Here is a 111,039-nt window from a genome sequence, read left to right on the forward strand (position 1 = left end):
AATTTGCAAACAGTTGCTCTAAGGGGTTGTTAGGAGTTTGGTATTTCCCTAGTACCTAAAAGATGACATATTGAACTAAAACTATACTGAGAAAGGAAGAAGAAATGTTTCTGCTTCAAAGGCCTGACAAAAGTTTCTGAAATGTGATGCAGGCCAACATTATCCTACTGGAATGTAAAGGTTCCTTCACGTATGTTGCCTAGACACTCCCGTACCACAGGAATGTGCCTGTTAGCCCCTGGGTAGCTTATTTAATTACAGATTTATAAGACAATGTATAGTTTACTTGAAGAAATGGCTAATACGACTTTGACCTCTTTCTTTTATTAGCATATTTTATGTTCATATTTTACAATATAATAAGTTATATATACAGCATTAAACAAAATTATTAGAAAGTAAGCCTTTGGCAAGGTCTACAGAAATTTTTTTTCATTCCTGCACATCTTTTGTAGAACAATAAAAATACTGTATGCTAAATAAAATAATGTTAAATAGTCTGTGTTCACAGTGGCACCATTGATTTCAAGACCCTAACTTTTCAAGGCCCAATAAACATAAAAAAAGAGGATTCCTGTGTCATCTTTTAAAGAAATAAATGGTATGTTCTATTAAACGAAAGATGAAATATAGGAGTAACACTGTAGTTACACACTAACGAATGGAGAATGGAATCATCCCCTTGTCTTTCCCCATCTTTTTTGTATTTTCTTAGCAATGGACTAAAACTGCTGATTTAGGGTCTTGGAAATCTTGTTGAAGATTGCTGAATCGTCAGCAAATCTAGAAATCTTACTGAAGCCTGCTGAAGTCCATATGATTTTGTCATTGACTTCAAGATGCAGAGAATTTCATTCCTATTTTAAACATCAATTAGCTACTTAAGTCTTCAAATAAATGCAACCTTCTGCTTCCTTTAAAGAAAAGGCAAACTTATAATCAAATTTGGCACATGCACATGGATGAAGAACGTGTTATAATACTGAAGAAATGATGGAAAAAGAAAAATGAGGAGGATAAGTTTATGATGCAGTACGTCCTTCCTCTGCTATGCAAAACAAGTGCTGGAAAGATTAGTAAATATAGGCATTAAATGGTGATACTAAATGTTCAGAACGTAATTATGACACTATCATAGGTAAGGTCTAGTTACTAAATAATGGAATACTAGTTGTTAACTTCAGGGTTAGAACTGATATTTTTATAACATTTTGTTCAGTCATGAAAGTACTGCTTTGTGAGTGACATTTAATTTAGTGGTTGCTGAAATGCACTTGTTGAAATCTGTCGTTGCTCATTTTAGCTATAAATTAAGTGAATAGGTTTGGTAACAGCTACTGGCTTGTGGTCTGTACAATTTTTCAAGAACTTTTAACCTAGATATTTAGAGATGAGTTAATAGGAAAAGATAAGGTATATTTTTGTCATGCACAAACTCACAATAAGGCTTTCGCTTCTAGAGGAATTGTTTTTCACCTAACTGTGCAGTCTATGCTCATGTTCTACCTTTACAAGAGTAGAGGATTTCAGAAACCGTTTTTCCTGTGTATTTCAGGTGTCTCTAAAGAAACTTGCTTTTTTTTGTTGTCAGTGTAGAATGCACACCACTGTTGTCTGGAGTTCCTCTGTGAAAAATAATTTGGTATATGGATGTTGCTGCTGGAAAATATGTTTTTCACTGTGGTGGGCAAGTTCTTTTTGATGTCTCTTTTTTGTAACGGCAAAGAAGAGAAAAATTATGTTGCTCTCAACTTACAAGTAGTCACTGTCAACTTTCACTGCCCCCTTCCTAACCAGCATGTCCTCCGTAAGTTAGCAGTTTGAATTTATAACTTCTGAAATGTCTATATGGACCAAGAGTGCATGTACATGCATCATATACAGTGATTTGAAGCACTTCAATCTGTAAATTATGTTGAAGCTTTTTTCATATATTATCATGAGTTAATCTGAGGACTGTGTATATATACCTATGCACATACTTCTAGATTCAACAAATCCATAGTAAATACAGACAATTAAACTGGTTACAGACTAAGGGTGTTAGAGCTGATATAATGTGTATTAAATGGGACTGTAGCTATAGTACTGTTTTCAACTGTAACTATTATACTATTGAGCAAACTTTCTTGAAAGCCAGGCAGGAAGGATATCAGCAGGGTTAGCTGCACGTGTACTCATACAGAGAATGGATGTTTGTGTCCACTTATTATCAGTAACTGTTTTAACAAAACCATTTCGTTTAATTATATGTTCGTACCAAGCTTCACGGGAGATTTCTGCTCTCATTTTGGTATAGGTGTAACTTCACTTTTGTAGAAATAAAAGGGAATAACCTTCTGCTGGTCAGGGGGAATGGCTACATAGAAGAAACATCAATGGTCTTTGTCCAAAGTCTTTGACATGGTGCTTTTTGGAATCACTGTTCTTGCCGATGGGGCAGCAATGAAGATCCCAGACAGGTATGTCAGGATGTCGCTGCTGGTTCAGGAGCAGGCATCGCTTGTGCCCACTCCAGAATATCTGCACACAAAGATTCGACGGCGTCCAACCGCTCGATTTGCACGAGTTTGGTTAGCAGTTCCGGGATGCTGTAGCCTGCTGTGCTGATGCGATCAAAGAGCTGCATGCCGTCCGTCATACCGCCAATTTCATCTCGCTTCAGTCCAAAGCTCTCGGCGAGGTGGCGCCACGTTTTCACGATGGCTTTTTCTGTGTTGTATGTCGAGCTGAGCATTCGGCTGGTCTTCTCCAGGCAATCGAATGGCAGCTCCGTGGGGCTCAGACCTGCAAAGTGAGGGGTATGTTGTTAGATGGCTCCATACATACGTCTTGGCTATTTGTGACATTTTTTGTATTAAAATACTCCAGTATACACTATTCACTACAAGTACAGCCAAAATCTTTAAGTGAAAGTCTGTGATAGATATGTCTAGCTCCAAAGACATTACGTTACCAAAATTAACTCTTCTTGTGACAGCAGGGGGCAGTATTAGTGGAATAATTAGGGTATAAAGTTGGCAGAGAAAGAAGAATTGCATGGGTAGTATATATTCCTGTGACACTGTCCCTTCGTTCAGCAGCTCACCAGCTGTCGAAAGGAGTCTATTGCAGACGTATACCCAGTGAGCAGCTCCATTAATACACCTCTGCACCTCTCGTGCAGCGTTTGAGCTGGAGCGACTGCTCTGACCCTTCCCAGAGTCTGTCACCAGCAGCTGCGGTAACAGCTCCGTAATTGAAAGCTGCCCTTGCACGAGTGTGAGGAGTGAGGTGAAGCAATGATGCTGGCCGCTTCCAAGCATAAAAGTCCCTGCAAGTGCTTGTCATTGCTATCACTGAATAGCTAGAGAGGACTGAATGCTCATCTTGTTGGGGGGAAACACTGTGTTTTCCTGGACATTTTTCTGTGCAGTCACAGAACAGAGGAGAGAACCAGCAACAGCATCTTTTCAAAAACAGTCTTTTGGCTTCTGTAGTTTTCCTGCTTCATACCCACCAGCGGGAGTTTGGCAGGACATAGACCTCCCTGAACCACAGAAAACTCATATACACACACATACACACGCGTGCACATGCACACGCAAAGTATGTGGGGGGGGGGGGGAGAAGTAAATGTGGTCATTATCTTCTATTCTGTAGGAAAATGAATTCCTATCCCTTCTGCCGAAACAACCCAGCCAGTCAAGTGCTAAACAGGGTTAATCCTTACACTGCAGGCTTACTTGGAAACTAAGCTTTTGGTCATGCGAAGTGGGACAGCATTTAGAGTAGCTGACAAGGTCAAGATATGTGTCTGAAATACAATTTTTACCCTTTCCAAATCACACTTTCATGTTTGGAAGAAATTTATATCTGTTATCGAAGTAACTCTAAATACACAAATGAGACAGGTTTCTGCTAGACGAGCAATGTAAGAGGTTTTCTCTACCACTTGGTCTGTGTGCTTGCCCAAACACAGCCCAGCGCTGCCGTTCCTGCTTTCCATGGGAAGGAAACCCGTGCATCCAGCTGGAGAAGAGCTGTGGTGTGCTCCAGCACAAATCCAGTCTGGATAGTTCTGGCATCAGGGCCCCATGATGCTTCCTAAGGGCAGGTGAGACTTACAGAGTATCTTCTTCCAGATTTGGACTTCCTGTCTTTATAACTCACTTCTCCATAGGCAGACAGAGGGCTTTCTACTCTATTATAAACAACTGTGATCTAATTTTGTGCTGTTAGCATAGTCACAAGTTTTACACACTCACCTTCTGCAACGTCGCATACATTAGCATACACATCAAGTATCTTTTTCCTTCGACTTTGAATCTGAATGAGAAGAGTTTTATTTCATTATTTTTTTCAGTCATGTGAGTAAATAATCATCAGTCATCAGTACAAAACCTCTGGGAGATCTTCATTTCAAGGCTCTGAATACAAGGATTTATCATACAAAGTCCTCAAGGGCCCCCTTTTGAGGATTCTTAGAGGAGCATGCAGAAATTCAGTCAAGAGTAAACATTTTTCTGCTTTCTCTTTCCACTGTTAGAGATCTTTCTTTCCACTTTATAATCCTCTTTTACATCAATGACTTCTCTGCTTTAAGTGTTTTCGTACTCGATTTCTCTTTCAGACTGAAGCAGACTGCTGGCAAGGAGGATAAACGCAATACCACGCATGTAGGCACATGCACGGATACCCAGGTAAACTAGGATAGGACTAGCCACAAGGGCTTAAATTCAGATTGGAATTGCCTTCTTCCAGTAATGGAAAAGGACTGTAGAGGAGAGGATCCTGCTTTCTGCCATTTGACATAGAACTGCTTAGGGCATCACTAATTTTAGATGGATGGATGGATGGATGGATAGATAGGTAGACAGATTTTTTTTCCCCATGATATACTGCCTGGTTGAATATGAAACACTTTACAGATAGATAGATAAAAAAACAGTTATGTTTTAGAGAGGAAAAATCTGAGGGCCAGGGTGCTCCAGTCATTTTTGACAAGGAAGAGACGCAGACTGAACACCTGACATTTTCCAGGCTGAAAATGGACATTTTGATGTAATTTCATTTAGCAAAAATGTTCTCGAGGTTTGGCCTTGGATTCAATGTGGAGTGAAAACAAACGTCAAAATGTCAGGTGTTCTCAGGGACTGGAACTGTCATCGCTCTGCCAGCTCTCATTAGGACTGAGCTATTTGAAAAGCTGCCTCCTTGATGGGACTCTAGCATTATCTTCACAAATTCACCACTCTTCACTGAAAACCAGGCTGGAAAAAACTCTATTTGGACTGTTCTGTTCTGCGGAAAGATTCTCCTTGTTTTCTATGGGCTCTAAGGGCCAAGGCACATCAATTACTTGGACTACTAGACATGCAGCTGGAGCCCATGGACTGGCTGCCCTACCGAAAGGTGTGGAAGCTGTGCAAGTATATTGTATCTCAGGGAACGGTGATGCAGGTATTAGTTGTTGTTTACATATTCTTGGTAAAATTTACATGTGTTTGATCATTTGGGTAGCTATTGCACTTGCTGTTTCAGAACCCTGCAAGCATAAAATTTTATTTTAATGGGATTTATTAAAATTTCTCTTAAGCAAACTGTAAGATGCCCATTTTCATTGTACCCTCACTTTTAGGACAGGGAAGGAAGCTAAATAATTCCAAGTTCATGAAGAATTATGCAAGATGCTCTTTTTATCAGTGCCTGAAGATAAATTCCAGTGCCTGGAATTTGTGAAGCTTATGCTGGAAGCAAACAGGTAAATTTGAGTCTGATTTGAGATGCTCTGTGTGGTAGCTCATTGCATAATGGTTTTTGTTTTAATTAGGAAGGAGCAGCCTTGGATAAGAGTAGGCCTTTAACTTTCTTTTACCTTGCCCAACAGCTACTTAATACTCTTCCCTATACTAGGAACAATAGTTCATCCCTCGCCTCAGATTGCTGCTTTTCTAACTTCTGGCAATATGCTTAATTGTGAAATCTCAGGTATCTAGCAGAGCATCTCGATGCACTCTGCACTTTTATTGAAAAAGGTTGTCTTTAACCCCATCAGTGGGCTTCAGGCCATTAGGAGTATATTACAACAGGTCTGGAAAAAATAATTCATGCTTCAGATGAGCTTATGTAAATGACTCAAGAGAAAGTATCTATCATATATGGTCTTTGGAAGCCACTTCCTATGAAATGTTCCAATTTTCTGCATATTCAACTTGTGTTATGCAATTTCAAGCAAGTGCATAGAAAAGTATGATTAAAAATAGAGCTGTTAGAGAGACCTCAGAAGACTGAATTTTAAAATGTGAACACTAGAGAGTGGTAAGTTCTTTTCAGATAGTTGAAACCTTTCTCTTGCATTTGAAACTTTCATGTCTGGTCTCAGCTGAGAAATGAGCTGTTTTATAAAGCTTGAGCTAAACCATCTCAACAATTTAAAACGTGCAAACATGAAAAGATGTATTTTCAAACCTTTTTATTTTTTAGAAAAACAAAATGGTTGATATTAAGTGATTTTAAGCGATATTGTGTGATTTTTGTCCTAGCTATTGCTGCTTTTTTTTAACTACCGAAGTTCTAAAAGCTTAAAAAACATCTGAGCCAATGCTTGCTTTTTAAGGATGGTTTCATGTTAGTATAAACTAAAAAGCTGACGGTGAGGGCGTGCCCTAGATATGCCTTGAAATATCCTTAGTGTGATAAAATGCCCTGGGCAGTGCACAGTTAGCAGGAAGGAATGAAGGCCTTCCACAGCAAAACAAACAGCGGATTGACGTTATCCTCTGAAACACAGGAGTGGCCTTCAAAATCTGTGTTTTTGAAAATTATTCACAAAAACTAAGTACAAAACCAGATATTACTGAAAATTATATGGCATAGAAACACTAGCACCACACTTCGGAACATTAGATGCTCTTAAGCACCTGAGAAACTCAGATGCTACACCATGATATGGATCCAGCCATGTTGTTACATTATTTTTCTATCTCTGATTTTCCTTGGTAAGTGTAAGCATTGCTATACTGAGTTTTGACTGTTCCTTTTTTCTTTATTTAAACTATAAAATATAATATTCAAAGAGCAAAGTTATTGCTCTTGTAGGAAATTTACTTTTCAACTCTGAACAGTATATATATACCCACAGACCACCTCTGAAATTCTGGAGGAATACTGTATGCCACTATGCAAGTGAGATTCTCCAATAAATATGTGTCTGGACAAATTCTCTTGTAAATTAGTTCAATCTGCTTATAATGCATTTTGAGGTGATGGTTTGTGTCTATTAAAAAAAAATACCCTCCATTTTTAGATCTCAGAATAGCCTTACCCCAGTTGCTTTGTTGTTTGTAGAAGATTTATCTCTGGCCAAATGCACTAAAGATAATAAGCATCTCTCTGGAGTCCCTTGCTTGTCAACTGCAGCTTCTTCATCACTGTCCATGCTACGACTTAAAAGTCGTTCATTCTCAGAAGATGCATCATTTTCACTGTAAAATGAAGGATAAGGTTATCTTAATGAAGCCTCTCTTAGTGTAACTCCAATGATCTCCTTTTTGCTATCCTAGAGGAATGGAATAAAAAAAGGTTTTCATTTGTTTTAAATGTGCCCAGGTGGGGCTACGAACAAGGAGTTTCCTTAAGGCCTGGAGCAGAAGGTGTGTTTGCTCCTCCCAGCTAATAGTGAGGAGGGGGAACCTTACGTACCTTACCAAAGGCGTGTACGCGAGAGCTATTCTCCAGGCCCTAAAATGGACCTTTCTAACGAGGAGACAGAGTCCTAAGGGCTGATGATTGTGGAGGGAGAGGGCCTCTCCTTAGGAACCTCTGTCTCCTGCTCTTAGGAACCAGAGGAGGAAAACATGCCTAGGTCATCTAGTCTTTTCCCTGCTGAAGCAAAACTACCAGCATATTCACGTAATTCCCTGTTCTAGCTGTACAAGGTTGGACGCAGGAGGCTCCCCGGTCTGTGGAGGTCCAGGGGCCTGCCTGGGCTGGGACCTGGGGCACGGGGTGCTCCAGGCAAGGCTGTCATGTAAAGGTGGCAATGGTCAGTTCACCTTGTCCAGAAAATCCAACTCCTATGACTCTCCTACTGACAGGCTGTATCCTGGTCTACCAGAATGTACAGCATTGAAAATGTTGGGGCTAATTAACTCCGTTTTGCTCTTCGTGTATTCCTTCACACCAGGCTTAAAAAAAAATATCTGCAGTGAATGTTTGGAAATGGTGACCACGTTCCTTTCCTGCTTCAGTCAAACTAGAAGTAAGTTTATTTTTTTACATACCTTTTAGTAGTTTTAGCTGGAGTTGCTGTAAGCTTTTCAAACTCTTCTTTCTCAGAGAATATCACAACATTATCTGCAGATCAAGAATTAGAGAAGTTTAAACTGGCAGTGAATTTCCAAATGAGTGTTTTGTCTTAGGAGCAGCTTCAGTTGGCAATCTTACTGTAAGAATAAATCTCTCTGCTCCCTTTTTAATTGCTATCAGAGGATTAAATGACATCCTGGGAGTGCAAAAACTATTATGCACCATTCCTTAGTAAACTGGCACAGATTTTATACAATTAAAAGGATTAATGATGGATTAAGAATATCTAAGTCCAATGTAATCTTGGATAGAAAAAGCAAAATCCAAACCAATTTATACCTTGCACTTCTTTCTTCTCTTCTTGTGTGTTGGCCTGAGCTTCAACATTTTTTACAGAGTGGCTCTTGCAACAGGCTAGGATATAAAAAGTATCACTTAATAATTATTCTCAGAAACTACCTAAAAATAGCGTTTGCAGCTAAAATTTCATATACTGAACAATTACCTTGAGCAGAAGGTTTTGTTTTCACAATGTAAAACATGATGATGAGGACAATAGCAATAGCCATTATGAATATGGTAGACATTGCAATTATAAGAGCTGTAGCCAGATGTCCTTGACCTGAAAGATCTGCTAGAAACACAAAGAAGTATTTTGTAAACTCTTAAAATCAGAGAATAGTTAGCAGTCTGCAGCCTACTTTAAACTTACCATTTGCATATTCATTTACTTGATCTGAGTCTTGCCTGACTTGTTAAGCACTGAAAAACTTAGTACTATATCTGAAGGCAAACTAACTGATAGGATTTTACAAAATTATGACATTTATGCTGCAATAACTAGTTGACAGTAGTCATAAGAAATACTCCATCACATATTCCATTAGATTTGAAGAGGAAGGAATTTATATTATCTGCTAATAATATAGGAAACTATATATGAGCAGGAGGAGCAGTGTTCCTAACACTGAATTCTGGGAAACAGAATTAAAAAGAAAAAAACAAACAGGTTGAGAGCTAAAATGACTGTTGGTTACTATGGCTGCCTCAAAAGCTTTGTAGAGAGCAGAATACAATGCACATGTGAAAAACTGATGCTATTCTAACAGATGCTTAAAACACAGCATGGCTGGGAGGTGAATTTAACGTAAGAGATGTAAGAAGAACTTAAAGTACAATCCAAAAGCCACAGAAGAATACAGAAAATGACAAATATGCTAAAAAGCATGAAAACTTGAATTTTTCTGAAAACATGATCCTCAAGATCACGCTTACAGACAAAACCAGGAAGATCAGCAGTGTCAGTCCCTCATTAGTGGCATCTTTCCTACTGTGTCTTCTCATTATTCACATATTTTGAACAATGAATAACCATAACGGAGAACTGTTTATATTAACTCAACAAGACACTGGCTATACTAGTGCATTAAATTATTTTCACTGGTCTAAGCTAGGCTTTGCTGAGCACAATGCCGTCTCTCTATTGACACAAATAACGAGCTAAATTCATTGCTGGCATTACTGAGTACAGTCAAAGTCCATTTTAAGTCCATCTTACTAACTCAGCAGTGTTGATTAACCAAGAAATAAAAATTCATTCTGAATTATTTTTAATAACAGTTTCAGAGATCTGGAAGTAGTGGCAATGAATCACACAATCGTAATAGTGAATTATACAGTAGTAATAACAATAGTTATTTTCAGTTCAGTTGTGCTGTGTTGGTGTAGTCTCAAAAGCAACAGCTGCTAAATTAAATCTGTAAATGTATTCCTACCTTTGTGAGCGTGCTGGTAAGGTGAGAAAGTACTTGTGCCAGAGGTACTTGGGAAAACGGCTGAAATGCCAGAGGTAGCCCCCGCACCTGCAATATTAATGGGAACGCCATAAGCTTCCATGGTTTCTTTGCCCAGTCAAAACAATATCTTGGCAATATCAAGCAAACAGCCTTTCCTTAGTTTGCTTGTGTTTCCTGTTCAGTAGTGAAGAATCCATGATTTCACTATGGCTTTTGAAATGTCACGAATCCCAGTATGCATCTCTGGCATTTTGAAAATTGTCTTTAGCATACATTTTTGCATAGCATTATTGGGGAGGGTGAGAACTCAAAGTTCATGAGTGGTTATTAATTTATAAGGAACCCAAGCACCTTCAGACCCATGCAGGACCAGCTGCTTCATATGGATTCCCATGTTACGAATCTATCCTGGGCAGCAGAAGGTTTTCCAGAATCTGGTTGATAATATATTTACAATCCTGCTCTATTTGCAACTACAGACTTCAAGTCGCAGCTCATAGACTTGTTACATCAGTGTTTCTCACAGGTATCCTTCCCTAGCAGCATCTCGGTGAAACTCTGATGGTTTGCAAGCCCTCATGACCCCACAGGAAAACCAAGGAAAAGTGGCAAATAGTCCTGTTGAATGCCCTTCGGTTCCACAGAGCTGTACTATGATGAAAGGAAATATTAGAATTTCCCGCAATCTAGCCGGATAATATGTTTGTTATGATTCCCCCTGTCAGGCCAAATCTATGTTCTGTGGAAAAAAAAAAAATCCACAAAAATCCAGAAATGAAGAACTTAAAAGGAACACTCCACAGAAGCAGAGGATTAAGTGAGATTGTCCAGTGGGTCTTCTCCATTTCTAAATTGTACAGTTAATTAAAAAAGTTAGTAGTTTTATTAATCTTTCAGATGATGTCATACACCAAGTTTTCAAAGCAGTAAACCAAGTCGCAAATTAACGTCTTTTGACAATACTAGACAATACTGAAAATTACTGGCAATTAGGCTGTTGATAGAGTATGCTGTTGGAATAGAATTCCAAAAAAGGAATGAAAATACTAGGGCTGGAAGAAAACATTTTCTTGGTACCTCAAACAACCTTTAACATAATTGATAAACAGGTTATGCAAACAGAAACTATCAACAGATATTGAAAAACATCTCCTAGCAGCAGGGGTAAGGAATCCCTGCTGCTTTATATTATCTGTATATTGAAGCAGTCTAGTGATAACTGAATTCAGCAGTCCTAAAGCTAAAATGCTGTCCCAGCCATCTGGTAAGGTGCGTACAGCACGTGGCTCAAAAACCTAGTTTGGCAACTAGAGTATCTGAGAACTAACCATGCCATGCTTTTGGCCTAGTAAATGTTACAAGAAATTAAACCCACCAGGTAAACAGGAAATTAAGTGGTCTGGAATGATCTGAGAAATGTTCCATGGTTAAGAACAAAGAAACAGACATGCTCTTCAAATTAAGATAAATGTTTTATAAAAAGGAAAAAGTATTACCTAATATAAAATGTGGCTGTGTGTACTGAATGAGACATGTACACTCTTAAAGCAGCCACAAAGTATGAGTTGCAGATGGCTTCAAAAGAAATTTGCTTTAACAGAGGTAAAACTCCTTTCAAACCTCATTTGTCGGAAGGAAATGTATTCAGTTATTATAATTGCTTTCTTCAAACTGAAGAAGTGTTTTCATAAAGTTTTAAATATACTAATTTATTAACTCAGATGCTTTTAGTATTATGCAAATGACACATTAATCTTGCCTCTGGTCCCTTCTCTGTAACAGGCTCAGTTCTAAGAATTAGTTATAAGCTCCAGAAACTACAGTGTGACGGTAGAGCATCTAAACAGCACTAAATGAAGATGTCATCTGCATGGAATGGAGAATAAAGATGGGTAGTTTATCAAATTTTCAGCAGTTCTTCACAAAACTGAAATGAATCACCCTTGGTCTTGACCTGTGAATTTCTCATCACAGCTGGACAATGGAGGAAATTTAGTAACTAGCCAGTGCTGTAGGCCAGTACTTCCTTTCATGTCCACAACTCCCAGTCTTCTGCCTGTTCTTGCTGTCCCCTCGGCAAATCCAGTTACAGACAGTTGCGATTCTCTGCAGTTCTTGCAAGCTGCAACAAGTCAACAATAGCTATTCTTACACTGCTTTTCAGTTAACACACGCAAACTCTTCTGCTTTGTCTGCCAACAGGCTCGAGCTTGTTTCCTTCATAAGCAACTTTTATCACACTTGCTTCTTTCCCTCATTCGAAATGAGTAGTAACTGAGATATCTCTGCCTTGCTTAATCAATCTTTCACTCATTGTGTATGATTAACATAACGTTTTTCACTTGGCAGTGAAAGGAAGAACAGTCAAGGTGGGAAGTCAAGCAGCAAGCATGTAATACAGGAATGGGGGCAGGGAAGGTCGTCCCCGCTTCTTTCAGGATTGCTGCCTTATCACCGACGCTGGAATTACATGCTGCTTTATGGTACACTCATAATGGATACTGCGTTACCCAGCTTTACCTCACATGAGGATATGGTGCATCGCCCACACCACAGGCACACGCACACACTAGATCCTCTCCAATGCACCTTTAGCATCAGCGCCTACGTGCAGATTTTTCTTTCAGTTACATGGGAATGGGACTACTTGGTTTGCTCAGGAGTGTTAAGCAAAATCTAGGCTGATGCTAGAACATGACGGCCTTTTGTGCCCATGTGGGAGTTAGTCATTATGCATATTTTAAGCCTATTATCAAATTTAATAATTTGGCATATGCATTATGAGCCAAGATTTTTCTTTAGATGTGGCTTAGAAGAAAGTGCCAATTCCAGCACCTGCATTAAAAGGGGAACGAAAAATGCCAGCTTCTGCAGAATTTCTGTTCATGCCATTTTTGCAAGAGCGAAAAGAAGCAAAACTCATAGCTATTGCTTTTTCCCAGTCCAGCAATATGCCATAACGACAAGGTCAGTCATTCCTGTGCAAATCCAGTTTGCATCCAGATCACATTATTAATTCTGGTTCCAAGACAGATGACACTTACATAAAAAAAGAAAGACTTACTTAGATTTAGCTCAGGCAGAGTCATGCTAAGGTGCCGCAGCACAACATATGGAAATAACTGTATTTTAGGCACAAAAAAGACTAATGGCTATAATAGAGTTGTGCAAAAGAGTGGTTTATGTTCCTAGACACCTGTAAGTAATGTTGTAGGAACGAGATAAAGACATTCAGAAAGAAGGTTATCACTGAAGGTATGTCAGCTTTTACATTATGAATGCTTTTATTCAAAAAATTTGTAATTTAGTCATAGCTTTCTCAAAGTCTAAAGAGTTTCGTTAAAAAATGCTTATTTTATTGTTTAAAAGAAAAATTGAACTTATATTCACACTTGAGGGTTTGTTTGTTTTTTTTAAACAACTCAAAAGATAACTTTAACTTAAGTTACCATGCAGCTAGCCTTTTGTCCCTATAGTGAACAAATGCAAGACAAATTGTTGTTTCAAAGAGCTTTACTGCTGTATGTAACAGGGCTATTACAGTTGTTTGTGTGTTGCAGGACATATTTACATTACGAAGCGATGAACAAAACTACCAGATTTGTGAGAGGAGGAGGGTGCAGGAAAGGGAGGTTTTACCAGCATGCTCTCTTGCAAGTGTTTGTGTGACTGAATAAAATCTGGTGCAGTAAGAGACCATATGTGTTTCTGACACAGATTGCTGTAGGTGTCAGCTTATTGATCCACACACAGGACTGCTGCTCATAGCTAGCAACAGCTTTTTTTTTTTCTTTGAGGTTTATTTAATAATGACCTATTATAAAAATACACAAAATGTGTATACAACAGACTATCAGAGTGATCCCGCAAACAAGAAGCATTTAAAAAATGTCTCTGGGCATACATGTATCTATGTCTTGCTATTGAGCGTAACTTGCTTTGTCCTAATGCATCCCCCTTCTCACAGCCAGGGTCCATTTATGAACGGCAATCCATACTCATTCCTGCCAGCTGAGCTGTGAGCGCAGCCACTGTGACTGCTTTAAGGCAGCGAAGTAAGATAAAGCACACACACACAAATAAATTATCTAGCAGCCTGAAATCTGAGGTGAAAAATAAATTATATTGAGTTGAAATTCAATAAAGGTAGAAAGTTTATGGCTGACAAAGTAATCGAAAACTAGATTGTAACTAAATCTAATCCTAAATGAAGACCTAGATGCTTAGAAAACATAGGCCAGAAGTCTCAGATTAATGTAAATCTGTATTCAGTTTCCGCAATGTAAATCTGTATTCAATCTGTATTCACTTACATAAAGGGTTCAGTTTCAAACTTAAGGAAACAGCACTTCACATGGAAACACTACACACTTGGAAAGTAATGAAAGCTGAAGCAGTTGTCAAAATCAAGCCAGTTTCTAAGGTGCCTACGTGTGAATTTAGCAATTAAACATTAACCGAGTCTGAAAGTAGGGTAAAGCCCTAAGTAACAAGAGAACATCCCAGACAATGGAGAATTGTTTTTTGGTTTACTGTCTTTTACTTTCAAGGAAGATGACACAGAATGCTAAAAGGCAGGTCACTCCAGTGTTTACTGCAGCCCTGCTAGGTACTTCAGCTAGTCTAAGCACTTATTAATCAGGAAAAGCATGAAGTGTTTGATTCCTGAGTCTGAACCCTCTAAAAACCGTGACAGCAAAGTTTCTCCAGACTTTTACTTTAGATCTGGTCATACTCACTGCAAGTAACCACCAACCACAGCACTGTTCAGACACATAAAAGGAAATATTTTCTACTGTTGTGCGCTTGCTAACGGCTTCGATTGTTTTATTTCTCCCACCTGCTCTTTTATTAGACAGTTTGCTGAGGCAGGGGAAGCGCTGACTGCGACCAGCTCTGCGGCCTCAGCTTGGCAATTTCTTTGCATCTGTTGCAGTCTGGCCTCGGATTCCCTAGGAGTCGTAATTACTGTACAATATTGGACTTGCCTAGGCACGCGTGTCACGAGTTAGCCCTAGCTCCAAGAACTGAGCATTACCATCGTTTTCCCCATGCAATGAGCTGGGGGGAACAGCAGTTTAGCAGAAGCATCAGAGGGATGAGAAGGGGTGTGATGGGTCCCCCCCTGCTCCTTTCTTGCTGCAGCCCGGGTCCAGCCGCCCTTCTCAAGGATGCCCTGAGCCCAGCCTGTCCCGGGAATCCCGGGAGCTCAAGGGAGCAAGCCCCATCCCCGCTCCTTGGCTCCCTCCCCTTGAAAAGGTTTCCTGCTGAGGCTTCATCCTAATATTAGGTTCCTTTCCTAATATAGACAAACTCTAAGGGAATGAGAATTAGACCACACCACCAGTCAACAATAAAGCACTGCCTTCAACATTTCTCCCATTCCACATGTGAAGAGGAATGGGGTGTTCGGCGATCAAACAACTCAAAAAAAAAAAAAAAGTGTTAGCTCCAGCTAACAAGCCTATTCATTTGTAAGCATAATTTGAAACAGAAGGGGGGAAAAAAAAGATCTTGATGTTGATCATATTACAAAAGGACAAAATTGGCAAGGAAAGAAAATTAGTGATATTATAAAGAATGGAGATTTAAAAATAAAAAAACTCTGAAAGAATTATTTTCCACTAATTTACGAGGTTTTTCAGTGCTAGGCTTGTTTGTGCTAAACATTTCACTCAAGGAGCCTGAGTTCTGAGTCTTTAGTACGGGGATATAGAAGTGCCCGCCCCAATTGGTACTTGTCACACAAAGCCTTCAGCCCATTAGTAAATGGTTCTGTCTCATCTGTTTAGTTGCTTTTGAAGTTCTAACGATACAACAATAAAAATGATCTTTTATGTTTCCAGATGCTAATCGCTGTCCGGTAATTCAAAAATAACTTGACTGAGTTTATTTTTCTTTTTTTTCTCTTAATTTTTAGTTTTGCTAAGCCAACACCCTATGTTTTAGGCTTAAAAACCTACACAGGCTGATTATTGCGACTATTTTCATGCATATGACTAGGAAAAAAGATGAGAGGAAATAATAACATTTTGGGCCCATGCACACCTATGAGGGTTGAAAAGAAAACCCTCAATCCATTGCTAAAGTCCTCTAGATCAATTTGAATGGAAAAGGATTGGCATATTAGATGTAATCATGTAAATATAACCTCTAAGTATGAAGCTCTTCAAGTTCTTGTAGCAGGGTTTGATTTTGTTTTTCATCTTCATTTTTGAGTTGGAATGGCAAATATCCAAGTTTGAACAGAAGAGCAGAGTGTATGTATATTTACTAATAGAGCACTGCAGCTGCTAAAAGATAAAATCACTTCCAGCAGTAGCTGTTCCTCTCTGCTAGAGAAACTCCATGTAGGTTAAAATCGTCTGTCTTTTGCACATACTTTTATACTGGGTAAAAGAAAAAAAAAACAAAATACATTTTCAGGGGCCTCAAGTGACTCTGATTCCAGCACTGTCGACAGAAAATCCAGCACTATTAACTGAGGTAAGCCACATCTTAAAAGTGGTTTGATGCTCACTACCTGCAACATATTATCCTCCAATTTGCATAGGAAATCTGTATCCAGTGTCTGCCTCACTCGCTGCAAATGCTGCTATTTCTCACAGAGGTATCATATCCCAGTTTAGGGTCTGCAAGGTTTACTGCTGTCTCCTGATTTGCTGCATGTGCAGCTGAAGGTCACGCATCTTTGATGTTTTGGCCTCACGCTCCCCTGTGCTTAGCAGCGCAGTCCTGGGAGACACAGGAGAACGGCGTGCTGAGAGCTCACAAGTCTAATGTAGACATGTCACAGTGCACAAAACCCATGAAAAATTGCAATCTGTATGATGATGCTGACTGCTTTCAGGAGCAAACTCTCGTCCAAGCGAGAATAAGCTTTCCTTCTGCACAGTGCACATCCTTATGCTCAAACACGTACAGCCCCTTTGCCCCGTCATGTACATTTCCTACCAGCTACCACTGAATCCTAGTTTCCATCTCAGTCTGCAGGTCATTATTGCTTTTATCCTTTCGTCCAGAGAGAGGTTTTCAACACTGTCACCTGGTGATACGTTCAACTCAATTACATGTCTGACTCCTATGAAAAGTGTCCTTCTCCTCTCCCTTTTTTCCGTGTTACTTGTGCTACTTGTGTCTCAAGTTCCTTGATAGGAAAAAAAAAAAAAAAAAAAAGGTGACACAGGCTCATCAGGAAATTCCTTTCTTTCTTCCCATACTCTTTACACTAATATTTCCAGCTGCTGGGTGTTCATCTTGTTTCCTTAGCCATTTCAAGGTTTATTGACTGTGTAGGAGATGAAAGTTGCACAGCAGGCTCTTGGACTTGAAAGCTATTTGTTTAGCCTTTGATCAAAACTAAATACTTTTCTGCCAGATAAAATGTATGGTCAGGAATTCTTTGAGCAGGTTTCCACGCAGCAGCACATGCATCCTGCTTAGCTCTCGTTGTGGTGTTCTGTATCATTGGGACCAGACAGCTCCCCAGGTAGATATTTCTCCTGCTAAGGGGAATGCTGTGCTCCAGTCCTGTCTCAGGCCTAACAAAGGCCTAAAATGGGATTTATCTGCCCTTATTTTGGTATCTAAAACTAAAGCATTTAAGCCAAACCTTGTCACTCTGAACTGCCTATTTTGGAGTAATTTGCCGTCCTTGTTTCCCTGTAGCCCGTTGGGTCACCCGTTTCCAGTGCTACACCCTCACAAAATTACCACGAAAGGGAATATGCAGGAACATTAGATGAAAAGGCAATTCTAGGGGAGTGTCACCTTGGCAAATCTTAAGTTCCTGAACTCTGTTCAATGCTATTTCAAAGTCTCAAAAAAGGAGGTGAAGAAGGCTGGGACCATTTGGAGTTTTCTAATGCCCTCTGGACCTTCCATCATGACAGCTGGAAGGATGAATAAGAAGCTCCAATAAACAGAATTTGTTCTGAGTACAGGAATCATTTATAGCAAAGAGCTTCTATGATCCTTCATATGACAGAGACCGCATGCTCACATTAACATTATATGTTCAGAGTGCAGCAGTTAGTTTAGGCATTTGCAGACCTCAAAAAAGTATGCAATTGTGTTTCATTGACATGACATTCCTTTGCTCTGACTGGTATAATTTGATGTTAGTGAAATCTGAGATGAAGAGGTTTTATTTTTGGCCATTTGATAATATCAGACTTTATGCTGCTTGCCACAAGGACAGTGAGCCTTTCAGAGATTCCTGTTGCAAGGCTGTTTTTCCATTTGGAATCCAAATTATTATTTATGAGCTTAGAAAACACCATTCTAAACAGTATCAAGAGTTTTAGCTATAATAAATCAAACTGAGCGCAGTGATTTGAGGGACCACCACAAAGTGCTTGAACATTTGTAGCTGAACGATTGGTTTCACGGACTTGACTAATATGGTAATATTTACTCTTGCTAGGACTCGTGTTCTCTCCAGCATGAGTACTCCACTGCTTCATAGGTTTATACACTTGCCTAAACTCCTCCCAAAGATAATATATATTTCACATATTTATTCTTGTGTTTTTCAAGTTAAAAATATATGTGGTTGGTCAGTTGCACAATTCATACTTTCCTCACAGTAGTAAGCACGTTTATATTGTATCTGCCAATTATACTGCAAAGGTTTGTTTTTTGAATTGAGCAATAGCTACAAGAGCTTTTGGTACTTCCTTGTCTGATCAGTAAGCTATAATATGTCTGGTGTTACTAAAAACCCAGCTCCGCATGTATCCGAGACCATCAGGGCTGAGGAAGCAATTCATTGCAGATGCTATTTTTCATTTTGGAAGTGAGGCTTACTTGTGGGCAGAAAGTATGAGTGTGGCTATACTGGCTAGTGGCATCTAGAGGAACTGGTGAGATAAATACCCCATGCCTTGAACCAAGGATCTCAAGGCGTGTTGAAAGGGTAATTTGTTTGTTTGCTAGGTATCACCAATAAGCTGTTAACAAAGTCAGGTTCCAAAACCCAACAGGCTTCATCAGAGGTCCTGCCGTTTTGGCTACTGTGTTGGCATCAGGAGTGGTTGTGCCACCTTCACAGGGCAGCCAGGCCGCACGCACATGCAGGAGAAGGTGTGTTTTCCTCCTCTCCTCTTCCCACACACCCTCATCTCCTACCTAGACTCCTAACCTTCTGTTTTGCTCATCTCCCCACATCTCAGACTGGGGAGACTCCCTAGCACCGTGGCCTCACCTCCAAACACATACCATATCCACCAAAATTACGTTCACCCAGCCTTCACACCCCTCCTGTTTTCTGGCTGGGAGGTTTACAACTTATCAGCTACTTCCCAGGCACACGGTTCAGGGAAATGCCTCCATGGGGCTGCCACTGCTCATTGGGAGATCTGTGCTGTGGTATTTATCCCCTGGCTCATCTGAGCTTTTGCAGTTTAGGAAAGGTGGGAGCTGTCAGTGACCTATCCTCCTTTGAAGTGGGTTGCAGAGCACCACAGTTCGGCAGCATCTCAACTAGGTAATTACTGTTTGTGTGCATAAGAAAATGTTCGGGGAGGTTTGTGTCAACCACTGCTTTAAAATCAAGCAGGCAAAACATTGCAATTATTTTATATGGTAAGGACTTTTAAAAGAACAGGGAGTGTGGCGAGGATTTTGCTTGTACTTGCATCAGATTTCTCTAGCTGGGGTGCTGCCCACTTTTGTCTATTTTCTTAGCTTTTTCTCTTGATCTGCTCTGGATTCTGAGGGAGTGTCCAAACCAAGCCATTTATTCATTAGAAGGGAACTTCCTTTCTTCCTAAAGAAGAACTCATTCTTCTAGGGGTTACCTCCGCATTAGAGTGCTCCTAGGAGGCTATTCTCCCTATCCATGGCATGAAGATGAGTCAGCCTTTGCGCTCAAGCAGCACGCAAATGAACAAGTAGTGCTAAAGTGTCTCACGCACATACCTTTTTTGTTTCAGTTAGCAAACTACAGCTTCTTTTGTAACTGAAGTCTGCAGAATTAGCTCTACTATCAATGCTGGCTATCACACTCCACTGCCAACCCTTGTATCACTTTGAAACCAAAGGATATAAAAAAGTGAGATACACTTTTACTAAAGTCTAGAAAATTTCCAGAAAGTGTTTTCTTCATAGCTGAACCAAAACTGAATTAAAAAAATATGCAGGTTTGTGACTTCCCATACCTATTTGGTTAAAAAGCCATAATAAGTTCTGTCTGAGATGCTTTAACAGATGAAAACCACAACATAACTGAGCAACAGCAGGTCCTAAAATCAAAGGTTCTGATCTCCCCCCACATGTTCAGTATTTGCTTCCTCTGTTGGCAAGTCTAGCTGGACGCAGAAATTGCTTCAGTGGAGACTTAGTGTTTGAACATAATAATCATCGCTGAAAGACTTCATATTGAGCTTCCAGATGATTCCAAGTCAAAACCAGATGAAATGCACAGAAACCACAGAACACTTACATTCCTTGGTGTTAGGAGGCGCCAACAAGCACGAGTAGCAAACCATGCCGTAGATGTTTCGAGGTCTGTTTTCCAGCATGTAGTACCTAAATGAAGGGCAAGATGAGGCAAAACAGTGTAAATTAATATGTTAGAACTGAGCATGGTTCAGCAGCAACTAATTATACTGAGATAAAATCACTTTTAAAACACTTCTATAAGCAATTTAATGCAATGATTATTCTTTTTTTTTTAACTGCTTGAATAGAGACAGTGTTTTTCTTCTTCCTTTCCCCCTAAAAGGCAATTAATCAACTATCAAGCCTACATGACGAGACGTAGTATCATTGCCTAAAACAACATTGTTCTCCTTGCTGAGTTCAAGCTACAGTTTACAGCATGTCCTGAAAAAAGACTTTTCAAATAAGGAGAGCATTATTTTTTAAAGCAATAATCATCCAGGCAAGACCACCAGTTGGATATCACTGGCTAATTTTCTTCACAAGCACCGTAATCTCCTTAATGAAGGAGAGAAAAAGCCAAATCTGAGCCAATTTTGGCTATCAAATAGAGGAAAACACCATCCTTACAGGGAAAGCTAGATTATGCTTTACAATTCGGTAAAGTTCCTTGTTGTGTACTTTATAAGTTAGCCTTTGACATTGGACTTCCAGCACAAAGACAAGTTTTTCATGTTTCAAACTTTTAATAAAGCTAGCACTGGAATAAGGTAATTGGGTGTGCAAGAATCTGATTCAAAGGCAATCTATTCAAAATTGTAGACAGCTGATGTTACATATATGCCTTTACAAATCACATGTTAAATTTTAATGAAAAAAAAATTGTAATCCAGTAGAGCAGGCACTCATTTTATGCAGCTGAGTACCCAACATGATAAACACTTGATGCCGTGATAAATCTGTTTTCTGCTCTTACCTATCTATCTATGTGCGTGCAACACTTTTTTTTTTGTTTTGAAAATGTACATATTAGGAACTTACTGTTGAAACTGTCTGTCAAAATCAGTTCCCATTCATTACCCAGTCTACAAACAAGGGATACAGGTACAGGAAACAGGGTACTCTGAGATGCAGAGAGGGCCTGAGAAGGTGCACAGACTAAATGTGGTTCCTCTTTTTTTCCTACTAGTTTTAAAATATTCACCCTCAGTCTTCTCTGTGAACGGTTCCTGTGCCCCATGTGCTGCTCTGCCTATCTTTCAATAGCAAAACCTAATTTTTTCTTTCTTACGGGGCCTGTATAATGTTAGATTGTCGAGCAGTTAGTTAATAAATAAGCAGGAAATGACTGTCAAACCACAAAAAAGAGTGGCGGGCCAAAGATACATATTGCTCTATACAGAAAAGTACAGGACAGTTAAGATCCACAGTCTAATAGCCACAGTGGCTTAAAGAAGATGAACAGCCTTTCCGACAGTTAATAACATCAAGCTGGTGGAATATTTTTTGGTTTTCACAACGATGCAGAATGGTGGAGGACGGGCAGAGAAAACTGAAGAGGATGCTCATGGGCAAGCAACTCTTCACCTATGTATGTAGGAAATTCTGCAATTGCAAACATTAAAGATTCACCTCTGTGAAATACTAGTAACAGATTTATGTTGCTGGCTACTTTGCAATGCACCGAATATTAAATGCAGTGTTGGAAATAACTTCTCACATTATATCACTAACTGTGGAGAAGAAGTAGACCAAGAATGAAAGAAAGAATGATAATCAATTTTCATGGTGTTTCTCTTCCACTGTGAGACTCATTATTCATCTTTCCTGAGCACCCACTGGTCTCAGATTTTGAAGTGTTAGAGAAAAAATCCTGGAGTAAATGCTAGACTGAAAAATGGGCTGGAGTGTTTTCATGCTAACACCATGGTGCTTTATCTTGGACTTATCTTGGTGGTGTCAAGTCACAGTCAGGAACTTGCTGGTCCCAGAAGCAGAATCTGGAGCCCCAGGTTCAGGTCTGCTCCCCTGCAGGGACAAGGGCACCTCAGAGTTGGAGCACAGCTCTCAGCAGGGAACAGTGCATCAACAGAGGGAGAGGGAAGTGCTGAGTTCATGGGTGGAGGCATCTGCTGCTGTATTTAGAACTGCCAGGAGGGAATGTATTTCACTTCAAACTCACTTACTAAACCTTTTAATTCAAAAACGGAGCAAAGCTCTCCCTCTTGCTTTTAAAACACCTCAGAGAAAAGAAATGAAACGGGATTTGCTGTAACCATTGGCAAACACATAAGAAGGGAAAGCATCAGTAGCCGAGGCATCTCTGCCTCCATTTTAAAAGCAAGCAGCTTTGTATTCCCTCTTGTGAGGAGACCAGTGAGTTGCTCTGGGCTGAAAACAGTAAGACGCTGGGGTAGTTTTCTGCAGATGTGTCATCTTCTCATGGGTGCCCACTTACGGCCACTGCTGAGGACACGTGTCTGGGCTAGAAGGACCCTTGCTCTGAACAGCTGTGGCCATTCTTAGTTGGTTATGATCTTAAGCACACTCTGATTAGGTAATCCTAATGGATGAACCCATTGAGGGGAAAAGCCTGAGTTTCACCCAATTCCTGCATTCTTGACTATCTTATTTAGCACGACTAAAGAGCTTCTGGGCAGGAGCAGAACTTTAAGAGGGGCACTAGGATAAACCCTGCCATGTCCCAAGAGGGTAGATGCCTCCAGAGTTCACTGGCAGCTGTACTTTGGTTTCGAGAATCACAGTTTGGAGCTAAGCCTTTGAATTCTGCCCTCGTCTCAGTCTGGCAACATTATTGTGAGCCTGACAAATAGTGTTATCCCTATTTCATATGGAAGGGAATCTGGGCATAGAGAAGTAATGGAAGACCCATGCTCTCATGCCAGAGGTATCTTTCTTCCCTAAGACTGGTCATCAGTAACACTGTAAAAATAGAAGAAAAATTATGTAATTATCCAGTGTCTTTTTTAAGGCAAATGACAGAAAAAGATACCCACACCATTTGGGAAAGGGCTGGTAAATTGGTGGTGTTTTGTCTAAATACTTTTGATGATAACGTGCCAACTGCTCAACTTTTCTAAGGATGCTTTACTAAACTGGTGAGTCTATAGAAATAGTAAAGGGAGGAGATGCTCCTCAGTACGGATTGTAGCGTCTGGGATGTTACTTTGGAAACGCCTCCAGTGTGTTACTGACGCACAGTCCTCTGAAAATGGAGAACCTGATTTTTCTGTCACATTAGCTCAAATGTTCTTTGAGGGTTGCTGCCTCTGCAAGGGAGCGCTCTGTCAGCTGCCACTTGTCCCGGCACCTGGCTGTCCCTCTGCAGAAGGTGGCAATGAGAAAGGGTGGCTGGTCGGCACTGCCCTTCAGCTCGCAGGGGCTTAGAGTTTTCCCACTGTCACACAGGAACAACCCCCGAGCTTCTCTATGCTGCTGAAGGAGTTAAGAAGGGTTCAGAGTGTGCTTTACCCCATATTTAATTTACCTTGAGAATTTCATCTCTTCGAGTTCAGAGTGAGAGGGTTTTTCACCTTAATTGCTGGCCTTGACAAATTAACCCAAGACCTGAGAGCCCCACCCAGCAGCCCAGGGCCAGACTCAGGCAGGCCAATTTCTGCTACAGGTTACACCTGTGCAAATGTGGTGTTTTCAATTACTCCCTAAGTACCAGCTGTGCAATCTGACTGTTTTCAGGTGGGACCCCACTCCCTCCAGGGTGACTTCATTAGTCCTGAGGAAATTGCAAAACGGCAACTGTGGCCACTATTTCACCTTCTTGCTCCTAGTGATGTATGAGGGGCAGTCAAGAGGCAGTTCTTTTTAAATCACACTGTTGATTTGCTTGGTTGGCGGCTAGACAAGTCCTTCTTTTTATTTGTAAGCTGCGAAAATTTCTCATGGACTCGTTGATATAATAAACTTGGAATCTTGCAGAGCCTCTTTAACAGAGTTTCCTGCGCTATAAGTAGCGTGGGTTCTATTGTGTCCGCAAACTCTGCACAAAAGCGAGATGTCAGGAGTTACACGTTTAAGCCAAAGAGGTACGCATACAGAAATTAAAAAGGTAAATAAAGTGAGGTTTTTGTTTTAAAGTATTTGCTTACCCAACAGAATGTTGAGAAAGCAAATGCCTGTTTGCGTTTGCAGACATTAGAAGGTAATATAGTCAAGAATATGCTGCTAATATAGTCAACGTGTCAATTGCTTTCTCACCATTACCATCAGAATTATACAGAGCATAACACATAACTAAAAAGTTAGACTTAATAAACAGCATCTATTATAGCCCCTTCAACCAGCCACAGAACTTATTTTTATTCTGAATACCAGCACAGATCACGTTAGCAGCTACTTAGACCCCTCTTTCTCTGTTGCCTAAAAAGGACCTTGAGAGACTAAGGTTGCCTTGGTGAATCTCCCCAGACTGCTATGTTAGCTAATGCTGTCAACTGTTGACAAATTTGCCAGCTGGTCACATTTGGAGAAGACATGTGTTACGTTCCTAAAAATGAACATCTAGTGCCAGCGTAGATACTGTAGGACATCCAAGACGTCTTCACGAAGTTGTTTTACACAATACAGGACTTACGAAGTGCCCTTCTGAAGAGGCAACTGGAGGCCAAGCTGGATTCCTTACAGCATCTAAAATAGCACTGGACACCTATGCTTAGGTACATGAATTGTTCCCTTTCTGTTTCTGTTCACAGAATAAGTTTTGGTTTTTTGCAGTTTGTTCTCAACACGTGTTTCTTCAGTCAGTGAGATTTCAGTAAGATTAATGGCATGTTCTGATTTACTAAACTCACCAACACTTTTCAAACACTGGAAGTTATTGTTTTAGGAGAAATTGAAAAGCATAATTCACCAATACTGTACTGATAATCAGCTAGGACATGAAGAGAGGGTTTCAGAGATTTTAGATTTTAAAAAGTACTTGCAGCACCACGAGGAGCAGATCTGTAGAACAGAGGTCCACGGTTAAATCCTTACCCAGGGAGACAAGGCCCACACTCTGCATCATTCTCCTGATCGCCAGGCGTCATGACGGTGGCTCGAAAAAATCCCTCGCAGTCTTTGTGACGTCTGCATATCTGGTAACCCCCTTTGGAAAACTTTTCAGAAGGGCAAGGAATGCAGCCATAGTCCTCATCTTTGGTGCCGTATCCACATGTCTACAACAACACAAAGTCATTGAAAAATAGGCTTGCATTGTACATAATCTAGGAAAAGAGAGTATGTGTAGTCTGGCCTGATGGCTTTGTGGCGCTATGTAATACCAAGAGAGCAAAGTTCATTTTTTGGTCCCTTGGTGTCTATAATAAAAAGGCTGTGGATTCACAAGGACACAGCATGCCGTGTCCTAGAGAGGCAACAGGGGACCTGGAGCATTATACTCTTTGAAAGTGACCCCCATGACTGTTTAAATCATGTTGCAGCAAATCTTGGAGATGAGTTTCAGCTACTGCACTGACAAAAAATAGACTGAAAATCAGAGGAGTGAAAAATTATGGGGGAAACACGGTTCCAGCAGGGATATCTGTGATCTTGTTTTGATGATAGAAGAGGCCATAAGGAACATCACAAAAGGCAATGTTTGCGTGAGATTTGGTAGCCCCTGAACTCACATTTCCCAGATGAACATTACATTTAGATTAAATAAAACTAATACCGATTGGTTATTATTCAAATATACTTGTTCAGGACTACCAACTGTGTGAAATTCTTGCAATAGGATATTTATCCCATTAAAATGAAATAGGATTTCAGGAATTTATTTTTTAACATGCAACAATTATCTACTGTAAATCAAATGGTTACTTAGAAACCATAATTTAAAATGTTGCAGAAGTTTCCAAGTTTCTCTAGTGCCAAAATATCTTAGCGGGAGAGTAAAATTAAATTCTCTGTGCGGGGGGCCAGTGAGCATGCCAAACTAACCTATTTATCACACAATGCTGGAATGGCAGTGTCAGATTTTAAATAACTTTTGAGAGGAGAACGCATTGGCAGAGATTGTGTGTGAGACTTTTACATTAGAACCTTCAAAATGCTACTTTTAATAGACTACTTCTGGGCTGTGGTTTACAGATGCCTAAGTGCGTGATGGCTTGCTCTTGCAACATACTTAGACATGTGAGCATTGCCGGGTGGGTGAAATCATGCGTGGCCTCAATAGCATTGAATAAGCATTGGTTTCTTTCCCCATTCTCTCTCCTATTAGTGTATCAGCACCATATAAGAAAGCACTTTTTTTTGAAAAAAGGGCTAATTGCATTTTTTGGTCCTAAAATTGCTCATCAGTTAGCTGAGCTATGGAGTTGTTTCGGGCGACAGATTGAGCTCTGTAACTGCTGTGTTTGGTGGTGCCCCAAGCCACCAAGCTGCACTGGCTAGCCAGCCTGAGCAATACGCTTTGCTTCCGCGAGCCGTCTCCTGCATCTCATCGTTGATGTTCAACATTTGTCCTACTCTGAGAAGAGGAATCTGAAATTACCATGTAAGGCTCCTCGCCCGGCTCACACTTGGGACAGTTGTGGCACATGCCGGTGGTCTGGTTGTAGTATTCGTTCTCACCACAGTTGGAGTATTCAGCGCTCGCCGAGTACACCAGGGAAACCTGTCACCAGAGAGCATTGCAAAGCCCTGTTACTTTCGTCACCTCCATTGTCTGTGCCCAGCCTCTTCCCCTTGCCAGCCAGCTATAACTCAGAAGATATGGGGCAGACACAGCAGCACAAAGCATCCCTAAAGCTGCTGCTCATAGAGGCAAAAAGAGTGAGCGGCAGGTCCTTCAGCATGGGCGTTTCAAGGCGCTGGGGGCTGTCCTGAAGGGCCGTGCAGTGCTCGGTCTACTAGCATGGGAGCCTAGCAAATGTTGCACGTTATGCTGCCAAATTCTTTGTGGATTTACCACCTACTGGGATCCGCAGCCCTAAATTAGTCATCTGGGCTTCCTTCCCAGCATATGGGTGGTTCAGGTGCCTAGCGACAGGAGCCACGAAAGCTGTAGGATCCAGGAAAGCCCTCTCCAGGCTGCCCCAGGCAGGTGTGGGCCTAAGACACCTCTGGCAGAAGATAAAGCATCTTCCCATCTCCCAGACAAGTGGTTTCCCCCTACAGGGAGGACGAGCATTGACACCTTTCCTTTGCAGTGGCCGTGATCAAGGCGCACCATGGCCCGCAGGAGGCTGGTGTGATGCTAGGTAGGACATGAGCCCCAGTGGCAGGACCACCAGTGAGTGGCTCCTCACCACGTGCCCAGGGTGCCGCGACAGGGCAGAGAGGCCATTAAGATTTCTGGCAATCTGGTTGTGCTGTGAGAGCTTTTCAGAGCTGGCCGGAGCAGAGGTCTCTCCCGTTTTCAATCCTTTTCCTTTCCTCCCCTCCTCCCTAACAGCCGCTCCCACAATTTTGGAAATGCTGATTTAGACAAATGCTCTAGTCTAAGCAGCGCTGCAGTGCATATTTGAGTGTCTTATTGAGCGGACACTGATCACTGCATTGCTTTTCAGGTTTGAATTGTCTGTAGATGTGCTATGACAATTCACAAATGTCTGCAAAGACCAAAACAGAAGCCGGCTATCTTTGCATGCTGGATGTATCTACATACATAAATACCTACCACCAGAAAAGGGAACATGTGAGCCCATTTACGTTCACCCAGGTGAGCCATATTCTCTTGATATTTTACCTGAAAAGACAGAATGGGTGATTGTTTATGAACATTAGTAAATATTTGCATGTGTTGCCAAAAGAAGAACAGAAGGGCCCACAATGAGAACAAAAGTTACATGGGAGCGACGCCTGCAGCTATATAAAGGGCCAAACAAAGCAGGGAGGAGATGTGCACGTGCACACACATGCGCACACGCATGCACGCAAACAGGCTACGCACCCTTGCTACAAATCTCTTTCCTCTCTTTGGGAGAAACAAGTGGCACCGGAGAGCCTGATCTTGCAACCTTTATAAAACTAAGTTGAAGATAAGGAAGGAGATCTGAATGCTGGCAGTTCTTCAGGTTGGCCTGCTGAGGAATCCTCCTGCGGAGCAACCAAGAGCTGTGTCTCGACTGCTAAATACAAGAGGATCAGTAGCACAAACTGGCTTGCGTCCATAGTGCTCGACCTCTCTACATCAGATTTATCTAGGAAAAATCTAGTTGGAGCAGCCAAAACCAGAGCCAGGGAGCAAACTGACAACCGGACAGTGTGGCCAGTCGGCGCTCTAAGGCTACAGCTTTCTCTCCGGCTTTCACATATCCAGTTAGAAAGCCCAGAGCTGCCTTCAGCAGGAGGAAGTGTTGGCTCCTGTTCATTTTTGATAAGCAAACTGTACTTTGAAGAGGTTAAACCAAAGTTAGAAGCCAAACTATTTTTTAAGTGCTGTTACAATGACTGGGGAAAATAAAGGGTGTGATCTCTATGTTATAAACATAACTGCTAATTTATTTCATTTCTTTAAGTTCAGTTCCACGAATAATTTTGAATAAGAGCTAATGTTACATATTCATGTGCTGAATTTCTTTCTAAGGGGAAAAAAAACGACAGGAAAAGGAGGCACAAATTGCTTCTCTAGCATGATACAACATATTTAATGGTATTGTTACAGCACATAACATGCCCCAGGGATCTTACAACTTCAAAACTCAAATGTTTGAGATACAATTACAAGACTTTGGTCCTACCAAATGTAAACTACCTTTTAAAGTTTGCAAGTCTCAAACACTGCAAGGTTTTCAGTCTCCCAGCAGGGTACAATTACTGCTCTTTATGACATTCAAGCATAGAGGCTACGTTAGAGCAGGGCTCTAGTGTCTGAGATAAGTAGTCACTAACATTTACATTTTTAAACGCTAAATAGATTAAGCAAAGATTGTATCACTCCAGCATCAAGCTATGAACTTGCTTTATACGTTCCTTCTAGCAATTGGGCTAGCTGAGACAGGCAACTGGGTGGGTGGGTGGGTAGACAAACTGAATTATGAGCATATTCATTTCTTTAGAAAATTGCACTTTGAAAGCTAGGAACAAAAGCAAAACAGAGATAAACTGTCCTAAACCTGGAGGTGAGAGATGGAAAATTGTCCTGCCATTTTATAAACTGTCAAACATTTAAGTTGGACAAAGGCTCTAGCTGCTACGGTGTAGTTACTTGGAAAAGTTCCAAGGATAAAATCTTAACACATAGATCTGTTAAACTGAATCCTAATTATAAAAGAGCTTGTTAGAGTTTAATTATGAAAATTTTTAAGGCTTTGCCCATGCTGATATTGCAAAATCGTCATTTTTATTATAAGTTGTCTCTGAGGTTGTTCAGGGCCAAAAATGTCACCGATAAAGTTTACATCTGTAAATCTACAGTAAAAACATGTCTTATAATAAAAACATGCTTCACTTGCTTTCAAGCCATCCAGATGTTTACTGTTTGAGGTACTTACATGCAATCATAGCCAGATTTGAAAAATGGAAATGAAGCAATGTAGCCTATTAATGTATAATACAATCTTCTCCATCCATTTGGTATTTATTTACATAAAATGTTGAAAGTGTCAAGTTATATATACATACATAATATATTTTTTCTCTCTCTCAGTATAAATATACATGTGGGGGTATGATTTGTATGTAAACATACATTTTCTCCCTGTGTTCCATCATCATGCATAGCAATATGTCAAGCATATGGGAAATATTTTTAAGTGCAAGAAGGCAGTTCAAAGTGCTGAATATGGCCAGATTAAAATAGACTCAAGTACACTGGCATAAACTGTTTTTCTTTTCTAATTTATTCTTCATTTGAAGTTAACAAACAAAATGTTTACTTTATTTTTATAATGTAGGAGCGGTGAATGGAAGGTGGGGGAGGTTTCTGGCAGTAGGGGTGTAGGTAGCTCCTCAACTGGGATGTTATCTGACTGTGTACACAAAGACCGCTCTTGGGCTTGCTGTCAATTTTCAAGCCTGTTAATTTACACCTACGTGATATTATCACACTATCACATGGTAACCCCATCCACACAATAAAGGATTTTCCAGGCGCTAAAATGATTTTTGTCTCTGGCCAATATATGTAGGGATATGCAAAAGCTGGACAATCAGCTTGTGTCTGCCAAGAAACAGGAAAAAAGTTGCTAGTTATTGTGGTCTGTGAGCCCTCCTAATCACCCAGCACAATTAGTTCTGAGCAATACTTGACTGAATTTACATAAGATGCACCTTTCCTTTGTATTCCCAGTTACATATATTAATCTGTATGTCACTGGTGGATTCCCAGAGGGTATCTTGGTTGGGACCCAGACATCAGAGAGGCTGCTCTCCACCAGCAGGCATGCCAAGAAGCTTTTGACAGTGTCAAACTGGTAGTTGTTCCAGTTGTCACTCGTAGTGACAGCCACTCGGGAGGATTTACGTCATGCAAACAAATGAAAAGCTGCCTTTTGACGTCAGAGAACTTCTGGGTCCAAACACAGAGAGAAATTCTGAAAGTAGGTGACGTTTGCCTTTGGATACCCTTGTGAACAGGGAGGTGAGGAAAACAGGAGACACAAATCCAGAAAGAGACAGATAGAGCTGTGTTGTTCCGAGAAGCCTCTGGGAGCAAAGAGGGGAATTTGGGACCTCCGCAGAGTCAGATGCAGTGAATTGAAAGAAGGACAGAAAGCAAAATTTGTTTACACAAATTTGGCTTCCTTGACTGGTTTTCAAATGAACACAGCAGACTTAAGAGACATTCCTGTTTGGGATATGTCTGCTATATCACACGGGTTGCCATGATGCTGGCCTTGAATGATATCCATAGGGCCTGAAATCAAGTTCCAGATTTTAAGCAAACTGGAGGCTGTTACATGTGAGCCTCTAGGCATGCTAAGGCCTTTCCTAGTTCAGGGGCTGAGGAGCAGGTTAAGCTGTCTGTGTATAGCTTTACTGTTCCAGGAAACCCCTTAATCTGTGAGTATTTGGCAGCCAAAGTCAGTCTCGGTCTACTGCTGTTCTTTTTGACTACTGCTACTAAAATGTGTGTAGGAAGTCAAGATTAAAAAGTATACTGATGCACAGAAACAATTTTGCAATTCCTTCCTGCCCCTCCAACCTGTACCTGAGATTTTGGGAAAGAATACCTTGATTTTTACTGGTTTTCTCCTACAAGTTCAATCCTTTATTATTTGCATGTAAATATTAGCTGTAGCAAAGTATCAGCTGATGAGCACTGATCTATGGGAACTGAAAAATTAATCAATGCAAAGCGTTGCCAGTCTAGTGTGTTTTGACTAAAACAAACGGCTCTGTCCTGCGGGATGGCCAGCACCCGTGAGAGGGAAGGAGCTGGAAGGGCTTTCTCGCTGGGAGCGTTTGACAGCTCCAACAGCAGTAAGCTCCATTCATTTGCTGAGCCCACCACAGGTCGTGACTCATGTTTTTGCTTAGGACATGTGGGTGTCTCTGGGAGAGGAGGTGTAAAATACAGACTTGTTTCTTTATGGATCAGGCACGTAACACACAGCAAGTCTAGTCATGACTATAGGGGGTTGCTAATTATTTGCCTTTCGGGGCATATTTGTTAAGAATATGCACATAAACTGACAGGAGAAGGAAGACTGTTTTCCCAGTGGCAACCACAGCAAAAAATGCTAGAGACTCATTGTCTCAGCTTCTCTCCAGTAAGGCAAGGCACAAATTTGGCCTGGGGGAATAAGAAAAGAGACGCCTGGGACGCTATTACTCATATATTTCTCTTCCTAGGGGAAAGGCCCTTCTTTATACTCTTTGTGGCACCTTACCAGGAATTGGAAGCATCTTACCAAGAACTAGCAGAAATAATTAAATAAATCAAGAGGCAACGGGCACAAACTGGAACATAGGCCGTTCCGTCTGAACATGAGGAAAAACTTATTTCCTGTGGGGGTGACAGAGCACTGGCACAGGTTGCCCAGAGAGGTTGTGGAGTCTCCTTCGCTGGAGATATTCAAAACCCGTGTGGATGTGATCCTGGGCAATGTGCTCTAGGTGACCCTGCTTGAGCAGGGAGGTTGGACTAGATGATCTCCAGAGGTCCCTTCCAACCTCAACTGTTCTGTGATTCTGTGAAATACCACCCCCTCCAGCAGAAAATGCTTAGTTCGTAAAGTCTGATGGAAAAGAAAGTGGAATCCGCTGGAGTCAGCCTTTGTATTTGTTAATTTAGTTAGCCGATTAGGTAGCATTGCCACTATATTTACAGTATGCACTAGTTAACAGCGTAAATATTGGGAATATGCAAACGAGGTTACCATTGCTAGGGGTCTAGGCTAAAACTGGCTACTTTCAATAGATGGCCTTAACTGTTATTTTAATTCTGTGACTTCAGTATTAATATAGTGCAGAAGCTAATTTCCCATCCAAATATTCGTATTTAAAAAAAGGTTGAGAAAAGGAAAAAAAAAGAGAAACTTGGATTGAATTACTGAAATGTGTTTCCTAGTGCTGTAGAGAGGCTTGATTTGGTGCCTCTGTTCATTTATTTAATTTCATCACTGATGTACACATATTTAAAGGACAGAAAGCTTGTCTTCAAGAGAGGGAAAAGCAAAACAGCTGTCTCAGGAAACTTCACCATTTTGATACTTCTTTGTGCATTTCTCTTTTCAAATTTTATAAGGAGAAAATTGGTTATCAGGTCTGTGGTTATGAACTGAACTCCTGAAAAGCTGGCAAACTGATACTGATGATGAATCCACATTGAAAATCTCAGCAGCTAAGAACAATAATAGAGATGGATACCAGCATGGGAGAGAAAAAGTTTCACATAAATAAATATAGGTTGGTCATAGGCACTTCCCCAGTACCACCAGCAAATGCAGTGCTTGCCCTGAGTTCCTGAGGCTTATGAGAGGAACCCTGTGAACTGCCTCTTCCAGGGATTATCACAGTTTTTTTTGCATTCACTCAGGAGATATTCTTTATATGTTCCCGATATTGCTAAATCCTCCTTAACTGAGATAAGCATATAATCTTCACAGCAGAGCCTCACAAGTTTCAGAGTTCAGCTACAGATTTTGGTTAGGCTCCAGCCTTCTTAAAAAAGATGAGTTTTGAATTTTTTCTTTCAGGAGGAAAGAGGACTCTCCCAGCCCATCACTGAATGACAATGATGGCAGCACAGTCTTGGAGAGAGAATAAACTTAGCAAACTAAAAGTAAATAAAAATATAGCGATTATGATGAAAACTATTTTGTAGCCTTAGTTACAGTGTGCATTGTTCCGAGCACTAGAAAAAAAATTGCACAGAACAATATTACGTTTGCAGGATGAGCCAGTTTCCCGTATCTATTTTTTATAAACTTAAACTTGCAAATAGGCCTTAGGAATTACCTCAGAAAGAGATGTAAAAGGCGTTAAAATGATGCAACTCCGTTCTTTCTTTTACCTGAAACATCAAAAGAAAGCTAGAACAGCTCGAACTTCACATAAAATTAAACTCCCCCTGTGACCCGGGAACGCCATCAGAAAAGTAATTCATTGCTGGGGCAAAGCAGTAAATTTTTTTTTCCAGTGGGAGTTGTGTTGACTAGAGGGGATATTGAAGATTCATTAATTTGTTAATGGGGGCACTGCATGCTGAAGACATGGGGGTAATAAAGCTCTCCTGCCTCTTCACAGACGTGCTTATCTGGAAACTACATCTGGAAGTCGGTACTCAAACCTGTTTTCTCATCTTACATAAAGACACATCTTGGTTCTAGTGTAGACAGGTCATCAGCTTTCTGAAAATATTTTCGGGGGGGAAAAAAAGGATAGGATGGAGGAAAAAAGCAAAAGAAAGAAAGGGGAAAAAAAAAAGATTCTTTCAACATACTTTGTGCAGCTGGCATGAGTTCCTAGGAAACGGGAGCATTAATGAGGCACTGTTTAAGGCTGGGATCCCACAGCTGTGTGTGCCCATACACCTCCTGTTGGCTTGACATGTCTGTGTTCCTTCATGGCATCACCCACAGGCAAAGGAGCACAGGCTTGGGCCCCAGTGCAGAAGCGGGGCCGGCCGCTGCCGTCTTCCCACCACCGGCCCTGGCAGTGGCCATCGGTTTCAGTGACATTCCCTGTAGTAGGGCCGATATTTTATTGGGAAGTAGCACTACAGGCAGAAAAAGCACTTGCAAGCTCCTGCCATGGAGTCTGCTCTTGTAGCTCCCCTGTTGGTGATACCTAATTTATACGAGTAAGAAAATACTAATTAGGGCAAAAATGTAAGCAGGGACTTGTACCTTCCCCAGTCAAAAGAGTGCCCTGACCCTTAGGCTAAGACACAGGCTCTCTTTTGTTTTCTATAATTAAAAAAAAAAAAAAAGTTTTGGGTTTTGTTCTGACACACAATTAAAAAATTCAGAAGCCTCCTATTTGTGATGGGGAAAAAAAGTCTTGACTTTTTTGGCCATGAGGAGGATTTTCCTCAGTGAGAGATGCTTTAAAATTTGTTGAAAATAAACATATTTGAAGGTGATTTACATGAAGCCTTCTTTTTTTATTTTCACCCCCTCCTTATGTCTGTTGGGAAGTGTCAGAGCTGACATTGCTTCTTGCTTGCTTGTTTGTCTGGTTTAGAAGGGCTAGGGCTTGTCTTTGAAGGAATTTTGGCCCTGGTGATGGTGGAAGAAGCTCGCTGGAAACCCGTCATGGCTCCATTGCCCAGGCGAGCTCTCACAGGTTCCACCTTACATCCCCAAGAAAAATTTTGAAGGAATATGATTTAAAAAAAAACCTGTCCTGATTCCCTAATCTAATAATTCTAATGGAAGAGTTAAGGAGCTGTTAATGAACGAGTGCAGCTATACAATGTGTACCAGATCATGCCAGTGCTCCTTTTTTGTGGCCACTATGCTTTCTAGGTGACAAATGACATAGTGAGAAGAACAGTCTGAGTCTTGGCTTGTGTTACAGAATCACAGAATCACAGAATCGTTTAGGTTGGAAGGGCCCTTTGGAGATCATCTAGTCCAACCTCCCTGCTCAAGCAGGGTCACCTAGAGCATATTGCCCAGGATCACATCCAGACGGGTTTTGAATATCTCCAGGGAAGAAGACTCCACAACCTCTCTGGGCAACCTGTGCCAGTGCTCTGTCACCCTCACAGGAAAGAAGTTCTTCCTCATGTTCAGATGGAACTTCCCATGTTTCAGTTCGTACCCGTTGCCTCTTGTCCTGTCACTGGGCACCACGGAGAAGAGTCTGGCCCCATCCTCTTGAAACCCTCCCTTCAGATACTTGTAGACATTGATGAGATCCCTGCTCAGTCTTCTCTTCTCCAGACTGAACAGGCCCACTCCCTCAGCCTTTCTTCAGAGGAGAGAGGCTCCAGTCCCCTCATCATCTTCGTAGCCCTCCACTGGACTCTCTCCAGGAGTGCCCTGTCCCTCTTGTACTGGGGAGCCCAGAACTGGACACAGCACTCCAGGTGAGGCCTCACCTGGGGCTGAGGAGAGGGGCAGGATCACCTCCTTCCACCTGCTGGCAACACTCTGCCTCATGCAACCCAGGATCCCATTGGCCTCCTTGGCCACAGGGGCACATTGCTGCCTCATGCTTAATTTGTTGTCCACCAGCACTCCCAGGTCCTTCTCGGCAGAGCTGCTTGCCAGCAGGTCAGCCCCCAGCCTGTGCATGGGTGCATGGGATTATTTCTCCCTAGGTGCAGGACCTTGCACTTGGCCTTTGTTGAACTTCAGGAGGTTCCTCTCCGCCCAGCTCTCCAGCCTGTCCAGGTCCCTCTGAAGGGCAGCACAGTCTTCTGGTGTGTTGGCCACTCCCCCCAGTTTAGTATCATCAGCAAACTTGCTGAGGAGAGTGCACTCTGTCCCTTCCTCCAGGTCATTGATGAATATATTGAACAAGACTGGACCCAGGACTGACCCCTGGGGGACACCACTAGCTACAGGCCTCCAACTTGACTCTGCGCCACTCACCACAACCCTCTGAGCTCGGCCATCCAGCCAGTTCTCAATCCACCTCACCGTCCACTCATCCAACCCACACTTCTTGCGTTTACCTAGGAGGATGTGATGGGAGACAGTGTCCAAAGCCTTGCTGAAGTCCAGCGAGACAACATCCACTGCTCTCCCCTCATCTACCCAGCCAGTCATTCTGTCATAGAAGGCTATCAGATTGGTCAAGCATGATTTCCCTTTGGTGAATCCATGCTGCCTACTCCTGATCACCTTCTTGTCCTCCACATGCTTAGTGAGGACCTCCAGGATGAGCTGTTCCATCAGCTTTCCAGGGATGGAGGTGAGGCTGACAGGCCTGTAGTTCCCTGGGTCCTCTCCTTCTTGCCCTTTTTGAAGACTGGGGTGACATTGGCTTTCTTCCAGTCCTCAGGCACCTCTCCTGATCTCCAGGACCTTTCAAAGAGGATGGAGAGTGGCCTAGGGATAACATCCGCCAGCTCCCTCAGCACTCGTGGGTGCATCCCTTCAGGGCCCATGGATTTATGGATGTCAAGTTTGGACAAAAGATCTAACCTGATCCTCCTCCACCAAGGGAGAGTCTTCCTTTCTCCAGACTTCCTCTCTTGTCTCCAAGGTCTGGAATTCCTGAGGACTGGCCCTAGCAGTGAAGACGGAAGCAAAGGCAGCATTCAATAACTCTGCCTTCTCTATATCCTTCGTTCCCAGGGCACCTGCCCCATCCAGCAGCGGACCCACGTTTTCCCTAGTCTTCCTTTTTAGTGTTATTAAGATCGATAGTGTTATTAAGATCGATAAGGATTTGAGCTCACACTTTGCTTCCTATTTTCAGGGTCCAATTCCATAAGCTGTCGAGCATCTTCAAAATGCACAGAATTTAGGAAGCAGAGGATTTTTAGCACTCTGCAAAGACTGACATCTTTTTTATAAAATAAAAGTTGATGGACGCAATGGAGTTGGAGGAATTTAGAAATACTTTACAGGAAGATATTCAGGTGAAAACCTACATCAACAGAACTTATAGAAATAGAAAACAGAATAGGAATGTTACAGTGACCATCGATACATATGTCTGTACTTAGCTCTGCAGCACGTTTGCATTTCTTAGCTAAAAGTCAGAAGGTTTGTTGGAGAGGTCAAAACACCATGCTGGTTGCCTATAACTGCAAATTATTTCAAGGTTGTAGATGTTTTCGGAATACATTTTGTTAGTTCCATAATGAGCTTTCAGTTCTGTTGTGCGCATGGTTTTCGTAAAAAACATCTGAACTACTACATCTTATGTTGACACTGCGATAGTAGACTCTGTGGTGTTGTTGCTGGCCGCAGCAGAGCATGGTGGTACCTTTCAGGGGTGAACGTCCCATGAACGGGTCGGTATCTGAAGAAGGATGTTATTGGGACAGCCCCACCCATGCACTTTCTTTCCTGGTACAAATGCATTCAGCAACAATGAAGCCTTTTCACTGTACTTAGCAAATGTAACGAACGCGGTATGAGCTGGTGGCCATTTATACTTTAGTACTTGATTTCTGAGTCACAGAAAAGCCTCTTGTTTGTCAACAGGCCTCTGTCTTGCAGACAAAGGCATACGTACGCTGCCCATAAACATTATTTTTGTGTTATTCTACTTTTTACGGAACTTTTTTTGAAGGGGATTGATTATTTTTATAAACTGAAGGTCGGCTGCATTTAAATTCAGAGCTATATCCCAAGCTGCATGGGCCATCCTTGTTGGGGATACCCAAAAGAGAGCCTGAAGGTGCTGTCATGCCAATGACCCTGCGCAGGCTCGAGAAGGAGCAACCACCTCTTTGTTTAATAGCAGCTGAAGCCGCATTATACATGCAGGTCTATATAAATTGTGTGCTTATAGGTATGCGTGTGTACAAGCACATCTATTTATACCCACATGCCCCTAAAGATGCTGGCTTTCCCTCAGATCAAATCGGGCCTTTCAAAGCTCAGATAACGTCCTGCTGCAAGGAAATCTCCCTGTTTAATGTGCACAGGCTTACAACGAGAAACTAGGTTGCCCCTGGTCCTAGGGAAGGATGAAGAAATGGCTTTCTCTGTTGGAATACTTTCTCTTTTGAGAGTATGCATGTGAAATCTCTTCATAGTTTCTCTGAGGCCCTCCTTTTTTCTAATGAAGGTGTTTACATTCCTAATTAAGAAGCGCATTAAGCCTAGTGGTACCTTATCTGATAAACCTGTTACTAGGCCATGTCAAGCCGAGTCCTTCAAGGGAGCAAGCTAGTTTTAAAAACTGGTTATCCTCTGGGCTGGAAATGTGCAAGCCAAGAGATTGCAATTAACTTGGGTTAATTACAAAATAACAGAAATATAATAATGTATTTAAAATCTAACACAGGTGCTAATGACCTTTTTTTTTCTTCCCCCTCCCTTTTTTCCCTGCCAGAGCTAACGGCCTGTCACTTCACTCTTAGTTAACACCCCCCTCCACAAGTGTTAACCACCTTTTTCTCTCATGTGGTGGAATTGATTAACATAATAAGATTGATCTAAGAGCAATCATTTCTAACTTGTATTTAGCATGCATTGTGCTGGTGCTTTTTGGATCTGCTGAAGGAACCGGGCTTGAGAGCTGTTGGCTTTTTCTAGGTGTATCAGCTGGGCTAATAAAAGATATTCACTTCTGTCTATGTGCTTCTTTTCCTCCGTCACATCCTGAGAACTTTGTGGCAGCAACACCAGCAGTACTACACAAAATATAAGGTTGTGTGAGTAAAGACTCAACTTCTTTCTCATAAAGTAGCAAACTTGCAACCATACCCTTGCTGTTTCAGCAGCCATATCACCTTCCAGCTTGGCATGCTCGGCAAATTTTGTTTGCAGCTTGCAACTTTTTATAACCAGGACCCTCAAGAACATTAAATAAGACTAGTCTTCAGAGAGTAGGCAGGAGCCTTCAGTTCAGTAATTCTTCCAGCACAACCCATCCATAGCTCCCTGCTTGCTCATTTTTTATCTGTTGAACCTGTCCCATTTTCTTACATTCAAAGAATAGTTCCTCATGTGTAACTGTGTCAAGTGCTTTATTGAAGGCCAGATAGTCCATGGTACCTGCCTCCATTTAGAAAATAAAGCATCCCATCAAGGAAAACTTAGGAGTCTGGTGTTACCTACTGAAGTCACATTTTATGGCATATGAAGAAAGTTTTTATTTCTTTTATGATCTTAGAGAAGACATAGCTGCATTTCTTGTGCCAAAGCTACTAACAAAATAGCTGCAGCTATTGACCCCAAACATAGATGGAGGAGGGGGATATCTTCAGAATCACCAGCCAAAACTTTTACAAAAAGAAATTCCCCTGCAGGGCGTAGGGTTGCTAGCAACTTCCTATTTGGGTACTTCTAAGCCTAGCTTACATATTGTATTCAAATATAGTGTATTTCATGTTGGTTTTATATTTCTTCTTTTCTCCCTCTCCTAATAACTGGTCATTTTGCTGTACACAGGTGCCTTTTAGGGTGGTACAATGTGACTATGTTGTGAGCAGAAAATGAGATTTTTACCATATGCACTTTCATTTCTTTAACCTGTGCCTATGACACAAACATAAGAAAATGCTTATGGAAAGGTGATGTGAACAGATAACAGCATTACTTTGTACTGAAGCAGAGGTTAGGTAATATAAACACGGGAAAAACGAAGAGGATAACACCTGAGGAGAATTGAAGGAATGGTGAAGATTATGGCGTTAATGGTTTTACTTTCTGCAAGCTAGACCTTTAGCTGCATACGTTTTTTAAATTTATATTCATGTAAAGCTGCTGTTCGATAAAAAGGTCTTTGGACATGCTAAGAGTGTGATTGCAGCTGTGAACCGAACTGCAGTTTTTACAACGTTTTCTATGTATGTTGCTATAGGCCAAATGAAACAAGAGGGTAGGAAAGGACCTAGTAGTGGAAAGTAGTGGCAGTACAATGATGTCTGGAGAAAAAGTAGACAGTGAGAGAGGGAAATGCGGAAGTAAAAAGAAAAAAAAGTGCTTAAAAGTTATTTCTAAAATATTTAATATGGTCAAATAAACATTTTTTTCTTCTAGTACAAACTAGAAGGTGAGGGGTTTTCTTACTGGGTGGGGAGGAATGTTATAGTGACTAAATCCAATTCTTTTCAGCTGCTTTAGTACTTATTTGTAACATCTGGTGAGTCTTGAAATATTTTGAATTTGACCATTTTTTAAAAATGAGAACTTCCTATAATTTTCCTTTGAACATGATCCTCTGAAATGTTAAGTGTCACCCCCGAGCAGCTGAAGACTTTCTGCTCCCTTTGACTTTAGTACTTGTTGAGAAAGGAGGTATTCTGGGACAGCAGTATTTTGTACTGCTAAATTAAAATCAGGTATCAGTCATCATCTATATAAACCATATTTTAATAGATTTAACACTGTCCTAACAATTAATAATCTAATGTTTTAATTTCATATTTGTCACATGAGTATATTTCCTCTTATGCATGCTATAAGCGAAGATCTTCAGAGCTGTATCTCTTCAACCAGATCGTGATTCCACTGGGGGGCAGTACATTAGCACATATATTAATAATGTGGTCGTTATTTGCTTCTCAGATAGATAGGTTTTTTTCCTAGAGAAATATTTAGTTATCATGTGAGATCTGCTTAATGTAACAAATATGCACAGGCAGATATGTATAGTGAACAGCTCTCCTCTGTGCACTGCTAGATTACTGAATTGTTAGCTAAACAACCAGCATTAACCAGCCAATGAAACTGAGTCTGTAAGTATAGAGGTAGTTTAAAGATAGATACACTATTTATTGGCACCAGGATCAACAGAGTCTAAATTAGCTACAAAGCTGTAGGGAATAATGACACACAAAGTTAGGGGTTTTTTTGTTTTGTTTTGTTTTGTTTTTTATGCTTAGCCCCTCAGGACATCTGGGATAGTTTGATGTTCATCTGGAGACTTGTCAAAATTCTATAGAAACTTAATAGCCTGCCAACATGGGTGGCTGCTGCTTGGAGGCATTTCTACATGGCAAAGGTCCTGCGTGCACACAGCAGACCTCTGTCAGTCAAACGCTGCTTGGAATGACATGAAAAAAGGCACGGTGCAGTGTGAGGACACCATACGCTGGGTTTGAGGGATAATGTATGCATATCAAGGCTCTCCCCATGGCAGCCAACCTGTGGGAGGAATCCATTTGGCTCCTAATTATTTTGAGCACTGCCTAAGCATTAAACCCCCCACGCTGCTGCCACGCCTGTGTACCAGGGTTTGGGTGGGACAGCACTCCTACCTCCTGGTTAGAGCAGAAATGAAGACCGGAGGGCAGCCTGCGCGGCACGAAGAAACCGGGTGGAAGGAGGAAGCAGAAAAAAAGTCTGGGCATTAAGGCAGGGGAGGATCTGAGGGCAGAAGACTTAGGCCAGAGCAAGGGCTGGAACGGGGCACGGAGGCTGAGGACCAGAGTGGGGGAATTTGGAGTAACTGGGGGGGCACCAGAGCAGAGCACAGGCTGTGGCAGCAAAGGCCTCCTAGCTGTTTGGTGGGGTCCTGCCTGCTGGTAGCCCTCCACTGGCTGCAGCAGTGGATGTAGGTATCTCCTGGTGGGGCACGTATGACATGACTCCAGCAAATGGCACAGCAGGCTAAGGCAATTGCCCTGGTGCTGGCATGACAGTCTTCAAGGAGACTGAGAAGCCATGCTTTATGCAATATACAGATGACTTCCCCTCAGTCACACAACCCCCTCAGGAGGTGCGGTCCCTCCAGGGTTGGAAGCAATCACCACAAGAGGAATTCATGGAAACTGTGCAGGCCACCAAAGCTTTGGGAAGCAGAAGTGGAGCGATTCTGTGCAGAGCAGAGTGGTGGGGAAGAGGATGGGTGTTAAACTATCCTTCTGATGGTGTTCAAGTTCTTACTTGAACACGCGGGAGAAGATTGCTCCATAGAGAACGGTAATGGCTGCCCTGTGGCAGCACAGGGAGAGCTCCTCACACGTCTCCTGGCAAACCTCTCTAGCACCAAGTCAAACTCCTTGGAATGGTGACAAGAACTAAGGTGAAGAATTAGTTGGTAGGACAAGACTTTGGCTGCACACCCTCCTGAAGGGAGGAATATAGATACTTTGGCCTGAACCTAGAAGCTGGATAGCTGAGGGATATGTATACACAGTGCAGGTACTGTAGTTGAAAGACAAGAAATTGCACCACGGTAGAGGAGGGAGTCAGGCAGGTTTTACGCCGATGTTGTGCCTTTCTGAGCAAAGCCCTCACCCTAAGCTTTACATGCAGAGGAACTGCTTTGTTTAGACGAGCCCTTCTCTGGTTACTTGTTCTGGCAGAAAGACTTGGACTCCCCATGATGTGAACTGCAGGGAAAGCACTGTCTGCAATGTATTTCCCATACGAGAACAAATCTCTTATTGAGGTCTTAATTATCTCTAACTATGGCCTTCATAGTGTTTTCGCAGTGCAACAGCTATACTATTTGAGAGAAGATAGGTGCTTCCGTGTTTCTTATTTCGGGATATAGAAAAATGTAAGGTACATACTGGATATCTGTACCAGAACTGCACTTACGTCCAATGACTCTGGAGATAGTCCCGGTGACTGTTCTGTCCCTGTTTGGGTATATTTAAATGGGTTTTGGAGAAGCACTGAGCAAAAATGTTACGGCTGTTTAGGATCCCTGTAGGCTAGGAAGAGGCAGAACTTGCTGGAAGTTCATATTGACTCATCAGTCAATATGGATTTTGGAGCTTGTGGATGAAAAGGTTCTCACTGGTCTTTCTGGGTTTTTGTTTTGTTTTTTCAGGGCTGAACATGTAATGGATGGATTTCTATGAGAGAGCCTTGCAGCCAAGAATGCAGATGTTATTCTAGTAAGATTTAAAGGAATTTCTGGTAATTAATGGATATTTAATGTTTATCAGGATTAAATGAAAGAGGAAGAGTAGTTTACAGCTGTAGGTTCGAGCATTTTTTTTTTACTTTTTTAGTATTTAAGAACTTACAGTAGTGCAAGAGTGAAAGGTTGAATGCTTTCCTTGGATTAAGGTTGCCTAGAGTTCAGATGATACTGCAAACACTTCTTCAGCTCACATAGTCCGTACCTTTACTGGAAAATTTGGACCATAGATGCTTACTGTCCTTGGATGTTGCACCTCCATCTTAGAGCCTTCATGCAGTTTACTTCTGAACATGGAAAAAACTTACTTCACCCCACATTTCATTTTTATCATATCTGACAGCTTTCTAGATTGTGCGTGTGTGTGATATCTGTGGCCAAGTATTTTAACGTAAAAATTCCTTTTTGCAGGGCCAGGATTCATGCCCCTTTTTTTGAAGGAATAATTTTAATAATGAGGTAAAATTAATATAATGAAGCCAATACTGAAATGAATCTCCGAGCTACATAGAATTAGCATAATTACAACAAGGCTCTTGCATTTTCTCAACTGTAATTTCTTTAAAAGTCTATGTACCTCTAACACACACCTAGTATCAAAAGCACCACACTATAAAGTCACTAGATTTTAAAAAGAATTATACAGAACTCTTCCAATTCAATCTATCAGCACAGTAAAATATATTCTGTCAGAAAAAATAGCAGTCCTGAAGTCTGTGCTTATTATTTGCTTCTCAGTTATCAAATAATTCAATCATCAAAAAGACTACTGGATGGGACCTCAAGAAGTTGTCTAATCTATCCTTCTGTTTCACCTTAAGACAAAGTCATTCTCTGTCACACCTGACAAACGTTTATCTAACTGATTCTTAGAAACCTCCAATGACAGAGATTCCACCTTTTTCCCTCAGCAATCTATTCCAGTGCTTTGCCATTCTTAGTACTAAAAAGCTTCTCTTAATGTCTAATCTACATCTCTCTTCGTTCACTTGAAGCTGTTGCAATTTGTCTTATCCACCATGGATGCGAAGAAGAGATTATCTCCTTCAGCTCTGCAGTAGTCTCTTAGGTAATTGAAGTCTGATTTCAGCTTGGTCATGCTGTCTTTATGCAAAACAGTCCAAATTCTTCCCATCTTGCATCGCAAGCCAAGCTTTCTAGAGCACTGGCCATTGTTGTCCCCATCTTTCTGAAGTCGATGTCTAAAACTGAACATGGTATTCTCATGAAGGCCTTCTCTATCCTGGATAGAGCATGTCACTGGAGGGCTTATGAGCTCTTTTTGACACATCCCAGAATGAGGTTGTGAAGTGAATAAATAGCCTATGACTGAGTTGCAGTCAGCTAGGGATCTACTAGAAACTGTAAATCCTCATCTGTTAAACTATTACCTATTTGAAGCTGGTGTTTTTTTGATTTGCTTTTCTCTCTCCTTCCCTGAAATCTATGTTGGCATTCTACCAAGATATGAAAAAATATCTTGCATTTGTAAGACATATCAATTTTGCAGCATTGCTATCTATGCACCAGCACATACATTCATTTTGTGCCTAACAACTGCTCTGGGTTTTTCGTTCTGCTGAAGTAAACTCTACCAAATTTGTTGTTTTGTCAGTGATGCCATAGCAACACATACCCATTCCCTGGGCTCCTTCCTTGGCCGAGCTGGTGGAGGGGATGTTGGGACTATCATGGTAAGAGTGTTTTCATCTGGAGAACAAAAGCAATCTGCACCCTCAGAAAGCTGTCATCATATCTCCTGCAGACTGCTAAGCCATGCCAGCTCAGAGTTCTTCAGTGTGATGCTGGATGAAAGTAACAACTGCAGCACCACGATCTGCTATTTTGAGTTGCACGCTAAAGTTGCTAAAAAGAATTTTTCTGGCAGAACATCTTTGCAATATTTCCACTACAAAAATCGGCTTTCATCTTCAAACTCTAATGTCTCATTTTGAGGACTGAATGTTTTATGGGCAGATACACTTGCATGGTCAGGAGAGAATCCAGTTCTGAGGGTTGACAAGAAGTCTTGCTTTAAACAAAGAAAGGAAATTGCTTCCCTTTATCCATTGACCTCTCTAAGCATCTTGCGTGTCACCTGATGGCCCACCTTGTTTTCAGCTACTGGAGAATGTCTTAATTGATAACCTCTATTTTAATAAAATAACACTAAATTATCTACCTCAGCAAGTATGCGTTGCAGATATTCAGTTGTCCTTTGACCAAACATAGCAGAATTAGGTTAACTCCTTAAGTGGTCTGTGTCTGTAGAAAGATGGGAGCAATGGGAGTCACTGCTTGTATATTTAACTGTCATCCTGAGGCAGAAAAGCAAAACAGAGTAATATAGGGTGTGTAAGCCTAAGAGATGCTACAGTGAACTTGCACCTTCTCTCTTTGGAATACAGCTGCAATGACTTAGTGTCATTTGTGCTTTTCTCCTACACAGAAGACTGAAGGATGGCCTATGCGTGGAGAAAGTGAACTTTCTGAAAAGCTTCATGTTTTATAAAGCAGTGACTGTTGCTGCAGATACTGCTCATCTGTCCTTTGAAGACCAACAATTTAGAAGAAATGTGGGAAGCTTTAATATGACACAAGCCCTAAAATATTCCTATTGTCAACACTGTGTGAGCCTAACGACATGGAAAGGTAGCACGTTTAGAAAATGAAATTTCAGGGTTGCTGCAGGTGGTGAGGTTTTAAAGGACCCCATTTTACAGTGCCAGGGATACCGAGCCCTGAGGAGAAAAGAGACTATGGTGATGAAAATATTCCTCTGTTTTTAACTTTTCTTTTTTTTAAATCTCCTCAGAAGACAGTGCATTAAAAATGAATTGGAGTGCCTTTCAGGTGTATTATTGCTTGCTTACTTGAGTTTGCTTCCAGAGAAAGCATTTGTTGGAGCCAAGTATTTGCTTTGAAAGGAGTCTAACAAACAGGTCAAAGCTCTACCTACAGTGTCACATGAGCAAGCTAGTGTTAAGTGAATGAAATCAGAGAAATATAAGGAAAAAAAAAGGCTGTGTGCCTGTTCTGTAAGGTATTTGCAGTCCTAGTTGTTGGGCTGGGACCATAGTGTTTTCAGTTCCTGCCAAATAGAAAGCTGCTATGTGTAGTAAAGCCAGCTCTGGAGCGCTGGATTCAGCAGTAATGGAAAGCCTGCACTTCAGCTGGATCAGCTCATGCAGAAGTAGCTTATACTAGTAACACCTCCTTCAACACTTTCTGGGGGACCTTGAGGCACTGCTTACAGACAGTTAATGGGTCAGAGTCAGTTAACTCCTGAACAAGACAGGCTGTGAGGCCTAGCTCCTAAATCGATTTGATTTTACTTAGTTAAATTTCATTTTAAAAACATACGTGTGCAGCATTGCAGTGCAAATTAAAACAAACAGACAAACTTCTATCCAGCAAAACAATGCCTCCACGTCTTGTGTCTGATCGATGAAGGGGCAAATGATTATCCAAGAGGTGAGGAGACTGTGAGGATGGGAGAAGGAGGGCAGGGATAGAGTACGTCTGGCTTAGCAAGATAACAGCCCAGATAAGACACGACACTAATGCAGCTCCCCTGCGCCCATCACTGTGCTGGCTCGGGAGGAGCTGGCGCTGCTGCCTGTGCATCCGGGCACATCGGGAGGGAGGCAGGAGGCAAGACAGTAGGAACTGCAGTAAGCCCACAGCCTTAGAGATGGGAAAGGTAAAGGGAACAGCTGTTCACAGAGCCAGGGAGGGGAAAAAAGCATTGCTTACTCCTTGAAACCTAAAATATCCTACCAATTGAAGACAGAGCAGAGAAGAGTTAGTAAAATGACAAACTTTTTGCTTCTTTTTTTTTTTTTTTAAACAGCCTTGGCAGGACAGCCAGTCACTGACCCTCTCTAGCCATTTCTTTTTCTTGCTGTAGAGCTGGCCGGGGTGTTAGTGGTGATCTCACCTTGAGCTCTTCTGAACCTGAACCAATATACCTGTAGGGTGCAGGACTCAGCTCCTGTTTTGTGAAGCGGTCTTTTGACCACTCTGAAATCACTGCTGCTGCTGCTGGATTATCATGTCTTCTCACTTTCTTCTGCTTTAACTACACTGCAGATTGCAAATCACAGCTATTTCTACCAATTGCCTGTACCTGGAAGTGTGTTTTACAGCACTATAGATGCCTAACAGTGAGGGTCTACATAGACCTTGCAAACCAGTGCATGTTTATCCAGAGGCCAAAGACATGTATCATGAAATATTCTATGGTGATAGTGAATCTACCTAGCCAAAATTTGTGTGAGGCACTAGATTTTAACTAAAAACTTCAGGGGTTTGGGTAGTCTTTGTTGGTCATAAATAAAATTTAAATTAGTCTATCCATCCTCTGGATTAAAATGTTGGTTGGTATTGGTATATCGATAAGGAAATAACCCAAACACGGATGGTATTGGATCACACAGATGACTGCAGTGTTTAGTGGAAATAAATAACAAGGGACTATCCCCTCTTGGAAAAGCTGTTTTGGTAAATTCAAGTCTAAGCATGAAGCAAGAAAAACATAAATTTTAGGTCTTTCCTGTCAAACATGATGTCTCGTTCCACTGGTTTGGAAAAGATCTTAGCTCTTGTTTTTCTTAGAACAATATGAAAGCCTTGGGGAAAATTAAATTGGGGAAAGATTTAGTATGTAAAACATACAGCCCAGATTATTGGAGAAATCTCAGTTTGGGCTTAAAGAATAATTGTGGTCCCGTGCTGGCAGAATTCTGATCACCCATTTACACAAAACTGAATTTTGGGAATTGATCAGCGTGCATGCAGTTCTGAGCTGAGCCTTCTACTAGCTGCTTGATTCTCTGGAGAACAGCAGATACTCAAACTCCAGGTGTGAATGTGTCGAGAAAATCTAACGCAGAAGGATATGCGGCTCTGTGCAGGAAGATGTTGTCAGTTAGTTAGAGGGTTTCTGGAGAATACCATTCTAAGAATTTTTGGGAGAAGAAACGCCAAGTTTCTAGTTAAACTTGTTGAGTATCTCTGGCAAATTTGAATGAGAAACTTTCTCTATAGAGACTATAAAAATAACTGTTTGAGCCAAGTAAACAATGTATTGAATATGACAACTTTGTCACCATGTCAACTCCGATTTTCACAGATTATGATGAATACAAGAGTGAGAAGCTAAAATAACACTGAAGGCTTGTAAACATAGGGGTAATCTGGGTGAGGATTTGGAGTGGGGGGATGAGCTAAAACTGCGAAGGTAAAGCACATTAAACCTCTAAGGCTTCTTCTGAACTTGTCTGTTAGAGCGTTGTGAGTTTGCTAACTTAACTTAATATCCAATGTAAAACCTCCCTGAAATGGCCTAAGAGTTACATCACTGTAAAGTTAAGAAAGCACTCAAAAGGGAGAAAATATAATTTGCTCTCTCATGCTTTCCATATTTGCTGCTGACATCCTGTGCTCAAATCTTGTGTATCATCAGCAGTGCTTATATATCTGTAACAGCATCTTAGATGTGTGAATATGTAATTCTGACTCTGTTTGCTAGGTCTGCAAAATAGGAGTCTCCTCACATTGGGAAGGACACAGGTGTATTAGATATCGCTTTACAGTGTCAGAACAAACTAATGCTACTTTTCTAAGCTACATATGGCATAGGCAGACATCAGATACTGCTCTCACATAGCTCAAACGCAGCATGCCAACCTCACGGCACAGCACGGTTTCTGGTCCTGTTCTCAGCTTCACTTTACTGAAGGTTATCCATTAAACCATCTTGCACAGAAGGGAGGTGATTCGGAAATCACAGTGCAGGAATTGAGCCTAGAGTTTGGCCTGAACAGATAAGTATTCTGTCAGAATTTGTTTGTCGTGTTGTGTAGGAGAAGAACGCTTTAAGTGAGGGGCTGACAAGTGTAAGAATTGTTCCCATGCTAGACTGATGGCTGTAGAGTGGCTTAGAAGTAGCAAATATGCTCTCTTATGTAAACACACTTATTTTTGTAAAGCCTTGGACCTGTCTCAGAAGGGTGAGCTCGTGAGCAGCTGAGTAGACTTTAGTTATCTTGCTATGGATCAGTCTGACAAGTTGCTGTAGATGTTTCAAGTAACTTAGAAAACCTGTAACCGTTCCTACACCCTGCCTGTGCACCTCAGCAGTCCACTGGAGCCCTCACAGTTGGAAACAAGTTAAAGCAGCGCTCAGGCTACTTTAATATATGCGGGGGCTAAGCCAGGACAGGCAAAGCACAAGGCATACTTTAGACTCTGTGCAGAGGCCAACATTGCCACACGAATACATTTCTGCAGCAGTGCTTACTCCACAGGGTCTATGTGGTAGGTTTTAGTTACACCTTGCATGGTATTTGCCTATGCTAAATGCAACAGTCTCTCTGTCAGCTCAGTCTTGTTTGCTGTGTAGACGTTTTTCCCTATCCTTTAGAGATTTTCTGATGCATTAGAGTTCTGAAACCACTGCGTTGCCGCCGAGTGTTTGCCCAGCGACGTTAAGTTGCATGGCCGTGTCCGTGTCTCTGCATATCACCCCACGCTGCCTGTGTGACAGCATCCCTCTTTTGACCGGGGTGGATGAGGGTCACCTAAGGTCCCTGGGTCTGGACTGCAGCAATGTTTCCCTTAATGACTTGGACAATGGGGTCCAGACCTCTGTCCCTAAAAGAGGAGGTGTCAGATGTGGGGGCTGAAATGCTCAGGAGGACACTGTTCGTCTGAACAGCCCTGGTTCAAAGGAAGAGCAGGCGACTCGGCGAGGAGCATGCTCCCTCCCTGAGGTGGGAAATCAGGAACAGCTGCACAGGTGAAATCCCGCAGGAGTCAGTGCTGACTTTCTCAGGGATCCTGATGGGATCTGGATTTGAGCCATGATACACAAAGAGCACACTCAATATGCTAGTTGACAGAGTTAATGAAAGAGGATCATGTAGCTAAAAATGGTGTGTGTTCACTGTGCTCAAAGAAAGTAATTTAATTTACCTATCAAAACAATACCACTGTAAGCTCCGCAGGCCTACCCTAACACAAACCCATACTTAGCAGGCTGATCGGAAGCCTTAAAAAACTCTTGCAAATAGCTGGGTCCTAGCTCAGAGCCTGAAATGCAACGCTCCAATGCAATTACTCCAAGCAATGGCATAGTCACTAGCACATTACCAATTAAATAATGGTTCACAATTAGTGAAAAGATGAAAACAAGCTGTAGCAAGCCTTGCTGTACCAAAGGGCTTATTTGTAGTCTGCTACTTGCATCAAAATGACAGTTAAAAAAGATGAAGGGAACCTGTCACAGTCCATTTAAAAAGTCACTTCTAGACAAGGCTGTCTGCTTTTATCCCTCTTTGCATTATCAGCTGAACTGCTGGCACCAGGTATTCAAGGAATTTCAGTGGGAAGGAGGGGAACACAATATTTCCTTGTCACCGTGATAGATTTGACAGACCATTTGGGCATTACATCTAGAATTCTGTCACACAAACTGAAATCTTTAGAAAGCCAACAGGCTTTAAGAACAAGACTCAGCTACTCTAGGCCTGGGGTATTAGGTTATGACTAGAGCCCTCTTTTGCTCGTAAATCATTTGCTTTCATCTTTTAAACATATTTAGAGAACTGGGGGTTAGGATAGTTCTGCAACAGTCTACCTGACCTGGTACTTAAAGTGCCCACATTCCTGCTTATTTTTCCCACGTGCATCTCAGGGAACAGGTTTTCTCTGCTAAAGATGGAGTTATTCCCCAAGCTGCTGAATATCTTAGAGACAATTAATTTCATTTGTAAAGGCAACTGTATGCGTGGCATGTGGTCCACACGCACGGTGTTAGAGAGATCCTGAGCTCAGCAACGGTGGCAGGCTTGGCCCTGCTGTCTCAACGCGAGACACTGAGAAAACCCAGCTGCTGTGCCAAGTGGTGCAGACACCTTCCCTTTAGGGTGCTGGCACCCAACCAGCCGCTTAGCAAGACCTTTGAAGTATCAAGCTGCTGATGGTGCTATTTAAGATGTCTAAGCAGGCATCCTGTTAAACTGGGGTTGTGGAAGGATCCTTGGTGCTTGGGAAAGGGGATGTCATCAAACAAGCATTTGGGGGAGCACAGGACTGTGAAGGAATGCCTCAGGCACTGCAATGTGACCACTCAGTCAAAGTCCCACTGATCTTTCTGGATTAAATACCTGAACCTTTGTGTTTCATGAGAAAAGACCGTTTTTGTAACTACATGTTACCAATTGATACTTTCCCATAACTTCTAAAACATTACTCAGTTCACGTGTTCCAAGCTGCCAGAAAGTATTGCTGAGCGTATTGCTGTATTTTCTACCCTATATCACAAAGTCAGTGGCATCCTGGTACGAGCAAACCTATTCTTATGTTTAGTTGATATATCCTTTTGTAAAAATATGTTTTGATATGTCCTCGTTTACTATACGAACAAGACTGAAAATACAACCCAATCAATTACCTTCCATCGTTTTCAATGGTCTCTCACTATCTGATTGCGTACTGTTTTTCGATAGTACTGCATGGTATGCCAGACATGTACAACTTTTGGCTTTCTGCACTTGAATGACATCCTGAATAAACTCAAAGGACCTTCTAACCAGTATCTTGGCTTTGTAAATATCCCAGACAGATGCTTCAGTAAACAAGTAAAAGCATGGACCTCAGTTCTGATGGGGTAATTCTTCATCTCTCCCACTCTGCATTCCCAAGACACAGCTTGCAAATGCTCCTAACCTTATTTATTCCATTTTTATTTTCAAGTCAAAAAAGTGGGCACTTCCCAGTGAGGACTCTTTCCATTCCAACTCTAACCTTTCAAATTTCATCGAGCTTTCTTTGCTTTGCTCAAGTAAGCCATACTTTAGAGAGGGCAAAATGGCTTCTCAATTACTTGAAAATCTGAGAACTGATTTTTCCCAATCTTTTTTCTCCGACAGTTTACCTTTTGGGGACAGATCAATTACATCAATTATGGAAAACCATAGAAAACTTTTCCTTGGCCATTATTAAGACTAGAGGATACAAAGAGCTATATTGCAGTACCTTAACTTAGGGTGGCTAGATGTAGCTAACTTTGTATTTCTGGGCTCTACTGAGTAACAAAGGAGACCTGTGAATCACGTCAAAACCTTCTTCTCCTATATACAGAGGGAACGGCACTATTTTCCCTCAGCTGTTTTGAAGCGGAGGAACGCTGGCCAGCACAGGGCTTGTTTGCCTGTTTGTTTGGTATACAGGATCAGATTTCAAAGCAGCTGCCTAAGCTCACGCCGTGAAGCCTGTCAGGCTGTGCTACCTCCTGGTCCGGCACCTTTACCCTGTGCCGTGCAAAGGTGCAAAGTTTCAAACCTGAGACTCTCCCAGATATCAACAGCTTTGTAAGGAGGAAACAGAAGATTAAGCATGGTGTCTAAGTGAGTTCTTGATAAATAGATTAATTTAAAACAGAACGCTTTGCTCATTTAACTTTTTGTGAGCAAACATAAAACACCACTGTAATTGTGCTTTGGACTGTGGGAATAATATCCCAGAAATAACACGTCTGCTTAAATTCTAGTAGCTTAAGATCTCTGTAGGGCTGCTTCCTTCACTACAAGACCTATAATTAGCCAACCATTATAGCATCGAGCAATAATCTTGAGGAACCCCCTGTTATCCCTGGAGCACAGTGTCCCAAAAGTGGCAGCGAGCACGTAAAGCGTATTTGTAGGTTCTCCCCCCTCCTGCTAGAGCCAAACAGCATAGGAGGTCTAAAATCCTCTCTGTGATATCGGAGAGCTCTTTTACAGTGATACCCACTGTAACATCTTGCCTCAGATACAGATATACTTCAACTTCTCTTTCACACGTGCTTTTTAATGAGGAAATGGCTACAGAAAGAAGCAAGTACTGACTGATGGAAGAAGCCAAGTTCTAAATTCCCAGTGATCTTCCTCTCCCTGGTCAGACTGAATTGTAAGTTTGGACAAAGTTTTAGATTAAACTTCTAATCACTACAATAAGTCAGGCCTGAAAGCATATTTTACATTACCGGTTAGGTGTAATTCCTTTATCTAGTAGTAGCAGTACATGTCAAAGTAAATCTCATATTACTTGTTCAGTAATGTTACAGGCCTGATCTTGTTCCAGACTTCTTTGGAAAGGTGAGGGTAAGCTGCACAAGGCATAGGAAATGTATATGAATAATTAGAAAATTAAAAGTGGAGTGAGTTCAGTGTTTGGGTGTTTAATGTCTTTGGAGCTAGAACTCAAAAAAATCTGCCTTGATCTTGTCTCTTGGTAGTTTCTTGAGGTTCTCACCATGATTTTCTTAAGAGTTTCTTGAGTGTTAAAAATCCGTTTGTATTGGAGGCATTATAGTATCCGCATAAATCTGAAATACTACTCAGATCCTGTAAAGAGCTTATATTTACATTCCAGTTAAGAATCCACTATATTGAGTAGCAGCATAAAAGTTGAGGTGACTTGGAGAGCTGGGAACCATCACAGGAAGCAAGAAGAAAGACAGTCAGAAATGTGTGATATCTTAGGAGAAAAATAAGCCATCTGCTGGCCTGGGACACTGATCAGGAGCTTTCTGGAGCTGTTAGCTCACAGCTCAGCAATTCCTATCATTGCTGGACTTTGAGGGCTCAATGCAGCTGCCCACACGCAGGTGCCCAGGGCCATCTGAGATGCCTGTCTGACCTCAGAGTGCCGCTCTGAAAGACTGCAGATCCCCTAGGGGCCCTGTGTCAGACCTGCTGGCCCCACGTGGACATCTTTCTTAGCCCAACTCAAATGGCACTAACCACATGTTTGTGGGCAAATTAATGTAGCTCTTCAAATGGGTCTTTTGCTTATGCAAAATCATGGGCAAAAGGGAGGCTTGCATATCGACTGAAAAAAGCAACAGTGAAAGATCTCATCCTTAAGATCATGTAGAGGCATGATCAGATCTGATTTGAAGTTATGATGGATATCAGTGAAAGAAAGCCTTCCAGTGGCTTGTGCCCCTGTAAATATTTATTCATATGGGAACTGAGGGCAAAAATACTACTTTTCTGACTTATCCACTTTATACTCTTACAGGGCACAAGGGAAAATAATAAAGTGGTACAGAGTCAAACTAGCCATGTATAAACTGAACACACGTAGGGATTATATGGTATAACAAATAAAATTCCTTGAAGGTGGATCCCTGCCACTTTCAAGCAGGCTTGCATTTTAAGAGCAGGGTAAAAAATCTAGGTCCTCAGACAGTAGTTCTGTAGGGTAAAGGGGGACAGGCTGTAGGTGAAAAGGGAAACATGAAAAAGCCTTGCTCTTAGAACAGCCTTGACTCCTTGGACAAACTGAGTCTGTTAAATGAGAGCATGGTGACCGTGGCTTCTCATACCTCTTCAGTCTTTCTTAAAACTTCCCTGTCAAAACTTTTCTGTGAAAATGACTGCAATTAACATGTAAGTTGCATAGGGCAGAAAGGTGGCTAAGAGCAAAACCAAAATCACACGGGCAACTTAAACTATGCACTGAGTAATGCTATACTTGGAGATCCTCAATTGAAATCTCAGATTGTTACATTTTTATCATTGATTTTGAAGTAAAACTACTGTATGTCCATACATTTTCCCCCTCCTTCCATAACAGTTAGAAATCAACACTTTTTACACTATCTTAAATCACGCTGGCAACTATTTACAGTGTAGGCAATCATTTCAGCTTAGCGTTAGTTGTGCAGTACACAAATAGAGACCGTCTCTTCCTCAAAGATCTTACAGTCTGAAAGATAAGAACATGAAAGAGTGTTTGGGAAGATTACTAACTTGGGGGACTGCGGGAGGGGTTTGCCAAAGTTAAAAACACAAAAACAGTTCTTATAACCTCTCATCTCCTGGAAGTCACTTAAAGAACATATAGGTCTTATTGCTGAAAGGGCATATTCTTTGCATAGAACAGTCTTGCAATTAAGAAGACATGGGAAAGCTGTTGATATTTGTTTGTGCCTGTTTTTATTATGACTTAGATGATGTGTTGCTATTAATTCCTCCCAAACCCCCAAGTTGTCTGTTGATGTTATCCTCTTACAGCCTCTCTCCGCACAAAACAAAATGCTCTTGCTCAAACTGCTGGTCCTAGTCTGAGGGAAACATTCACTTATTAGGATTCTAAAATCCTATTTCTTTCCATAATGACCAAACAACTTACTGGGTTTTGACCTTGAGAAGGATTAGAGGGGAGCTTTAGAGACCAGATGTCTCTTGTGTATGACAGAAGACATTACTTTAAATACACTAAATTGTTGGGGGGGGGGTTTCAGATACTTAGGAAAGTTATGAGTCATGAAGTAAACAGAAATAAATGCGATGCAATCAGCATGTGAAGATTTCCATGACTCAATTTTGCAAACATTTCTCCAAACCCAGTGTATCTGTCTTCAGACATTAAGCACAGGTTAACTGCAGGAAACCCAAGCTACGAAGGCACCAGACCACTCTGTCCCCTGGAAGGAAGGGAGCAGGCTGCTGGGGGGCGGCAGCAGGTGCCTAATGAGGAACCATACTACCCTGCTGCCCTTGTTCACTTTTGCCTCCAAGTTTTTAGAAGCGGAGCTTATCACTACCAGAGACAGAGCGACTCTGCATCAGGTAGCACAGACTTTTCTAGGGGCTCTCTGTGGATGCATATATGGTGCGGTGGATGGCCCCAGCCTGTAATTTCTTCTTTATACATCACCTCCCAGGTGATAATTTGGATCTCATAAAAAAAAGAAGGGTGCCAGAAGATTAATTTCTCTTTCATTCTTAACGCGGACAAATACGTATCAGATGGTGTCTCCGTTGTTTTTCTGGATCATAGCAGGACAGTTTGTTCCTCAGACAAAGACTGAGATCAGATTTACCCTAAATCATGAAGATCACAAAGCTGATTTTGCCTTAGCAATGCCAGAACAGTTCTGATACTAACAGGAATGCTATAGAGGCAGCGTCCCGTTGTAAAGCACTGTCAAAATAAAACATGTACATGAAATGAGTGATCCCCAGCACAATGAAGTAGTGCTCCCATTGTTTGTGTGCAAGTGCAAAGTGTGGAGGTTTTTTTTTTTGTGAATTTGAGTGACACACTTGGAGCCAGCTGTGTTTTGATTTCAAGCCAGTGAAATCCAAATTTTTCTTTTGCTGGAGTAACTGAAAAGGTGGTGGAGTAGGAGGCAGCTAATGCCAAGGCAAAACTATGCACCTTTTTTGTCTTCAAGTGATACATTCCAGGGTTGCTCTTTATTCAATCATGTAGAGATAAATAAGTTATTAGTAATTCCAACCTAATTATTTTATTAGGCAGCACAGTTAAAAGATAACCTATGCTACAGAATTCCCAATGGCAAAGACATACAGGATTTTTTACATGTAAAATCATGAAATTGCTGTAATGCTTTTGAAGTTTCATTATACTCATACAGTTGCCTGAAAACTTCTCTGCAAGACTAAACCCTCTTGTTTGGGTTCAGTCCTTTAAGGTGCAATATAGGCAGTCTGCAGTTAAGTTCATGGGCTCGGTCCTCCACAAAGGACACGTTACTCTCTCCACCAAAAATTATTTTCACAAGCTAGAGTGTAGCTAGAGCACTACAGAGTGCTGTGCAGGAAAGAGGCTTAAAAAGACACTTCGAAGGGGGAAGAAAAAAACAATGCCTTTTTCTCTTACTTCTCCAATTGCTGCAGATGCTGTGTAGCAGCACCTATGAAAAGTTAATATTACGTTTTTGTAACATTTTTGATCTTCATTAATTATAGCTCAGCAAAGCTTACAAAAAGCAGCCTGTCTCTTTAATACAAATAAGATTAATTGCACGGTTGTTCAGAAAGTGAACCACCACTAGTTAAACAAAAAATGTTTGTCTTTAAGCAGCCCTGGGATGATTTTTTTTAAAAACTGTTACAGGAAGTGCAGAGGCTGCCAAATTACCATGCCCGTGAGCCTCACTCTCATTATCAGCCTAAACGAACGCGCACACCCCGACACTTTCATCCTCTTCCAGGTCCGAGAGAAAGAAAGAGGAGGCACCCCCCCCCCCCAAAAAATAAATAAATAAAATAAAAAAAGAAAGCCCTTCCACACAAAGCAATGTCTCTGAAGTCTGGAATGCACCCTGGTTGTTTGAAGACAAGATTTATACCTGACACCCTCCCTTAAGCTCACTGTTGAGACTCGCCTGTTTTCAAACGAACCGCAGCCTGGCTGCGGCAGGTACTTCGCCCTGTAACGACCACATCAGCTAAGATAAACGCACCAGGAACTGCTGTCGCTTTGAGGTGGAAAATCAAACCCTTCGTGCAGGTAGCGGGGTGGAGGAAAAAAAAAATAGGCTGGCCAGGCGGCGCCCGCGGGGGACACGCGCGGGGTAGGAGCCAGCACCGGTGCGCTGGGCCTCAGCGCGACAGCGGTTGGGCTGCACGAGCGGGCACCTGTGCCTCGGCCCGGCCGTCCCCGGCCATCAGCGGCCGCTTCCAAGGAGGGGGTAGCGCGCCGGCCGCTTACCAAGGCCGGAAAGGCGGTTTGGACTTGAGGTTGATTCGAGAGCTCGTGTCCGGTTTCCATATTTTAGGCCTTCCCGCCCTCTGCCTAAAAGAAAGCTGTGGCTGGACGTGCTGGGAGACCCTTAAACTCCTCTCTGCTCTGAGGAAAACCCTCGGCAGTATGGATATACCTTTCACTGGACCCACCTGATGGGAGGCACAGTCACAAAGTACAAAGACACGTACAGCGAAAGATGGGAGGGAAAGCAAAGAAAGCTCAGGACAGTGCCAGGACCTAGAGAAACTCCACAAAATGTCCCGGAGCTCAGGCTGTTGAAACTCTAGCGTTAGCAGGTGTTGCGCTAATTACCGAAAGCTTTGAAGTGACGCGGTCAGAAAACGTCTATCGTAACGAGAGAAGAACACCCGGCAAATTGCAGATATATTTCTTGTCCGTTTTGTGGTACTGCTCAAAGGCCCAGTAAGAGCTGGGGCGTTAGGATGCCGTTTGTGGTACAGAACCAGCTAAGCGGCAGTTTCCAGGCTGAAGAACTACCTTGTTGTTTGGAATAACGCTGCATAAATTCAGGGCACTCAAAAATGTGCGTGAGGGAGGACATGTTCTAAAATAGCGCTGATTGATAGAGATAAAAAAGGCAGAAAGATGACAGTATAAGAGACCCTGTGGCTAACATAAAACTGAAAATCAGAAAATCTTGTCCTTTTCCAAACATTTTATAATGCTTATCTTTGGTCCTGCCACCAGAAAGCAATATGGGATTAACAACAAAACCAAAGTCCTTAAACAGCTGTTCCAGCATCACAGACTGGCTGCGTTTACGAGGAGGGCACATCAGCGTGTTCTGCATTGAACCCAATAGAAAGCTCTAGATTTGGTGTTCTGAGTTTCCTTGCCGAAGCAGTTTAGACTCAGGCCTTTAAGGAGCTTCTTCCAAAAATTCCAGGCTCACAGGAACGGATGGGATGTTGAGATCTGGGAGAAAGTGGTTATTTTAAACCGTTTCAGTTTTAAAACCTGTTCTAAATTTAGGACGTTAAATTAAGTTTTATTAAGAATGCAAATGATGAACATTGCTAGGACTATGGGTACTTGCACGTCCCTGCTGGCACATAAACATCATGCTATTACAAATCTGAATAAAGCAGGTTAAGTTCACAGCAGATTTAAAGTCAGGCAAAAGGGAGGGCAGAAAGGGAGACTGTACAACGTGCTAAACATAAATGCCACTAGAATGGGAGAAGAAGCATCCACAGTCTACGTGAACTGAACTGACACAACTGCCTGTGAAGCTACAGCATCAGTCTTAGCTTGGCCACAGGTATCCCGTTTTATTTTCACACTTGAAAGATTTACCATTTATATATGTTTTTCTTCTAATTTTTTTTTCCTTGAGGCTAATGTCTTCTATCTGGTGCCAGCAGGAGGTTCTCAGAGAAATCAGTTTCATCAACCCATGACCAATGTATTGAAAAATGGAGCATGGCTGCAGTGCAGCAATCACAGGAATCCGTTGTGGACACTTAGCCTGGAGCCTCCATAATTTCCGACACCGAGCATCTGAGGAAATAGCATTCAGTATTTCATTCTGACATTTCAGCTCATGACAGCAAGTTACGGAATGGTGCTTGAACCCAAAGTCAAATGCAATAAAAGCAACACGGCTTTGCAAAAAAAGAAGCGTAAGTAAAGCAAGTTCAGCTTGCCTTATCTCACAGAGAGCCACAAGGGAGGAAAACAGAGATACATGGCTCTAGGCAGTCACTCTATTGCTGAGTGTCTGTTAAAAACAGCTCATTTGCAATTTTCAAGAAACAGTTACAGGCACAATCTGGGCCTCTTAGCCTAATTAGGGCATCAGATATAATCTGATATCTGATATCTGATATATATCTGATATCTGATATAATCTGATATCAGATATCTGATATCAGATATCTGATGCTAACGCATCAGATATAAATTAGGCAACAAATGCCCTATAATTCCCCGGCACTTCCTTCTTTGGCCCTCCAGAGAAAAGCTACCTTCCTCTGGTTCCACCAAACGTTTGCCGTTTTTGTCTCCATTCAGTCCTTTGTCTTTGTATTAATTCAGCTTCTCTTTCAACATATGCACTTTGCCATGCCTGCGACTTCTTATCTTTAATTCTGCATTATCCCTTTTGCCACCTTTCTTTACCCTGCTCCAGCCGCCTGGTGTGTTCTGCTGTGAAAAGGAACGGTGCACCGATGGAAAGGGAATGTACCCCTTCCCCCTGCCTGCACTTTCTGCAACCAGTATGCATGCTCATCTGCCCACTGCTCTTCGTAAATCCTAGGGACTCTATTGGGATTTGAATGACTTCTCCTCCTTCACTCATGCAGGCTGCAGATCCTGATCCTCTGCTCTACCTGCTCCCTTTGTGCAGCCGTTCTTAGTAGCTTTCTAACCTCCATAAACTGAAGGTGGAAAAGAAAGATGCACGGAACTCATGCTGCCTCTGCATCAAAATAATTCCACCTGAAGGGAAATCCCAGGCAACCCATCTACATCTGCTTGGAGCCCATTGCCCCCTGGGTAATGTGCGTAATGTGCCACCGTGCATCATTGGCCACTGCCCACGAAGGTCATCTTGAAACAAGAAATGTAAAAACTCATGCTTATGACTTGTGAGGGTCATGAAAACAGTCCCTTCCTGCCTCCTGGCCCATCATTTCCCCTCCAAGAGTGAAGGACAAGTCTGCCCTGTCTATGTGGCCATCTGGAGTCTTCGAGTGTAGCCCTTAGAAGATAGCTTAGCCTAATTAAATGCATTGCCCCATGTAAGTGGCGGAAAAATCACATATGCAACTGTAGTATTGTATTCAATAGCAAAACTATATGATAGAAAATAATTTATTCCCATGATTATTAGCTTGAAGTAAAGAAAGGGTTATAGAAATAACAGTTCTGGAAGATGCAACTATTAAGTGCACAACAGCAACTCAGGAACTACATTTCTTTTATGGCTTGTCTAAGATGTCACACTGTGCAGGGACCCAGGGGCATGTTTTAGTGATGTGCTTTAAATGGTGAAGAGCAAAAGCTAATTCTCCTCAACAAAAGGATACAAGTAGGAAACTTGTTTAAAGGGTAAGGCTTTTGATAGATTGGAAGTGCTTGTATTCACATGTGGCCCAGGTTGCTTTCAGTTTAAATCTTGGCTGTCTTGTCTGTGCCTTCTAAGACATCTACATAAAGTCATGATGCTAAGTGCCAAATGTGTATACTGCATCTCAGCTTCGACAGCAAGTGACAGTTAATTAAAGCCACACGTTACAGAGAGCTTATTCTTTCACGATGAATGATGCTACTGACAACGAGTTATTTTTATGATATGTTTAATTACGTCAAAGCTGGACCCACCAGCGTGCAAAGGAAAGGGTAGCATTTTTGCTCATTGCTAATAAGCTGTATTTTTTGCTTTTCTTCTTCACTATGGACAAGTAATGGAAAGTGATCAAAACCACATAGCTTATATGCCAAAACCATTTCATTTTTGTTTTCATGTAATGACATATTGGGTATAGAAATCCATACAAAGACCCCACACTGTAATACCACCTGATCTCTTGGCATCTCATGGTGAGGTAAGTTTAAGGCTTTAAAGAACAAATGGCTAAGTGTGCCTATTTGCCTGAGGCCAGTTCTGTATGTTTTCCTTGCTCAGGCTGCTTCATACATAAAGATCCTCACCCGAATCCCTGAGGTCCTGTTTGTCTCCTGCACATTTATTCTTCTCGCAGGAAGAAGCAAAAGCTGGATACAGAGCTACAGAATGGCTTGCCCTAATTTATGTGCCCAATAAAACAAACTTCTTCAATAGGGAATGACATTACTCATTCCAAACATTAGTCTTCCAAACATTAAGAATAGATTTTGCTGCCCCCAGTCGCAGAGCAGCATCAACAGCTGAAATCAATGGGCCTATTAAGAGAAAAGTGTATTAGCACAGTTAGCAAAGTCACCTAAATAAAAGCCAAATAGTCTACAATTGAAGTGTTTTTTTGAAGTCTATCTTCAGAGCTCAGAAAATATTGTAATTCCTATGGACTGCTTCTACTTCAAAGTTGTACAAAGCCTGGAAATGAAAACCTAAGACTACGGGCTTTCAAGCCACCTATTACACCTTCACAGAAGTTTGCCCCTGCAACATTTGGCTCCTAAATCTCAGCTGTGCTCTCTACTTGCACTCTGAATAACTGTTCTTGAATAGATTAAAAGGAATTGCAACTCTTCCTAGTAACAACTAAAGACTTGCCTACAGGGTATGGTTAGCACATTTCAGAGGAATATATGGCTCCCACATATCAATTTATTAATGGAGTAGTAAGATATATTTAGAGTAAAATGGGACAACATCAAATACTCTCCCTGTTTAATTTGAAGCAGGGAGCTGAACTTGGAACTCCTATCTCTCAAGGACTGCCAAAACCACGGGGTTATTGGATATTTGTGGGAGGGCTTTCTTTTTTTTAATCGGGTATATTTTCCTCCAGCTTTAACTGGATTCCAAAGCAAATGAGGTCTGTGTGGTCATGGTGTCACCTTTCTCCTTTCTGTTTCTCTGTGCACTTCCACCCAGTCTCCCTCAGGAGTCCTGCACCCACTGGCTGACTTCACCTGGAAGGTACAGGGAGAAACCTGGTCCCAGCAGGTTTTGTGACACAGCTGGCCACATTAGACTGCCTGGAGGGCTCCCACTCAGGAGCAGGCTGCCCTATGAGCTCCCTTGTGAGACACTGGCAAATGCACACAGCAGGAAGGTCTTTGCAAGTGTCCTAGCTGTGGGAAGAGCTTCAGATAGAGCTGGCAATCAGTTATAAGACACAGATCCACAGGGAAGCAATCTTCATTTGTTCTGGTGCTCTTGGAGCTGCGTGTCTTTAACTGTCCCTAATTTAAAATAGCCTGGGCTAATCTCTAGTACATTTTCTCTGAGAAACTGCCCTGCTTTGGCAGGGAATGGAGCTGGGAAACCAGTTCCCAGCAGGACCAGAGCCGTGGTGGACTTCATACCCTGTGGAAGCCACAGGGGGAGGCTGCAACCTCGGTACAGGAGGAGCCTGGGGAATGCAGGACGCCTCTGTATGGAAGCCCTCCAAAGCCAGCACGTGTCATGACCCCGGGGAGGCTTTGCAGTTCAGTTGTCCAGGCTTTCCCCAAGATCTAGCTTATGGATTCCCTCCTCCATGCCAGGTCTCTTTCACAAAACACAGCGCTAGTGCCGCTACATATCTTTTCGCTTAATAACCCAATAATCCATGGGGCTATGCAAGGCCAAATCCCTCCCTCTGCCTGTGTGCAGAAAGCATCCGTCTTTGCTCTCTCAGCCTCCTTTTCAAGATCTTTGCCCGCAGGGGCTGTGGGGAAGCTGTGTGGGCTTCATGGAGAGCCGCCTGCCTTGAGTCACAGGCTAGGTGACGCGGCTGTGGGGCGCTCCTTGACAGGGGTGTCCAGCTTCTTGCTGTCAAAGCTGTTCTGCTTTGCATGAGAAGTTTTCTTCTTTCTTGCTCAGACAGATGACTATCAAAGCTAGCAACTCCGGCACCACCTGGGACAGGGTTTGGAAACTGGGCTCCAGTTCTGCCTCTAATGAACATTTAAATATGTTATATTGAGCATTCCCCAGTGCCTGTATCTCCATAGACCCTGTCAAGCACCCTAACCAGCCAGAAACAGCATTATTTTTCTTTTGCTCTTGAACTAGTCGCTTATGCCTAGGAAAATGTAACGCTCGAAAAAAAGAGGGATGTAAAGACACCTATTCAAGAACACAGAAAAGTTGGGTTGGGGGCACTAGTGTGGGAGAAACAGTTAAAGTGTCTTCAAGCAGAGGAGCAAACTGAGTCTAGATCTCCCACATTCCCACCTGAGTTCCTTAATTACCAGCTAAAAGTCAAAAGTGTGGCCGCTATCAATAGCAGGACTTACATGTGAAGTGTGGATCAATTCATTCAGCACTGCCCGAATCAGGTAAAGCATTTCCAGAAGCACATGTTTAGGCACGCAAGGAACTCAGTGATGGAAACGTGGGTGTTAAGGAATGTAAGCATCTCTGGGGTGAAGGGGCAGGTGAGCAAGGTTTCTTAGGATCTAAATTTTAGACTTTAGCATGCCGAGTGGCAGGTCTGCTAGGCACCCACGATCCTCTGAGGAGTTGTCTGGAGGATCTAAAAGCAAGCATCTACTTCTCACCTCAGAGTGCTCCTAAATCACAGGTTCAGAGAATGCCTGTTATTCTACACGCTTTACACACACCCATCTCTAATTGCTCATCTGTGATTAAGAATTGTTTCATCTGAATATATGAAAAAGGGTGAAAACTTGAAATAAAAAACATTATCAAGTTAAGGACAACTGCTTATGAACTTTCATCCGTTCTGCAAAAATGGGCATGTCTATACAGCTAAACAAAGGTCTGAATGTAACATTTGCTAAATTATCTAGCTAATGTCAGTAACAATAGGGAAAATATCACAGATAGCAGCTTTGCTTCTGTGTGTATTCCTGCAGAACTTGCGCTGTTAGTACTGCCTTTTCACTTGACTTTGCAGGGGGAAAAACAGACACCTTTCTTTTTCATTCATGTTGACTAAGCTAGTATGGGTTTTGTAGCCTATGCATCAATTGTACCTTTTTTTGGTCCAATTCAGACATAGCCTTGGCACAGGCAGTGCCAAATAAAAGCACAGCTTCAGCAGTTTGTTAAAATAAATGGAGAAAGCGTCCATGATATTAGGACCCAGGGAGCATCTCAAGTCTTTCCACTTAAATCTTTCCAACAAACTTGCTTTAAAAGAGATGAATGGAAAGTTGTAAAGGAATAAAACAAATCTGAACACTTCCCTCTCACATTTTTTTGCTTCTAGGTTTTAAAATTCCAGAAGAAATAGCCAGGTGCATACACAAAAAGATACCTATTTTACGTAGTGCACATATATATCACTGCAGCGCTTTTCTTCTTGTTTTTTGTCACATATACAGTTCTTTACGCAATAACTTTGCCACTTCTTATGTGCATCTCTGAAATTCTTCAGGAATGCTTGTGTAATTAGGAAGGACTTACTAAATTAATAACTTGGAAAGGTATTAAAATCAACTAAACCAAAGGCACACCCAGGCTATGCTGCAAGCGAGCAACACATGAAATTGAGCTAGATTATAACATTCTGGTGAAAGCAAAGGTTAACTGCCAAAGAAGACAGTAGGTCTACCAGGTATAAGCTCAGCACTGTCAGTCACAGACTCACACGATGATGCTTTACAAAGACTTCTTCATCATTACAAACCACAAGTTCAAAACCTGACTCATGTCTAGAACTTCAATTCACTCACTGTTACCAGTTTAGTCATTGTCAGCAACCCTACATGAAATTGCTAATCCTGTGGTATCCTCAGCACAGTTCCCTCCTATGGGAAAGCCCTGGTTAGTCACCTTCACGGAAGGGTAGGGTATTGTGATATTTCTCTTACCATTGTGCTGCTTTGTTCTTCTTGCATTCCCATCTTAATGACTGCATGAGCTGTTAGCCTTCCGCTCTTTCTTTGTGTCTATGTAAATTCAAGGCTTGATGCTGAAGAGGTGGAGCCGATTTCTAAGTCAAGGGGCAGGTGTGAGTGAAAGGAGCAACCCAACAGCTAAACTATTTGAAAAAGAAACCTTTAATGTCTCATCAGCTCAGCACTTGAAAAAGAGCCTTCATAACTTGCCTTGAAAACTGGAAAAACAGGGTGTCTAGCTATAATTTAAGACATTAATAACAAGAAGATATTGCAGTTCCCTGACATATTTTGACTTTTGCACAGTGAAATGCTATCCTAAACCCTGATCTGATTATTAACATGTGAAACTCCGCCAATGACAGAGAAATTACAAAAAGGTTGATTTGTTTCTCATCCAGTAGGGAAAATTTCAACATATTTTTGAGAAAATGGCCCAGGCTAAATGTTTAGAGTCCATCTGAAAAAATTGTTTTTTCATTTTGTTGAACAGACCTACTGATAAGTATTTTGCCATGACAAGAAGTTTGTGAATACTTTAAATATGACAGCTTTATAAGACTGACCATGGTCTTCAGAAGTATTCAGTGGCTACCATTAGCACCCCTGGAGAAGCTGTACCCTTGGGTCTGAATACAATGACTAACAAACTAAGTTTCAGCAAAAAGAATACTACAGTATTTTTCACCCATAACCAGCAAAGATATATTCTTTCAGTATGGGTGTCTCCTTTCAGCATATAAAACAAAGAAAAGAAAGAACATAAAATCGCAGAATCACAGACTGGTTTAGGTTCGAAGGGACCTCTGCAGATTATTTATCTCCCTGCTCAAGCAGAGTCACCCAGAACACATTGCCCAGGATCACATCCAGGTGGCTTTTGAATACCTCCAGCGAAGGAGATTCCACAACCTCTCTGGGCAACCTGTGCCAGTGCTCTGTCACCCTCACAGGAAAGAAGTTCTTCCTCAGGTTCAGATGGAACTTCCCATGTTTCAGTTCGTACCCGTTGCCTCTTGTCCTGTCACTGGGCACCACGGAGAAGAGTCTGGCCCCATCCTCTTGAAACCCTCCCTTCAGATACTTGTAGACATTGATGAGATCCCTGCTCAGTCTTCTCTTCTCCAGGCTGAACAGGCCCACTCCCTCAGCCTTTCTTCAGAGGAGAGAGGCTCCAGTCCCCTCATCATCTTCGTAGCCCTCCGCTGGACTCTCTCCAGGAGTGCCATGTCCCTCTTGTACTGGGGAGCCCACAACTGGACACAGTACTCCAGGTGAGGCCTCACCAGGGCTGAGGAGAGGGGTAGGATCACCTCCTTCCACCTGCTGGCAACACTCTGCCTCATGCATCCCAGGATCCCATTGGCCTCCTTGGCCACAGGGGCACATTGCTGCCTCATGCTTAACTTGTTGTCCACCAGCACTCCCAGGTCCTTCTCGGCAGAGCTGCTTGCCAGCACATCAACCCCTAGCCTGTACTGCTGCAGGGGGTTATTCCTCCCTAGGGTCCTAGGTGCAGGACCCTGCACTTGGCCTTTGTTGAACTTCAGGAGGTTCCTCTCCGCCCAGCTCTCCAGCCTGTCCAGGTCCCTCTGAAGGGCAGCACAGCCCTCTGGTGTGTCAGCCTCTCCCCCCAGTTTAGTATCATCAGCAAACTTGCTGAGGAGAGTGCACTCTGTCCCTTCCTCCAGGTCATTGATGAATATATTGAACAAGACTGGACCCAGGACTGACCCCTGGGGGACACCACTAGCCACAGGCCTCCAACTTGACTCTGCGCCACTCACCACAACCCTCTGAGCTCGGCCATCCAGCCAGTTCTCAATCCACCTCACCGTCCACTCATCCAACCCACGCTTCCTGAGCTTACCTAGGAGGATGTGATGGGAGACAGTGTCCAAAGCCTTGCTGAAGTCCAGCGAGACAACATCCACTGCTCTCCCCTCATCTACCCAGCCAGTCATTCTGTCATAGAAGGCTATCAGATTGGTCAAGCATGATTTCCCTTTGGTGAATCCATGCTGACTACTCCTGATCACCTTCTTGTCCTCCAGATGCTTAGTGAGGACCTCCAGGATGAGCTGTTCCATCAGCTTTCCAGGGATGGAGGTGAGGCTGACAGGCCTGTAGTTCCCTGGGTCCTCTCCTTCTTGCCCTTTTTGAAGACTGGGGTGACACTGGCTTTCTTCCAGTCCTCAAATACAAATACACTTTGCCACGAGGGAACACAGGGCAATAAGAACCATCTTGCATTCCTACATTTTTATTTTTATTTCCCTGGTTCAGAAAAGACTTTTAAGCCTGTAGTTAAAGTTTAAGAACATGAAGTAGTTTACTTGCCTTCTGGGGGACTACTTGCATATGTTGTATGTGTGCTTATAAACTCTGCCACATAAGTCATGATATATAGAAAAGAGAGTCATATAAAGTCTCCTCTGAGCATGCATGTCTACATCCATCATCAAAATCTCAACAAGAAACCAGAAGTTAGAATGTATTTCAAATTTCCTACTTGACTTCTTCCTTCTGCTGAAATAATCAACTTTTTGAGAGTATTGCTTCATCTAGAAAATTTTTATGATGCTAGTAGATAGATGGGCAAATGCAAGCATCCTGCTCCTTATGCCTTCAAAGCTATCACGTAAAGATAACAGTGTTTTCTTTTAATCTTTTTTTCATTACTGAATAGTATGCTTACAACAATCCTGCTTTGCTACAGATGGTTTCCTGTTGTTTCTGCCAAATGTGAAATAGCTATAAAACTTAAAAAGGTTTTGATGCTGTCACTGCATGAAAAATTGCATCTACAAGGGAAAATTAAATATGAGCCTTAGCCTTTAATTGCTTTAATCTTACTTGGTAAGTGAACTTTTTTACCCCCATCCCCAGCTCAAAGCTTCCAATAACATAACCTGAAGGGAAAATATAGTTATGTATTTTAGACAGGTATAAAGCCTTCATTAACAGAAACAAAAAAGAGGAAGGGGAAGTAGATAATTCTCATGTCCAGACCAACCAAACAGCCACCAACTCCAGCTTACAAGAGCAGTGCCTTTGGCTCAGCTTCATAAAATATGTAAAGTCATTTCTATTAGAAGACAGTAAGGTTCCTGTTTTCACTGCTATAATAAGGAAATCTGTCATCTTAGCAGACAAATTGCTAGAAAATGGCTTAGATACTCCCAAGGGAACACGGCCTTTGTTCCTTGTGTGGGCAAATCTCATTGAACTCAGTGACAAATTTACTTGAGTGCAGAATGAATATTAAGAAGTAATTCAAAGAAAAATTGAATTTTATACATTTCTCATATTATGAGAAAAAATATTAATGCTACCTACAGGTATAGGTCCAGTGTTGTATGGGAGAAGGAGTAGAGAGAAGTATTTTCCCGCAAAGGCAATGGACAGGCACATTACTTACGAGTGGTGCATCAAGAAGTGAGGAAACTACACAAGCTCGCTCAAAAATTTCTGCCAGTGTTTGACTGGCACCCATCGACATACTCATTTTACAGAAAATACAGTGAATATTTAAGGATATCCTTCTACCAGCAAGGTAAGGCTGCATTCACTGCCATGGATCTGTCTGTACAGGCACTGAAGGAAGAGGCAAAAGAGTAAGTATTAGAAGTCACTCGGTCATTTTGAGTGCATTTGTCTGTCTGTTGCCATACATATAAGGTCCGTTATCTTAGGGCTCCGTAGCACAAGAAGCAAGTTCTCTGCCTTACACTGGAGGTTTGGCAAGCACCCATTTCTGCAGGAGGAAAGTATGCAATTGTAGTCTCACCAGACCGAGACATCAGACCTCAACTTTTCAGCTGCTCAGACCTCAATTGTTCAGCTTTCTGGGGATAGATCTGACATCTGTTTATGACAAGGAGAGATGCGCTCTTGATGAAAAGAGAAATTTGTGAGATTTTTGGTTTCTTTTAACCTGTGCTGTTTTTAAGTGCTCTGAAGAGTGGAACTTAAAAGCTGTCTTGGTATACGCGAAACAAGGGGTAGAGGTGAGTGCAAAATCTATACAGTCATCAAACTGCAACCAAATGTCTCATTGACATGTGGATGGGCCTCGGCCCACATGCTGTATCCCCAAGGGCAGGTTTGGTACCTCTTCAAAGTGCTCTAGGCATTCCTCCATACAGAGATATCTGCACCAGAGAGATCTCTTTGTTTAGTTCGACTTCCACTTAAGGTAAATTAAAAACAATTTTATATAAGGTCTGAAAGCCCTGCACTGCACAACTACAGAAAAAAAACCTGTATTTCAACCTCAGTGTGGCTCCTAGCTCGATGTAAGGGGTTACGAGGTGTTAGCCCCCAAGTTCACCACTACCATGGATGAATAGCAGAAGGGAGGACTAGGAGGATCCACCAGCCCCAGCCTGGCTCCATGTGCTGCAAGGACATGGGCCTTGCTGCCCTAGGGACAGAGTTCCCCTTTGGCTCCTGCCTGTCTCCTGGGTCCAATGGCGTGACATCCGACTGGAGTGCATCACGGCCGGCCAGCTAGAGCCAGGCACTTGGTAGGTCATGTGCTGTCTTGGACATCTGTGAAAACCTCTGCTTCCTATCTTGGGCCAGGAAAGCATTCATGAACAAAACTCTTTTCTTTCTCTTTTGTCAGCGTAGCATGTGCACCTCTGGAGCTTGGATGAAAATCAGATACAGGTGTGCATGTCCCATTCAAATAGCCACTGATGTTATTGGAAAGGCTCCTATTGACATCACCGGGAAGAGGAGAAAGCCTCTGCATATCTATTTATTTTTTTATTCATTATCAATTTTGTCATTTGGTCACCAGCTGAATTGTTTTCACCTTTCACATTCAATTAAATACCACAGCTAGTGCAGGACTTTTCCCACCACCAGTTAGAAACCATGATAGAAAACATAACCCTGCCACATCAGAGACGCTCTTCTTATACCGTACTGAATTTGCATCTAGGTTTCCTTGTTGCTAGCCAATGCCATCTGTTATCTGTTTTGGTCTGCTTATGAGAACTGGTAATTTTTGAAAATTGAGAGCAAGGAAAGAACAATGGATTTCTTCCCTTGTATTTTATGGCTCAAAGAAAAAAACTGGATCTACATATGCATACAAAAATATATCCCTCCAACTGGCAATTTGCTAGCATATGCTTTTTCTGTATGGAAAATTTAAAGAGATGAGGCTAATCACTGGGAAATATTTGAATGTAATGAAATAAATATGCACCCCACAATACTCAGATATTTGGTTCTGCTTTTGTCTCTCTCGGAGGAGGCTGACACTCACATTTGGTGGTGGATTAAAAGTTGACAGCTGAAATAGTTACTGCTCTCAGCTGTGTGCCCTGCCCCTCTCTTGGAAATTACTGCCCTCCTGCAGCTGGTAAAACTGAACGCTTCATGAATCTGATCTTGAACTGCCAGAGTTCACGCAAACCTCAGTTCATGCGAATGCACTAGCCCATAAACTCTTGCAACTTGGAGGTACGTTCACAGACAGTTCAGCCATGCCTGCTGCGCAGGTGGAAAACACTCAGAGTAAGAAATGGGGTGGCCAGCTGAAGGTGGTGCTGCTTCACTTGCTGCCATGGAAGGGGCCAATGAACGTCTGGCAACCCCCGGACCACTCTCTCCTATTTTTGGAAATACAAAAATGTGTCTAACTCATTGACACCAGCTACCCACTGAGAAAAGAAATAGCAAAATCTCAGGTGACAAAAAGAGAATACATCCCCAGCCTTTTCTTGTGGGTTTTTTTTTTTGGTTGATTGGTTTGGGTTTTTTTTTTTTTGTGCATCTGTACTTTAGGGATATTTTTAAAATGTGCTCAGCACTGACTAAATCTATTGCTTTCAGGTCTAATGAAATTTTTTTGTTGACTCCAATAGGAACAGGTGCTTTATTTTAGGATGGCTAAATCTTTTTTGTTATAAACAGTAAATTTAGGTCCTACGTTTGAGGATGCAGTCTGTTTCATAGTTCCTAACTATAGCAGGCACTATCCAGGTAGTTTAACAGATACTGCCATTTTTACCCTTTTAATCTATTCTGTTCCTCATGTTTTTGCAGTTCCAGTTTTTCTCCACCAAGATGTGTGATCTGGAAGCCTTTTCATCCCCTTCTTTACAGTGACAGGAGCCAATTTCTGTAAAACCTCAATTTATCATCTATTAATAATCACATCTCCTCCACCTCCTGGTCCTTCTCTCAAGCTATGGAGTATGTATACAGTTGAGAGAGAAAAATGAGGCATGTCACAGAAGTAAATTCTTTTAGTTTGGACTGCTCTAAATACCTAATTCTGAACTATTAAATGCTTCTTACAACTAGAAGAAAAACCCTGATACTTAATCAGCATATAATGTTGTTGTGCTTAACTGACAGTTCAGTAGCTTTTCTTTGCAATATATCAGAAGGAAGGGATGGATGCGCTGTTGGAATTTAAAGTTCACTCAGTACTGGGCCATATGTTTTTGCTTTGATTCCTGGCCTGTTATACTGTTGAACAGAGGATAACAGAACTTCATATACAACACAGACTCCAGGGGAGGTGGGAAAAAAAGTGAATCTCTTCAGTTTGCCTTCTTACCAAAAAGCTAGCCTGAACTTAAAAGATTCAGTCCAGTTTTGCAGTACCATGTCCTAGTCATAAAGCCCTAATGAATCAAAGGCTCATAAGCATAATCTTCAGGGGATGCGGATCCATCAGGTTTTGCTCAGCAGAGATAAAGGCATAGGGAGACACTGGAGCTCATATATCTCTTTGTTCCCTTAGTGAATCAAACTTCGCACCGAAGATTGTTTTGGAAGGGTTGGATCCTGCGGGCTTGAGCCTAGGTTGATTTTGGCTTTTAAGATCAAAGGGGTCTCAGGTCTATCAACATTCCAGGATGCCACAAACCTAGTCAAGCATTACAAACTTTTGCTGGTCCTCCCCACGTCCTCAGTGGCCACGGACCGTGCCCAACTAACAACCCCAAAACACAGTTCACTCGGCACACCTCTAGTATCAGACTAGCTGGCCAGGCACCTGGAGAGTAGGTTCATCAAGACCCTCCTAACCTTGTGTGTGCAGCAGGTCAGGCAAGGGTCACCTCAGATACTACCAGATGTGAGGCAGGGAGTGGGGTAATATCAATCTTTTGAAAAAAACGTTCTTCTATAAAATTGACACAGCTCTGAGAGTTGCTTCTGCCACATAAAACCTTACCAGCCCTGCCCTCCCCAAAAGGAAATGAGCAGAATTTAAGGCATCAAACGCAAAAAAAGCTCTCAGCTCTGCAGAAGTCGGTTTGAAAAAGAATAAATACCAGAAACTCTATGAAACCCACCAGGGACTTTGCTATTGATTTTACAGTGCAGATGGTTAGACATTATGGTAATGTGGTAATGTAAAACCTGTTGGTAGATGCATGGCGGATGATTCAGCGTTTAAGCATTATGGATTAACTTCATAGAATACCACTTTTGACAGTCCAAACCCAGTAATTGCTAGCATCAGATCAGCAAGAAGTGTCCCTGACTCTGTCTCCACAGAGATTTGAAAATCCATTGCCAAAGCTTTACCTTCTTTGAAAGACAATAGCAGATAATGCTTTAAAATAGTCTTTGTTTGCCATCAGTTCTTTTGTTTCTAATGGATACCTTTGAATTTGAAAACAACATCCCCTCTACTTTTGTTCTGATTTCCCTGGTGGGAAGAAACTGAAAGGTCTGAGCCACATCAAGTCAAAAGAAATGTATGCAGTCAAAGTTAACATGGTTTGGGAAGCAGTGTTTGATCACAGAACCAGCAAGAGTTGGGCGCACCCCTCCTGTGGGAGCTTTGCCATTGACTAAACAGGCCTAGAATCTCACTTTGTTTTTTATAGAATTGGATGAGTGATAAATCAAACAAAAGAACAAGTTACTTGGCCTCCAAAGAATATTTGGATGTCCTAATTTTCTGCAGTATGAAGATGAGTACATCATTTTCCACGAAGAGTGTGACCAATGACTTTGCCTGCCCTGTGACTGTCAGCCCAGGTCAATAACGCTTGCAGGAGTTGGACAGTCATAAATGTCACAGTTTCATCCTTTTTCAGTAGTATCTATGCCTTTACAGGGACTTATCTCCTTGGAATACAAACGACAACTTCTCTGTTTCTGCTCTAACTACTCACTAGCCCGAACATTTCTACATATTAGGAAGTGTTTTCCTCACCAAGAGCTACTGCTTCAAGAGCTGTTGGGTAAAAAGGGACACCTATTATCTTCTGGGGACCTCATGAAAAGAATACCGGGCCTTGAGGGTACCAGAATACAGCAAAGGAGAGTTCGGAGAATAACCTGGATGGCAAAATGGAATGCCTTTAACACTAGTGAATCAAAAGGCAGATCTATTCCAGCTCCTCATGAATGACTCATGCAGGGTGTGGTCAGGCTGGAACCTCTTGGTTTGTTCTGCTATAGGCAGTAGCTCACGTTGCAATTTATCTACCTTTTTAACCGAGAAAAGTAGCAGCATAGATATGAACTGAAACCTAGTTCCATCTTAACATGGTTAAAGGAAACAATTTTGCTGAGGATATTAGAGGGGAATTCCTCCGCTGATGACAACATGAGAAAAACATTATCTTAATATTAATCTTATCTTCAAAAGCATATGCTACTATTTTTTGAAAGCTGAGACTTGGTCTATTAGACTAGCAAGGCTATATGGGTTCAATTAGAGACTGTACATGGTGTCAATACATTTCAGTCTTCCAGGAAATGTTGCCTTTACATGTAAAGTTGCCATGTTTCACAGGAAGCCATTTTCAGAGGAATTCCAAACACCTTTATGGTGCAATCACACATTCAGTCCAACATTTTCAGTGAGTTGATTTCCACTGCATACAATTCAGTACAACCCCTTGAAAATGAACATCTCGTGATCTGACATGAAAAGTTAAAACATCCCATGGTTTTGTCTATGAGTAATAGATGAAAATTCCCCATTGATGGAAGCTGTAAAAGTCATCTATTTACTCCAAAAAAGTATGCTTGCTTTTTCTGGGCACATTCTCGTCTGAGTGCTTTGTTGAGTTCAGACTATATTATTATGAAGAGCAAATAAAAATAAGTGCCCTAAGTTTTGATGACAGCTTAACCCTTGTCAGGCATCTCCAGTGAAGGTGGAGTTACAGTAGCTTACCTGAGGACAAAATTGTTCCCACTGAGCAGTGTGAACCCAAATTGGCTGCTGATGAAAATAGCATATTTCCTTCACATCCTCATTTTTCTTTCATTTCATTTCAAAATTAATTTCTCATTGGTGTTGCTCTTCAGCAGAGGATGCCTAATCTTTGGTTTCTTTTGCCTTTCTACATCTTAGACATTTACGACAGAAAAGAGAAAGAACTAAGTAATCCTGCTCACAGTCATGGGGTCTGACACCACTTTGCACAGTTACCTTAATTTCCTTTTAAAATTTGTGGTCTTGCATGATTTTTCTCCTAGAGATGTGAGACATTTCCACCGTTTGTCCAAAACATTTCTATCCTTCAAAACCACAGTGTACAATATCATCTCCCTCCTCTTTTCTAGGGGACCGGCAATAGTAGGCGTAGGCCTATCCATTCCAATGAACAGCAGCTGGAGGTACCTTCCTTGCAGCTTTCACCATATAAAGAGGTTTTGGGTGGTACCCCAAGCCGGCGTCAATCACTAAGATCCTCTGTGCTGCTACACTAGATGAGGATCTCAGCCTTCATCCCATGGGACTCAGAACTGCAGTGTTATCCAGTGCCCCTACCTGTAATACCTGAAGACCCAGGGGTTGCAAAAATGAAAACATATTTTGTCTTCGGTATACAAATGTCTATTTTTCTAATCCACTGTATCAACGCTGCATTTTTTCTAATCCACTATATCAGCGCTGTCGTCATGGTAGCAGCAGCTGAAAACAGCTAGCTCAGTATCAGTGACAGTCTTGCATAGTCATGCAAAGCTTGCGCAGGTTACTTTGCTGTTGGAGTAAGTTTTGCTGCCCTGGCTGAGCTCTCTGCTTCCACAGAAGCAGCAGAGCTGGGCATTTCAAAACACTTCTGGTACCACATGCCAGAGCATACCTCAGTGCTTGGAGTGGGTGTATGAGGTTACTGCGACCCAGACACCCCTGTGTGCAACCTGCAGCCTGTCTTCTCTGGTTCTCAGTCCTACAGTGCTCTTTCACTGCTAGATTGCAGAAGCACGGAAAATGAAAAGGAGCATGCCATAAACATGTATTCACATGTATATGCAGTCAGCCTGAGCACTACTGATGCTGTGATATCTTACAATATCAGTCTTTATTTCAAATCTATAGCAACAGTATAAAATGTACAGGCAAATTAGTTTGCAATGCTAATACAAAAATCAAAGCAGCGAACCCCCTGTCCACCAAAGAAATATGTACTTGCACTCAGATAAAAAGATCTACTGGGCTGAACATTTCTACTAAAGCTTGTGAACTGATCAGAACATCAGTACTTTTCATAATAAATATGTCTACAACACATTCAATGTGAGGCAATTTTAGTTTTTAATCAAAGATGCCGCCAGGAAATCTATACCTTTTTAGCATTTACAGAAAAAAGTAGTTCTTTGGCTTTAATGCTAGGAGCAAAGTCACTCACTGAACAGTAGATCTCATTCAAACAGAACCTAAAAAAGACGAGATTTCCTGTAACAGCCTTCAGTGACTGCTCAGTGACAGAGCTGCTCCTGTGTCAGACCCAAACCAGCTTTTGGAAAAGAGAGCAAAAGCCACTCGACATCAGCCTACCTTGTGCAGAAGGAATCACTGTCACCGAGATCCAGAGAAGAGGTCCGCCTGCAGGTACAGGGCTCAGGGCACCCGCTTTGCTGGATTTCACAGGTGCCGAGGGTCTGGCACAGCTGGCAGTTGTGTCCTCTTCTCACAGACCTTGTCATGAATGTCCACAACTCTATCCCAGTGCGCCCAAACACAGGAAAAACTCTCAGCTATCAGCCCCGTGCTTTCTTCACAGTCTCAGAGGACTTCCCAAGAACTTTTCCTTTCCTGCTTGCTTTCTACTATGAAAGTTTTGAAAACTCCAGTGAATAGGAGACTGGCTTGCCCTCTGTGGAAACTCACCTACCCCACCTAGAGGTGGATCGCAGGATCAAGATCAAGTCTTACGCAGGGCCATCATCTCTTACGTAATTTTATTTTCCCACTTCTGTTGAATTTAGATTTTACTCATTATAGGAGAAAAAGAATATTTTTATCAGCCTTATCATAGAGAAGGGGAACCAAGCCCTGGGACGTGGAACGGAAGAATATTTCTGGAGCAGTCTCAGGAACAGAACAAACGAGCTGGAATTTTTCTGATTGTACTGGTTTCTTATCAAACCCAAACCATTCTACTTGAATACCTTGACTTTGAGGGAATCTGGGGGGACCCTATATAGGTTTCACTCTGAACTCTGCCTCACTTTCCTGCTCTTCAGCAGCAGATTTGGAGACTCCAAGATTTCCCCCGGGCTCATCTGGGCAAGACAGCATAGGAGACTTCAAGAATCACTGTATTTCCCAGGGGTTATGGGCAGCCTATGGCACACACCACTTCCTCTGGCTTCTAAAAAATTCTACAAGAAAGACTTCAATATTTTTCAAAATGAAAATATGTCATAACTACCTTTCTGTAACGTCGATTCCTTTTTTCCAAAGCAGAACAGAAATATAACAGTGATATTTTCTAAAGACTGAAAATTCTGACTATCAGCTAGCTCTGCCTGAGGGAATGCCAGTATCCCTGTGAAGACGGTGTTCCCTAAAATCAGGAAATGTTAAATAACCTACCTAGAGAGCATTATTTAGCACTGAAGTGAAAATTAATTTTAATAAAAGTGCAAATGGCTTGCTTGCAACTAATATAGTCCGCTCAGAGGTCATAAAGAAGAACCACATCAGCATTATAACTACTTCTGTGAGCATTCAATATCTAGTATGAGAAGCTGACAGTGCTTGGTGGATCAGTGAAATATATTTCTCAAAGGAGAACTTGAAGCAGTGTTGGGATACAAGATTCATAAAGTCTGAATTCTCGTATATCCAGTTCTTATTATAAATTAACTTCACAGCTGATGCATTTAAAATAAGAGTGAATTATTTATTCTTATCTAATTCGTCTCAAATCCTATGTTGTGAATTAGCATTAAATTGTAATTGGACATATTTTTATTTTATTAAGAAGGATATTCAATTCAGTTATTCCAGTCTTCAAAGACTGACCACAGTGTTACTTTGCAAGTGGCTTCCTTCTTATGTGTAGAGAAGGAAAGCTCATAGCTCACATCATGACAACACAGACAAAACACAGCTAAGACTGGCTGCCCTTCCAAAGAGGCTGCTTCCCTTAGTAACAGGTGAATCATTCCTGGATTTAGTTCCGTACTGAGATGAGTTAAGATGAGGGACAAGGATGAAGGTGGCAATAACTGAGCAGGGTAGGTCAGCTGAAAACTATGGAATTAACTAGGAATGCGGTTGTTTCTATACAAAGCATGGGATGCATCTGTTCCTGAAAAAAAAGAAGACAGCAGGACCATCAAAGACAGAACAGGGAACGAAGTGGAAGGTAGAAGGAGAACAACAGTTTTTTAGGCCAGTTTCCAATGGAAACAAGGTTCGTGTGATCAGTGTATAGGCACTTGAGGTTGTGTCCTCTCCTAATAACTTTTGAATCTACTGGCCAACAAGTTATGCCCTCAGAGATCTGTAACAATAAGCAGCTGGATAAAGAAAGAGGGTTATCTGCAGTTAGTTGCCCATATTTGGGGAAAGCACAATGTGAACACACCTTATGAGAAATCAGAAAATCCACATAGACATGGACCTCACATATTCTCCAACCACCCAAAAAGCATGCATGTTTTTAGACCACACAAGTTAGTTAGCCGGCAGGACACAAATCTGTAGGAAATCAGGATTCACTACTTCCAGTACTTGTGGAGCGAGATGTGTCTCTGAGGATGTTTTATCACATCATAAGTCTGAGAGGTGCCGGAGGATTTTATGTCTTGTATCTTCAACTTATATTAGTTTATTTTTCAGTCTTCTGTTTCTCCCAGCCTGGTAAGAAGAGAACAATCAAAAACTTCCACTAGATTCTTCTCTCACCTGTTTAGCAGCCCTGAAGATCTCAGGATGAAATCGTAATGCAGTAAGCGTGCCCAAGGTCCTGCCTCTGAGCAAACCTCCTCACTTGGACAGGAAGCTCACATCCCATCAGGGCTCCCAGCAGGCCTGGCAGGGCAGCTGAGGATGTGCTGACTCCAGTGAGGAAGAACTGTGCAAAAAAAAAGTCGCTCATCTTTTAGCTGATCCAGTTACCAGTTGGAAAAGGGCAAAATAAGCATGAAAGAAAAAGAAGAGCTACCTTGTTGAAGGGCGTCGCCAATGAGAGTGTTTTTCAAAGTTGTCCAATGAGTAAGAACTCTCCTTTTTTCCATTTCGCTCCCTCTCCCTTTTCTGCACTGGTTGAAGTTTCTCTGCCCCATTGTGGAGCAGGACACTGAAAAGAGTTGACTTGTGTCCAGGGATGGCGACACAAAGAGCAGAATGAGAGAGGATTATGAGGAACTTTGGCCCTTGAATGTCTTTTCTCCTTTTGTGGTAAAAGAGGCATCTACTTCATTCCTAAAGCTGAGCAGTCTACAGACCTTTTCTGTCTACCAGAAGCTGTGATATTCACATTGATGCAAAATTAAGGACGCAGGGAGAAGAATACTGTAAGAAGGAAAAGTAACATAATTGAAGAACACATCCTAGGAATGAAAAGGCAGCACTTCTAGGTGTGCACTTGATAAGGGTTATGCACAGACCTCCTTGCCAGAGCTTACATTACCCAAATGCAAAATTGATAGCATGCATCTGCAAAGGGCATCCATCTTCCATAAACATCTCACCTGCTTCAAAGGCTAGTTTCACTGATGTTTACTAAATGTGAGTATGCACACCCATAGCTTCTCACCACTCCTCCTTTCCTTTGTAATCAGTGTTCTAGTCCCCTTAGTTAGGTTTGTTGTGACATCTACTCCCATCCTCAGCCATTCTCCCCAATATTTCCTGCCTCTGTGGGGTTGACCTTCACTGATTCTCTCTTCTGTCCATGGACCACAATATCCCCTTTCAGCTACTTCACTTGTTTGATTAGGTCTGAGGAAATATGTATTGGTGCTGGTTTGCACAGAAAAAAGTCTGGAAAAGGTTTCCTACAGCTAGGAAGAACTTGTTTTATTCCAAATAGTACTTCTGGAAATTCTTCAGATTTTTCATACTCATTGCTCTAGCTAACTAATTACAAACCCCCAGCTTTATAGATATCTGGGAACTGAAGCTGATAATTAATCATAGAATTCCGTGTAACATTTGGAGACCTTCTTCCAAATCATTAGCCAGGCCAGTCAATTCAAATATTTTTCTGTTTTTTAGAATCATTTATTTCTACAAGGAAGGCAGCAAACATCTGAAAATTATGGAGTGATTAGCTCAGCTCTAAAACCCCAGCAGTAACCCTGCTCTAGTATTTGTAATAGGCATTTGAAATAATTAAGAACTTATTTCTGAGCTTTCTAGAATGTATGTAATTAACAAACATATTAATCATGTTTCCTTTCCTAGAATGAAGAACTTATGCCAACCACTACTGTAGAAGCAGTTAAACAAAAAACAAACAAGCCCATCTTCTGCACTGCTGCAGAGAGAGAACATTTTATATGCTACATGAGACTTTCTTCATATTCTTTCAAAAACTCAGATGGACTTGGGAGAACAGAGAGGGATGGATCTAAGGTCAAAATTTTCTCAAAGAAAAGCCCAGGGAATAGAAGAAAACTAGAGAAGGGCAAGGTTAAGAGCTAGCTATAAATGGAGTATGCGACAGTTGAGCTAGGCTGTGGTAGCAGTTTATATTAATTCGAAGTACTCTTAAGAGACCTTTTCCTGCATCACTAATATCTATTGGAGTTTTGCCACTGATTTTTTAAAAAACGGACACTAGGACAGTCAGTATTTAGAGCTCTTTTGAGCTTGGTGTTTACTGAAACATTTGAAACCAGGGATCAGTGGATATTTCCTGTATTTTAGAATATTTCAGGCTGGATTTATAGATCCATTCTCCATCTCTGTTCACATGTATTGTTTTGGTTTACTCACATTGCAGTTTGTCACCTTTGCATATATGTTGTCCCTTTCTACCCATTGGCATTACTGTACTTACCGTTGTAAAATTATTTGCTTAACTACAGTCTTGTCCATACAGTTCCATTTAGTTTTGTCTCTTGTTACATGTTCTTTAGACAAGACATCTGTCAAACAGTTGGTTTATTTTTCTTACTAGATTCCTATTTCTAAAACTTTATCATATTTTGTAAGGTTTTATTATTTTGGGAGGATAGAGGACTATGGGTATTAAAGAACATGTCTGTGATGTTATTGGATTTCTTATTCGTTTTTTCAGACTTTTAAAGTACTATAAGAGATTTCTTCTAGCTTCATCCTTGATGTTCTTGCCAGTTTTATCCACTTTCAGTATTTCTCTCCAGAAATCGTCCAGCGGAGAAGATGCCCTTGTCAGACAGTCTGTTTATTGCCTTATCCTTTAGGAGGGCCCTTAGTATGTGTAAATATTCAATAAAATTTATGCATACTTACACAGATGCTGACATTCTGTCCAAAATCAACATTATATTTTCTCTATCGTTTCAAAACAATCTAACTTTATAGTGCATCTGTCTTTGGTATCAAATTGTCAATGGCAGTAACAGCTCTGAAAAGTCAGACTGCAAGCTCCTTAGAACTGATGTTAGAAGCAAGGGATCAATTCTGCCTGTGCTAATTGTTTAGCAAAATCTTTTATTAGGGAACCTTAGCACAAACCAGATTTTGACTTCAGAATTTTAAATTTTGGAGAAAGGAGAATTTGTAGTTTCTTTTTTGCTGGAATCCACACCAGTTTGAGAGCTACGAGTCTTTAAAAATTGCTATTTGCACTTACACAGTGAAAAGTTGGTCAATTCCCCAAACATTCCTTCTGCAGTGAATGTGCTCCAAGGCTGTGGAAACTGGACAAACTTTTTTTCCTGTAATCATTTCTCTTAACCATATATGGAAAGAAGAGGACTCTCCGTTTCTGGTGCACAGGAAGCATACAAGCACTAGGAAGAAACTTGCATGTGAGTGGAAGGAGGAGAGGAAGAAACAGGAGGAAGGGAGAATGACATTGGGTAAAGGATTTGGTTGGAGGAAACAAAGAACAGAAGGGACAATGACAGGCTAAAGGATGGAAACATTAGGGCAAAAGGAGCAGAAGGTGATGAGAGTAAGCAAGAAGAATAAGGCGAGGGAAAGCTTACATAGAGGAAGAGAGGAGACTGGGAATAATTGAGGTTCAGTATTATTTCAGAGAATGGCAGTTTATTTTTTCTCTGTTGAAATCTGGAATTAAAATTTGCATGCTTCTTGGGCCCATATGCATATCCATAGGCACCCAGATGTATGCTTGTGAGGGGAAGAGGGGAAATGCTGAGAGGATAGAATTAAAGATGGAAAGTCAGAATTTAGAAAATGCCCACAATCAGGGTTATCTGTGCAACTTTGATCCCCAGGCACTGGACATATGCCCACCTCACTCAAGTGTATATTAAACAGTAACGCTTTCAGCAGTCCTTCTTTTTTTTCTTACGCAATGTGTAAGCACAGACATTATTAATGACACAACAGCTAGCCCTGCTACATGTGTATTAATTTTCTTATGGATGTTGCCAAGGTATTATAGATGTCTCTTGTAAAACACTCAGTATTCTGGAGCTTTACAAGCGGTATTGATTGTATCTCCAACTTCTCTGTGAAATGGGTGGTGTTAGCCTGATTTAATAGAACAGGGAGGGAGACAGAGGAGAAATGGTGATGAAATATACCTAATAATTTCAGGTATTTGATTCCAAACATCCAAAGGCCTGTTTTTTCAGGCTATATCACAGTATGTGTCATTTGATATATTCCAGAATATCTCTCAATGACTTCAATGGCAGCCAGCAGAAGAGTCTGGCAATCTGTCAGTCCTGTACTGTGCTTCTCACTGGAAAGCAGCATAATAATGCAGTGAGCCCCCAAGATGAGGCTGTGTCAGAGGCAGATTTTCCAGGACAGAGTTTGGCTGCAGGAAGTAAGAAAATGCCCCTTCTCTTTCTGCAGCCCTTTGCCTCTTCCATTTATGCACCTATCAACTCCTATGAGTAGCAGTTTCACTCAGTACTGTATCTGCTCCGCCCCCAGCACATCGTTTGGACTAGTAAAAATCATAGGATATTATCATTTAACTAAACAGGATACTGAAGTTTGCATGTCAGTCCCAGATACCTAATTCTGCCTTTTCTTGTCCCATGCATAACCTCTACCAGTTAGACCGAGTTAGTCCCCAGCAATGTCATACTCATCCGGTGATTTCCCATACTTGGTTTGCACAAATAAATAAACCATTAGAGCATAAGACTCCAATTATTCAAAAATGCTTTACTTCCGACTATCTCAGCAAGAGCCACAAGCTTTCCAGTCTGAATGGGTAACCAAAAACCTGCAGGACATCTGGGGACGCAGAAGCTTCACACTTGATTGCTAAAGGAGCACTTACTTGGTGTTTTTAAACAGCACAAGCAAACCATTTCATGTATCACTAGAATTTACCAGACCTGAAGACAAGGACAAGAGGCAGTAGGCACTGGAGGTGCCTAAATGATGAGCCATCCTATCTGGTAGCCTCCACTTCTGATCGGTCAGGCTATATCCTTCATAAGGTATCTGAAACTTGGCCTGACCACACCAAGCCCTGCCATCTGGCAAGTGCAGCACTCACCAGCGGAATAAAGTGTTTCTTTCACGCTTAAGTGGAGCTATGTGAAGGGAATTCTTTAGTTAATATTTATCCTCTTCAAACAGCAAGCGGAAACTAAGGTCGTTTACTCACTCTAGAAGTGATTTAACTTGTAAGCATCTTTTGTAGACATTTCAAGCATGCCCTGAGCCTGTAAATGCCTTGCTTTTGGCATAAACCAGGGGGCTTTCAGCTTGGAGCTTGTTTTTCTCTGTTGTATGTAAGCATTGAATAAAATACTGGAGTAATCTGACTTTGAGGAATTGCTTAAAGGGGACAAGTAGAGCAGTGCTTCAAGCATTTGTTGTCATTTGGATGTCCATAGAGTTTCGTGATACATACATAACACATGATCATCACTTGACTTTGATTTAATATAACAATACAAACAAGGCATGATTGGCTCTGACCTTATGCATCTTTATACCTGAGGCTTCTAAACTGGTAGTGAGCTATTTGTGCTGTGGGTTCAGACCCAAAGTCTAATTAAAATTTTGGACCATCAAATTATGGGTAAAAATGATCACAATGATGCGGCAATTTGTCACTTAAGGGGTGGAAAAAATCAAAGAGGCTTAGGTCGTAAGTCTGGCCGAAACAAATTTCTAAGGTGAATAAAATATTATACTCCATTTGCTACCCAACTGGTATCTATGCTCTTTCTTTAGAGTGACAGGAGAGTTTAAATATATATTTTTTTAAATTCAATTACACCTTCGTTAATCTTAATATATTTAATAAATCTTTAATCTAGGAAGCTTGTGTTAAGTTAAAAGGAAGTATTCAGGATGCTTTTCAAAATACCAGTATATTTTGGCTCGTAGCACATTTATCAAAGACATTGCTGTGAATTTCCATTTTGTTTATATCTTCTTTTTTGGCAGATCATTTGTCTTCATGAATGTAGACGGTTTGCAGATTTGATTAATATTTTAATACGGTATCATATCACCTGCAATGTATGACTGCGGTATATTATTAACCTTCAAAATACATAATAAATTCAAACTGTCAGCTGGTTAAAAAGAACAAATCCAGCCTTGTAATAATACTTTCATTTGAGTACAGATGATTTAAGGTTAGCAGGAAGTCAGGAGGCCCAGGTGACTCCATCTGCATGGGAACAACAGTAGTCTCTGACAATCTGTTCTCCAAATACTCCTTTTGTTTCCACTTCAAAGTTCAACTGTACGGCCATGTTCTTGCTCAGGGGTAGGATCTCCATTCTGTTTGTCCTCAGACAGTTCATAACCTCTGTCAGAGCAAGGCCTGCTTTTCCTACCTTGTCTTTACTTCTTACAACATATCTCAGCTAAACTGGCTTGGCTAGGATTCTCCCTCAAAAGGAATCCAATTTTTTTTCCAAAGTTTTTTGAAATACTAGTTCATGAAAAAATATGCTCAGGATAGAAGTATGTATGTATGTGTGTGAGCATATGTGTGTTTGTTTCCCTTTCCAGCACGGCTAACGACACAATATTCAAGATACTTACTTGGTATGTAAGGCCTGAATTAAACTAGAGCTCTTCCAAGTACTTTCACCACTTTCTGGTTAAAGGCTTTTATCTTCTTTTTTTTTTTAAACAACAGGGTGGAGACAGAGAAAACTGGATCGAGGTGTTGGCAGTAGCAAATGATTGTATTTTAAACTGATGTGTTTTTTAATGCTTTTTCTGGCCCAGGGTCTTGATTGCTGTGGGCAAGACTACTCATTCATGTTAGTGAGCACATAACTAGTCTCTGTAAAGTCAGTCTACCACTTTTGAAGCAACTACTGCTCAACAACAGCTGAAAACATCTCTGTGTGGGCAGCCTACAAAAAGGCTCGTGATTTCTTAAAATCTTGCACTTAAAGAGAAGGGTATATAAGCTAGTCTAGCCCTTTGTATATTCATTTTGACTTTGAAAACACATTTTACAAATGTTAATGTTAGGAAGAGAGAATGAAGTTCATAAATTCATACTTGGTGCACAGATAACATAAGCTAGATTTGTCAATCACTTGTGCCGAGCTCTTTAGTGTCCACACTGGCTGGCTGACTTCTCATACTAACTTCTCACTGTATAAATTCTGGCCAAGCTCCTCCACAGCTCTCCTCTGGACTTCTTCTTCCTACTGTTTGTGCAGGGTCTGAAATTCCTCCCTTATATTTATACCTTTCAGAGGTAGAAAGGAGTTCTCTCCTGTTAATATTGACCTAGCTGCAATATGCCCTAGCTGCAACACTACCCCGTCTCTCTTTCCCCTACTCCCTTTGCAATGTTCCTATGTCATTGCACCTCTTGTTGCAATGCTACCCACATGTTTTACTTTGTTAACCACAAAGACCAATAGGGCAAATGAATTGTTAGCTGGCCAAATATTATGCAGATCTGGCCTAGAAGTTTACAGAACACCTGGAGCTTATTTTGGTAGCTGCTGAACAAACAAAGCCTAAATGTACTTTCTTAGTTGGTGTATCTATACTGCCATATTTACTCGAGGCTCAGCCTTGTACTTAAGCCCCAACCTCCCTTTATCCTAATAGTTTATATGCTGGCCTGTGCTCTGGCTCACAGCTGGAGCAAGCTAGCTGCTCACCAGACAAGCAGGTGCTCAGCTAGACAGGGAGGTAGAGGATTATCTCAAACGTCAACAAGCAGTGCAGATGCGACAGGGTAAAGCCACAGCAAACTCAAGCCAACACTTCGGCACACCTTATCAAAGACCTTACAGCCAGCCGGAGAGGTTTACACAGAAAAAATTAAAGAACAAGGAGAGAACCGGGAGCAGAGGCAATGACTAGGGCATACTCCAGAGACACCTCATATTACACGCCCACAGAAAGAGTACAATCTATAAGAAGACAAACATGCCTGTAAAATTATGAATAAATGAAGACTTTGTAACCATTTTTTCCCCTGCTAATACCATCTTTACTTCTACAATACATTCAGATGATCTTAATTTGCAATTTAGCAGAGACTTAATTACTGTAATTGTTAAAGAAAGTTAATTTAAATGCTTAGCAAAGTCAGTGACCCAACATGCTCTATGAACTGCTAAGGTTGGGCACAGAAGAATGTGTTCTTAATGTACTGGATTTCTTTGCTTCAGGCAAATACAGGGCCAAATGTTCAAAGCTGCTTCTTAAATTGCACCTACAACATCTGAGAAGACTTCTGCCTACGTGTAAGAGATCTAATTTGCATGCGCAAATACATCATTTAATTTAAACGTACCCACAGTTTATTTTCATGCTAGAAAGCAGGCAAAATGATACCAGGTAAGCGCTGCAAACCATTTTCTATGCTTCTTTCACATTAAGAAGACTATTTAATATTGGGCCATAGTTCTTCTGAGCCGGTCCTTCAGAGTAGCCCATAAGACAAAAACTCTGGGGTCTGCACCTTCCTCTTGAGCTTGTGTAAATGTCCTCTGCATGGTGGAACCTATACTTCCTTTGCAGCAGCGCTGTTAGGCTTAGTTAATGAATGGCATATGCTGAGATTCTGATGGAAAGCCATTCTAAGGCTGCATCCAGTGTTATCCCTCTTCCAGATACAGTTACAAATGACTCCTACTCCTATGCATTGTCCAGAAGTCTTAAAAACATTCTTTGCTCCTGGGCTTTTGGGTCTTCCTGCACATTTTTCCATCTTCTTTGTTTAGACGAGAGTAGGCACTTCTACCCTCTCTGGGGCACCACGCTTCATATTCTCTTCTCCACGTATGTAATCCTGAAAGTGGAATAAGAGTGCTCCAGCGCTGGAAGAGCATACTGAGCAATTTCAACAGCCCTGCCGGTACTGCCGAAGCCTAGGAGAAGGACAAATTGAATTCAGAGGGGTCAGGCGATAAGTGGTGGGCATGCACAAGTACATTAGGAGAAAAACCTAGTAGGAAAACACAGGGGACTGAGGAGGGAGAGGGAAGCTAGGATGGGGAGCTGGCTGGTGAGACTGGGAAAAGGAGCTGAGAGGAAAAGATGGACATTGGAGGAGATTTTAGTGGATAGGAGTTGAAAGGCAAGGTGTTCTTAGGCGTACCAAAACAGAAGTCCTAATTTATGATGTGAATGGTTTGAACTGCCCTTAACATTTCTATTTTATCAGAGTTATGCTGTGGTACAACAAGCTGAAATTTGCATGAACTAGATATAAGTAGCAGTGATTCATCAGTTATTTTCTCAGAAACTCCTAATCCAAGCAGCACCAGCTGTATTCCAGTTAAATCCTTACAGGATTACAAAAGCTTCATTTTCTGAAAAACTGCCTGAAATCCCTCCAGAAACTCTAAATATCTTTCTCTCATCTAATATAACAAATATAGCGGGCACAACTGCTTAGAGGAAATCTGTAAACTGACAGAGAACTGTCCAAGAAAATGTATTTGGCGAAAACAAGGCTGGTCCAGACCAGCTGTCATGCACTTGAGTTAGGTTGCATAGCCATGTATGTGCCCCATATCTGGTGACTGTATCAGGCAGTGGAAATGGAGGGCCACAGATCCAATAGTCCAGCAGTAAATCAACCTTCTGTGGTAAGATTTTTGTAAGGTAAGGCTTAGTTATCTTGCGTGGTTGGGAGACTTCCAATCTTAATAGAAACACAGGAAAGGCTAAAGGCTATTGGTCGGTTAAGCCCAGTATACCGCTTGGGAAGTGGTTGACATCTGATACTTCAGGTTGGGTTCAAGAACTGAGTATTATGGAATATGTGAGGTATTTTCCTCAGTTTTCAGTGCATGCCTTTCATTGACATCTGTTGGCCCCTTCTTCTCTAACAGCCAGAAAGGACAGCTAAGATCATCCACATTACGCTCCGCTCACCAGTGGGTCTATCTTTTCAGCCTCTCCATGTTCCTCCTCATTTTCATCTCTTGGTCACTATTTCTGTCACATTTTTTCAAGATGACGTTGCCATGATCCACATTACTGAACTTATTCACTTACTACACAAAAGCTACAGACTGATAAATGGATAGTCCTGGGTTAAACCCCACACTCGCATAGACTGATGATTAAACTTGTCTCGCAAACTGTCCCAGTGACCAAGACTCCTGGGCCCTTCAGCAGGCACTGGATCAAACTCTACTGCCAAATGATACAGCAGGGGAAAAGCCATGTGCCTAAACATAATGGCATCTAGAGCCATTTTAGACCCTATTATGCACCCCTCTAGCTGCCGTTTCACAAGGGAGCAGACCTCTCACAAGTCCTATGTCTTATCTGCTAGCCCCATTCAGATGTCCTAGATACCTAGCACATGTCAGATGGCAATAGGCACCTGTCTTTAGACAATACAACCTCACCAACAGTCTTTCATTATTTTCTTGTGAATTTAATTCGAATTTAAATATATATAAATCTTGTACATTTGCAATTCCATCATGATGCTGGAGGCAAAATCTGACCCACATATGCAATACTAAGTTGCTGTGGGCCAGCTGTATTTGAAGGGAAGAGGAAAATATCAGTCAATGTGAACAGATTTTGGATCTAAGGGAGTAGAGGTATTTTCTTGGCAAATGGTTAAAAAGTCAAAGTTCTATAAAATACCTGCAAATTCATGGTACTTTAATTTTGTCTTTTCATCACATGACATTAATTTTCTGTCATAAATGTGCTGGTCTGCTAGTAGATATGTTGCCCGTTCTAGCTTAGTGAGATTTATTTATTCACTCTCCAGAGTCTAATTATATCTTTGCTATTATATAATAGGTTTGAACTCTTTTCCCTGTAGACATAACCTGCAAGATCTGGGGGCATAAAATTTAATCATCTTTGATAATTGCATGATGGTACCCCTGAAAATTAAGTTTAGAGCAGCTGCAAAACATGTGAAATAATGAGACTTATCTATATTATAGTCCCGATGAAATCTTGTGGAGACCTTACAATACACTTTATTGACCTTCTCTGGGGTACTATAATAATACATCCTATGTCAGATCTACATCACTGTAATTGAATTTTAGAGAATTTCTGTGATGGCTCAAAAATTGAATCTGCTCCCTGGTGCCTTTTCTTTCAATACAATCTAAATCCTTTTTTCATTTCTCCTTTTAATTATGAAGGTGGGAAGACTAGGGAAAAGTGTTATCAGTCTTCCTTGGCGTAGAGCCCTTTGCTTATGCTAACATTTTTCCAGCATCCGTCAGAGACTAGATAGTCTCTATATGTTGTGCAGGAGGGGCTCAGCTAGTTTTCTACTATTTTACCTTTGGCAGGCAGGAGACTAGCACCTTCACAACCATCATTTCAGCATTCTCACTCTAGCACTGCTCTGCCATATCTTACTCCTTATCCACAGTTGGACTCTACTCTGCCGTATGTACCTCATTTCAGTGGGGAAATATTCACGGCCATCCTCCCTGTGCAATGGCAAGCTGAGCAGCAGGGGCTCAAGAGAAGATGGATCTGATTTTCACAGTGAGGACAGCTGTCTTCTGGCATGGCTTAGCCCAAGTTGATGCATCTCTTTATATTAACTTTAGGCATGCTTACTACACTTGGAATAAATCAAAGGTATTGGGACAGTCTGTGGTATATCTTCAGCTTTGGCCTCTATCCAAACATCTGTACTGACTTTGAAAAATTTAGTAGTGAGGTTTGAGCAAAAGATTGTTGTTTCAGCTCCCTCTCCCTTCAGCCCAGGACACTTATTCATATTTTTTGTTAATGAGTACAGATACAAAAAATCAAGAAGAAATAATGAGATGCCTTTAAAAAGCCTACTTGAAGAATTCAGTTCCCTGGAGTTACTGTACTGTGAAAGATGCAGCCAAGCCACTTTCTCTCTCAAAGCTAATAAAGGTTTTCAATAACCATAAGTGAGAGAACTCACATTAAGTACACAGCATTTCCCCCGCTGGGACATAAATTTGGATAGCTATCAATGGAAGGTGCAGAGAGATTCCATCTTTCCTTGTGTCCCTAGCTATGCTGGATTTCTCCTTAAAATTGTGTTTAGAAGAAAAAGTCTAAGTGTGTTTGTAATATGGCTTTTCCTGATAGGAAGAAATTGTCTCAGTAGGGTACAGAGAAAATGCATGTTACTCATTATTAAATGTCTTTTATGCAGAGAAATCTTTCAAAGGAACAACCTCTCCCTCCTTTCTTCCGCGTGAAATCCTCCTACAGAGATATTGCCACCTTCAGGGATATAAAATTTCCCAGCAGAACACATGGTATTTATTTTCAAGTCTCTCTACTAAAATCAGTTTGCTTTTGGTATGTAATACAGCAGACCTATAGCAAGTAAAGTACAAGGATTGCAGTTTCTTAATGTGATCGGGTATGGGGATTTACACTATTGTATCCTGGAGTAGTTGTTCCCCAGAGTTTATTGTGTACCTATCCGTGTCAAATCAATGTCTAATGGCCTTGTGAATCCTGGTAGGCTCTCTGGAGCCTATTTGGCAGCATGTGAGTTTGTTCCCCTATCCGTCCTCTCTCATAAACAATGACAGAGCAGTTTAATGAAACATTTAAGCCTGACTCAGTTTAAAATCAATCACGACCGTGCTTTGATGATACTACAGACTCCTCCTCTTACTGTCTCTCAGTGTTTTCCTTTCTTCTACAATTGTCAACACAAATAATAATAGTAAAATATGTCACTTATGTAAAATGTTCTAGGTAATGTATACAGAGCCATGTATGCAGACAATGTATACAATGATGAAGTCAGGGAGAAAAGGTGCTCTCAATGAAAAAATCCTTATCTTTGTGCTCCTTTGTACACTTCCAGTCATCGGTAAGCTACTTTTATCTCAGCTCTCCTCTCACCTTTTTTGTTATTGAAATGCAAAGCACAGATGCATTTGTCACCTTTGTGACAGAGAGAAAAAACCTTCTATAAACTTTTGGAGAACACAAGCTATTAGGCCAGAGCAGGAAGTGGCAGGTAGTAAAGAAAAATAGAAAATGCATGGCAGGTTTATGGCAAACACAGTAAATACAGTCCCAAAATGCATAGAGAACAGTGTGTCATTATAATTATGAACAACTTTAAAGAAACTATATTGTCACTTCATTCTCATTTCTGAACAGTTTGTGATACCTGTAAGTATACTCAATATATAGCTATTGTAAAGAGAACTGTATATACTATATCATTCTGTATGGCCCAAATAAATGTTCAGCGCATTTGGAGAAATATAAAATGAGGTGCATAGGGCTGCTTTTCCACACTGTGGAGCTCACATTTTCGCATGTTCCAGAAATGAAGTAAATAGCTGTCAAAATATCCTTTCTCATTCAATAAATACTTGAGCGAGTCTTCCACTGATGTTTGCCCACAGGAGAACTGACTTCGCCTCTGGCACTGAAATGGCTGATACAGAGCTTGAAATACATCGCTGATGAACGTTACATAATCAGTCTTCAAACTAGAAATCATTTGAAATAATTATTAGCAAACCAGTTCTTTCCAATATCGTATCACAAGTAGAGCAGTAATTATAACTTTCTAATCTATTTTCATTTCTGAGCATTTTAACCAAGAAAAATCAAGAGAAATTAACATTTTGGATACCCATCTTTACTAGTTTGGTTCGTGTTTTTGGTTGTTTCGGTTTTAATTTGTTGGTTGATATTTTACAGAGGCCGTGGAGTTAAGTATGGAGAGGTATAAAATATACAACTTGTGGACTTCCAGGATGCATTTTGTTAAGATGTAGACCTAAAAATGTAGAGGTTTTAGAAATAGGAAACTAGAGGATAATGCCTTCATGTGGCCTAAGACATGTATTGTTAATATGAAGAAATAAGACTTGAATGTTGGGTATGTTTCACTTATTGTATGGTATCAACCAGGGGCAAATTTTGTGACGCTTGCACTGGATGACTTCTAGTAGCTCTCTGCCCCTACGGGATCAAACCAGCCCCCCATTCCAGCTCAAAAGGTGCTATGTGTCCCTTTCTATTGCCAAGGCACTTCCTTGCACAAAAGGAACAAGGAACGGTATCTCTGTCTGGTATTCAGATGAGGCTTCTTTCCCCAGGGTTCAGGATATTTCCAGTGGCCTTCCAGCAGTTTTCGTCTACCAGATAACATTAGAAACAAAATATTACAGTCTGCATAATGTTATATTTTTCCAGTTTCCTGGATTACATTTTTCTGAAAACTGGTTCCACCAGTGTAGAGATAGGCAGAAACTGTTACATCAAATCCAACGCCCTGGGCTGTGGGAAAGCTGAACCTAGGCCTAACTCTGAAATTCATTGCTCAGGCCATCGTTCCTGTTAACCAAATAAAATGAAGAAAAGGGGTACGGGTGGGAGAAGAAGGCAGCAGTATGGTCTCAATTTCTTCAATAACGAGTGCAAACGGGCACTTATATGTGGCACATCTAAGTATTTTCCTTCATGCTGCAAGGAAGAAATACTCATTTGCCATTGAAAATAAAATAGTTGCTATTGAAAATAATGATAGAAGAACTGGCCGTTGGGATGACAGCATCGGTGGGCTCCCTGGGGGGCACCCTCGTGTGTAGCAAAACCCTTTCTGCTGTTCTTCCTTGGACATTTCCGAGCCAAGCTGGAGTCCAAGATTTGGGGCCATATGTCACAGATGAGCGTGGAGTGAAGCACTTCACTTGTAGGAGAGAAACAGCAGTATGTTTTACCGATATAAGATAGTGGTTGAACAAAGATGAAAGGTAAATAAGACAGTGGTTTAATGAGATTCAATGGCAAGGTTCACTTGGTTATTTATTGCACAGAGGACAGGGTCAGATGAAATCATCAAGCAGACCCTGCCATTGAGTCATGGGGTTCAGGGTGGACTTCCTTGCTTTCTGAACTCCTATCCAGTCCCAGACTTAGTCAACGGTTCACCGTCAATCTGAGATACACACTTAGTGAAGTGTGCAAAGTCTCAGCATGCTATCTCCGTGCAGGAGAGCTCAATGGGCTCTAGGCTGCAGCACTATTTATGGGCACAGTGTTTGACTCATGGTCATATAATACTCCTTCTGGAGGTATACCTTTTTGCTGATCTCATGCCAAGTGTGAGGAATGATACCTTTTTGCCGATCTCATGCAACATAGGGAAAAATACCTTTTTGCTGATCTCATACCACGTAAGGGAAAATATACCCCTTTTTGCTGTTCTCATGCCTATTTCTGGCCTTACCATGTGCAACCCATATCGCCTAGTTCCTTCTGGTCAGCCCTGGGCGCTGTCAGCTATCAGTGGTCAGTTGGAGCCTGAGATAAGAGAGTTGCACTCCACCACACTTTGGGTTTGAGACTGGGCAGGGGGTTAGTTGCGCTCCAGCACACCGTACCACAGGCTTGGTACTGGCTGTGACTCCATCTCGGCATCCGTTTTGAAAAGGAAGTGGGTTCATCATCACATTCTGTATCTTTTTAGTGTGGGAGTTGATAAGGAAAATCCACAGGCTGTGTTCTTTAGTAGCATTTAACTTATATTTGTGGTGCTTGACTGAAATACTACCTGATGACCAAGTTCAGTAGGTTATGCACAGGAGGAAAGATCTGTAGAACTAGGGTCTTGTAAGGTAAGGCAGGGGCAACGCCTGGACTCCCAGCAGGGACAGATATACAAACACAAGGCACGCTATGGTCGATATTGAGCATTTATTACCTCTGCATCTGAGCGGGGGCTCCCTGGTGGTTTCCCAATCGAGGCAATAACGGAGCAGGAGAATCCCTGGCACCGCTGAGTGTCGATCCATGGTGAGGAACGCCGGGGGGGCACTGTGTGAGGTTTTTATGGACTACACACATGCGCAGTAAGCATATTGAGCTCATCACTAATCTTGATTCAAAGCCCAGGTGTAGCGCCACACTGGCGCTGGTTCAGCCACGAGACTATGGGTCAACATGCCCTGTTGGTGCTCCTTTTCCCACAGAACACTCTGGCTAGCTTCCATCACCTGTCGCCTCGACATTCTTCTGCATTTTCCCATACAGCCCTGAAAGTACATTTTCTCCAGGTTAATGCTTTTTTTGCTTTAATAAATAGGTGTATTACTTAGATTACTGCCTTTCAGCTCTTGCCTATGCTAAACCAGTCATAATAATGATTTTGCCTTTCATAATGATTTTCTCTCAAGCACGATATTATTAAAAGGCAGATAGTCCATTATAAGTCTCATTACGTTTCCTGTTAAGCTAGCGTTATATATCAGATATGGAGAGCTAGATGGTGATATAATTTGCTAAGAGTAACCTCAGTAAGGCTTTGCTAGATTTGGCCTTTTGTCTTGAGAGCTGCTGTGCCTGCACAGCAGTAACCACACACCAGGGACGCTTTCCTTCAGAAGCAAGTTCCTTGTGTGATTAGTCTTTTTTAGCTTGCAATTTCTGCTCTTACAATATTAATTGGGAAGGCATTCATTATGCATAATAAAGTGTAATGAGTTCTCTTAATAAATCTTCATTGTCTCCCATAAATCCAGTAGATCCAAGTCTTTTGAAGCCATTATTTTTTTAGAAAGCAGTCAATATGTTTATTATTTTGGTCTATGTGAGCCTCTGATTGATGAGACAGGAAACTAAATACATAAATTTTATGTTCTTCAGCTGACACTACAGTACTGTTCTTGATGAAGTTTGAGATTTTTAGAATAACAAGTATGTATGAAAAGGAGAGAGGCAGGCTTTTGAGTAAAAAAGTACAAAAATGTCTAGATCCTTATAAAAGTCATATCTTTCATCAAGATTTTTTGCATACCAGTAACTTTCAAGAATTAAACTTTTCTATTACCTCAGCCAACCATGCAAAGATTTCTTGTTAAATTAAATAATCTCCTTGTATGGATGTTAATTTACGCTGCTTTACTAAATGTAATACCTATATATGGAAAAAAGAGGCCTTAATTTGAATAGTAAAAATGTACTAATGTCACTAATTGCAATTCAGGAGATACTAAAGTCAAGACGAATTACTAAAAGAAATAACTTTACAAGAAAGAAGACTTATAATTTAAATTGTGAAATATTCCTAATGTCACTAATTGTCTCTCCATCACTTTCTCGTGTAACAAGCCATTTATCATGAGGATCACTCCAGTCAGTTGTGGTAATAAATGGATGCTGATTTAATGAATGGATAAAGCAAGGTTTCTGGTACTGGGTGTAAGAACAAAACTAAGCATACTTTGTGTCTGCACTTCTAGATACTCTGTAATCCCAGTGTAGTATGTATATTGCAAGAATAATCTGAGCACTAACTTTTATTTAAGAGGAGTTGGTACAATTCATTATTTTCTGTTGCTTGTATCATATCAAGTGTGACAGGAACATTTTTTACAAAAGCCTAGGGTGGAGATGGCATCACCAGTTTCAGGCTCTAATCCATGACGGCTGGGTCTGGGTCACCTCAGTCTAAAGCGTGTCCCTCTCATAAGGCCGCTGTCTCAATAAGTGACAGACACTCGGTGCACACCTCTGAAAGACACGTGGCCTATTTGTCTTCACTAAAAATGAAACGAAGGAGACCTGCACAAGCTCTTTTTCCTGGAGTACAGAGTCTGAAGGAGTCCTCTGCAAAAAGAAAGGGAGAATTCCTGGAGACAGAAGATTAAACCTGTGATATAAGTCCTGAGGTCTCTGTATGCAGATACCTGCAAGAGGAGCTGATACTATTCTACTACTTGTTCGCACCACCCTTATATCTAGCACTAATCCCTTCTGGGTGTCCACTGATCACCTCTAAGGGACAAAAAGGAATTCCTCTTTACTTCCTTAATACATAATTTGGCACTGAGACACATAAAATTCTCAGTTGTTAGAGGGTGCATCTACATTAGCATTTTAATTCAGGTCAGAGACGCAGCTTTGCAACCAGTCTCCTGATGGTCCCCACTTACTGCAGTGCAGTTTGCATAATCGAGAAGCTGCGGGCTATGTGAATGGGATTCCTCAGAAAGGAGAAGAAGATGTGTTCCAGCTGCACACCTAACCTGCTCCCATGTAGTCCAGGGTACCCGACTGGCAGTAGTCCCCCCAGACTAATGTAGTGTTGATGATAGATCCTCAGTGTTTTGCTCTGCAAATAAATACATTCTTATTAGGTTGCATTACTTGTTAAGGTAGACATAATGAGTTTACACACTCAGAGTTAAAGCAGTTCTAGCTCCGGCATCAGAAAGGATTTTTTTCCCCTGGACTGTTTGTCAGGGAGCATCGCTGGAGGGGTGAAGTGTATTCCTCATTCATAATACAGTACATAACTACTTTAAAGGATCTGGTAGATACCCTGTATTTGCAGGACCTGGAAATGTTCTCAATTACTCGCATTTTTTCCTATGCTACATTACAAGTATCATGACTGTTTTTTTTCCTACAGGTCTCATACTTGTCACAGGACATTAGGAAGGGTTCTTTGGTTTAGAGGACGTGGGAAATGGGCTTCTCAATAAAGCCTGTATTAGAGTCGGTGGGGCCAGGATTCAGTGAGCCAGAAGATCCCCTGCCAGCCCTGTGCTCCTGAGTCTTCATCTGCAAAACTGTAAGAGGAGTCAGTGGAAACATCCTAGGATCCAGAGGCATAGATCAAGAACTAATGTCAATGCAGAGTGCTGGACATCCAGTTCAATTGTCACCCTTTCTCACAAGGTCATTCATAAAGTGTCCTTTAGTCACCTTAGAAAGCAGACACTGCTGACATAAAATGTTGATTTCCTAGCGTTTTCAGGAAGCTTGAGTTGGTCTCAGGTGCGGGCTGTGTCCATCTCCAAAGTGCATCAGGCAGTGACAAACTGGGAGCTTTGCAACTTCCAGAGCAATTTTCATGCGTTTCTTCCGAGAGCCTATAAAAAAATGTCACCCTGACTCAGTGCAGCCAGGTTGCTACCCAAGGGAAAATGCCTCAGCCTCACTATTTTCACCAGCGCTACCTGATCTATCCAAAAGAGACTTTTCTTTCCGGAAAAGATACTTTGGGAATTTAATATCTCTGTCTCAAAATGATGTCTAAAGCAAGGATCATTTGCTGATGTTACAGATGGATTTGGGATTCTTTTTTTTTGGAACTTTTTCAAATGTGAAAAAAGGAAACATGTCTCTATCAGTTGTAATTACTTCGTTTCTCTCTTGCTTCCACAAAAGCCATTTTTTCCCATCAAAACACAATTATATTTTTATGCAGTTAGAAAAACACATTAATGAATCTTAAGTGACAACATAATAGAGATAGAAATTTTCTAAGATGTTCTGTTGTTACCTGACTTTGGAAAAAAAACACACTTTAACTTACACAAAGGTATATTTTCAATGCTTTTAAACCTCCTTGGCTCACTACAGACATTTCTCAAAACGCTTCCAGCTGTGCATTTGCCAGTCAGCTAAGGGATATCTCTGTGAGCACCTGGCAGTACCTGGCTGTGCTCTGAGCAGCTCTGGCAGTGCCTGGGTGGGTCCTGAGGAACACGTGTCCCCATGTGCAGCCCCACTCGGAACTGGCTGGCTCTGGCACCGTTGCCACCTGGACTTGGACATACTTGGACTGAGTCTGGTAGACTCAGTCTCTCTTTGCAAACCAATCTTGCAGCTCAGGAGTTTGAGAAAGGAAAATTTCCAGCTTTTTGTATAGGGCTTTTTGCTGATTTTTGAAGTCTATTTTTACACTAGTGCAATTCCTCTTGCAGCTGCTACAGGGTGACCGCACAGGCCTAGCCCTAAGGAACGGGTTTGTTGTGGCGCCTTTGCAAAACCCATATGTGCTCCGTGTTTTTCATCCAATGGTCATGTGTTGTCTGTTCTGCAGTGTGTTACCTTCCAGTCGGAATATACGAATAGACTCTGCCGTCTATAGTAGACCATTCCCTCCATTTACTCCTTTGCAAACAGGTCCCCTAAATGCAACGCAGTGGCAGAACATTGTCCTCTTGTTTCTATTTGCCTTTTTTTCTTTTTCTTCAGTGCAAAACCTCTAGGAAATATTCCTTTGTAAAACCTCTGTTTGTTTCCTGTATAGTCTACATAGAGCTGTGGACATTATAAACCCTGTTTCTTTCCAGGTTTTACTGCTTCATTACTTAGCTGTGTATTAACTCAGAAAACACAGAAAAAAAAGACCAGCATGGGCCTTGGGAGGTCGTCTGGTCCATCACTCTGCCTGAGGCAGGATGAACTGTACTGTTGTCATTCCTGGCAGATATCTGTGTGGTCTGTTCTTAAACGAGACTTTGCAGCCTCCCAGGCAACCTAGCCCTCACTATACTGGGGATTGCTAGCGGGGAAGTGTTGGGTCTGTCCGTATGTAGTTCTGTGGTGTGTCGATGAATGCACTGATTTCCTCTTCCCCAGAGCACCACACCCTGAAAGCCAAGCGTACTTAAGATGCATCAATAGCTGAGTCACCTGTGCTTGTTGGCACTGGTGGTCTCCTTGCAGTGTGTCTTTTGTTGGGATGTGGTGCATCTGAGCTTATACACCTCCTCTTACCCCACTCTCTGCCTGGTGGCTTACTTTAAAAAAACTTCTTGGCAATATGATATCTCCAACTGCGTCCCTGGCCTGTTTTGTCTGGACTGTGGAAAGAGATCCCACCTGTGCCATGCTCTTCTCCCCAGCAGATGCCCTCCTGCCTTTGTCTGCCATTTAATTTTTTTGGCAAGTTTTTCTTTGAGGAGTCAAATAATAAAGCTGCTTCAGTCTCTCCCTGTAATCATCGTTCCTTTTTATGTAAAATTTTCAACAACCTTACTTCCTTTTTTGTACAGGTTAGTTTACTCTAAAGTCTTACTGATCTCTAAGAGCTCCTTTTGGCAAGTGACAGACTGTTCTTATAAGCTTGCAAAAGACTCCCACTTGCTTTTTGAAGCACACTGTAGCCCATTCTGTCAAAAAAGTACTGGGGTAAATATATAATGCCTTTTGAGAAGCTCTGCTGCATTATTATCTTTACATGCCACTTCACTGGATAGTATGAAAACCTAGAGATGAGAATGTGCTTCTCTCTCAACCATTGGCACACGAACCTCTTCACCCTGCCGTGCAGCTCTGCCAAGGTGGAGGGGCCAAGGTGTTGCGTACTGTGAGTACCTCCTTACAGATGGTTTCTGTCGTATCAGCCTGTGGTTGGAGCAGATGCCGCTGAGGGACAGCTGCTGCCTGTTAGTTGTTTTTGGAGTGCAGGCTTGAGGTCTCAGTTTGTAGGGTGGTGGTAGGGGAGGACATGCAGCTAGTTTGGAGGGTTACGGATGTTTCTAGAAGGGCAAAGGAGAAAGAGCTGACATCAAGCGTGAAAGCGTGTGTGTTGTGGGGAGGTCTGCCCCAAGGCCGGGCAGAGTGCGTGCTGCTCATAGTGATACTCAGGCACACTGAGTTATGGACCCATTTCCTCCCTAACAGGGCATTTATTCGAGTTGGTGAGTACGCGTTGCAGAAACGTCCTCTTTTTCATTATTGTGGGAACTTTGTAGTACCGTAGGTGGCCGCGGCATCTTCGGCAGGAGTATGCCTCCGAAGGAATATTACACAGAGCTGGTTAAGCTGTTGGTTTAGTCCAAAAACATTGTACTGCTGCTGGCCTTAGTCCTCTTTTATTTTTCTTAGCACCCCACTCCCTTTAATAGCTTTTCGCCATTGCACTTCTGTCACACAAGATAGTTTAAAAGTGAAAACGCAAATCTATCTTTCTGTGGGAACAAAGAGCAATCGTTCCTTCAGATCTAAACCTCCCAGCGATCCAAAATTAAAATAAGTAACAGAAAGAGACAAACTGAGCCTCTCTTGTTGTAGAAACCCCTTCCTGGTTTTAGCCCTTTAGACCACGTCCTTCCTTTGTCAGGACAGAGCTCAGCAGTCAAGACTTTTTTTTCCCAAGATATGCCTAGGACATGAGGAAGCTGCTTTGCCAGAGGCCACCAAAAGGGATCTGACCCTACAGACAGCAAGTGACAGCACAGATTTGTATTTCATATGATTTCAAGCTGTTGATGTTAGTATCAGCCCATGCTGTTATTGTGCACTTCATGTTCAGGGGCCTGTTTTGGGAAAACTGCCTTGCCAGTGTGCCCAGCGAGCACTTCACAGATGTACACGGATTTCTGCGTGAGCTCAAACGAGGCTGGAATACCTGCGTGCTCAAAATTTCTCCTTCCTATCAGTGCTCCTACTTATTTGTACCAGGAGCTCCTAAGACATTTTTTACCATTACCTACAGCAGTCTGTAGCCTCTGCAGTGGAAAAGGCTCTTACATGTGGTTGCCCCTGCGCATCTGACCTTGTATATCTGGAGATCATCAGTATCTTACACATATACACATATATCAAATACATCTATCTGGACAGTGCATCTTGAAAAGTTGCAGTCTTTAAAGGGAAACTGTCCTTCTCCTGTGTGTTACAGAGCTGGGGGAGGACACCTTTATAGTCCTACTTCTGCGTTATTAGCATATTATCAGCATTCGTTAGCATTCTGAAGGCCAAGTGAAAGCAGGAAGGGGGAAAGCTTATCTCTTGTCCCAGCTCATTTTGTCAGAAATATTTGTAGCAGTTTGGCACCCACTCTTAGTATTAAAGGGCTTGGCTAAGCCATTTACATAACCATGCAGCTTGACTCATTATAAAGTGATTTAATTAGAGTCTCAGCACCGTTGTCATAGAGGTCCATATTACATTGGCATTCCACTTTTGTTGTGTGACTTGGTAAAAAAGCATCTGATGGTATTCAGTCTGAATAGCTACCTGACTTTTGACCGAAGTGTATAATTTTCTCGTAGTATTTTTTAAATGCTGTTATTGGATACCGACTGTAAACTACTGTTAGGTTAAAAACATCCTTATTATAGCCTACATAAGTCTACCAGTGCTGAGTTCCCAGCTGGGATTTTGGAGAAAACAGTTTATGGTATGATTTTGCCGTGGGAAAGGAGATCTTCAGTCAAATTTAGTATCTTCTTGCACTAGCATTTCCTGCATGTGCAATTTTTTACAACATACGGTAGTTCCAGTGACATGCAAATGTAGACTGGAAGGACAACCTTGTACGACCAGTAGTTTTACTGATCATGTTCAGTTTTAAATTATAGGGTGGAAGACCTAATCTACAAAACCCCGGATTTATGCTCTGAAAATGAGATATAAATGGAGCTATGCTGATCCACATTAACTTTTTATACCTCTTTTGCACAAGGGTGAATTATTAAAGAAGGGGTAAGATGGTGTGAATTGGCCTTCCTGTTATAAGCTTTTATTTCCCAGATGGGAAATAAAAAGGGGAACATTAGCATGGTAGAAAGAAATGCCCTATTTGTCTGTAAAAAGAAAGCTGGCTAAATAGTGAATATTTGTGCAAACTACAGAAAATATGTTTTGATTATATTCAAGATCTTTCTGTGTTCCCTTTCTTTAAGTGGCCTAGCAAATAACTGCTCTGATTGTAATGCTCATGAGGGAAGTAAATCCGAGGGAAGCCTATGAAGAATGAACGCTGTTTTATGAAGGGGTACTCACACAGAACACCCGGTGAGAAGGATAACTCTTCTCCATTCAGAAAACAGGAATGCTTACCACAGGAACATCATGTGTAAGAAAACCACCTTGAATGCTGAACACTGAGTACTTGAGATTAATTAATGTGTAATGGACAAAGCATTCTTACGTAATTTCTTCAGTAAATATTTCTGACTAAAAAGAAACAGAATTTTAAGGCTTTTGCTACTAATGCCTTTGTGAGAGTAATGCATCAAACATTTAAAAAAAAACCTTCTTCAAATAAATCCTGGCTTGTGTAATAGCAAGAAATTTTCATATCTCAGCTTGGGGAGTTGTTTGAAGCTTAACAGTGATATCTAAATGGGTATCAAAACTGATATAAAGTTACAAAAACAGGCACAGGGCGTATGAACAGCAGCAGAAGATTTTATCAGCTGTTCTGCTGAGTCCCGCAGATCTCAAGATCTTGGAACTGTGCTTCCTATAGAAGCAAAAGCTAAGGATACAAAATCTGAAGTACCTCCTAATATAATTTCTCTGTGTATAGAGCGTGCATCACTCCTAGTCACTGGGGTCAGAGATGACTTGTAGCTGCTGCCACAAACCATCTCCTCTAACAGGTCTGCGTGAGGCAATAGTTGGAGACTGCTCAGAAACGTTACTGCAGGGTTATCTTTGGCTACCTGCCTTCTGCAAAATGTGCAGGCAGCATTTCACTGCAGCTGAGGGTGATTTCCTATCTAGGGTTGACACGCAAATTAGGGGGTAGCTATTGATCTGCATTGCATTGGTCTTTACTAGGGAAAGAGCCTCCTTCTTTCATGTTACTATGATGGTTAAGGTCAGCTGAACTATTTCCAGAGAGAAAGTGTGGCAGAATAGGGTATTCTTACTGGTGGGCCCTTCACCCTGTGGTTCATTTCCCCTGCTATTTTGACAGAGTTCGTTGACTTTTATAACCGTATTTACAAAATCAAGCAGCAACTACAACTTTTAGTTAAGCTCAGCAAGAGCTACTAAGTGTTCGGCTTTTTTAAAAATCGAGTAATTAGAACACAGTATCTGGAAGATTTATGTCTTGTCATAGTGTTTAGGCATGAAAAGGGGTGCCAAGGGGTTATCATATTAAGGAATTAATTATTTCTGAATAAATTGCCTGCTGCTTTGTTTTAAAGAGCCAATCAGCCCTCTAGATTTTGTATGCACCTAGAGAAGCTGATAGTTAGTGAAATAGAAATATATACAAAAAATTATCTATCAAGACTACATTTGGAAAAGGTACTTCTTCAGAAAACTTACCGAACAAAAGAGGATTTTTTTTTCTTTCTTTCTCTCTTTCCTCTCCCCCTAGTTCCACCTGCTGTTTCTGCATGGTATTGCCTCTTTTTTTTTCCATCTATATTCAGTGTTAAATATTCTTAAGTCATGTTTTTGGTGATAGATACTTACATGCAGACTACCTTATTCTCAAATCAGCTTTCTGTGGATGCTTCAGACTGCTTTTCAGCCCGTGCTAGTAGAAGAGATGAGTTAGTCTGTAGCGCTGCCTAATATAGCAGACATGAAATATAAAAGCAGTATGAAGAGCAGTATAAAGATGAGGAGCAGAAGTTTCCTTGGGAAGGCAAATTGTGATGTGAACTGGAAACGTTTCAGTATTACTTGAATTATATATTTTCAAGCTGATGGAGGATAGGACACCATCTGTACTATATTCCGTTATCTCTCCTGCACTATTAAGTTACTACACAGAACTTCTTTTTATAGCAAATTTTGTAGTTCCCACCTTTCTAATATTCGCCTACTGAAAATGTAGTGCTCATCTTCTGGGACTGTTATTACCAGGCACTTACCAACCTGGGCTTAAAAATATAAGTACTACAGCGTTTTTCTAGACATGAGTCATTTCTGAATTTTAAAGATCAATATGTACAGGAGGAGGATAAAAACATAGGAAGGAGATAAATACCACATGTGAAAGAGTTGTTTCCTATTCTTCTTTGCAGGCATTGGGAAAGTAATTATGCCAAATGACTCGGGGATCATTTACTGAGTTATGGTTGTGGTGAGTGAAATTTTGAAAGCTACTCTGTCAGGCATATTTCTCTATGTGCCTTTGGAGACCTGGTTGGTGGCTCCTCCTCCTCAGCTGTACATTAAAGTCAAGAAACCACAAAACTGTCTTTGGTCACATCCAGTCAGTCATTTGGGGGTGGTAGGAGGAGAAAATACTGAATTATGCCTACCATCTTTCTAAGAAATGGTACCGTGCAGGTCTTTTTAGCCCTGGATTCAAGGTTGGTGTATATTCTTTTTAGAAATTACGTCCTTGCAAGATGCCCAAATGCTGCCTATGAATGACACATCAAAAGATCTCTCCCTTTGTAATAGACCATACTGTAATCCTGGCAAGTGTGCCCTTATTAAAGCACAACTTATGTCTTTATTTATTATTCATGACTACATTATAGTGCCTTCAAAAATATATTCTACAGCAGGTAATCTAGCATTGGAGAAACAAAAATGCGTATGTCTAATTATAAGAGACACTGAAAAGGTATTACAGCAGTGTACCTCCCTAGCAATGGCGAAGTACTGCATTATAGATTAAAACAACACAAACATATTACAGTTTCTATAGTGTTTCACTTTTATTGGATGTATGTTGCTAAGAAACAAAATTGAAATGTCTCTTTTGAACCTGAAGCCTCTTGGGAGAATGGTATTGCATACATAGTAAAGGTTTTTCACTTTAGGAACAATTAAATGGTAGGCCAGGAGAAGCAGGAGGGTTCATTAGGATTGCATGTTTTCCAATCTACTGCCAATGAACCCAACTATTATAGTACTAAAAGCTATGTAAGGAGCTTCAGCTTGTTCTGGGTTGAAGTGTTGACAGCTGCTTGTTTGAATATTAATAAAGTCTATTGAGTTATTCCCTGCCTGTATTGTTTGTAGCTTGAAACTGTAAAGATTTCTCTGTGTATTGCCTCTTTATGTTTCTAAGTATATGCCTGTCTGCAGAGATGGTACCCATTTTGTTCCTAGAGATGCTATGCCTCATTATAGAGAAAATTACATCCTTGTGCTCTGTTAAACATTTATTTTGGCAGTGTTGTTGGTTGCTGTTTTCCCTATTCGATTTAAATAAGTCAACGCTGATTGAGAGAACACGTGTTTTCTCCTTATATATGGCAATTAATCATTATTCTTCCAGACTTTTACAAATAAAAGTCGAAGTTGTTCCTGAATCAAAAGCAAAAGAATAAAAGTTAATTCTCCTTTTAAAAAGCATTTATTAAATCAAAAGCATGATACAGAAATGAACAATTCTACAGTGCATAGTATTCTTTCCATTCATGCTTTAGCTGCAGATGGTCCGTTAATTTGATCGTACGTCAACTGACTTCACGGCACAACAGCAGCTTCTGCTGCCTGAACGTGCTAGTGAAAGTTGAGGATAATTTGATAGTTCAGAACGATAGCATCCAGCCTTTCTGGTGGGGTGAGATGTATGTTGCTAATGAGCAGAACTGAAATGTCTCTTTTGAACCTGAAGCCTCTTGGGAGGTGGGGAATTCCTTTTCACAGCAGGTGAGAGCCATCTACTGGGGCACCTCCACTGCCTGGTGAGCACAGCTCCTGCCCATATATGCTGCTGGCCATGGATGTTCAAGACGGACCCTGAGGGAAAAATGGGGCTACAGCTAAATCAGTTCTTTTGGCTGGCTGCTGTAAATTGAATAACCCCGATCAAAAGCCAGAAATACAGAATATTTCCAAGTGAAGGCATTCTGATAGCTATAAGGGCGCATAAACCTGAGAAACTTGGGTGTGAAGTTTCTAGCAACTGGCCCTTTAAAAACAACTGCAGCACAAGAAGATTAAATAACCAATTTCAAACTCTAGAAAACTAAAAATAAGAAACCTATAGACCAACTATAGCAGTCTCTTCCTATTCCCTGAGATGGATTTCTCTAAAACAACTGGACTGGCATTTCTTTAGTGGTGGGACAGCTTTAAAGTAATTTGTCTTCTCACAGATGTGAGAAGAAAACCGTAACAGAGAAATAACTGTGATGCCATACCTGGGCCTTTACTAGCAAAGTGGTTTTACTGTGACAGTGTGAAGTGCAACTTTGCCAACAAAGTTGAGTACACCTTGCTGCTGCAGTACACTGGTGGTCTCATTTCGGCAAAGGATCACAAGAAGAGACTTTGTTGTCCTCAACAAAAGACCTCAAAGGTCTTTTTAAGTTTACATGGGTGTCAGAGGGAAGGATTAGCATCAGGAATGATGTGAACAAATCAATGAACTGGAAAAAGTATTTTGATAAATGGGATAAATAGATTCCTTGACAGAAGTATTTTTCTTCAGTTTTCTACGAAAAATCTATACGGCCAAGTGAAGACAATTTAATCAAATGTATAACCTATGAAGAAGACAAATAAAATGTATTTTTTGTCATCTTAAAGAACAACCATGTATGATTCCTAGAGAGGGCATAGAACTAGCAGGTGTCACTCTAGCTATGACCTGAAAAAGTTCCCCAGGACTAGAATATTATTCTTCCTAAGCCTTTGATGTCATCAAATCAGCTTCCACCAAGTTTAAAAGCTGCTTGCATAATTTTTGCATAATTTATTGCAAAGAAGGTAATCTCATAAATGTTTGAAGGTATTTTTCAGTCTTTTCAAAAAAATAAATCCTAGTAAAAGCTCAAGTTTTAATTTTATAAAAGCCCAAGATAAATCTTGAAAGCCATGCAAAAGGAGTGTTGCACAATCATGTTGGCAGTGCAGTGTCTTATCAGGACGGCTAGATGTGTCGTGAAAGCTGTACAAAAGGCAACACCTGGCTTGCCTGCGTCCACATCTTTAAAAAGTCCCAGCTACCCAAAACGTGATAAAGCTTGTGGAAAAACTGCAGTGGTGGATAGGCTGGCTTTCTAAGGCTAGCAGCGGACCCAATATATTCTCAGAGGAAATGATATTTTAATTCCCAAGTCTATTGAAACAAAATTTTCCTAAGGTGTAAGAGAGCTTTAACATTTTTCTGTCTTTTTGGGGGTCAATTTTACAGTCAAAGTTCTCCGGATTTTTCATTTTCAGGCATATTTTTCGCCTGGCAGAGTTTCATGAACACTGGTTCACCGCGTTGATCGTACAGGCCCCAGTCCGGGTGCAAGGGAGGGGGCAGGAACCAGCAGCCAGGGCTGGTGGGGAAGATAAGGCAGTGCAGATGCAGGGGCTGCCTGCCCAGCTGCTGCCCTTCAACGGCACTTTTAGACGCACATTTTTCCAAATTGTGGCCGATGGGACCAGCATGCTTGTATGGAGGTAGCCGAGGTATACAGACATCTTTTTTTTTCCTTATTTTGATGTTGCTGTTTAGCACAAAACAAGCAATTTTTTTTTCAGCGTTAAAATACGGTCTGTGGAAATTTAAACAATGTCTTCCTTAACTAGTCTTCTAAGTTGGCGTTGAAAAAAAATCAACAGAGTCTAAATGGATTTTCTGACTATCTTATATGGGAATCTCAAATAGACTCTTCAGGCCTTGACCCAAGGCTGGGCTGTCCCACATGTGTTGCCAGGAGAGGTACTGTTACAGCTAGTAACAGTACATACTCTAGTATGTTACAGCTAACATACTTTGGGGGCTGTGGTCCAGCTGGGGCTTGAATAAAGATTTTCAGCCACTGATCCGTACAATCTCCCTTTAGACAGGCCATAGAGACCTTTGTTTTCCCATGTGTAAGAAAAGCCTTTCTGTAGAGCTACTGAAAGGCTTCTACAATGGAGAGGGATGAGCATATATATCTACACACACACACATACACGCATATATATACATATGCATGCACACGCGCACGCGCGTACACATACACACACACACACACACACACACACACACATATATATGTCTCTCCCATTAAAAACCTCATCTCCAGGCAAAAATGGGGGCAGAAGCTCCCAGCATTGACCTTGTCTGCGGTGCAGAAGTATTAGCAAGGGCTGAAATGAGGTTGGTTAGGCTAGCTATACTGTACTGTTTAGGTCCAACAACAGGAAGAAAAGCCAGAACTGACAGTTTATCCTCTCTGATTTTTTTCCCCTGTTTAGTATCAATATCATTCAGATGTCTAAGAGTGCCTTAATTTTTTGCATCTAAATGTAAATATCCCAGGTAAAGTAAGCATCACTGAATGATCATTTAAACGCAGAGAGAAAATGCAATAGTAAAAAGGGACTGCTGTGCATTCCCCTGCAAGTTTAATTACATTGACTCATTCTAAAATAATAATAATGCTTAGTATTCTTATAATGCTTTACTAGTTTTTGAAGAACCGTACAAATAAGAGCTACTCATTAGTCATTATTTAGTAGGCAAATGTTCTCTAGCTGTGCAAGCTGAATAGTTATTGTGCTGTAGATCCTTACAAGCAGAGCAAGAATATGAGCAAGAAATGAGAATGATTTCTATATAATCAAGTATATATGACGCCGAGTGGCATTTGGCAGAAGACTGGAAACAAGTTACCTGGGTTCAAGAGTAGCATTTGTATATGAAGTATATGAAGGCAAAGCTGAAGGTTTAACTGTACCCAGAAAACCCCTTCAAAAACCAATACAGATACACCAAAGACAGCAAAAACTGTCAGTCTTTCCTGTTCTGAACTGAATAGCAAGAAAGACCATAAAGGAAAAAACTATGAAAGTAGAACAGGCTTTTCTTTTTTTTTTAAATTGAGACACTGAGCCATACCTAGTACACATTATTATAATTTAAGTACAACTGCAAATGAAATCTTAGAATGCATCAACATCAGCTTACTCTCCTGTAATAGCATTTTGCCTTTTTGAGTCTCTTTTTGTCCCTAGGTACTTTGCAAGCCTAATGCATCAAGAAGGATTTTTTTCATCCACCGTGGGAATGAAGTCCTTTCCATAACTTGAAATAGAAATTGTTTAACAGCTGTCTCTTAAAATATACTAACCAAAGAATGTGTGGCAAAATGTGCAACCCCATTGCTGTGTAAAATGGCATCTCTTCTGAAGAACCATGTTAATCACCTTACTTAATTAGTTTACAAATAATTACTTTACACTTCTAATCTGACGCTCGATGTTTTGGCAGGTGCAATAGGGAAATTGGTAAGTAATTCCACATTTTTTTAAGTAAACCAAAAACTGTTATATCTTCAATAGCTCCATTTCTTTCTGTGTGCTTTTTCTCATGCTTCTGAGTGCTTCCTCTTTTTTTCTTTTTTCCCCTAAACTTCTTGACAATTTGGGTATTTACTTTCTTAAAATTTAATAGTTCCCATGGTCTCTTTGGCAACAAGAGAAATTATGTGTGATAGTTTTTTCTTTCTCTCCTCTGCTTCTGGCCTGACTAGCTCTCTTCTAGGCCCACAGAGAGGGAAGCATATAAACACATGCTAAACTTTAAGGCGGGAAAATGCTTCTTTTGACACCAAAGGCTGTGACTAGTCTTTTTTTTTTTCTCCTTGTTGGTGCCTAACTCTCAAGTCTCTCCTTCCTCTTCATAGAAGGGTGTTTTTGCTTTCCTCTCTTCTCCTGTGTAATTTCTCTATAAATCTTCCCTTCTTTTAAATCTTTCCTCCCTTCCCTTTTCCTCACCTATTTTTCTTCTCATTTTTCCTTTCTCCAGTCCTTCTCAGGTCCCCCATGTTTTTTGTCCTGCTCCTTCTGTGTGTGCCTCCCTTGCCTGCTTCCTCCAGGGTGCATGAAGGCCCCTTTGCCTCCTCCTCCTCCTCCTCGCAGGGCCCTGGTATAGCTTCGCTGCAGCTGCAGCTTCCGCTTCTTGGTGACATCAGCTCCTGGCCCTCCGGGAGCGTCACCAGGGATTACAGTGCAGAGTCTTCTGCAGCGTGTTGGCAGTTTCCTCTACTAAATATTTTCCATGTTTGCACCTTTTAAAAGCTGTACCAAAGTCAATTCATCCTCATCAACTTTGGGGGCAGCTTTTCCTGGTTTTGATGCGCAGCTGGGTGACTTTGGGAATGGTGTGACTTGGTGGAAGGTTGGCTTGGCTGAAGCCCTGGAGGAACCAGAAGGGCGGGTGCAACACAGCACGTAGCTTGTATGTTTTGACAGTGGTTTTTAAGTTTTCACCTTTAAAAGAAACGGAAATAAGGAAAAGATCATGCATTTCATGGCCGATTTCCCAATGTATCCCTCTCCTCGCTGAAGCAATGACTTTTATCCTTAAAAGTTCTTGTTAGACTTTTTCTTGAGATTAAGTTTTACTCAAGTAAAAGCTCAAGTCCTTGATACTGTATTTCGCATTTCTCCAAGCATCAGTATTATTTATAGCTTAAAACTGGTTAGCTGGGAAGTTCTTTCTGCAAGGACACGGGTTAGATTACTGAGCATTACTCAGCAACAAATAACGATCTGACTCTACCAAGAGCTTTTCTTTAGCCTTACACTTACCCCTTGCATTCCAGAATAGCACAAGAGCAGCAAGAGCCACATGGTTTTCTGCATGCTGAAATTTAGCAAATTTTACTATACAGTGCTTAGGGTATATCCCAAGAGTCCTCGTGTTTCTATATACATCAGAAACGAACTGTAGAGTTATAAAGGCAGACAGAAGGATTGTGTGCAGCCTTCCTTGACACAAGTCTCAAAAAGAAAATGACTCTTAAAGGAATGACTTGACAGAGGAAGAGGTGGGCTTCTGCAAGAAATTGCAATGCCACGAATAGGCAGGCGCATTTGAGAAGAAAGCTCAAATTTAGTAGCAGACCATGAACGAACATTCTCTTTGGCAAGACTTTCCTTTGGCAAGATGTGTTTCAGTAATTATTTCAATTGGGGTGGGGGCAAGATTAATTTCAGCATAGTCTATGGGGTTAAGTAGGTCCTTTAATCACAGGGGTAATCAAGTGCTAGCCAAGTAGGGATTTTCCAAAAGTAATATGTGCTTGAGCAGTGCGGCTCCTCCTGCAGCATGCCGAAGTGGAAGTCCTGCTCATCTTCCACAGGAGCAAGCGGCGACATCGTATTTGTTAAAAACCTCCTGCGGCCAAGATACCACCGGCATCCGCTGCCCGGGACGACTCGGCTCCGCCGGGGTCGCGCCGGCGCCGCGCTGCCGCCAGGGGGCGCCGCGCCGCCAGCGATGGAGGGACGCGGCGCCTCCGCGGGCGCGCACGGGGGTGGCGGCCCCTCCGAGGGCGCGGGGCTGTGCCGGCAGCCCCGCCGCCGTCCCGGGGGAGGTGACTGGAGTGGGGGGGGAAGAGATTGGGGGAGCTCCTACCCGTCGGGCCGTGCCCGGGAGCTGTCCGCGGCCGCGCCCCGCCGCGCAGGGACTGCCGTCGGCCCCCCCCCCCGCCCCGT

General features: G+C 41.6%; 1 protein-coding gene across 2 annotated transcripts; it reads right to left on the minus strand.

Annotated features, from left to right (window-relative positions):
- Window positions 1-300: 300 nt before the first annotated feature.
- EDAR (ectodysplasin A receptor) lies at window positions 301-76,449 on the minus strand. 2 transcript variants are annotated; one of them, XM_009665487.2, is made up of 12 exons: window positions 76,153-76,449; window positions 28,114-28,182; window positions 26,986-27,108; window positions 25,482-25,663; window positions 20,530-20,615; window positions 10,065-10,151; window positions 8,795-8,920; window positions 8,629-8,703; window positions 8,265-8,337; window positions 7,307-7,466; window positions 4,248-4,308; window positions 301-2,787 (listed from the first exon to the last, which is right to left on the minus strand). In XM_009665487.2, the coding sequence occupies exons 2-12, from the start codon at window positions 28,162-28,164 to the stop codon at window positions 2,468-2,470; spliced, it is 1,344 nt and encodes a 447-aa protein (XP_009663782.2). In that variant the 5' UTR covers window positions 28,165-28,182; window positions 76,153-76,449; the 3' UTR covers window positions 301-2,467. The 2 variants fall into 2 exon arrangements, with proteins under 2 accessions (XP_009663782.2, XP_009663781.2); XM_009665486.2 differs by lacking the exon at window positions 76,153-76,449 and having other exon boundaries at window positions 2,347-2,787; window positions 8,795-8,923; window positions 28,114-28,171.
- Window positions 76,450-111,039: the final 34,590 nt, after the last annotated feature.

The sequence above is a fragment of the Struthio camelus genome, chromosome 1 (assembly GCF_040807025.1).
Source record: "Struthio camelus isolate bStrCam1 chromosome 1, bStrCam1.hap1, whole genome shotgun sequence".
Classification (NCBI taxonomy): Eukaryota; Metazoa; Chordata; class Aves; order Struthioniformes; family Struthionidae; genus Struthio; species Struthio camelus.

What these genes read in the sequence shown, in the direction of transcription:
- EDAR (XM_009665486.2), bottom strand. Translation starts at nt 28,164, where the DNA reads ATGGCTCACCTGGGTGAACGTAAATGGGCTCACATGTTCCCTTTTCTG. An exon ending in TGTGGGCCTTGTCTCCCTGG is followed by an intron (nt 20,616 to 25,481) that starts GTAAGGATTTAA and finishes CCCTTCATTTAG; the next exon opens with GTACTACATGCTGGAAAACA. An exon ending in AACAAAACCTTCTGCTCAAG is followed by an intron (nt 8,704 to 8,794) that starts GTAATTGTTCAG and finishes TTTATATCCTAG; the next exon opens with CCTGTTGCAAGAGCCACTCT.